The following is a 128239-nucleotide window of genomic DNA, read 5'->3' on the forward strand; positions in this document are numbered from 1 at the left end:
CTTATCGGAAAAAAACCAAAAACCATGTCACAAGGGAGACGTCTCTGCCAGGTGGTGATCTAGGTTCATCTCCTAAGTGACCTGCTCATTGCTGTGTGGGCATCTTAAATTCTTGTCTCGGGAAAATTCAGTTTTAAGAGTTATATGAAATCTGAGCTAGAAATCCTGAACCAAGTACTAGGAGGAAAACTGAGATAAAATAATCAAAAAAGATCATAAGGTCAGAATTGGAGCTTTGGTATCATCCTTTCAGCAAACTTTTAAAGTAACTTTTGGGTTCTATTTAGAACTTATTTTGACTCTGAATTGATTGCCTTTAAATTCTTTCTGACACTGTTTTTTGGAGTTGTTACTATCACTTTAAGATTTTTCATCTTTGATGCTTCAAATATTAAAATCAAGTTATTCTAGCATTGGTTATGCAAGTTGTATTATGCCCCCTGGTGGCAATATGGATAGGAAGATGAGAAACATATTTCAATCAAAAGAAGAGAGCCAACTTAATTGAAATAGGTGGCAGGCCCTGAGTTTGAAATGGAATTTCATATAAAACTTTTCTGGTCTTACTAAAAATAGGAAACATCCTGTTAAGCTAAAATCAGATGCATTAACTTCAGCCTGCAAGGTGCATATTTCAATTTCCCTTGCTTTGTCATAAAATGGATTAGCTCCTTGAAATATGTCAGTTGAACCTGAAATTAAATATTTGCTCTACATATAGCTAATAAGTAGCTGGACTCACACAAGATAACTAAAGTCTATATAGACACAGAATTCCCTTCAAGAGCAGGCTTTAGCATATGTCACATATACATGAGGCCATTGCCTTTTTCCAGAGTATTAATTTCCCTATGCTAATAAAATTTTAAAGGTTACATAGCCCAAATAGTCATTTTCAAGAAGGCACTAGAGAAAAATTCTAAGTGTTTAAATTTGTCCTCCAATCAAAACGGCCAAAGATAGGTTTTAATGCAGATTATACTGATGGCTCCGTGATTAAGGCTTTTTTCTGTTTGGGGGCAAAACAAGATGAAAGTGAAGATACTAAACCACTAGAACACGTGTTGATGTTTGGTGTGGAAAAAAAAAAAAACCATGAAAAATAAGTGTTTCTTCCTGGGTTGAGATAACCCTGGCCTCAATGGCTATGTTATTCGGTCATAGGAGAGGAAAAAGGCTATGCCTTAAGTGGCTATAGACGGCTGGCACTATGCTGTATTATTGGTGCTAAAAAAGGAGGCATAGCCACCAGCCTCAAGAAACATAAACTCTGGAACAGTGGAGGATCTATTAAAAAATTACAATATAGGAGTTCCCGTAGTGGCGCAGTGGTTAACGAATCCGACTAGGAACCATGAGGTTGCGGGTTCGGTCCCTGCCCTTGCTCAGTGGGTTAACGATCCGGCGTTGCCGTGAGCTGTGGTGTAGGTTGCATTGCAGCTCGGATCCCATGTTGCTGTGGCTCTGGCGTAGGCTGGTGGCTACAGCTCCGATTCAACCCCTAGCCTGGGAACCTCCACATGCCGCGGGAGCGGCCCAAGAAATAGCAACAACAACAACAACAACAACAAAAGAGACAAGAGACAAAAGACAAAAAAAAAAAAATTACAATATAGGAGTTTGTCTTGTGGCTCAGTAGGTTAAGAATCTGACTAGTGTCCAAGAGGATGCAGGTTTGATCCCTGGCCTTGCTCAGTGGGTTAAAGGATCCAGGGTTGCTGCAAGCTGCAGCATAAGTTGCAGATGCAGCTCAGATTGGTGTTTGTGTGCCTGTGGCATAGGCCACAGCTGCAGCTCGGATTCCATCCCTACCCCAGGAACTTCCACCTGCTGCAGGTGTGGCCCCTAAAAAGAAAAAAAATAATAATAAAATGATACAAATTATAGTGAAAGTAATAACAGAAAATGAGGGAAACCTGAGGTTTAAAAAGGTATTACAGCTATAGTTTGGGTGACTTGAAAAATGAGTATTTTTTCAGTTGGACAAAAGAGAAAGACAAACTACAGGAGGAAATGTGCCAAGACATGGAAGTGTGAGGTGCTAAGGAAACAAAGCTAGTTCAGTTTTGCTTGAGGATGGAGTTCAAATGAGAAACTAGTAAGAGAAAAGGTGTAAGAGTCCAGAGTACGAAGGGTCTGGAAACTCATGAAAAGTTATCCCCTAAGTGACAGATCACAAAACCCTAAGTTGATCAGAAATTCTTTACTATGCCCTTAGCCAAAACAACAGTTTCATTATCAAGTAGACAGGTTCAAGCAACTTAGGTATTTATGCCCTAGCAATATGTATTTAAGAAAAAAAAAAAAACTGAAAGAATATTTTTATTCTATTCTTAGGTAGCTAATGATTAATTGAATGTGCCTGCCTATTGGCGTGTACAAATTCTCAAAGCTTAAAATTAGATTGGATATTGATACTCTCATTTCTTATTCCATAATGATCTTCAAGCTTGCTTTGTATCACAGCAAACACTAAAAAAACCAGCTTTTATCACTGAAAGGAATATAATATGATCTAACACTGAAGATGTGAACTCTTTTGAGCTAGTAGTTTGCATTGGTGTCCAAGACAAAGGGCATCACTGTTTCCTTTGCAAACTTAAAATACGCCATGGTTTCCCAGTGAGCTCACTATGGCACCAAGCAGCACAATTTGAAAATCTAAGAGATTTTGAATTAATTACTGACATAATTTTCATGTTTTGAATACCCTAATACCTTTGTAGAGGCAGTTAAAGACTGGAAACCTGGGAGAAAAGATTATTGCAAGTACACCAGTTGAGAAATGATGACAATGTAAATTACAACATGGGCAAAGATGGGCAAGAAGGGAGACTCAGGTATATCAATCCGTAGTTCTTGCCAAATAAATGGATATAGGGGAGTGAGATGTACTGACATAAGAGGGAAATTTAGTAAGTTCTTTTTCCATAACACATTTTTAAAGTATTTTGATAACTTTATTTGCATCTGATCCTGTATTTTGCAATCCTCTATTATATTTCATGCACAAAGAACACTATTCTGAAAAGGTCTGCTAGGCTTCACCAGAATGCAGAAAAAGGTCAAGAACACCTACAATCATCCTTTGGTGTCTTCAGGGCATTTGTTCCCAGACCTGCTCTGGGTTTTTGAAGTGCCATAGTTGGAACTCTGTATCTGTGGCTTTGCATCCACAGATTAAACCAACTATGGATCGTGTAGTAGTATTGAAACAAATCCATGTGTAAGTGGACCCTTGCAGTCCAAAGCAGTGTTATTCACAGGTTAACTCTACTGGCTATTGGATACTCAAATCTGAAATAAAAGAAAAATAGGACAAATGTAACTAAATGTATACAATGTACTATAAACTGCAGGGGTGTTTGACCTGTGACTGAAGTGAGAGGTACAGATAAAAGTTTTCAAGGAGGGGTACAGAGGCTGAGAAAGGGAGGAGGGACAGGGCAGTAGCCTAGAGAACACAAATACTTCAGAGAAGAAGAGATAATAAGACCCTCATGGGAAGACATTTAAAAGGACTAAGCAGAGAATTAAGACAACCAAGAGAGGGGTGTTATGGAGACAAAGGGAAAAAATATTGAACAGGAGAATATAAGAAAGATAAAAATTAAAAGGCATCTAGAGAATTTTGATAACTAGTAATGTGATCTTAGAAAGTTTAGTGGAATACTACTCAGCCATAAAAAAGAAGGACATAATGCCATTTTCAGCAACATGGACGGAACTAGAGAATCTCATACTGAGTGAAATGAGTCAGAAAGACAAAGACAAATACCATATGATATCACTTATAACTGGAATCTAATATCCAGCACAAATGAACATCTCCTCAGAAAAGAAAATCATGGACTTGGAGAAAAGACTTGTGGCTGCCTGATGGGAGCGGTAGGGAGTGGGAGGGATTGGGAGCTTGGGCTTATCAGACACAACTTAGAATAGATTTACAAGGAGATCCTGCTGAGTAGCATTGAGAACTTTGTCTGGATACTCATGTTGCAACAGAACAAAGGGTGGGGAAAAAAAATGTAATTGTAATGTACACGTGTAAGGATAACCTGACCCCCTTGCTGTACAGTGGGAAAATAGAAATAAAATAAAATAAAATAAAGGTTTAAAAAAAAAAAGAAAAAGAAAGTTTAGTGAATTAGTATGGATAGAAGTAACAATGCCAAATGGGCAGAGGATGAAGTAGAGTCACGTGTATAGATTAGGTTTTCTAGAAATTTGGTTGTGAAAAGAGCAGAAGCTAAAGGTGGAGAAAGGTCCAGGGAGTTAAAATTTTAAATATAAAATGAGAGAGACATGGTCATGTTTATATCTATTAGTTAAGTCTCATAAACAGACCTTTCTATGGATTAAAATTCTATTTTTTAAAATGCAAGGAAGCGACAGGGTAATAGCTCAATTTTGAGCTCCAACTATTCCTCCCTGGATACCTAGATCTTCCCGCTCTTCACACTTCCGGACTTTTCCTCTCACTGAAAGCCTGGTCTCTACCTACAGTAGTAGTTAATATTTCTGACAAAAAGAGAAGTACCTGGAATGTTAAATGTCCATACTTAGTATGTATTGTCTACCATGCCATTGTTCTAAGTAGTTAGCACATTTTAACTTATTTTCCTTATAATAATGCCATGGTATCAATGAAGAATTAGATAACCACACTCACACTACACTCTCCATTTCAAATAATTACATTAGAAAGCATGGTATAGTAGAAACATTCCAGTTTCAGTATCGTACAGGGCACGATTCGAATTGTGGCTTAGCTGTTTAAACTTTTAGGACCTTCTTAGTTACCTTGCCTATAAAGTAGCTATAAAAATGTCTACCTAGTGTTGCTTAAGTGAAGATCAAATGAGATTCCAACCACAGTGCTTAGCAAAGTGACGGTTCAATAATACAGTTCCTCTGAATGTCAACAAAGCAACAACAGCCATGACAATAACAAAAAATTACATATTTCAAATGTAATTATTTCTGACTTACGCCAACCACTACTTTCAACAAGAAGCAGAGACATGAGCACAAGTTGCTTTAATTTTAAGTTCGTAAAAGTCTACAATAAATGCATTATCTTCCAAAATAATAACCTATGAGAGTATATTAAAAAAAAAAACTCACTGAACCAACATTATTTGGTACTTTTGATACTTCTATTAACTTCAACTTAACTATTCCCTTTCAAAATATAAAATTTAAAATTGGCAGGTTATTTACAAAAAGGTTTTGTAACTTTGCTAATCAGGTTGACATTTTGAACATCTTCCTCTTCAGTTCAGCTGTTTTCTCTTCTATGTTAGCATGACAGTCCTCTGTTGCCTTTTCAATGCCTTCGTGGTATTTCTCCAAAGCAGCTTTCAAGCTGAGAAATATTTCCTAAGTAGAAAATGAAATAGAATAAGAATTATTCCATGCAACAACCTAAACTAAAAATGAGTTACAAGAATTCATTCCAACAGTCCCATTCACATTTATTAACAACATTTTAAAGCCTAAACTGTCTTATGCATACACACATACACACATGCCTACTCTTATTAAGCTGTAAAGATGTATCAGAAAGTCAGCTATAAGAAAGAACGAAGCAAAAACATAAACAATGATTTGGAATCTAAGACATTAAGAACATGTTTTTACTTTGGAGATTTTCTTGTTTAGTAGGCAAATACCTAGATTACTATAAACAGCTATAACCTCTACATTTGATCCTGATCATCATCTAAATGATAATGTAAACAGATTTAATAAGTAATCTATAGGACTAAAAAACATACTAACACCTTTTAGAGTTGTTTTAATAAACTACTCAGGCAGTTTTACTAAAAGCAATAATGAGATTTCATATAAACCTACATGGACGTGTTATTAAGAATTAAGAAAAAAATTATAGAATAATTTTTATAGACTGAATAAAATAGTAAATAAACCAATTAGTTATGCATATATTTTCTCTATATCACTCTTATCAAGTGCAATTTTGATCCGCTTATTATTCATTTTTCTTAAAACAATTTTCAAACGTTGATACAAAAAAAAGAAATATTTTAAGAGACTATAAGCAGCGTTTCATCACTGAAATAAAACAGCAGGCCTTTTCCAATGGAAGGAAAAAGCAATTTATTGGTATAATAGGTATAAATGCTCTCAATTTAAAGTGTTGCTCCCATTAAATTTTTCTTAAACCTATAGTTTGGCTACTACTTATCTTAGTTTAAATTCTAATATAGATACTATCTGATTTTGAAATAATTATATAGAATATAATTTAACATAGTATAAATTCAAAATGTTCCAAAACAGAACACTATTTCCAGAGACTGCCACCTAAGCAAGTTTGTGAACTATTGCTTTATATTAAATGAATACAAATAGATGCTTAAAGCTAAACACTTTCCCAAAATCTAAACATAGATCATTTTAAAATCCTAATATAAAAATAGAAGGGTGTATTTAGATTCCCAAAATCTAATCAGGCATCAAATTACTACAACTATGACAGAATATGAATCATTAGGAAAATAAATCAAAAGGTTTTGATACCTTTATTTCTTAAATAAGGTGAATTAGTTGCTAACTTACATAAAATCCATTTAAAAAAAAAATCAGCACATTCAGCAGCTACAGATCAATTTAAATCCCTAGTTCTACAGAAGTAAGCATTCATACTAAAAAGAAAGTGGAATAAATTTGGTAGAGATTACTCATGAGAAACTCTTAAAACAAAGTGTGGCTAAATAAAGATATACAATCTGTAAATATCTGAACCAACTATATCGACACACTTGGAGGAACAATTTTCTCCTGAGAACAACTATATTCTCAAGGAAGAACCAAATCCTGCGGGTAGAGCCACAATAAATGAATGAAACATGAAAGCCCAATTCCAATGGCATATTCACAGAAGCAAACAAACATCTGAAGTTCTAAGCCAACTCTCACAGGATGTTAATAGCAATAGATCACAGCCCTCACAAAAGCTACATATTTAGTTTCCAATTAAATTCTGTATCCAAGTGTAACTTGATCATGTTAATTCACATGATAAGTAAGTCTTACTGTGATGGTTTCCACTGACATTAAATGTTTTTAAACTCTAACTCTAGCTCTACGGTATCTAATATGACAACCACTAGGGACATGTGATTACTTAAATTTACATTTAAACAGCTCTTTGTCCCTCAGCTGTACTAGTCACACTTCAAGCTCTCAGCTACATGGACCTAACAACTACCATACTGAGCACTACAGAACATTCCCAGCAATAAGTTCTATTGGACAGCATTGGACTAGGTAATAATCTCACTTTTCAAATCAGAAAAATTTAGGATTACATGATATCCATGGAGTTTTATGGCCAGTGTAGCCATTTATCCACCAAATATGTATTAATTCATCAACCATTATATTATTGAATCACTTCTACAAGTAGCACCAAAAACAGTTCAGTGTAACAGAACATGCAATTAAGCTTCCTACCGTAAAGAAACATACAATCTAGACCAGACTGGTTACTTGAAATATAACTAGTATAAACACAGAACTACATTTTAAATTTTATTTCATTTTAACTAATTTAAATATAAATGTAAATAGCCACATGCTGCTAGTAGCTACCCTCGTGGACAGCACAAATCAATAGATTAAAAATGCCATATTATTTGAGATATCTGAAAAGGAGCTAAGGAAAGCTATATGAAGAATACATTTTCCATTAAACCTTAAACAATGAAAATAATTAACTTAGATATAAAACTTTAAAAATCCTAGAAGGCAGGGGTCATGCCTTCCTTGTTCACACTTATTCCCTGAGTCAAATATAAAGGTGGCATGTAGGAGTTCTCCTGTGGTGCAGCAGGGTAAGGATAGGTTGTCACTGTAGCGAATTTGGGTCACTGCTGTGGCGTGAGTTTGATCCCTGGCTGGGGAACTTCCACATGCCATAGCAGCACCAAAAGATAAGCAAACAAACAAATGCTGGCTCCTAGTAGGTGCATAAACCATTTGTCAAATAACTGTCTATATAATAATAATTGGGCAATGCTTGGTATTCAGGGCAGATTTGATGCAGGAGAATCTTATGGGAGAAATTTAAGCAAGTTTTTGTTGCAATCTATGATTACTACAAAATTATGTGATAGAAGTATGATTAGAAAGGGTTGTTATGGAGTTCCCTTTGTGGCGCAGTGGTTAACGAATCTGACTAGGAACCATGAAGTTTCGGGTTCAATCCCTGGCCTTGCTCAGTGGGTTAAGGACCCGGCGTTGCCGTGAGCTGTGGTGAAGGTTGCAGACACGGTTGGGATCCTGCGTTGCTGTGGCCCTGCTGTAGGCCGGTGGCTACGGCTCCGATTAGACCCCTAGCCTGGGAACCTCCATATGCCGCGGAAGCGGCCCTAGAAAAGGCAAAAAGACAAAAAAAAAAAAAAAGAAAGGGTTGTTATGAACATCACCAATGAGAATTTTTTAAAAATCTTATAATTGGGAGTTCTGTTGTGGCTCAGTGGGTTATGAATCTGATTAGTATCCATGAGGATGCAGGTTTGATCCCTGACCTCACTCAGTGGATTAAGGATCAGGTATTGCTGTGCCTGTGGTGTAGGCCAGTGGCTGCAGCTTCGATTCAACCCCCTTACCTGGGAACTTCCATATGCCACAGGTGCAGCCCCAAAAAGAAAAAAAAAAAAATCATAACATTAACTTGGTGATTTCTGGATATTAGGACTATCTTAAAGAAAATCCAAAACTGCAATCCTTTGTGATATTTTGAAAATGTTGATGCCATTAGAGAACATGAAGAAAGTAAGTGAAAGAGAGAGGAAAGAGAAAGGGACAAAAGGGGAAGGTGAAAGGGAGGAAGAGGAAAGACAATGAAAGATGCTGAATGCAATTTCATAAATGTTCTTTTGTTGTGGTGATCTTATCCACTGAGAATACCCATCAGGCAGCTAAAGTAAGGAGTAGAGTTGAGGTAAGTGGGCAGAATAGGAAACATCAATGTTTGAAAACTATCTAAATAAAGGTGTTAATTGGAACCAGGAGAGATGAAATATCTATAGAAAAGAATATTTAATGAAAAAAGGGATATGATGATCACTAGTGTCCAACAGAAATACATAAAGAACAATTTGGCAATCTTAACATGTTCTCCTTTCCTTTTCATGAAAGATGATTATGAAATAAGCTAAAGGGAGTTCTTTGACAAAATGTATCTTGATTTCACCATAAGACTTAGACTCTCCCAAACTGTTTTGGAACAAATGGCTATCACAATGTTGTCTGGATGAAGGTATGGTTAGAACAACGTAGCAAGTTGAACAACTGTATCCAAAGTCTTGATCAATAGTTTTATGCCATTCTGAAAAAAGAAATGCAATGCAGCAAAGGGCTTAGTCCTATTCAACATTTAATTCTTAGAAAAAGGCAGGTGACACTAAGCCATGAGAAAGAGTTAATGTGAACGATACATGGATTTAAACTGACCTCGATATTTTGGAAATCTAGGGTAAAATAAATAAAATGACATCTAAAAGAAATAACAATAAAATCCCAAAAGTTTAAAAAAATAGTTCTTTAAAGAATGGTGAAAAAATTTTAATTTGGCAGAACTTCATATAAAAAAGACAGAGGTCCTTTAATTTGCTCACAAGTGCAATACAAGCCAAGGGCAAGATGTTGTTGCTAAAAAACCAACCCAATATTATGCTTCATTAACAAAAGCATTGTGCTCTGGGGCTGGTCACTCCATTATTTAGAAGACTATGTTTAGTACTGGGTTCTACATTTCAAACAATTAAAAAAGCAGGAAACAGAGTAGAGAGGACAGTAAACAGGACAATAATGAATTTGAAAATTAAGCTATATAAAGAATGGCTGGAAAACTAGGGCTGATTAACCTGGATGGGAAAGCTGAAAGAGCCCATGATCTTTACCCTCAAAGGTTTTAAATACATGGGTAATTAAGTAGAAGAGGGTACCGATTTGTTCTAGAGAGAAGGTTCTGGTTCACTAGAGTACAGAAATAAATATTTTTACACTCAAAATAAGAAGTAACACTTTAATAACTAAAGCTGTCCTAGTAGAACACCTCAAGTAGTGATGAGCTCTATACTATTGACAAGGAGGCAAAACACATCAATGGTTCTCAAGAACCATGTTAAAAAATTTAAGCTCATGGGCCCCATTGCTGGTGATTCCTTTTTTTTTTTTTCATTTTTCTTTTTAGGCCTGCAACCATGGCATATGGAAGTTCCCAGCCTAGGAGTCAAATACGAGCTGCAGCCACAACAATGCCAGTTCCCAGCTGCATCTGTGACCTACACCACAGGGCATGGCAACACTGGATCCTTAACCCACTGAGCAGGGCCAGAGATCAAACCCATGTCCTCATGGATACTAGTCGGGTTCATTACCGCCAAGCCACAAAAGGAACTCCATTGCTGGTGATTCTAATTCAATATATTTGGGAAGGAGTTTGCTCATTTTTAAGTTCCTCATTAAATTCTAATACACAGCTAGTTTTTAAGTAACACCATGATAAATGGCTTTCCAATTTCACAGATATTTATGGAAAGCGTACTATGTATCATGCACCATTCTAGGCATAGTCTGACAAGATATAATACTAAGGTAAAAAATACATGACTGCTATGGTTGAGAAACTTAGTGGTGAGACATATGTGCACAAAACTAAAGGAACTTAAGGCAGGCATAGCCATCTTTTATGACTGATACACAAAAGATGTGTACCTACACTAGTTACTGTTTTATTAATTGTATCTGACCATGTGATAACAAATAAATATCTGCTTATTTGATTTGGTTAAGAAGTAGGATTAAGTATCTCCTAAGGTCTTTCTAACCCCATTCTAGAGACAAAGAGGCCAAAGGCTGACTCTCAGTAGATATCCAGTGAAATGGCAGAAAAAAGAGAAGTAGTTTGAATGCAGAAAACAAACAAACAAACAGAAAAATGAGGACAGTGTACTGGGCAGACCACGGAAGAGAAAACCCAACCACTTCTTCTTTCTCCTTCTTACTTCCGTTCTTTCCTTCCTTTTTAATTTTTAATTTTTATTTTTATTTTTTGCTTTCTATGGCTGCACCCATGGCAAATGGAAGTTCCCAGGCTAGGAGTCAAATCGGAGCTACAGCTGCTGGCTTACACCACGACCATAGCAATGCAGCATCCAAGCTACATCTGCAACCTACACCACAGCTCGCAACAACACCAGACCTTCAACCCCCTGAGTAAGGCCAGGAAACGAACCCACATCCTCATGGATACTAGTCGGATTTGTTTCTGCTGTGCCACAATAAGAACTCCCATTCCTTCCTTTTCAAGTAGACTGAGAAATTTCTCAGTATATATGTGCACATGCTAACAACCTAATATTTTAGGGGATAAAGGTTCCTGAGAACAGGATGAGAGGACTGTCTACTGTGATTCTTTTAGTATAAGGAATCCTTGCAAATTAAATGTGGATGGCAAAAGGTAGTGACATTATGTTTAAATATCTTTCAGGTATCAGAGGTTTAAGCTAAGATATCAAGGTAGGTAACGTGAAGAAGAATGAGCAGGAAAAAAAAAAGAGGCCAAGGGATTTTAACATGACAAAGGGTTATTTTTAGTGACTTCCGGGTGGAGCAGTTTGAGACATTCTTAAGTATACTGGACAAACTTCAAAAGTTTAGGAGAGAATGAGCTGCGATAAAGCTCATTCAAGAATATCACTACTTCTCTGGGTCTCCGACAGTTGAAAAAAAAAGATAGAAACAGGTAAACTTTTTGTTTGGCACTATACTAATATTTGGAGGATAAAAATATAGAAGACAAGATGTCTGTCCCCATTAAACTTGAGACTGTGAAACAATAAATGCACTTAAAACAAGCAAAGTCATTTTAGGTAATTATGACAAAGTTATTACAAATCTCAAAATAGGGACAGATCTAAGCTATGTTGTTTCAGGTAGCAACTCAAATGCATTTAACTTTTATAGTAAGAAATATTATTGAGATCCTTTTATCAGGAAAAAAAATGCAGAAAATTTTTAGATGACATTATTATTTTTTTGGCCGTGCCCATGGGAAGTTCCCAGGCCAGGGGTCAAACTTGAGCCACAGCAGTGGCAATGCCAAGTCTTTAACCACTACGCCACCAGGGAACTCCAAGATGACATTACTCTAAATCACTATCCAAGTTCATTTATCAGAAAGATTCAGAATCTTTATGGAGCACCTATTCTTACTGCAAAGCACAATTCTAGATGCTGACAGGAAAAAAGGCCAGGTAGAAAAAGAGTATGAAGTAGATAGACATACATGCAAACTACCCCAGGGTAATGGAAAAGGTGCCATAAATGTCATAAAAACAACAGACCTGCCTGAGGGGTCAATTTCTCCTCTGGAGAACTGACAAAATCTTCAAAACAAGAGTGACATAATTTATACTTTAAACTTGTGGCATTATCTGAAATTAATTTCTTATGAATGTACACACACCTGGGATTTCAGTTTCTCCCTTTCAGCAGCATCTTTTAGTTGCTGAATTCCAAATTTAATTTTCTGGATTTCTTGATTAATTGTGGTTACTTGCTCATAAACAGCACCTCTTTTTTCTTGAGCTTTATTGCAGTCTCTAAAGGAAAACAGAGATGGCTAAATTATAATTCCTCTTAAGAACCTTAAACTCTAATTTTGATTCCAAAGTAACTGTATTTGATTGACACACCTAAAACTCTTTTCAAGATATAAAAGCAGCCAGATGAGAACCCCAGGGTGGCGCTACACTCAGGTCATGGCATTGCGTGAGCTCTTTCACACAAAGCTATTATTTAAAATGGAGATTATAAGTCACATCTGCCCAGCTGTGCTCACTCCTGTACCATTGGTGGGAATGTGAATCAGCACTTTTGTGCAAGGCATGTGGCAACAAATTAAAACGCTCAGACTGTGCCCTTTTTCTTCATCTGCAAGAGGAGGAAGAAAGGAAATCTTCAGATGATCCAACACACCTTTTAGAGGCTGAAATGATGACACCTCATAGATTTATCTGGGGCATTTATTCTAAAAACACATTCTTAGAACTGATGGGAAGAAGACTATGCTGAAGAAACACCCAAACATACTGGCGGACAACAATGATGATGAGGACAGTGATGACATAATGCTTAATAAGTATCACTTCGTACCTGAATTCAAAAAATAAGACTTTTTTCAAAATATGCTATAATGCTACAGACCAGAGAGACAATAGGATGGACCAGTTGATTCATTCTAATACAACTCTAGACCATTGGCTCTAAAAGTGCACTGAGATAAGCAGTAGCACCAGAACCCTTTTGAAGAATTACACAAAGGAACTGGAATTATAATATTTGGAAAAGACAGAAAAAACAAAAACCAAAAAAACTAGTACTTAAAACAGTTCTAAATCTAGACATAGCAGCAGAATTAACTCATCCAACTTTCTGAAATGACAGGAGATCTGGAATCTTAGGGGAAAAAAATGCATTAGGTTTTTCTAACTACTTTCTAGCACATTAAAAATAAGGTCCTACTCAATCACTGTGCGTTTGTACTGCTTGACATCCTCATGCTTCTTATTTATCCGGAACTGTGCTGTGGCAAGTTTTTCCTTCTTCACGATCATCAGTCTTTTAAAGGAATTTTCTTCAGTCTTCAATTTCTTCAATTCCGACTCATCACTTTCAATTTGATCCTCCAAGTTCAGGCTCTGTATTTTAAGAGACATATTTAAAGTCAATACAACAAATTAGGATTTACAAACAAAATGAAGGACTATCTTCTAGGATGAGCTATAATAAAATACAATTTTAAAATGTGATAAAGCTGTTTAAAGCACTGACAGCCCAGCACAAGAATGCAGACTGAACAAGAGACAACAGAAAGGCACCAGGGATACTGAGAAAGTACCTGACGCCTGGAGAGGTTGTTTTATCTCATCATTTCATCAGCAAGGATTGGAATAGAAGAACAAATTAATAAAATCAGCCAACAGGCTAAACTGGGGGCCTAAGGGTCTGAACTAAAGTAGTGGGAATAAAGAGAAAAGGAAAGACCCTGGGAACAATTAAAAAGCAGTGGCTCACAATCTTTTTTTTTTTTTTTTTTGTGCTGACACTTGATGGAAGATAAGGGAAGTATGTAGTTGTGAAAGAATATATCTATCAGACCATCTTACCTTCTAACCCCTTCTTCCCTCAAAAAAGAAATCTTTTATCAAGTGCTATGTTAGTGATCCCAGGGACAGTCTGGACTAGGTAGATGCAGAAGTGAAAAAGATTTTCAAGTCTCCAGCCTGAGAAACTTAAAAACTTTGGCATTTGCTCTCCATCTTCACTCAGGGCAGGGTCTGTGTCATAAACTTTAAATCTCTTCATAGATCCTACTAACTTCAGTGTTAGGCAGTAAATTGGGACCTTGTGCTTGCTGCTTAGATTATTTCCAACTTGTTAAAACAAGTTTAAAATTCCATGATTTTTTTCCCTGAAATGTACATGGCAATATGCTATGTTAATTAATTTGTTATTCATTTCATCTGAAGGTTAAAATAGGTCTACTACTGCTATGTTTAAAAAGAATAGTGTTTTATTCATGAGCATACATTACCACATCTATTATACTGTAGAAATGACTGCTTTTCTGTAGGAAAATAGCAACAGAAAGTAAAAGCAAATCCAAGGAAATACAGTAAACTATTACTAATAAAGACATAAAAATTCCACACAATACAAACCTCCTTTAAGACAGTGGTTAATTTTTCTCTATTATCTGCAAGGTCTTGTATTTTCTTTTGATACAACTGCACCTCCAGCTGACATGAAGGCAGGCAGTCAACCGAGTCTCGATAGATTTCATATTTTTCCATCACTTCTTGCTTTGAAGGAAAAAACACAGAAACCAGTTTGACACTCTCCTTTAAGAAACTGCAGTAGCGTCAATTTGTTTGCTCTTAAATAATTTCTGTACTTAATACTGAAAGCTTAAGAGCAGAGAACAATTAAATTTCTAGGTCAGTAACAAAGCACTACTACTGACATGTGTCTAAGCACATATAATTATGCTTCCTAATTGCCAAATATCCTTGAACAAAGAAAAACTGCCATAATTTTGCTAAATCACTCACTGAAGTACCTTCCAAAGGTTATTCATGATGATTTTAAAAGAGTTCATTTCTGCTAATACTCAAACTACTCCTGATTACTCCTGGGCAATTATATTACCAATTATAATCTTCCTATTCATTTGTATAATAACTATTACTACAGCTAATTCTTTTAAAAAGATTAATTCTTCTTCTAAAATTAGTAAATGAGCATATGTTTACCACAAGTACTGCAATAATACAAAGGTTTTTTTTTTTTTCCTTTCTCCACTAGCCTACCCCTCCTCCCTTATTAATCAGTTGGATTTTGTCTTCAGTGGAATACTTAATCATATTATTACTCATTTTTCTGTTGAGCTGCCTTTTTTCTTACTAATTTGTAAATACCCTTTTCTGTCTTTGCATATAATAGATATAACCCCTTTACCTGTCATTTGCAGAATAAAACTGTTCCACAGGTCTATTTTTCTCTATAGTTTTCTAGTTTCCAATTTTAATTTTAAAATTCTATCCCAGTCCAAGGTAATAAAATGTTCTAAAATTTCTAAAATTGTTAAATCTTTAATCAAATAATTTCTGTAAATAATGTAAGGTATAGACCTAACTTGCTTGTCTTCTAGATGAATAGCCAAATGAATCTGAATTATTTATTAAATAAATAGATCTTATAAATACTCAGATCTACTTCTGAACTTTCATTTCTGTTCTAGTCTGTTTATTTCTGTGTGATAATTCTTAATTATCAAGAATAATTTTAATAAAAAATTCCCATAGTAATCCATAATCTTCTAAAACATAAATCATATCATATTCCAGTATCCCCCTTTTAAACTACAGTGGCATGCACTTGTTTTTAAGGTAAAATCCAACACCCTGAATAATATGCCTGTTGCTGATTTTTTTCCATCATCAGTTCATGCTACTATCCTTCTTATATACAGCCTGCTTTCCTCCTTGAATATAACTTACTCCTTACTACTTCATAGACTTTGCATATGCTATTCCCTCTGCCTTGAATGCTCTTCCAAATATAAATTTATTAAGATAACCTCTGTTCATCTTTCAGATTTCAGCATAAAGTTCCACTTTCTTCCCACCTCCACCTCTGATTTCCATAATACTAAATTAAGCTACTCACATGACGTTATTTCAAAGCACCCTACACTATTTTTTGTTTCTCTTTTTGGTACTTTTTAAAAATAGATTTTATTTTTTAGGGCAGTTTTAAGTACACACTGAAACTGAGCAGAAGGTACAGAGAGTACCTATACACTTCCTGCTCCCGCACATGCATACCCTATACTTTTTCATAATATATACTATAATCTGTAATTATATAACTGACTATAAAATTGTTTAACATCTTTCTCCCTTAAAATAAAATAACCAAGTCTCATGAAGATGAGTAATTTCTGTTTTGACCATCCAGAGCAAAGCCTCAAAAATCTGTTGTATAATTAAACATATGTCTTGAAATTATACTTCTTTTCCCTACATCAACTTTAGAGAAGAGCTAAAAATTAAAGACAAGGGCAAAAAGCTTAGGAGGAAGAGATGCATAGATAATCTGGAAATTAGAAAACTAGCACATGAATAAATAAGAGTTGCTGAAAAGAAAAAAGATAGAAAAATATTAAAATAAAAAGAAAACTCACTCTGGAATTTTTAAGCTTCTGGACCGTATCTTTCATTTTTTCTTTATAATTCTTCAGCTTCTCTGGAGAATCCACAATTTTTGTTTTCAAACTCTCTTGTACTTCTTTCAAAGAAACCACTGACAATTTTAGTTCATTCTGTTGATAAAACATTTTTATATATTACATATAATAATAAAACTGGTGATTTGCCACTACAATAATGGAAAAGAACAAAGAAACTAGGTCCATGCTCTTTGTTGTAAGGGTAAAATTAAATTATGACCACATCACTCTTGGGCTTGATTGCTCAAATTTGTCTAAAGGTCAAAGATCAGGCTCCTTAGAATAACATTAAAGATATTTCATTACATGGCTCTTACTCTCCTTTCCAATGTCATTTTCCACCAGCTTCTGTCCATAACCTACAATCCAGTAATACTAGTCAGTTGTAGGTCTGGACAATTATAGTGATCTCTCTGCAGTATGACTGCCACCACCCCACACCACTGCTGCAAGTGAGTTTCCATTAACTCATGAAAATCCTGCTCCTATTTCCTCTGTATTCCTTCTATAAACAGTATAGTTATTGCACATGCAATACTATAATTATGTATTTAATCGGTTTCTGAATTAACTAAGCAACTTGAGGTTGTAAACAGTTGTCTCCCAGAACCCAGAGAAATTAATAGCACTGAGAAGGTATTCAGTACATGGTTATTGAACTGAAACAAATTTCCTTCTCCTGAACTTCAAACTGCTTGGGGGAACTAAAGTGAAGGATATCTGAGAGTTCCCTTAAAATTTTTCTGCAAGTCTAAAATTATGTAAAAAGAAAAAATACTCTTATAAACTTCCTTCCTAAGTATTAGTGGATAAAATTATACTTACATTGTTTTGGGATACCCTATAATTCTATGTACTGACAAGGAAAGACAGCTAAGAAAAATTAAATATAAGAATAAATTTATTGATCACCATATAACAGAAATCCATTCCTATGAAAACAGAACAAAATAGCAACAAGTGACTATATGCACCTATATAATGCACATGTAACGGCATGGAAAAAGAACTGGAAAGGAGTAAACTTTAGGTAAGGTTGGCTGAGAGAAGAGGGACTTTCATGTTTCTCTCTATATAGATAGAAAGATAGATAAATAGAAAAATAGAAAGAATAGATACATGTATATGCATGTGTGTGTGTGTGATTTGAGTATCATATAACAGGAATGTATTACTGCATGGCTTGTGTCATTTGTCTACATTATTTTTAACTAAAAATAAAGTTCTTAACTCTTGATCAACTAACTCAGAGGACAAAGCTAAATGTTTAAAACAATATATTTATTACTTTATTTAGCAAACCACATTATCTACTCTTTTAATGCCCTATGAAATTAGCGATCACTTTCCATACATTAGCATTGACTTTCATCACTTTTCTTCTTTTTACAAAAAGCCTAAATTTGATAAATTTACAAAGTGGTTGTTTTAATATAGATTTAAGTGGGACTGACAGAAATTTAATAATAATTGAACAAGCATCGAATCTACTTAGATGAAAACATCTGCCAAAAAGAGTGCTAGAAAAATAAAGAATATATTAAACCAAAGTAAATTTCGATAGCTCTAAAGTATAAGCATTGAAATAATAGAAAAATTGTAAAAGTACAATGAGAAAACATGGAATTAAAAAAATGAGGAATGAGATAAGCCTGTCTGTGTGTAGAATTAAAGCCAAATGTAGAAGACTACATCTATCAATTTTACTATATAAAAACATAAACCTTCTAATAGGAAAAAATTATGAATTTGAAAGACATAGAGTTAATAGTTCTAATTCATGGAGTTAAAAAATAAATGAAATAAATAAGGAATATAAACACGTAATTCACAAAGAAATAACAACCACTGAATAAGGTGGTCTATATCACTAAAAATAAAAAACAAAAAATCAAAATTAAAGTGTTTTTTTTTTCTTACAAGAATAGCAAATATAGGGAGGGGAAAAAAAGTAAAAATATCCAATTTTGACAACAACATAGAGAAAGGAATACTTTCATATTCTATCGGTAGAAATGCCAACTGATCTTTTTAGAAGTCAGTCTAGCAATGCGGGCTAAATTTAAGTGTGATTCTCTTTAACCCAGAAATCCTACATGTAGGAATCCACTGTAAGATAAAAAGCAGCCTGGTGCACAAATATATACATACAGCAGTTCCCGTTGTGGCTCAGTGGTAATGAAGCCGAGCAATATCCATGAGGATGTGGGTTCGATCCCTGACCCCACTCAGTGGCTTAAGGATCCAACCTTGCCATGAGCTACAGTGTAGGTCACAGCTGCAGCTCAGATCTGGCATTGCTGTGGCTGTGGCACAGACTGCAGCTGCAGCTCTGATTGGACCCTCAGCCTGGAAACTTCTGTATGCCATGAGTGTGGCCCTAAAAAAGAAACAAACAAAATTATACATATACATGTATAGGTGTGTAGGACATATATGCTATTGTTCAGTAGCAAAAAAATGAGAAGCAATATGAATGTCTAACAACAGGACACTAAAAGGATCTACGTTAAGGTTCATACATAGAATGCACAACCATATGCAATATAAAAGTAATGAGGATCCATATTGATGTGATAAATTTATACTACATTGTATGGTAAAAAAGCAAGTTTGGAACATGTAGCATGTATCATTTATGTAAAATTATACATATATGTGTATATCTTCAAAGGGAAATGTAAACTATGACATATATCTGATTGTGTGATCAGAAATATATCTGATTGTGTGATTTTTACTTCCATCAGACATTTGTTTCCATATTTTTTAAAACAATAGTCACCTATTATGTTTAAATTGAAAAAAGTTAAATTATTTAATTTTAAGGGAAAAAAGGAGAAACATAATAACACACAGATAAGATCCTCCTCCACATAAAAGATTCAAACTGTAAGTGCTAGTTAAATGAAAAGATACTTACCAAACGCTTGGTTTTCTCTGAAATATCTGACTTCTTTTGGGAATTTCCCTCTTGCAGCACTATCTAAGAAAAAAAAAGCAAATGACTCCTTTATAATGATTCAAAACAAATTTAGATTTAGCCACTCAATACTTTTTCATAAAATAAAAGAGAAGAATTAAGTGGATTAGACCAGATATTCTCCAACTTTCTCTGTTCATGATGACCCTAAGGCCAAAAGAAACACCAACAGTTCCTTTATAAAGTAGTTAAATCCAAATAATTGAGTATTTATATCCTACAAACTTAATAGCCCTTTGAAAACATAATACATACAAATGGAAAGAAAAATAATATTTTTATTTTATTCTCAAGACAACCATAACTACTTCTAAATTGGATGTGTGTACTGCACAAATTGGTCACCACACAAATTCATACATCTTAAGAATCATTTCACAAAATTTTCATTTATTGTTGCATGATTTTCACATAGCATTTGCTTTTTATCAGAGTGAAAGTCAAAACCTCAGGTTCACAGGATTTGAAAGGAAGGTAATGTGAGTTAATACTGAAACTGTGAACTACTTTGAGCTACAAGTTCAAGTAGTGTATGAGAAACAGATGCTGAAAATTGTTTCCATTAAAAATTTAAAACATCCTGAAGCAACTTGAGGGTTTGCTGCACTATCCAGGGTGCCTTATGCAGTTTGGAAACATCATGTTTAAAAATAAAAATCTTAAAAAAAATTCTAGTCAATAGGAGAGCAGGTAACTTTGACAACATCAATTAATAATCATCGTTTGATCTAGATAGAAGAATATATCCATTAAAAGGAGCACAAATGGTCACAGTGATATACCCTATTTCTTTAGTAATTGAAAGTAATGTGCTGTTAGCACCAGCACATCTATTCAAAAAACTTGAAAAAAAAAGTTTAAGGTGTCTAAAAAGATACCGTTTTTTGACGAAACTCTTGATTCAATGATTGCTGCAGCTCCTGAATATCATCTGAAAGCTGCTTGAACTCAGCTTGCTCTTCAACTGGAACAGAACTAAACACCGCAAGATAGATTAAAATAACATATATCAGGTTCTTAACCTTGAAAGGCCAAAAAAAAGTCTCTGCCCTTCAATAATTTAAATGAAAAAAAAAAACAAAAAAACACACAACTATCTGCTTTCATGTTCCTGAATGCTCATCCTTCCACATGACAGTGACTCAAAATTAATGACCTGGCCTTTTCTACACAGAGAAAATAAAAATCCTTTCACTTCCTGCCACCACATCTATGTGTGGACTCATCTGCATACATACCTACCCTTTCTAACTCCATTCCTAATGTTAGTGCTGACATTTTCACCTCTCCTCTGGCTCTAATTTCCTCACACCTCTCTCCTGTATCATTCATTTATTTTGCTCTACTAATCCTTCCTCGGAGCACTTACAATTCACATTCCAGTCTCTGCCATGTGAATGTTCTCAACTTTAGTTTTTTGGGATTTTTTCCACACACTTTTAATTAGCTATTTACACTTTTTCCTCTTTAAATTCCTGTTTATAGCCTTTGCTTATATTTTTTATTATCTTTTTTTCCTCCCAGTTTGTAGGATTTTTTTTTTTTTTTCTTTTTAGGGCCATACTTGCAGTATATGGAGATTCCCAGGCTAGGGGTCTAATCAGAGCTACAGCTGCCAGCCTGCACCACAGCCACAGCAATGCCAAATCTGAGCCGCATCTGTGACCTACACCACAGCTCACGGCAACACTGGGTCCTTAACCCACTGAGCAAGGCCAGGGATCAAACCCGCAACCTCATGGTTCTTAGTTGGATTCATTTCTTTGCTGTGCCACAATTGGAACTCCAGTGTTTTTTTTTGTTTGTTTTTTTAACATTAGGAATATTACAAGAGCTTTGTTATTGGAGATAGTAATGCTTTGCTTCATATGTTATAGTCATTCTCTTGTAGTTTGTCATTTCTCTTGGTTGAAAGTAAATTTACCATGTTTAAACTTAATATCTGCCTCCTACTCCCAGTCTTTTCAGCTTACTGCTGTCTCTAAAGGCAATTTATACTAGGGCTTAAAAAAAAAACCTCTCACCTAAACCAGACAAACTTAGATTTCAATGTATTAAAAGGGTTAAGAAAAAAATCCCCTTTTGTCCAAAAGCAATATATGTAAGGCCAAGAAATCATAACCCTTGAATAATTCTTTTCCCTGTCTGATCTTTGAGTCAAAACTAAACAAAGAAAACCTTGTTGAAGGAATAAAAATTTTAGCAGAATTAACTGATATGAAAGAAAGAAAATCCAGTCACTTACATAAGATAAATACCTCCAGATATACTTGAGGAGAGTATGTTAATGGCTTTAAACATGTCTGGCTAATGCACTAACAACAAACAAGTAATAGAATACACTATGAACTAAGAGAAAGAAGAAAAACTAGTTTTTCTTTTCCAGTAAAGGTAAACTTAAATACTCTGCTATTTAAATAGTAAAGAAGATAAAAGAGACAAAACTGTAGGTTGTAAAATACTACTTACATTCATTCTGCATTTTGAAATTGTATTTATTTGTAAATGTACTTACTCAAGTCTCTCCAATTTCATTAATGCCTCCTGGTGTGCAGTATTTAACTGCTGCATTTTGTCCACAGAAGATTTCTGTTAAAGCAATTTTAATAATTTTATACTAATGTTTTTCAACATATCAGTGATATGTTTAAAAAAACATCTACCAGTACAGGCTGCAAAATGCTTGTTTACTCTGCAACTTTCATCATGAGAAATAAGACATTTAAGAAAGGATTAGGCATTTATGACAAGTGAATTAGGAATTTCTTTACTTATTCAACACACAAATGTTGAGATCTTCCCAGAGTTATGCATTGTGCTAGGTACCAAGAATAATTTCCAAGAAGACTAGTTTTTAATTCCTGGACTTAAGTACTTAGGTCTCCTTGGCAAGTCAGAAAAACAAATATAAAACTACAAAACAACTTATTATAGGACCAAATATCATGCCATCCAACCCAACATGGGGAATGGCTAGAAAGACTGTCACAGAGGGTGCACAGAAATGATTGATGTCTGAGCCATGTTTTTTAAAATGAGGAGAAATTAGCCAAGCAAAATTGTGTGTTGTATGTGTTGGCACATACAAGCGTAAGCTTTGGAGAACATCTGACATTTAGGAGGTCCAAGTTTAACATTATTTGTACAAGAAAATATTTATTTATATAGCTCAGTTGCTTAAGACTGAATTCTTTGGTGTTAATGGGGTGCTTTTCTGAAAGTATGATATATCAAAATTGAGGACAGATGAGAACAAATCACATAGATAACCCATAATCTTTCCAAATTCTCTAAATTGTTGATGAAATGAGTTACTCTCTGTTAAAGTGATTTACTTGAACTGAATCCTATAAATAATACAACTGTTAGGCAAGCAGGATAAACATAACAAAATACCTAATTAGGCCATTATTTAGAAAGAAATATAAACTTCAAATATTTCAATTATAAAAAGAACACTACATTATCTATGAAACTTCAAAGAATATGGTTGTCACTATTTTCTTTTACATTTCCTAATAAAGGAAAAGGAGTCTCAGCCACAGGATTAAAACAAAAAAACTCAACCTCTCCCTAATAATACCAATTATAAAAGGAAATCTCATCCTGAGATAAGCTTATTAAAATCTATAATTTCACATAAATATATTAATTTGATTATAAAGGCCATAAAACAATTAGGTACCTATGACAACTATTTCAAAACTGATTAGTAGTTCATAAATGATCTACCGACCTGGTATATTACCCAAAAATACACTTAAATCTTACATATTGCCAAAGAAACTCCATATATGTCTCGCGGCATGCTTCTCTGAAGTGAATAAAGTTGATAATGCCACTTAAAAACCGACTTGTCCGTTTTGCCTCTAAAATAGAAAGTAAGACTCTTTAAATAAAAACCTTTGAAACTATATAATATAAAAATGAAAATTCATCCTCTCCCATCATATATTCTGTCCATAGCATATAGAACAAAAATGTGCGTATGCTAATTAACCAAAGGGCAGACCATCTGTTCTAACTTAATGAACAGAATTTTCTTAGCATTTAACCCCCCCGAAAAAAGCACAGAAAATCAGATGAAATATATAAAACAACAAATTTTAGACACTGAACAACAGGCAATATAGGACAGCAATCCCCAAGAGAAGTAAACCTTATTCATGCACCAGCCCGCCACTTAAGAGAATTTTCAGGCTGTGTCCCAGAACTCATGGGTTTTTCTGGGTCATGAAGATAGAGTTTAAAGTTTCGAGACACCAAAGGAACAAGATTTTTGGAGTTTGAAGAGGGCAAGGCAAGTAGAATTTATACAAACTCTATCTTCTTGATTCAGTCTTTATAAATATATTCCATTTGTTCAGGAAGGTAGAGAAAAGCATTAACATTACAAGGAGAGAAAAGGAAGACCTGGATGAAACTTTTACAATTGAAAAATAAATTATCTGAAAAGAAAAATACACTAGATAGGAGTTCCTATTGGGGCTCAGTGGTAAAGAAGCTGACTAGGATCCATGAGGATGAGGGTTCAAAACCTGGCCAAGCTCAGTGAGTTAAGGATCCAGCATTGCTGTGAGCTGTGGTGTAGGTTGTAGATATGGCTTGGATCCTGCATTGTTGTAGTTGTGGCTAGGCCAGCAGCTGCAGCTCAGATTGGACCCCCTAGCCTGGGAACTTCCATATGCTACTGGTGTGGCCCGAAAAAAAAAAAAAAAGAAAAAAAAAGAAAAACACACTAGATAGGATTAAGAAGAGGGAAAAAATGTAATTGTAATGTATACATGTAAGGATAACCTGATCCCCTTGCTGTACAGTGGGAAAATAAAAAAAATTATAAAAAAAAAACAAAAACATAAAACTATTAAAAAAAAAAAAAGAAGAGATGAAAGGATTAGTGAAATTGAAGACACAGCAATAAAAGCTATCTAAAATGAAGGCCAGAGAGAAAAAAATGAGTAGAATGCTTATGATCTAAGGGACAATTATCAAGCAGCATAACAGATGTATAACTGGAGTCCTACAAAAAGAAATGGCAGAAAAACTTTTATAATATACTAAACATTTTCCAAATTTAATAGAAACTATAAACATATCCAAGGAAGTGATTAAATCTAAATGTGTGTGTGTGTGTGTGTTTGGCAGAGGTGAGTTGGGTAGAGGAGCCAAAGAGAAAATCCCCAAAAGGCAAACTACAATTATACTGCTGAAAATTTTTGATAAAGCGAAAGTCTTATGAAAAACAGCCAGACATGAGAAGAACCAAGAAAGAATAACTCCAGGCTGAGTAAGAAAGTGATCTGGATCATTAACTTACACGTAGAAACAGTTAACGATGCCTTGGACTCACATAACATAGAGGACTGGAGCTGAGATCCCTACAAGATGTGGGACTCCAGAAAGGCTACATCCTTAGTAAAAAGGTAGATTAAGGAAGGAAAAATTTCTCATAACAGTGCAGAGAAATGACAAAGTTAAAGTGTCTTAGTCTTGTCTTCAGTGAGGAAATAATCTCCTCTGAGAATTCTAAACCTTGGGCCCACTGCCAAACGGGTTTTTAGTTAAAATTATACTATATATGTGATCCAAGAACTATAAAAATTAGGAATTAATGTTACAAGTGGTCTTTAGCCAATGATAATCCTGGACTAAGTTCCAAAAGCAAAAGATACCTCAGCAGGGATGTGGTCTCAACCCCTAAAGCCAAAGAAGCAAAAGACTACCCTGCTGAAGATGAGCTTAAATTTACAATTCAAAATGCATGTTTGCACATGCACACACACACACATACTAAATCATCTATAGCCAGTTTGCGGGATGGAGCCAAAGGGAAATTTATTGCACTAAACATCTAAGAAAGGTCTAAAATTGATTGTCTCAGCTTCTATCTTTAAAAAACTAGGAGAAAAAAAATAAAGAGCAAACTCAAAACAAGCAGGAAAAAAGAATGACTAGCAATGAGTGCAAAAACCAATAAAATTGAAAACAAATAAAATACATAAAAATCAGTGAAACAAAAAGCTAGTTCTTTCAAAAGATAACAAAGTTGATAAACCTCTAGCAATACTGATGAGGGAAAAATCAAAATGTGAAGAAACAAATTACTAATGTCAAAATGAGAGAGGGGGCATAACCACTAACCTCAAAGACTATTAACATGTTACAGGAAAATCATGAGCAACTTTATGCTAATACTTATGCCCATTTAAACGAAATGGATAAACTCACTGAGAAAGGTAACCTACAAAAGTTGACTTGGGAGCTCTGGCAATAAACAACCAGCATATCCCTTTATTTATCTAAAAAATTGAATTATTAATTAAAACCTTCTGACAGAGAAAAGTCCAGTCCCAGATGGAGTCACTGGCGAATTCTACCAAACATTTAAGGAAGAAATAATACAAATTTCACAAAACTATTACTGGAAATGAAAGAGAGAATCTTTCTAAACTTATCCTAAGAGTCTAGCAATATACGGATATTCAAATCTCTCACAGCAGTGACATTATAAAAAAAATACAGACTGTCATATAATTGGAATGATACTGAAAATAGCCTCTGCAGATCGACTTCTTACATTTAGCGATATGCATTTAAGATCCCTGCATGTTTTTTCATTGCTTGATAGGCTCACTTCTTTACAGCACTGAGTAATAGTCCCCTGGCTTGATGTACTAGTTTATTTATTCATTCACCTACTGAAGGGCATCTTGGTTGCTTCTAAATTTTGTCAATTATGAATAAAACTGCAACAAAGATCTGCGTGCAGGTTTTGTGTGGACATAAGCTTTCAACACATTTGGGTAAATACTAAGGAGCATGACTATTGAATCATACAGTAAGAATACATTTAGTTTTGTATAAAACTGACAACTATCTTCCAAAGTGGCTGTACCATGTTGCATTCCCAACAGCAATGAATGAAAGTTCCTGTTGTTCCACATCCTCATCAGCAATTGGTATTGTCAGTGTTTCAGCAACATGGATGGACCTAGAAATTATCATACTAAATGAAGTAAGTCACACAAAGACAAATATCATAAGAGATCACTAATACGTGGAATATAATTCTTAAAATGATACAAAAGAATTTATTCACAAGACAGAAACACTCAAAAGATTTTGAATCCAAACTATGGTTACCAAAGGGGAAACACTTTGGAGGGATAACCATTTGGAGGGATAAATTGGGAGGTTTGGACTGACATGTACACACTACTATATATAAAATACATAAGAAAAATTTTGCCATTCTAACAAATGTGAAGTATTAGTTCAATCACTTTTGACAAAAAGTTCCATCAATGGAGAATGGATAATTTTTTCAATGAGTGGTGCTAGAATAATTTGATAACCATATGCATAAAGGAAAAGAAATGAACTTTGACCTTTACCTCGCATGATAATCAAAAATCCAAAGACTGTTATATTGGGAATGGATGTGCAATGGGACCCTACTGTATAGCTCAAGGAAATGTGTGTGACTGGGTCACTTTGCTATACAATAGAACTCAATGAAGTATTGTAAATTACCTATACTTTTAAAAAAACAATAAAAACTAAAAGCACAACATGCTTAGAGCAAAAGAGGAGTAAATCTTAGCATCCTTAAGGCAAAGATTTCTTGATAGAACAAAAAAAGTTTTATGAATAATAAAAGAAAAATATCAATCCATTAGAATCTTCAAAACTGAAATATATTTTGTGCTTGAAGATATTATGAAATTGAAAAGGCAAGTAATAGACTAAGAAAATATTTGCACACATCTGATAAACCTCTTGTTTCCAAAATATCTGAAGAAGCCTTCCCACTCAATAAGACAAAAAATTCAATTTTTTTAAAGTAGACAAATGATTCAAATAGCCACTTCACCGAAGATAAATGGATAGCAAATATGCATATGAAAATATGCTTACTGTTATCTAATCATCAGGGAAATGTAAAATAAACCATGAGATACAATTAGCCTCTAGTATGTCAAATAAAAACTTACAATATCGGGGTTCCCTTGTGATATAGCAGGTTAAGAATCTGGCATTATTACTGCAGCCGCTGGGGTGGCTGCTGTGGCACAGGTTTGATCCCTGGCTAGGGAACTTCTACATGCCGTGGGCTTGGCCATTAAAAAACAAACAAAAAAACCTTACAATATCAAGTCTAGGGAGGATGTGGAACAAATGAAACCACCACACATTGCTAGTAGTACTGGAAGCGCTTTATGATACAGCCACTTTGAAAAACTGTTTGGCTGTTTCTTAAAAAGTTAAGCATATACTTACTGTAATATATGAACCAGCATTTCTACTTCTGGCATTTATCCAGAGACGTGAAAGCATGTGTGCATACAAAGAATTGTACACTAATGTTCACAGCAAATTTACTCATAATAGCCAAAAATGGAAACAATTCAAATGTCTGTCAACTGGACAATGAATAAACTTATTCTGTAAGTGTATATTGTGGTATACACTTATAGAATACTACTCCAATCTAAAAGAAACAAAGTCCTAATAAATGCAGTAACATGGACAAATCTCAAAAGCATTATCCTAAGTTAAAGAAGCCAGATGCAAAAGACTATAGACTGCACAATTTCATCTACATGAAGTCCTGGAAAGTCAAAGAGTTATAGTGATAGAAGGCAAAGCAATGGTTGTAGGTAAAAGAAGGTGATCAAAGGAAACTGACTACAAAGGGATATGAGGAAACGTTGGGAATGTTATGATTATGACAGTGGTTATATAACTACATACATTTGTTCACACATTTAAAATTGTAAACTTCTAAAATTGGTGAACTTTTATTTTGTATAAATTATGTGTCAATAAACAAAAACCAAAGTAGGAAATACAAAAAAGGATAAAAAATAATTTTTTTTGTCTTTTTAGGGCTGCACCCGCAGCATATGGAGGTTCCCAGGCTAGGGGTCGAATCAGAGCTGTGGCTGCTGGCCTACACCAGGCCACAGCAACACCAGATCCAAGCTGCATCTGTGACCTACACCACAACCCACCGCAATGCTGATCCTTAACCCGCTGAGCAAGGCCAGGGATTGAACCTGCATCCTCATGGTTACTGGACACATTTGTTTCCACTAGCCACAATGGGAACTCCAAAAAATAAATTTTTAAATAGCACACCAAATATCTTGCAACATAAAATAAACATGTATAAATATCAAAGAGTCAAATGAATTAAGGGACACAAAGTTATGAGAATTTTATATTTAAATCTAATATCATGACTATTATCAGTGATAAAAGATGTTTTCTTCATAGTAAAAAGTAATTATTACATTTGATATGATTGGTATAATGAACCCACTATGCAGCATCATAGGTTGCATATTATTTGTATTCGTATTCTCAAATTTACAGCATATTTTTCAAATATAAGGAATTAAAAAACTAATCAGAAAAAAGGCTTTCTTATGGTTTTACAAAGGAAAAATTTCCAATAATAGGATATTTAAAAAACTCGTCCTTGACAATCAAATACACTTTATGAATCTAATTTCCTTAAAGTCTTTTTTTAAAAAATATATTGATAGGAAGGTAAAATGTTACTGATGCTAAATATCAAAAATTGTTTTAAATTCTCACTTACTTGGATAGAGAATATCAGCAATCTCAAAGTCATTCACCCGACAGATGGGCAGAAACGAGTCCCTTGAAGATAAAGTGAAGCAAGAAATATTGAAAAGTGTATTGTGAATTACACAGAAAGCCAGAGGGCATAAACATCTAATTTTCAAAAATATTTCAGGATATATTTCTCAGTGTCAAAGGAGTAAGTCAGAAGTCTACTACAATACATAATCCCATAGCACTGAGATCTACTTTTTCTGAGTATTCATGAATACCAAGGTATAGTTATAGATTCTAATAAGCAAACACTCTTGGGGATATGAAGACTCTTTAAGAATGCAAAACCCTCCACAATTTTAGACTCACAATATCTTAATACATCAATTGAAAGAACTGAAGATGCCACAGGTGGAAACAGTTATATTTGCTGAAAGTGTACAATATATTGAATATTTATGGGATGGAGTGAAGAGAAAAACTGTAGAAATTCCTCCCCAAAGAAAATTGTATCATTAAGAAAGCTTAATGCAATGTAAGTATGAATGTGTACTAAGAAAACAATGATTCTTTACTCACAGATGAATAAATAAATTGCTGACTGGTAAGAAGCCTTCCATTATATGTGGATATGTAACTTCAGAGTTCACTGGCATCTAAATGTAAATCGCAAAACCGAAGTTACACATTGATTAGACAAAAAGAGAAAAATCTTAAATCTTAGGAAATCTTAGCCACAGATTAAGATCAAAATATATTAACTTATTATCATTAATTAAAAACAAACAATACAGATCCTAGCACAAAACCAGAGTTGTTATTAATAATATAGGAGGCTCACAATGAGTGCTCAAAAAAACTTTTTTTTTTTGTTTTGTCTTTTTGTCCTTTTAGGGCTGCACCTGAGGCATATGAAGATTCCCAGGGTAGGGGTCGAATCAGAGCTGTAGCTGCCAGCCTACATTAGAGCCACAGCAATGCCAGATCCGAGCCGCATCTGCAACCTACACCACAGCTCATAGCAACATCGGATCCTTAACCTATTGAGCGAGGCCAGGAATCGAACCTGCAACCTCATGGTTCCTAGTTGGATTCGTTTCCACTGCACCATGACAGGAACTCCAAAAAAAAATTTTAAATGAATGAAAAAATAAAGGGGTAATGGTTAGTTAGCACTTACTAAATATCAAGTACTATGCTAAGCATTTGAAATATATATTCTCTTAATTTTTATAACAGTAGGAAAGAATACTACCCCTATTTCATAGACAAAGAAACTAAGCCCTAGCAAGGTTTCACAGTAAATAAGTGGCAAACTCTTTGATTTTTTTAAACAATATATAAAGCGAGGTTCTACGGATATAACATTTTTGTGCATCTCCAGATGATGCCCTGATGTTTAACAACAGCAAAAAAAGATGAAAGAAAATCATCTTCTTACAAAAAATACCTAATTTGCTGAAAGCTCAATTGCCTTATTTCAACTGTTTTCAATTTTAGCACATATCTCCAACTCTAATTTGGGAGTCCTTCCTGAGAAAAGAACAGTATCTGTGAAGCTTTTGCTGTTGCTTATTATAGTCTCTGAAGACAAACCTGCAAATCTATGAATAACTGCAATAGTATCAATAATCTGTGTCATTTAGGTCTCTTACTATAGTTTTCATCTTACTAAAGCTATCAGCATAAACCATTATTACACCTAAGATTCTCTTTAAGTGACACTGATTTTATATAAGCCTTTTATTTTGTTGAAAATAAAGTCAAGAACTTCTTATCCTGAAAACCAATACTCAATACGAGCAGGAGAAATGCAACAAAAGAACATAATTTTGCCTCATCTTAAACCCACCATGTAAAAATGCTCCAGTCGAATTCCATATACGATTTGTAAAGCTCTCATGTAGATCATGTGCAAGACTTCAGGCTACAACAGAAAAATAGCTTTAAATACTTGCTGCATCACATCACCATTACTGTCCAATACTATAGTCAATGGATGCAAAGAAGAGTGACAAAATTACTCCATTTCTCTTGAAATATTTAATTTTTCCAAATTTCAAAAAACATGATTATTAGTTTGTTCATGTAATAAGTGGTCAACAACATCAGTTATTTAAGCTTATATAAAGAATGATAATAAGTATATTCAATACTAATCCAGGCAATCTCTCCACATTAGGAAACGGAAGATGGATTGGTCTATCAAAACAAGTGTCAGGTACATGGCAAAAATAATGGCTCAATGAAGGTATTTTTTTTTTTAAAGATCATTGGAAATCTTGTTTGGTGCCTCAGATGTTAAGGTTTAAGATGCCTTAGTTATTAAAGTTTAAGTGAATACTATGATCTAGGAAGTATAAATTTAATAGGATAGTATGGGTTTAACTTTTATCTTCTAAACCATTGGTTCCCAATTGCAGACTTATAGCACCTGTTCTGATTCATATACAAACAAGTTCATTTATTCTGAGATTATTCCTTCCATTTTAAAGAATTAAAGAGGCATCAAGATCAAAAAGTTTAAGTTCTACATCATTAAACCTGGGTTTATTATTTTATTGCTTCAAGATGAACATAGGAAATTGGACGGAGACTTTGAGGTTTTCTGTGACACATAAATAGTTCATTTTTGCATTTAATAACTAAAGATATAAAGAACAATGTCTGTCAAAACAAGTCAATTCCCCCTTGGGGCATAATGGAAGAAAATTAATCTGTAAGCTTCCAAAGAAGATTGTTTATAAGCACTTTTTTTGTGATTGGAAACCACCTGGAATAAGCTCCTGCAATACTCTCAGACCACTGCTTCAATAATAAAAAGTTTAATATACTTTACCATGTCTAAGCTTTATTTTTTTTAAGAAAATGACCATATTAAAGATTTGAATTCCTAATGGGAATGCAGAAGTTGCCCCACATAGAAATAATGTTATTTTAAAATTACACTAGGTGAGAGGTCTTTCTCTGGATTAAAATGACTAGCTTGTATCAAACAGTAAGATACATGCCCTTCTCCACACACTACAGACCTAGCAGTTTAATTTCCTTTCAAATAACATCAACCACATGCAAACATTACCACATTTTACCTTGGGATTTGGAGAAAGATCATTCTTGGAGAGGTTTTTACCATCAGCTCCTGTTAAGATTTTGTTTCGAATATGAACCACAATCTCAGCTACATTATATCTGGGAAAAGATAAAGTTTCCATCTTGGGAGTCTCCTGCTAGTCTAAAGAAATTAAAAAAACAAGATCAGAAACATGGCACAACCAGCAATTCTCATTATCTGGAAGCTGATAAATAGAAAATTAGCAAGCCAAGGTTGAACTATATTCATAGCAGTGCTAGCTATCATCAAATCATCAAACATCCTAGTAAGTAACATTAAAAATATGTACAGACATACACACACACACATATCCTAATATAACTTTTATTCTAAAGCAATACAATCATTTTCTAGTTTTCCTAATGTTGTTTTTCTTTCATACGGGAAAGAGGACTTAGGTCCAGACAGATAAGAAACTATGTTTTTCTTTTTTAAACTGGTAAGATAGTAAGATCTATCCTGAAAATTAATCCTTGAAACACTACCAAGATATATAGGCAACACTAATTTTTTTTTTTTTTTTTTTTGTCTTTTTGCCATTTCTTGGGCCGCTCCTGCAGCACATGGAGGTTCCCAGGCTAGGGGTTGAATCGGAGCTGTAGCCACCAGCCTACGCCACAGCCACAACAACGCGGGATGAGAGCCGCATCTGCAACCCACATCACAGCTCACGGCAACGGCCAGATCCTTAAGCCACTGAGCAAGGCCAGGGATCAAACCCACAACCTCATGGTTCCTAGTCGGATTCGTTAATCACTGAGCCAAGATGGGAACTCCTAGGCAACACTATAGAACTATTATAGAAACAATAGGAAAATAGGGTAGATAAAAAAAACTATACTCTGATGTGATGTTTTATTCAATGTACACACAGTGGCATGACTAATGAAGTTTAAGATGTGAATAGGAAGAGAGAGAGGAAAAAAAGAGTAAGAGTACAGTAGCTGTAGTGGGACTTCCAATCACCAGAGTGAGAATTTAGGGAAAAAAAAAAGAAACAACAAAAGCCACCTCCCCTATGTCCTCAGATAGTGAGGTATTCCCAACTGGTCCCCCTGGAGCAGTAATTCTCACAATTTTGTAGACATTTTTGGTTGTCAGGAGTAAAGTGGGGCTGCTACTGGAATCTAGTGGGTAGAAGGCCCAGCGTTCTGCTAAACATCCTGCAATGCATAGGCCAGCCACTCAAGAGCAAAGAACTATTCAGTTCAAAATGCCAATAATGCTGAGGTTAGGAAATCCTGCCCTAGAGCCTAGCACTGAACTCTTGTTATACGACTTGCCACAGTGTACTGTGATGATGTTTCTGGCATTACATGGTGGGCTCTCAGTAAGCTAAGAAAACTTTCATTTTCTTCACATCTCTAGCTGTGCCTAACAGAATAGCAATCATAGTAGTAGCAGAAGCAGCAGCAATAGAAGCAACTGTCTCTTAGCTAACAATACTTGGTTAATTACCTATGAATCCCCTATTCTCTAGAGAATCAGCTGTTCCCAGAGATCCAATGTGAAGATATTCAATTTTGCAAACAAACTGAAATGACCCACAATTCTGGAAATCTATTTCTTTAGGCTCCGAGTGTTTCTTAGAATGTCAGGGTTAGAAAGCAGCTTTGGCACCCTGCTTAACCTCTGACAAATATAGGATACCATTCTAAAATATGATTAACAAACAGCTTCCCAGTTCTGCTTGAACACTTGAAAACAGCATTTGCTGTCTCAAGGCAAAAGTTTTTTCCACCTTAGTATAGCTCTAATAATCAGATAACTCTTTCTCATACTAGATAGAATTTTCTGTTTATTGTAAGTGTTACCTACTGGTCTTATTTCTAGTCACAGCAAAAATGTAAAATATACTAATCTGTTTACATGATTCCACTTTCAAAAATGTGAAGGAAGCTATCATCTCTGCTTAGCCTTCTCTTGTCTAAGGTAAGCATAATTTAAGAATAACCACTCCTTTTATGACTTTGTTTCAGAAATTTTACCATTCTACTCATTTTCCTCCAGAACTAGTCTGTTAATGTCTTCTTAAAATGTAATGCTCAGATTGAACACAATACTCTGAATATAGTCTGTTCAGGGAAAAATATCAGTACAGCTGGCAACAGTCACTGTTGATCAAGTGCTATTGACAAACATATATGATGGAGTGAAAACTCCCAGAACTTCTTCAGCATAGCTCACTGATGTCAAGCCAAGACTTCTCCATATTCTTCTTACATAACTGATTACTTGAATCCTAAGCAAGGACTTGCATTTCCTATTATTGAATTCATAATTCCAAGTTTTCCTTCTATAGCCACAATCTTTTTGAACCCAGATTCTGACACCTCATATATTATATGTCCTTTTCAGCATAAATATGCGTATCTACATTTTCATCTAGGTGAGAGATTTAAAAATCAATGATAAAAAGCCTTGCCCAAAGAAAGGCGGCAGAAAGTTAATTTTCCAAAACATACTATATCTGGATCAGAGATGATCACATTAAAGAGGTGTAAAATATCTTCAAAATTATTATTGCACATCCCTCTCTTCTAAAATCTTCACACCCTCTCAGATTAATCCATATAGAATACCACTGCATCATGTAACATCTTTACAAAAATAATTACTCGCCCTATTCGCCACATCAAATTCACATGTTTCTGCTTGGTTTCTAAAACCTTCCACAATTTAATAACCTAATGAATTTTCTGTTCCAAGTTAGTCTCCTCCAGGACGTTTCCCAAACTTCCAATGTTTCCTCTTGGAACCACCTTTCATATCCAATTTCTAGCTTCTTTTGACAGGTTGAATCAAGGGAAGTTCCAATCCATTCTTGGGGGAGGGAGAAAAAAAAAAAAAACACAGGAGAAGAGAGGGGGAAAATGGAGGAGAGAGGCACTTTGGTTAGATAAAGATATATAAATGACCTAATAAATGTAAAGTGATCCTCAGGCCGCCTGCCAAGTAACAGGCATTTTACATTCGTTACCCCTCAGTTTCTCATTTATTTGCAACACCGAAGTCCTGTGCACAGTAGGTTTTGAATGAATACCAGTTAAATTTCAAACACATTGTTTTGCTAAAATAAATTAGATCGTGGAAATCAAAATCCCAGGAAGCAGAGAATAAACAAAAACAATGACTCCTAACTTCAATAAGGTAAAGTTTCCTGAACTCATTCAGGAAGAATAATCATGCTATACATGCATGGCATATGTACACTGCTCTCTTCCTCTAACTTTCGGATGAAGTATATTTTTGCCTTTTGATTCCTGATTTTGACTTTGGTTAAGCGACGTTTGAGCAACGGAGGTTTGCAGAAAGTTGACCAACATCTGCAACCCCATCACCTTTTAAAGAAATGGGTTTAAAACATATAAATGCAAGCTTCAACTGACCAGCTTCAGTTCAAGTTTCTTCTCCGTAGTTTATGCTGTATCAGACAACACCCATCCGTTTGGTAGGAAATGAGCTAGTTTGGGGGACTAAAATCCAAAAAAATGACCTGTCTTCTCTAGCCTCCCCCGCCCGCGCCGCGCCCAACGAAAACACTGCCAGGCCCCGCGTTCTGACTCCGGCCGGTGGCTCCAGAGCGAGAGGGCGCACTTAGTCTCCCTTTCTCCTCCCGCGCGTGTCTGTTAGCGCTCACCTGCCGCACCAGCCGCCCACAGGAAGACGGCGAGTCCGTGGAGCAGTTACAAGCGAAGCCAAAAATCTGCAAACATCAACCGTTGTTACTTTTCAAACATGCCGCCTCTTCCTGTAAGTCCCTCCCCGTTCCGCCCCGCCCACTTCCTGCTCTCTAGCCGCGCCGGGTGCCGGTTGGGCTCAATAGACTCAAGGCGGCTGGGGCTGGAACTGCGAGAGGACGCCGGGTTCCACCCGGAACTATTTTTCGCGGAGTTGGTGCCTAGTCGGACCTCGAGTTCGTAAGCAGTGGGAGCGCAGTGGTTTGGAGGAGTCCGAGGTTGCTATGGAGTCCCCGAAACTTTTGAAAACTGTCGGGGTTCCAGGCGAAGAGCAAGAGCGAATGGAGGATTTCTGGAGACGTGTGCTAAGCTTAAGGTGACAAGGGAAAGAGGACGTGGGGCTTTCAATGGAGCAGGGTAAGTCATAGAGTCTCAGAGTAATAATGATATCGATATTTTTTGATCATTAATTATGAGGCTCCAGGTTTTGTGTTGGATGCTTATAGGTATTATCTAATTTAGGCTTCATTAGAAAGGGAAAAGGAGGAGTTCCCGTTGCGGCTCAGCTGGTTAAAAACCCGCTAGTATACATGAGGATGCGGGTTCGAGCCCTGGCCTCACGCAGTGTCTTAAAGTATCTGGCATTTACTCGCGCTGTAGTGTGTAGGTCGCAGATGCGGCTAGAATCTGGCGGATCTGGCGTTGCTGTGGTTGGCCTGCAGCAGTTCCGATTAGACCCCTGAGAATTTACATATGCCGCAGGTGCGGCCCTAAAAAAAATGAGAGGGGAAAAAAAAAAAAAGGGAAAGGGGTGCTCCCTGGTGGTTCAGCTGGTTAAGGATCTGGCGTTGTCACTGTTGCGGCACAGGTTTGATCCCTGGCCGGGGATCTTACGCATGTGCGGGTGAGGAAAAAAAAAAATTAATAAGGAAAAGTGGTTAGTAGATACTGTCATCAAATGAGTGATTAAATCAAGATTATGCACTTGGCCCAAAGCTGTACGCAGTAGTTCATAAGTAGCATAATCAGGATTTGAACACAGATCATTTGATTGTGTTTGTAAGTACAACTTCAAGAGATGAGAGCAACCTAGCAGTGCACTTGGTTAGGTTAGTTCACTTTCACAGGCTTAGAAGTGATTCGTTTCCACTTGTACAGTAAGTGACACTGTCTAGGGTAGAACCCAAATCTCCTGGTGCTTCTCCCTCCCTTCATTCATCCCTCCACAGGAGCCAGGGACTCCTGGTGTTTCCCAACACTGAACTATTAGCCAAACTTGGATGTCTCTGAGTTGGATTCTTCAGATAATAATGCTCGAATGAGAGGGAGTTCATACATGATCACAAATAAGGGTCTTGCAGCAACTACTGGCCTAGTTGTCAGAGGGAAAAGCCATTTGGTTTTCTTATGGCTTGGGACACTAGAGGCCATAATAAGACTTGTGTCTGACCACAGGCTATGGTAATATCTAGAGACAGTGATGTATTGGATGGGAAGTCTGAATTGCCTCAAGTGAAAAATAATGCTGGAAAGATTGCATTGGAAGTAGATGCAAATTCTGGTACTTTGATTTGGAGGGTGAAGGCTATACCTGTTAATATGGAAATGCATACCAATTTGAAAAAAAATACATTGCATATTCAGTAGTTTAGGGGTTTTTCCTTTCTATAAAAGTGAGCTAGGAAATAGATTTTTTTTAAATAGTGAGAGTCAGTGAAGAAAGGAGAGAAAAAAGCCTTTCTCATTGGCACTTACCAAATCAAACTGATTATTTGTGCATGCACATACTCCACAGGCCACATCTTTTCAGAGGCAGGGAAAAGGGCAATAGATAGCATAGTGGCTGAGAGCTCAGCTCTTAAGTCAGAAAGAACTAGGTTTAAATATCTCATCACACTGCTTACTATCTGTATGGACTCAGGTAAGTTGTTTAACCTAACTAAAATGGTTTCTGCATCCTTAAAATAGTGATAATATCTGGCTTATAGAGTGTCATGAAGATTAAATGGATTCATTCATGTAAAATGTCCAGCAGAATTGTAAACACTTGATAAATATTCCCTGTTGTTTTGACTATTATGATTTATACATTGTCCTAGTAATATATCTTTCAAATGATAATTACCCAACAAATGTCTGAACCATTGTTAGGAGTCCAGACAAGAAAAGAGGGACCTGTATATAAACCAAGAATGGAATAGACCATGTGGAGAGAGAAAAGTGAGGTAAAAGAAGAGCAGGATGATGGTATCTACAATAAAATAATTGCTTATTTGGGGGATAATTTTACTATAGATATGGCAAGTTGATAGTTATATTAGAATTAAAATTAAGAAAAAAACTAATGGTATTTACACAGACTGTCTCAATTACAAGAGTAGATCTGATTTTTCAAAATTCAGTTGTCTGTTACTGGTCATTGTGAAGTGGAGGGCAGAACATCAAAAATCCAGAAATCTCAGCCTAGACTTTCTAGAGTTTTGTCATCATCCATAAAGACATTAACTACAGCAGAAAATTAGATTCCACTGTTTATGGCTGTAGCATCTTTTCCCATTTGTATCTGTATGCCCTTATATGCTCTATATCTGTGCTTATATTTCATTTTCTCTGTCAACCCTCCTTCCATCCTTTCCCAGCCTAACCTGCATGGTTTATCAACATCCAAACTCCTTATGTCCGTTGCCTCTGACCCAGATGCCTGTCAAAACCTTAACCCTCAATCTGTCCCATAAATCCCCAGCTGGATGCCCCAGAGAAAACAACACAAATTGACATTGTATTATTACTCTTGCTCAACAGCTTCAGCTCACCGCAGTTCTTGACAATCCTTTATCATTTGTCAGTTCCCTGTCTTAAAACCTTCAGTGATTTCTCATAACTACCTCCTTCCTCAGCTTCAACTTCTCTTTTTAAGCACTTGATACACATTCACATGGGTCTGCTTGTTTATGCTAATTCCTTTTCTAATTTTTATTCCATGTTCCTTTTCTAGATTGCACTTTAGATCCTGGATGACAGACCTGTAAGGACTGAGCAGACCTTTCACTGACAAGATGGGATTCTCAGTGAGAGCATGGCATCCTGAAACTAGGATTTTGTCTTTAATTCAGGTGGTGTTCCTATGAGAGCTAATGCTGTTAGTTAAACTTTTTTAAAAAAAATCTCTTTTTTTAAGTGACAGGATTTCCAAATTGTTGTTTCTGCTTAGTTTTAGTGGGTTTGTAAGGATGAAAGTTTTATTCCCTTGGTCTAGTGTGGCAGTAATAGATGAAATATGAGAACTGGATCCTACACTGTCCTTGCTTGCCATCAAGTGCCCTCTCGTTTAAATATAGAGATTTCCTAGGGGCCGCGGATATCTCCAACAACCTTCTTCCCAGTTAATTGAGAAAATGCAAGCCATCATGCAACATAGACCTTACCTTCCTGGCTACCCATTTCCCTTACCACCACATTTATCTGTCTCATCTCAGAAGATAAAAAGTGCCTCCTTCACCTGTGCTATTGATCAGCACCTCTTTCTAGACTTCTCCGCTGCATTTAACACCATTAATCAGACTCTTACTGACCTAACTTCCTTTGTTTCCTCCTGTTTCTTCTGCCTAACTCATGCTTCTTAGGGGACTCTTTCTCTGCCTGCTTTTAAAATAGTATAGGTTTCAACCTTGGGTTTTTTGGTTGGTTTTTTTGTTGTGTGAATCTTTCCCTTCAGAGCACCATCCACTCATTGTTTTAATCTGCTTTCTCAAAGATCCTAAAACTACTATCCCTGACTTCTTCCTTGAGATTCAGATTTTTATTTCTTTGCCTACTAGATAGATCCTTTTGGGCGGGCTCATGAGCCATTCAAATTCTAATTTGTCCCTTCCTTTCACTTCTGCTACTGATCTATCTCACTGCTGCCTCCAACCTTACCATCCTTACCTCTATCCCACAGTTTTTCTTCTGAGTAGCTGCCAGGATGATCAGTATTAAATGTAAATCTGATCATTTCATCAATCCCCTTAAATTTCTATATCCCTCTCTCCCTGTCACCTCCAAGATACAGTCCAATTCCGTAGCCTGCATACCAGGACCTCCCTGATCTTGCCACTGTTTATGCTTCTACTGTCATCTCCCATCACACCCACTTCCCCTTCCTGAGGCTGCTTTACACTTTTTCTTATTCTTAGTGATCCTGCATGGACTGTCTTGATTTTCTTTGCCTGATTCTTACTTTGGTATCTTATTTTGAGCCAGATACTGACTACATACTGGAAATATAAGTGTGAACAATCAAATGTGGTAAAACTCAATCTAATAATTGACTTGACAGAGCTTGTATCTTCATAGGAAAGGAAGATAGTTTTTTGGTTTTTTTTTTTCAAATGTGATTCAGTCTGAGTGGCTCCATGCTGGAAAATAGCTAGGAATTGGCCAGATGAAAGGGTGGAGGGTAAGATAGAGGTAACAGCTGTGAAGACCCAGACATGAGGGAAGAGCACAGTTTAGGAACAGAGATTCTACACAGAGAGCTATGGTGGGAAACAGGCACCAGCTCATGAAGAGTATTATAGTCATGTTAGGGCATTCGTACTTCTTCGTAAAAGTAATAGTAAGTTTGAAGGGTTTCAGCATTAGGTTTGAATTTTAGGTAATAATTCGGGCTCCTGTGAGACAATGGAACCAAAGAGTGGCAAGATTAAAGGAAAGAAAACCAGTTAGGACATCATTATAGCAATCCTGGGAAAAAAAGATGGCAGCCTATGCTAGGGCATTACCATTGTGGATGGAAATAGATCCCAGAAGAATTCAGGACTAATTAACTGAATTGGGAGGGCAGAGGTGAGAAAAATAAAGGATAGGCTTCTATAAACAAGTTTTAGTGAAAACCCTCTTTGCTATCGTATGTCCACAGGCTATATGTCCTTAGACATTGTAGATGCTTGATAAGTATCTGCTGAGTGAGTTTTCTGGCTTGAGCACCTAGGTAAATGGGATGCCATTCTCTGATTTAGAAAGTGTGGAGGTGAACTTATCTTGGGGAGGTGACTGGTGATTGAATTTTGAACATGCCTGTGAGAGATACACATGAAAATGATAGATAAAATGCAGTTGGAAGAGATCTGAGGTATATTCTTTGTATACTTAAAAAAATAAAGGTTTATATTTTATCAAAATGATCTGTTTTATATCTGTCTTTACTGCTACACAGGGCTGATTCTAAATGATTTGATTCCCTATCACCTAACAGCATGATCTGCACAAACAGGGGACCCAGTCAATGTTTGTGGTTGAATTAAACTACTCCTTTTTATTTTTTATTTTATTTCATTTTATTTTGTCTTTTTGCTATTTCTTGGGCCGCTCCCACGGCATATGGAGGTTCCCAGGCTAGGGGTTGAATAGGAGCTGTAGCCACCGGCCTACGCCAGAGCCACAGCAACGCGGGATCCGAGCCGCGTCTGCAACCTACACCACAGCTCAGGGCAACGCCGGATCATTAACCCACTGAGCAAGGGCAGGGACCGAACCCGCAACCTCATGGTTCCTAGTCGGATTCGTTAACCACTGCGCCACGACGGGAACTCCCTACCCTTTTTAAACATGGTACATCTAACAGGAGAAATTAGTAATAGAAGTAGCCTCTGAGAAGAAAAGCTGGGGCCCAGAGTGAAAAGATTTTCTTTCATTGTATATGTTTCAGTTCCTTCTACTTTTCCTCCCATGTGCTTATACTTTCAATAAAAATAAAAAGATGAGAAAAAAATGTTCAATTTATATGAACTTTAAACTGAAGAGGTACTCCAATTATGATCTGATTGGTATAGCGTAGAATATTAATGCTATCAGATCATACCAGCATTTTTGACCACATCACATTATTGATTGGTTTACAAATTTAATGATTGTATCATTAAAGCCATTGTTCAGTTCACTTACACAAATAGTTAATATTTATTCATATATTAAAGACAATGACTAGCCATGAATAGCAGGCCAAAGCAAAATCATGAATACATACTTTATATTAAGGACATCAGATAGATAATCTTTGAAACTATATTGCAAAGTACAGATAATACCTACTAAAACAAAGGAGTGTCATTGTTTTATGTCTGTCTAACATTTCATTTGAGAAGAAACTGTCTTTTTGACCTGGCAGCTAACATTTATTGCTTGCTGACATTACTAGTAGTATCTAATATGCAAAAGCCTTTATTTATATGTGCTGGATGTCCTTCGCACATCTTAGTTGGAGTTAATTATGAATGGATAGCTAAAAATGCTTTTATATATTTGTGAATTAGTTGTTTTTTTTTTAATACAGCCAAATCTCTAGTATATGGAAGTTCCCAGGCCAGGGCTCAATTGAAGCTGCGGCTGTGGCCACAGCCACAGTAACACCGGATCCATGTGGCATCTGCCACCCACACTACAGCTTGCAGCAATGCTGGAACTCCCTTAGGGTATAATTTTATTTGAAAGGTAGGGGTTATAGGTATACTGAAAATGCACTAATACCTGTAGTGGTAAATTCTAGTAACATTTTTGTTTGCACAGCATATTCACTAGGTGGCACTGTTGTGTTAATGTTAATGCAATTTGAAGGTTTTATTTCATTTTCTTTTACATAAGTAAATAGAATTAAAGTGATAAACATCGAACATAATGTTCTAGGTGGAAAAAATTAGATTCTGAATTTATTGGCTTTAAAATACATATTTAGAATTCAGGCTTAAGACAGGCAGCATTGAATTCAAAGTAGCTGCTTGCTTTTTATTACCTTTTAATCATTCCAGACCTATCTACTTCATTCTCAGATATTCATCTTTATATTAGTAGATTTGGGAACTGAGCTATACATTTGAGGTACTTTAAACAGTACCTTTGTTTTGGATTTAAGTTTTACTCTATTTTGCCCATTATCCAATCCTCTTTTCTTAACCAACTTAATCTCCACTACTTTTTAAAATATACCCTCTGTTCTAATCAGGTTCATCTCCTTACAATAATTCACTCTTACATCACTGTCGACCCTCAGTGGCTTTCTTTCAGTGTAGTGTATTTTATTCCTTTTTTATTTAGGATTCTTTTCCCCTTCTTTCCAACCTAGCCAAATTGAATCCGAGTATTACTTCTTTCACCAATCGTTCACTTCCGGCTCCAGCCCACACTGATCTTTTATTTGTTCTCCTGGTATGTACCACATTAATTACATACTATGTTATATTACTTTTGAATCATTCCATGCAGGTAAATTTGATTATTTTAATTAAATTGCAAATACCCTTAAAGTCAGGGACTGAAGCTTCGTCTTTATACACTCTGTAACGGTGAACCCTGCAGTTGGTCTATAAATATGGCCTGACCCATGGACTTACTTTGGTCCCTGATGAAGTTTTATCAATTTAAATGAGAAAAATAAGGTCAATGTAGTGTTTTTCATAAAGCTAAATTGATTTGGTTTAAAAACAAGTTTAATATTATATCCTTCGTACATTTTTGGGGTTGAATTATCATTTTTTTCTAAGGTAATTATAATACTGGATGGCTGTTTTCCAAATGTTCCTATTTGTCCAAGTACAGAGTTTTCAGTCCTGTGTTGGCACCTAACTTTTGCTTGTACTGCTTTAAATAATCCAAAAATCAGAGCATCATCACTGCTGTCACATAATAAGAATTTAATGACTTAGTTACTTTAATTCGTGTTGCATGGCTCATTTATTTCAAGAAGTTTCTGTTGAGTACCAACTCAATTTAAGATGCTTTAAATATTAAATATATTGAAAAGCTGTCAGTAAACGTTGAAATGGGGATCCTTTTTATTCTATTGCAGGGAGCCCATGTACTCTGATAAAGGGTCTGATCTGAACTAATATATAAAAATAAACAATCACTCTCACAGAGAAATATGGCTCACTGCCCACCTGTGTCAAAATCATGTGTGATGCTGAACTTGGACCCCATCCCCAAACCAACTAAATCAGGATTTCTGGGCTTAAGAACTTCACACTAAGACTTTAAAGTAGTCGGGGGATTCTGATGCAGACAATCCATTAGAGCTGAGAACAGCTATTAACCTAGCAGGCTGATTTAGAAATAGGTTCAAAACCCAGTTCTGCCACTTACCAGGCATTGTTTTCTGGGGAAAGTTTCTAAACATCTATAAGTCTCAGCTAACAGTTTTAGAAAATCTGGTTTAAAAGACTGCTGTGATGAGAGTTAAGTGAGATTGTGAATATAAAGTAGTGGCACAATGCGGATGATCAATAAAAACTGGTTTACTTCTTTTCCTTCATTTGAAATCCCCTCAGACTTCAGTGAGTAGAAGAGTTTCTGATCACTTATTTGACATTGATCCTGACTGCAAATCTCATTATTGAACCAGTTTTGTGTTACTAGAGCTATTTTTTTTTTTAATTACTGTTGAAGCTAAGGTCATCCTACTTGTAATTAAGTTGCAGGAATGTAGTACTTTTTTTTTTTCCTTCCTAGAGCTACACCTGCAGCACATGGAAGCTCCCAGGCCAGGGGTCGAATCAGAGCTAGAGCTGCCGGCCTATACCACAGCCATAGAAACGCAGGATCCACGCCTCCTCTTCGACCTAGACCACAGCTCATGGCAACGCTGGATCCCCAACCCACTGAGCGAGGCCAGGGATCGAACCCGCATCCTCTTGGATACTAGTTGAATTTCTTTCCACTGTGCCACAACAGGAGCTCCCAGGAATGTAGTACTTTCTTAATCTCTAGGTCCTGCCGCTCCTTTTCTTCCCAGCAAGGGACAAGATGGAAGGATCATTGCACTAGAAAATATTTGGGTATTTGTTTCTGTCTGGGAAAAACTTTCTCCCTGACTCACACTCAAAATACTTCCGACACCAGATGTGTGGAGGGTTTACACACAACAAGCAATTCTTCAATACTACAATTCAGTTCAGTTCCTTTTTTTTTTTTTGGCTTTTGTCTTTTGTCTTTTTAGGTCCACGCCCACAGCATATGGATGTTCCCAGGCTAGGGGTCTAATCGGAGCTACAGCTGCCAGCCTATGCCAGAGCCACAGCAATGCTGGATCCTTAACCCACTGAGCAAGGCCAGGGATGGAACCTGCAACCTCTTGGTTCCCAGTTGGATTCGCTGCTGCTGTGCCACAATAAGATCTCCCAATTCAGTTCAGTTCTGACACTGTCTACCTAGAGATAGCATCAGATCCTACAAATTTAAAAAATCCCACCACATAAGGCTGGGATTCTAGGTTGTTACCTGTACTTCTGACCAATTAGCTATATATCCAGGTTCCCATGACATCTTCTTCGGGCTTGATAATTTGTCAGAATGGCTTGCAGAACCCAGAGAAACAATTGTGTCAACCAGTTTATTATAAAGGATATAGATAAGCAGCCAGATGAAGAGATAAATAAGGCAAGGTCCAGAAGTGTCTTGAACATAGAGGGTTCTTTCCCTGTGAATTTGAGGTGTCTTGCCTCCCAGTATATAGATGTGTTCAACTCCAAAGCTCTCTGAGCCCCATACTACTGGGATTTTTATGGAGGCTTCATTATGCAGGCATGAATGGTTACTAACCCAACCTCCAGCCCCTCTTCCCTTCAGAGAACAGGAGTTGGAACTTAAAGTTCCAAGCTTCTAATCATGGCTTGCCCTTTCAGGTGACCAGCTGTCATCCTGAAGCCACCTAGGAGCCCACCAAGAGTTTCCTCATTAGAACAAAAGACACTCCTATAATCCAGAAAATACCAAGGGATTTAGGAACTCTGTATTAGAAACTAGGTTCAAAGACCAATTATTAGGACAGGAGATGCTCCTAGTTCTCCTAGCACTTAGGAAACCCTTAAATTACAACGGTTTTAAGAACTCTGTTCCAGGAAGCACGGGCAGAGACCAATATGTTGTTTCTGTTATTTCAGTTTCCTGCTCAATAAAATAGTGACTTTTTCTAGATAACTTGACAGGTTCTTCCTACTTTAAAAAAAGAAAAAAAAAAAAAAAAAAGACCAAAAAAGTTCCTTTTTCATGTCATAAATAAAAAGTGAGAAGACTATATTAAGTTCTCCAATTATTTGTCACTTTGCTGGTGTAGAATCCTGGTTTTATATTGGAGAAAACTATTTTATTTCAGGAAAGATAATAAGCAAAGGATATACTAGTGTTAATTTTTATTGAATGATGACATCTCTTTCATTTAGAAAGGAGATGAGGTAAGGAGAGAAAGCAGGAGCTAGAGAGGCAAAGGTGAGAATACCACACTTTGAATAGCCTGGTCATATCAAAATTCCAGTCACTCTTTTCTCTCTTTTATCCTCACCCCTTATAGGAGTTGCTCCCAAATATGAGATGATGCTTTTGATTTGAATTCAGAAATGAAGAGTTTAGAAAAAAAGCACTGTTAGTCTGCTAGGGCTACTCTAACAAGTACCACAAACTTGGTGTTCCTTAACAACCAGAAATGCATTGTCTTACAGTTCTGGAGGCTAGAAGTACAAGATCTGTAATAGGACAAAGCCAGTACTGAAACCAAGTTCAGCTACTCGACACTTGAAAGGCCAATACTCAAGAGAAATCGTTGGCGGAAAAGGAAAAGTTGCTTTATTCAGAAGGCCAGGAACCTGGGAAGATGGTGGATTAATGTCCTAAGACTATCTCCAAGTTGCCAGTTGGAGATGAAGGTTTGAAGACAATGTGAGGAAGGGGCTGCAGGATGCAGGAGCAGCTTGTGCACATTTCTCAGATTGGTTGGCATCCACGTGAAATTTCAAGCATCACCAATCTTCTGGTTTCACTCATTCTGGTGTCCGCATCCTTACAGTCAGCTTTCAGTCAGCAGTTTTCATCTTGTGGGGGTCTGTTTCCTTAGGAATGGGTGTCAGACCCTTATCTAAATCTCTCAGGGAACTGAAAGTTCAGTGACTCTGCTATGTGGCTGCTTTATAGTCTAAATTGTTACCATTTTCCAGCCCAGCAGCTATTCCTTGTTTCTACATCCTCCCATTTTGTCCTCATTAACTTTTGAGCCAGCCTTTTCAGACTCAGGGAAGGCCTGGGAGACCAAAGAAAGAGACTTTTATTTCAAAGGACAGGGACATAGGGACTTGTATGCAGTTTCAATCCCTCCTTTTATTCGATACTCCTCAATCTTGAGGGAAACAGGTTTGGGACAAGAAAGGGAATACAATTTAATCATAAACTCAGCAGAGGAATTCAGGTTTGAAAGGACTCAGTTTCAGATTAAAGTGCCACAGAGTTGATTCCTTCTAGAGCTCTGAGGAAGAATCTGTTCCTGCCTCTCCCCTGGCTTCTGGGGATTTGGTGGCAATTTTTGGTGTTCCTTGGTTTATAAACATATTGTCATGGTCCATGGATATGGGTTAGAAAAAAAATTTTCCAGCATAGTGAGGTGAAAAAGAGTTTATTAAGATAAGAGAGGCTGCTAGCGCAGCAGGCCAACTTTCTGATAATCAGGGTGAACTGACCCCAAGTGCATGTCATGTCTGTTTTTATAGCCCAGAGAGAGGAAAGGTTTTATGATATACCTGTTGACCTGCTGATTGATTGGGGAAAGATGAGATCATCTGATACACTTGCTGGTTGGTATATTGACCCTAGAGGGGCAGAGTGAAGAGTGGGCCACATACCTTTCCTAGTCGGGAGTAGGAAGGAGTAGTCTAGGATGCTCAATGTGGGGGAGGAGGTGGCATTCAATGAGATGGGTGAGGCAATGATAAGGGTCTGGTTAATTCTTGTTTTGGCTAGAGGCTTTGAGTTCTATCTCCTTGAAGAGACCTTGAAGTCCCACATTCCCCTCTCTTTTTCTTAAGGGCCAAGTCCTTGGCCCCTTTGAATACCCTGCTCATGTCTAATTACCTGCCTATTTCCCTATGGTGTGTGGGAACCCATATTATAAGTTAAAAGGGGCAAAGACCCCTATGGCTGCTTCCTGCTGATGGGGGGCATTATAGGGCCCTAGATTCCTCCCGCCTGCTCTCTGTCAGGGCATTCCTGAAGAGGAAGGTGTGGCTCCATGGAACAATACGGTGACTTGTTCCAACATCGGCCAGGTGTTGACTGGTCGATATCCCCATGCATTATCATTTCAAGACTTATTTTTCATATTATAGAAGAGACAAACAACATGCACATTAAAAGGCCAAGGCCAAAATCAGTCAAAGAATTATTGTAACTAGGAGCTGAAGCAGGGCTAAGAACCAGGTTATACTCGATAACATTAGATTCTGGTCCAGGTAGAGTCAATGCTTGGGTTACACTGTCTAAAGGAATGGAACCACTTAGCATGGCCATTTATTTCTCCAGCTGGAAATAATTGGAGAAGTGACAGCTGATCCTTAATAGACAAAATAGATCACATTTCTTTACAGAAGAATAATCATGAAACCTCATCTGGACCTGGCACTTCTAGGACACTTGGTCAGGTAGACAGTTACGCAGTTTTATCTAAGTTGGTTTTAACTGCTAATATGGTGTTAATATAAATAATAGGAGCTATTAGTCATTATATATGTCTCTTCTTTTTGTTAATGCTAATGATACCAGAGTCAGATTTGGAGAACTTAGGTGAAATTCATTCATTTAAAAACTATTTGTGAAGCTCCTGTTGTGACTCAGTGGTTTAAGAACCCAACACAGAGTCCATAAAGATGCAGGTTCAAACCTCTGGCCTCCCTTAGTAGGTTAGGGCTCCAGCATTGCCACAAGCTGCTGCCTAGGTCAAAGACTTGACTCGAATCTGGCATTGCTGTGGCTGTGCTGTAGGCCAGCAGCTGCAGCTCTAATTTGAACCCTAGCCTGGGAACTTCTATATGCTGCAGGTTTGTCCCTAAGACAGAAAGAAAGGAAGGAAGGAAGGAAGAACATAGTTCTCAGCATCATGAACCAAAAGTTTCCTGAACAGGATCTATATATAGCTTGATAGTCCAAGCCAGGACAGATGCGCAGAGCAGCTCCCCTCAGAGCAGAGCACAATCCCTGGATTTATACCTCCTTTTAAAATTGAGTTCTAATTATTTATTATTTTTGTATTTACTCATGCTCTTTGAGTGCAACATGCTCAGTACATGTGATTCATTTTATTTTCTTAGAAACAGAACTCTTGAAAAGCACAGTCTGAATATCTTCAAAGGGAGCAAACAAAGGTAATTGAATTAGTGACACTTTGGGTTTTATTCAACAGAGCATAGAGCACTATCCTAATTTACCAGGGACTGACAGCATCGATGAATTCTAAAACTATGCACTTAGTGAATACACACAGATAAAATTGAAAGGAACATAGCAAAGTAAGCATAAATCAGTTTAGAAACACCTCTAAAAATAATCCCAAACTCCAGATTGCTGATAGTACGGTAGTTTGCTAACAGTGAAAAAAAAATTGTTTTAATATGTATAGTCAGCTTTCAATGATCCATGTTCTATCCATATTGTTCTGAAGGTAGTTATATATCAGCATCGGGGGTGTATCCTGGAACATAGTTTTATCGCATCACTCACAGCAGATCAGCTGATGACTGGTGACACTATTTAAGAAAATCTGGCTGAGAGGATAAAGTAAGGAGGTCATAATGCCAGAGAATCACAGGTAGAGATGGAGGTGCCAACAGAATGGACGGCCTGTCCTCTTGTTCCTTGCTGATCTGTAGAACCTACAGGCCCACGTTAGAGTTCCCACTGGAACATGGTGGAGTATGGTGAGAGAATTTTTAGGAAAGCTTGACAAGAATTCAGAAGAAGAGCATGTTTGTTAACATGCAGGAAAGTACCTATTTCCTATTTAGATATTCCCAAAACAGAAAGCTTACTAGTGTAGCCTGTACCTGTAGGGCTTACAGACACCAAAGTAAAGAATACTTGGGAAGAGAACTCATGAGTTATGAGGCTTCATGGGAAAGAATATGGTGGTTGTGTGGGGACAAGACTGCTAAAACAGCTCAGCCAGCCACAGGATGAAGAGAAGGAACCCCTACCCAGAAAAATTACTGCAACAGGGTTGGAGGTAGACTAGGCATAAGACAACTGAATACTTCTTCAACAAACTAAGCACTCTGTCTTTACAGAAACTACTGTATCAATTGAAGCCACCAGCAAAGGACAGAGCTATCCCAACCCAGGGAAATTCCAGAAGGGCATTACACCTTGGTCTATTATATGGATGGCTTTGTAAGATGACTTCTGATCCTCCTGTCCCCCAGCCCCCACTTCAGAGAAAATAGACCCAAGAGAGGATGGCTGCAGTGGAAGAGCACCCCGTGCTTCGCCTGCTCCCCTCATGTTGTAGACTAACAAATCTGTTTAGTAATTAAAAGTGACCAAAAAGTTATGGAATCAGTCCGAGATACTATTTAAAAAATGAGAGATTTAAGATAGCCTCATTGGAGGTAATAATTAGAAGAAACAAAACATCTCAAGGTTTACAATGTTTATACTGTAAGCCCTCTTGAATCAACAACAGTCCTGTTTTCAGAAGGGATTTTCAGGGCTGACATGAGAGGCATAATTTGACAAGAGGGAGAAATCGCTTCCAGGTTGAGAAGCAAGGGAAGCATCTACACTGGGCTGAGAAAGATGGCAGGATGAAGGCAGGTGAATATGGTGGCGGGAGAGGGATTTCTAGAGTTCATGGTTTGAGTGAAGTTTTGGAGGAAAAGCACAGAGAGAGAAAGATCAGCTGGTCACTTGTTTTGACTGTGACCTGGCAAGTGCAGGGAAATGCCAGAGATTGTAGGAGAAAATGTCCCATAAAAAGGTAGAAAGAAGAGACCCCAGCCATGATGACTAAGCAAAGTCCAGCCAACTGCCCCAACCACCCCTCCCCCACACATCTGCTTCTATAAACTTGTTTCCACATCTTACTACTTTGCCAGTTCTTATTCTGGTCCGCCAAGCACGGACCCGGAAGAACTAGCCCATAAAATCCCTGTGAAACCCCTTTTTGGGGCTCAGACTTGGAGAGCCATCTCCTCTGAGCCTGCCGGTGTAATAAACCTGAGTTCTCCAACTCTCTGAGTGCTCGCTTGGTTTCTCCCCAGGTAAAATAGCTGATACACTGCAGCCACAGAGCTGCTGGAGCTGGTACATTACAGCCACAGGGCTGTCACCAGAGCTGATACACTGCAGCGCAGGGCTGCTGGGCAGTTGCTGTAACAAGATCAGAAAGGGAGCCTGGCCCGAGATAGGAGCGAAGGAGGCTGGACGCCTGAATAAGCCAAAACTCTTGACTTGATGCTGAAAGGTTGAAAGGTGTTTGGTTCTGGCTGCATGGCACACCAAAGAGACAAGGGAGAATACCAAGGGTCACCTCAAACCAATCACCTCCAAGAAGGTATGGTCCATTAGTGGTTGTCTTTATGCACAAAAGGAAACTCATTATCTTAAAAAATGTATTAAGTGGAGAGGAAATGTGATACTTGTGTGAAAACATTCTGAGGTGAGACCTGCATTCCCCCTCTGTCCTTAAGTTATTTCCTGTTTCTGAAGTGTGGTTTCCTTATCTGTGTGTAAAACAGGGCTGACAGTGCTCTTGCTACACTCAAAGGTTGTAAGTACCAGCAAGTACCTGGAACACAGTAGGAGCTCACCAGATGTTGATTACTAAGGAAGCTATTCTTTTGCTTACTAGTTATGCCCCTCCAGCCTCCAGAGTTTCTTAGTTTATTGTAACAGCTGAAGATGCTATCAGTAAATAGAAAACTTCCTTTCGAAATATTTATTTTTTCCTCTTTAAAAAGAATTAAATATTTTAAAATAAAGAACAGCATACTCATCTGAACTGGAAAAACACACACACACACACAACAGGAAGAACCAAGAAGCCAATATTTGGAATACTGGGGCCAAATATTTGCCTTAAATTCGTTCCCTCAATATCAAAAAAAAAAGTAGGTTTCCTTCCTCATTTAAGTATCACATGATTAGAATGGGTATCCTGGAAAGAGCTTGAGTGTCTTTGGATAATTATTAAGGGAAAGCATGTACTTCTACTTGGTTATCTGTGGCCTAACCAAATGATGTGGAAGTTACTGCTCAGCTAGTGAACCAGGGAGTCTCACGGATGCCCTGTGCTCTTTGGAATAATAGCATGGGTGGCCTGTGAAAGCCAGAGGGAGGGAAGGCTTGAGCAGTAACAGTTTATCCCTTGTAAAGATTCATATTAGAGTTTTCTTCTGGTTTCTGCTGTTTTCCCCTAAAATTCTTTATATCTCAGTTGTTTACAGAAAATGGGCCACAAAGATGAATGGCCAATTTGTTCTCTGAGAATAGCACCAAAGTGTCCTGTCATGGTCTGAAATAGCCACCCTTGCTGAAATTGTGTGTTTACAGATAATGCCTCCCCATTTGGGCATTTTTTCTTTCAAAAGTGAATTATCATCAATAGCTACCTTTATTCATATCTCTTCTCCTCAACCTCATTCCTATCCCTATTGCTGAGTATCCAAAATAGATCTGCTGCTGAAGAAAAAATTACTTGCTCCCCTGTCTCTTCCCACCAGGCCTGCAGTTTGCCCTCAAACTTATGTCTATGCACAAGGCGAGCTGTGTCTTATGTCCATTCTCATACTTTGTATTAGGGGTCAATACACTCGGTAAGTGCATATCTGATACAGTAGGATTCCTACCAGCTTTAAACCCAAGGGCGTATTGCAGAAGACTGGCCCTTGACTGATTGGCTTGGGTAACATTTTTGGCAGTGCTTCTTTCTGGGGTTGTGTTCACAAGACTCTCAGTTTTATTTCCAATTAGATCAAGGTGACCTTCCCCTTCTCCAAGCTGAATCTCCTGTGAGACTCATGAATCCGGTTGAGGTCTATCACAGCTGTTCTTAATTAACTCCTAGAGCACCTCCAGTCTTAAAATAGCTGACATAAAAATAAGACTGCACATGAAGGAAGAACACAATGGTCAGGCACATCACTCTACATTTTTATCAAATGATTTGTGTTAGGACTTGAAACTTGCTTAGTGCTTGACGTTTTGAATTCAAAGTTAGATGCAGAAACTGAAAGAAGCTTAATCACAGAGCATAGAATTAGGACCCATCATATTCAATATCTGGGAACACTGAGATCAGGCTGCTTTAGAACTTAGCTCTCATTTGTCTGGTTAGCCTCCAAGAGATCACTCTCTCATGCAGGTGAGGCTGATAGCAAGACCACTGCCTCCATCCCATCTATTCTTCAAGCCTTAACCCCCCTAGGACTTAATAACATCAGCCACGCTTCGGGGGTGAGAGAGAATGATCCCCTCCTTTCTGCTTGTCTGCTTGTCTTTCTGTTTCTCTAGGAGAAGGGTAATTTTACTGCCTACCTTGGGAAACACGAGAGTTGAACATGATAACTATACATGATGGATGAAACCAGCGTTAGGTGCTATAAATTTGGAAGTGGAACTTGATATTCTGGAGTGATGTGTGCTCTTTTTGAAAAGAAAACACGTCTGAGTCATTTTAGAAAGGATCATTTCTGCCACCTCTCCAAAATCCAGACATAACTTCAAGATATTGTGAGTCCAGCTGCAGATCACTGCAATAAAGTGCGTATCTCAGTGAGGTGAGTCACACAAAGTTTTTGGTTTCTCAGGGCATATAAAAGTTATGTTTACACTATATTGTGGTCTATTAAGTGTGCAATATCATTATGTCTAAAAAAACCAGTGTCATACCTTTATTAAACAATACTTGATTGTTAAAAAATGCTAGCCATAATTTTTCCATGCAGGGTTGCCATAAAATTTCAATTTGTAAAATCACAATATCTGTGAAGCACAATAAAATGAAGCAATCCTGTATTCCCAAAACAATGGTTAAGTAAAACTGTAATTTAAAACACTGGAAATACCACCAATGGAAGAAGACATTTTTCCTGTCTTTTAAGTTAGGAAAGAATAATACCTCCTATATCAGAATCTTAGAGAAATGATGTTTACTCAGGAGCCATAATACTGGTGTCTGGCAACAGAATCCACATTGTTTTTTCTCAAAATTATTAACTTCTTTTTGGCTATGTCTGCAGCACACATAAGTTCCAGGGCAAGGGATTGAACATGCACTGCACCAGTGACCCAAGCCACAGCAGGGACAATGCTAGGTCCTTAACCACTGGGCCCCCAGGGAATTCCCTCAAAATTTTTCATTTCAGTGGCCCATAGATGTTTTCCCTCCATGAGAGAACATACCAGCATTTTTTTAAAATTATTTTTTATTTTATTATTTTTTGCTTTTTTTAGGGCCACGACTGCAGCAACTGGAAGTGCCCAGGTTAGGGGTCAAATCAGAGCTACAGCTGCTGACCTGTGCCACAGCCGCAGCAATGCCAGATCCAAGCTGCATCTGCAACCTACACCACAGCTCATGGCAACACTGGATCTTTAACCCACTGAGTGAGGCCAGTGATCAAACCCGCATCCTCATAAATCCTGATCAGATTCATTTCTGCTGCACCAAAATGAGAACTCCCCCAGTGTTTATTTTAGATTCTCTATTAATAAGGAGTAGTACCTTGTACATAAAAAGTGCTTCTAAGAGTTCCCATGCTCAGCGGAAACAAATCTGACTAGTATCCATGAGGATGCAGGTTCGATCCTTGGCCTTGCTCAGTGGGTTAAGGATCCAGCATTGCCTTGAGCTATGGTGTAGGCCATAGATGGGGCTTGGATCCCGCATTGCTGTGGCTGTGGTGTAGGCCAGCAGCTGCAGCTCTTGATTCAACCTCTAGCCTAGGAACCTCTAAAAACACCTGCTTCTTGCTTTTCATGATATTTTCACATGTGCTCTTTAATTGCTTATTACAGTAATAACCCTGTGCCCAGACCAGCTCATCAGGTAAGGGCTGAAGAATGGGTGCTGTGAAACTTAAGAAAAAGATTACATAAAACAAGACACACAGACATTTATCTTAATTAGAGGTTGGAACTAGGGGACTCAAGGTTTCAGGGATCAAGAGCGCTGCCTCAAGAAACCACACTGTTTTTATTGTGCTCTTTAGGATTAAGTGAGGAGGGGGTTGCAGGTCCAGGTTTAGTTCTTTTATTATTTTAAAAAGTCTTTTTATTATTTTAAAAGTCACATAGCTGGTATGTGATTAAGCTTTTATTCTGACCTTTAGGCATTTAACAATCATTAACATTGAGGAAGCCTGGCATCAACTATCTATACATAGCATCTAGAGAATCACCATTATGCTTCTGAAAAGGGCATACCTATCTGAGGCAACCCGGAGTGCCTAGGTTTGCACCTTGTTCTCCTTTCCGATGCATATTCTGTTAACGACCACTCATAAACCCCCTGGGGCCATGAGGTTCTTCTTTCTCTTATTTTAACAGGACATATCATGCTGTGCAAACAGCGTGACAATCTGCACAGGTCTGGCTTGCCTAGACCAACACATTAAGTCCTCATTCAGCTGACCCTATGAATAACTTATGCCTTTAGGTCTTTGTTCTTAAATTTAAATCATTTACCGGCACTGCGACTGTTTTTCAAGCAGGAATATGGGGTAAAGTAAAGCAGGACAAGATGGAGTTTTCAGCATAGAAAATAGAAGCAAAGAGGCTAAGAAAAGATTGTAGAAACATGTCTCCTGACAACCCTGTGCTGGTATTATTATTTCAGAAGCCCTACAAGTTTGGGAAAGACATGCAAAAAAAAAAAAGAAATGTTGGTTGCGATTCTCCACCTGGCTTCCTACAGTCCTTTCTTCCCAATATTTAAAAGCTATAAAGGAAGGAAGACTGGTATTTTAAACACTGAAGTATTGCTCAAAGAAAATTCATTTCTCTGTTAGAAGAGGATAATTTGTTCTTCCAAGGTTGTACAAATGCACCGTCCACTCAGATTGTATGGTTTCAAGAGTTTATACTATACAGCCTCATTTTTACCTCTCTCCAGTGCCTACCCTGAGAAGAAAGAAACATAGTACTGGCCCAATAATTCTTGTGACACACAGTGTTTGGATTTCAGAGTAGGAACATGGGGAAACATACGGCCACTCTCTCAACTGTGTGCTTCTATTACAGAAATTTGAGTGTTCTTTTAAAGGGAGGTATGGATTTGTTTTCCTTGCCAGCAGCCACAGGGTGACTAATGATCTACTTAACCTGCATCGTAGCAGTCATTAGAGTAATTTGGAATTTAACTTTTATGTACATATATGTGTGTACATGTCCTACGAGCATAAATGAAATTATATACATGTGTAACAGATATTTCTATGTCCTGTTTCCCCTTCATTTCTGGCATCGGGCCTTGTGTATTCTTAGGGCTCAATAAGTATGTGTCAAATCAATCAGAAACAAAATGAAAGAAATAAAATCAATAAGTCTGTCAATCTGCAAACTTATCCATAGTAAACAGTAGAAGCAATGTTTTTCTTTCAAAAAAGTTTCCAAGCAAAACAAATCTTGTTTATGCTCCTTAATGACTTAGCACTCAACAACTCCCAGCTCAAAAAATAAACTAAGGTGAAATAAAACATTACCTCTGTTATTACAAATGTCTTCAGAATTATTTGTTCATCATAAATTCAGTTATGATTGAATTTTGTTTTTATAAACTTTTGAAAATATATTTCATTTTGCTCCTTGTTCTAATTATACTTGTAGTAGGGTGGAATTCTCTTTCTCAATTACTTCTTTTTCTCTCTGCCCACTTCTGTAAAAAGACAGATATGATTTTTTTTAAAAATGCCATGCTCTGAAGAATTTAAGGATCAAAAATCTTCCTCTGAAGATTCACAATATCAATCTGATGTCTTCCATCAAGGATGGAGGCAAGAAACTAGCTTAAAACCTTGATGCTTTGATGGTGCCTCTCCAAAATGCATTCAAGTACATGAAATTGGAATGGGGATGGGCAGGAAAGAAAGAGAAAAAAGGTGAGGCAGACCAGGGGGATAGAGCAACTAGTATATCCCTATCTGGGAAACAGTATGAAATGGTGATTAATGTCAGATTTTCTAGAATCAGATGCCTAAGGTTGAGGCCATCATCTTGGTAAATAAGGAAGATATATTTAAAGCATTATTTGGGAGTTCCAGTTGTGGCACAGCCAAAACAAATCTGACTAGGAACCATGAGGTTGCAGCTTTGATCCCTGGGATCCCTGGGATCCCTGGCCTTGCTCATCGAGTTAATGATCCGGCCTTGCCTTGAGCTGTGCCCTGAGCTGTGGCGTAGGTTGCAGCCTCAGCTCAGATTTGGGGTTGCTGCAGCTGTGGCATGGGCCACAGCTGTAGCTTCAATTAGACCCCTAGCCTGGGAACCTCCATATGCAGCAGTGTGGCCCTAAAAAAAGCAAAAAAAAAAAAAGCATTATTTTAATAATTAAATGTGTTGTCTATGCAAATTCCTTAGAATAGAGGGTGACAGATAATCATTTTGTAAATGTTAGCCATCATTATCTGAGTCCATTTCTGTTGATGAGTGTTCTGATGGGGAAGGAATGCAAGTATTTTGACCCCTCTTCTGGACTACATATGTATATTGGATCAGCTAACAAAAATTTCAGTTATGGTCAAAAGTGACAATCCCTATTTTGCTTGGTTTCCAAATTCCCTACATAGCCAAATGATGACATTAGCTTTCCTATTAACAGGCGATTATCATTATCTCTGTTGGTTCTATAATTCTTTTTGAGGAAATAGCTCAAGCTACCCTCTTTTTTCCCCAAACCTTTCACAGTTTATTTCTTGAACTAAATTCACTAATGGAGCAGTTTTTCTATTTTTAGTTTTCAGTCGTATTTTTCACATAAAATCTTCTACTTCCTTTTTTATTCAAAGTGCCATTGAAGCAAATGCTCAAAATATACCATGACAATTTTTAAAAGGCAGGACATAACTCTATAGGTACAGGTTAATCTTAATTGCCTTCAGAATAAGATTACGGGTAATGTTTGTGTACTCCTTTATACTCTTTTTTTTTAAATATTTTTATTTTCCCACTGTACAGCAAGGGGGTCAGGTTATCCTTACATGTATACATTACAATTACATTTTTTTTCCCCCACCCTTTGTTCTGTTGCAACATGAGTATCTAGACAAAGTTCTCAATGCTATTCAGTAGGATCTCCTTGTATATCTATTCTAAGTTGTGTCTGGTAAGTCCAAGCTCCCGATCCCTCCCACTCCCTCCCCCTCCCATCAGGCAGCCACAAGTCTTTTCTCCAAGTCCATGATTTTCTTTTCTGAGGAGATGTTCATTTGTGCTGGATCTTAGATTCCAATTATAAGTGATATCATATGGTATTTGTCTTTGTCTTTCTGGCTCATTTCACTCAGTATGAGATTCTCTAGTTCCATCCATATTGCTGCAAATGGCATTATGTCCTTTTTTATGGCTGAGTAGTATTCCATTGTGTATATATACCATGTCTTCCTAATCCAATCATCTGTTGATGGACATTTGGGTTGTTTCCATGTCCTGGCTATTGTGAATAGGGCTGCAATGAACATGCGGGTGCATGTGTCTCTTTTAAGTAGAGTTTTGTCTGGATAGATGCCCAAGAGTGGGATTGCGGGGTCATGTGGAAGTTCTATGTATAGATTTCTAAGGTATCTCCAAACTGTTCTCCATAGTGGCTGTACCAGTTTACATTCCCACCAGCAGTACAGGAGGGTTCCCGTTTCTCCACAGCCCCTCCAGCACTTGTTATTTGTGGATTTATTAATGATGGCCATTCTGACTGGTGTGAGGTGGTATCTCATGGTAGTTTTGATTTGCATTTCTCTTATAATCAGCGATGTTGAGCATTTTTTCATGTGTTTGCTGGCCATCTGTATATCTTCTTTGGAGAACAGTCTGTTCAGGTCTTTTGCCCATTTTTCCATTGATTGATTGGCTTTTTTGCTGTTGTGTTGTATAAGCTGTTTATGTATTCTGGAGATTAAGCCCTTATCAGTTGCATCATTTGAAACTATTTTGTCCCATTCTGTAAGTTGTCTTTTTGTTTTCTTTTGGGTTTCCTTTGCTGTGCAAAAGCTTTTCAGTTTGATGAGGTCCCATGGGTTTATTTTTGCTCTAATTTCTATTGCTTTGGGAGACTGATCTGAGAAAATATTCATGATGTTGATGTCAGAGAGTGTTTTGCCTATGTTTTCTTCTAGGAGTTTGTTGGTGTCCTGTCATATATTTAAGTCTTTCAGCCATTTTGAGTTTATTTGTGTGCATGGTGTGAGGGTGTGTTCTAGTTTCATTGCTTTGCATGCAGCTGTCCAGGTTTCCCAGCAATGCTTGCTGAATAGACTTTCTTTTTCCCATTTTATGTTCTTGCCTCCCGTGTCAAAGATTAATTCACCATAGGTGTCAGGATTTATTTCCGGGTTCTCTATTCTGTTCCATTGGTCTGTCTGTCTGTTTTGATACCAGTACCACACTGTTTTGATGACTGTGGCTTTGTAGTATCGTTATACTCTTGAATGTTTTCTAAATTAGCTTAATATGCTTAGATTATTCTGACAAATAATTAAAACACTATTTAAAATGGTTGCGTTCCCTCCAAAATGAAAGTTATCCAGACAAAATCATAAATTGAGAAGTGAAACCAAAAAGAAGTACCTGATTTCCCTTGCTACAGAGGGAAATGTTTGATTTTACTGTCAATCTAGGATTAAATGGTAAAAATGGATGATACCAATGTGTTTCAAATGTGGTTTTATCAGATTAACCTGGCTGATAGAAGCTGAACACATGTTATTTTCTCTTTTCTTAATACAACTTCGTCTGCATCACAAAGACTGTTTGTCAGTCCTACAAGTAAAATAGTTCTTCTACACTGGGCCCATTGACAATTCCAGATGTAAAGTATATGGGAGGATCTGCATAGGTTATATGCAAATACAATGACCTTTTACGTAAGGGACTTGAGCCATGAAGAATGGCAAAACCAAGGTCTCTGAGCAGGCCTCGCTTTATATATCTAGACAAAGACTAAGTTGTGCAATGATTATTTTTCCTTCTTATCTGATGTAACTGCTTTTTCAGTGGTAAAAGTTTATGGAAAATTTAAATGTTTAATTCCCTAGAGGACTTTTGACTTTTTTGTTGTCTTAAGAGGAGAAACAGCTAATAACAGATGCATAAATGTTACTAATGATGAAAATTATATAATTTTCTTTTTTCTTTCTTTCTTTTTTTTTTTTTTTTGCTTTTTTGGAGCCACACCTATGGCATATGGAAGTTCCCAGGCTAGGGGTTGAATTGGAGCTGTAGCTGCTGGCCTACACCACAGCAATGCCAGATCTGAGCTGCATCTGCAGCCTACACCACAGCTCATGGCAACACTGGATCCTTAACCCACTGAGTGAGGCCAGGGAGCAAATCCACATGCTCATGGACACTAAGTCAGGTTTGTTATTGCTGAGCCACGATGGGAACTCCGAAAATGGTATAATTTTTTAAAATGAAGACATATTGCCAGTTCTGTTTTTTTGCCCAATAATCTCTCAATAGGAAAATTCACTTTCTGAGCCTCCACAGACTAAATTAACTATATCTATCTAACATTGAATGTATCGTTTATGTCTGAATAACTGTATTGTTTGAAAAGAGATAAGCATAATAACTCCAGCATCAAAACATTTAGTGTCACATTTACACATTTTTTTTTCCTTAATAGGAGCTGAGCAGGTAAAATTGAGTTATCTAGTAAAGCCACAGAAACCTTAGGAAATGGGCAAGAGTGTCAGGCAAATCTCATTCAAATTTACTAGTAGAGGAGTTCCTGTCATGGCGCAGTGGTTAACGAATCTGACTAGGAACCATTAGGTTGCGGGTTCGGTCCCTGCCCTTACTCAGTGGGTTAACGATCTGGCATTGCCGTGAGCTGTGGTGTAGGTTGCAGACGCAGCTCGGATCCCACGTTGCTGTGGCTCAGGCGTAGGCCGGTGGCTACAGCTCTGATTCAACCCCTAGCCTGGGAACCTCCATATGCCGTGGCAGCGGCCCAAGAAATAGCAAAAAAGACAAATAAATCTATGGGATGCCACAAAAGTAGTGCTCAGAGGGAAATTCATAGCCATACAGGCCTTCTGCAAAAAAGAAGAAGAAAGATCTCAAATGACACCTTAACCCACCACCTAAATGAAGGAGAAAAAGAACAACAAAACCTAAAGTCAGCAGAAGGAAGGAAATCACAAAGATCAGAGAGGAAATCATAAAATAGAAATTCAAAAAAAAAAAAATTTACTAGTAGAATGAGGAGCACTTGGATCAGATGAGGTACGGAGAAAATTAATCACTCAGGAGAAAATTAATCTTTTAATTGGAGAAAATTAATATTCAACTCCTTGATTAATTTACCAAATATCATCATGTGTATCTTTGTGGATAAATGAAATTCATAGAGGCCAAACACCATTTAGTTCATTTAAGAAGTATTATTTTTCAGATTATCATCCATAACACATAAATTAAAAGTTCAGAAATTCAGAAAATGTAATTTTAATTTCATGATTTTTGTTTATGATTTATGGTCTTATGTCTTTATTCTCCCTCCCTAACCTTCATTACAACTCACATAACCCTTCAGTGATGCTAACCTAGCTGTGTATAACTTTGGAGTAGATTTAGAACAGAAGTGCCGGGTGTGGTTGTGCAGGTTGTGGTTCTGTACAAATCTAGGGGACACGATTCATAATCAGACTTAATCCTGCCTCTCCAGATGCTTTCAATTTAGGTAAGATGTGCATCTTGCAATATGTAAGTGTCAAAATAGTATAAGGGGAAAGGCACTTCAGAATTTCATAGGATAGATAAATAACCTCTGGATTGGATGATCAAAGAAGCTCTAGATGCTAACAACAATTGTTGTATATCTTAGTCTGATCAGCTGCCATAACAAAATACCAAAATACTGCCATACTGGTGGCTTAAACAACTGACGCTTATTTTCTGATAGTTCTGGAGGCCAGAAAGTCCAAGATTTAGGTACTGGCCAATTCAGTTTTTGGTGAGAGCTCCTTTCCTGACTTAGAAGTGGCCACCTTCTCTCTATGTCCTCAGAGGGATGGGAGGGAGGGAAGAAGCGGGGAAGAGACAGAGAGAAAGCCTTCTAGTGTCTCTTCTTGCGAGGACACTAATCTCATCATAAGAGTTACATGACCTCATCTAACCTAATTACCTCCCAATGACTCTACCTCCAAATACTATCACATCAGAGGTTATGGCTTCATCATATGAATTTTATGGAAACATAAACATTCATTCTATAACACCATGTAAATGGCACTTCCTAGATTCATAAAATGCTTAATTTTCATAATTGTCTCTGTCTCTCTCTGGAGCATCTTTCAAATTTGTTTTTTTACTCTATCATTTTATTCCACTCGTTTCCCAAGGCCTGCTTAGGGGGTCTAGCTCCTCCACTTTATTTCTTCAAAAATAATTAAGAAATAGATATTTTCTAGGTACTATAGTAGGTATTAGAAATATATCAACAAATGAGATGTGTCCCTGCTTTCTCTCGCCTTGCAATCTAGTAGATAAGATAAATGCTAAATGTAAGAAAGTATCACAGATGCAGAGATATAAGTCTAGACCAAGAAAATTAATAGTGCTAAAGAGAAAATCACTCATTCTACCAGAAGAGGCTGAGAGAGCCTGTGGAGTGTCAAGAATAGAGTAAGAATTCACAGAGAGAAGTAAGTTTTGAGTTGAATCTTCAAGAATAAATAAGCATTTGATAAGCAGATTGGAGAGGTGTGGACATTAAACTTTGAGGCAAGGCATAAAGATAGGTCATTGAAAGCCCTTTATCACCTTGTAAAGGATTTGAACTTTAGCCTCTAAGTAGCAGACCTACACCCCAGCTCACAGCAACACTGGATCCTTAACCCACTGAGTGAGGCCAGGGATTGAACCTGCAACCTCATGGTTTCTAGTCAGATTCGTTAACCACTGAGCCATGATGGGAACGCCAACAGTTTAGAGGAGAGTAATGAGGAGTTCATGCAGTGGAGCAGTGTGTTAAGGATCCAGCATTGCTCCAGATGTGGTATAGGTCTGTAGGTCACAGCTGTGGCTTAGATTCAATCTCTGGTCTGGGAACTTCCATATGATGTAGGCACAGCTGAAAAAGAAAAAAAAGAAAAAGAAACAGGAGAATAATGAAGTTAGACTGTCCCTTATAGGAGCAGGAGATGAGATGTAGAAAATGTAAATAGCACTGACCTCGAGAAAAGACACTGCTTCTGTTGATACAGAAGTAGAAATAGGAGTGTGAATATACATTTAAATAAGTTGTAATTTTGTAGTGTCAGAGGTAAGATGGAAAGGACATTAGTGTCTGATAGCCTCATTTTTTCCCTAAAAAAATCTGCTAAAGTTGCAGAAGAAAGGGAGTAAGGATCCGTGACATGGAAAGGAAGCATTAACTCTCCCCTGTGAGACACAGAAGAGAGAGCCGAGCAAAGACAGGTGAAAGGTTTGTCAAAGAGTACGGGGGTGGAGGGGAGTTCCCTTTGTGGCTCAGCTGTGAGGGGCCTGACTGATATCCGTGAAGATGCGGGTTTAATCCCTGTCCTCGCTCAGTGGGTTAAGGATCCAGTGTTGCTGAGCTGTGAGCTGTGGTGTAGGTCACAAATGTGGCTCAGATCCTGTGTTGCTGTGGCTGTGGTGTAGGCCGGTGGCTGTGGCTCTGATTTGACTCCTAGCCAGGGAACTCCATATGCCACATGTGCGGCCCTAAAAATCTAAAAAAAAAGAAAAAAGAAAAAAGAGAAAAAAGAGTACAGGGAGTACCACTAAGATGCAGTCCACACATCTAGTGTAACCGTACACACGGGTATGCAATATCCTGTAGCAGTGCTCAGCAGTTCAAATGTATGAGTGGGTTTGACCATGGCTATGAATTGACAGGGTGCATATAAGGGGTAAGAGTCTGTGCACACTGAAGCGCTAGTGAGAATAATATAAGAGATTCACTAGAGATGTAGACTGAGTAGGAAAAATAAAAACCATAAAGAAAGTGATGAGGGAAAAAAAAAGGAAAAGTTTAAGGAAAAAAAGTCTCAAGGATGTGGAAGAACAGGTTGACATCAGGGAATATAATGGCTAGAAGGATAGGATGTGGTAGTCAGGCCTTAGAATACTGGAACTAACCGTTCCAGAGACAAGGGCATTAAAATCCAGGTTCAGTCATTGAAATTCATTTATTGAAGTGGAAGGAAAATTGAGGGTCAAGGAGCTTAACACAAGGTTGTTGGATGAGCATCCATATGTATGATGTGATCATAGGTGATCTTGGTAAGAGCTGGGGTAAAAATGAAGATTGTGAGTCATAAGCAGAATGCCTAATGATGCAAAGTGTGGGCTGTAATAATGAACAGATGATCTTTCAACTCAGAGTTTACAACGTGTTACTCACAGATATTATTTTACTTAATCTTTACAACCTATGACACAGACATAACTATTAGTCTCATTTTACAGATAAAGAGAGATTTAAGTTGGAACTTGCCAAACAAAAACCACTCAGCCAGTAAGTGACGAAGCTGGAATTGAAGCCCACATTTGTTGGCTGCACTTCACTTGTTTTCTCCAGGATAACATACTATCTGAAGGAAGATAAAATTTTACCCTTTCGGAGACACACTTCGAAGAAGTACTCTAGAGATATAATGCCTTAATTCAAACAAAAACTACTCAAGTATGTAATGTAAAGCCCATTGGGAAGTAAAAGGTGATTTCTCAGAAGCCTCTGGTTTCTCCCAGATTGTGGCAAAGAAAACAAAAGGCCTGGAGTTCCCATCATGGCTCAGTAGTTAACGAATCCGACTAGGAACCATGAGGTTTTGGCATCGATCCCTGGCCTTGCTCAGTGGGTTAAGGATCTGGTGTTGCGGTGACTGTGGTGTGGGTCCCAGATGTGGCTTGCATCCCGCGTTGCTGTGGCTCTGGTGTAGGCCCGTGGCTACAGCTCTGATTTGATCCCTAGCCTGGGAACCTCCATATGCCCCAGGTGAGGCCCTAGAAAAGACAACAAGACAAAAAAAAAAAAAAAAAAAAAAAAAAAAAAGAAAGAAAGAAAAGAAAATTAGAATTACAGAAACAGTAAGATGCAAAAAATATTAAGCAAGCTATTTCCAGTTATTCTTTATGAAAAGGGCTTGAACTGTAAGATTCAGTAATGAAGTCCATGAGGTTCTTTACCACATAAAGCGTGTGTTTGAGCTGAGAGGTGAGCTGCTTTGGATACCATCTAGACCAGTTTGTGGGATCAAGTTCTTCTTCCCAGCCACAACTCAAAGAGAATCGCCAGCCTATGGAGATGTCCAGCATGAGAAAGACCTTTGATGTGGTAGCAGTGATAGAAAAAGGCTCAATGATCTGTGTTGTGACTCAGAGAGAGAGGGCTTCTAGGTTTAGTGGGAGAAATGACTGAAGGACTGAATAAAGAGGCACGGGAATCTCTAATCAATGGGTATGGGACTTCCTTACACAGAGTAGAGGATGGAGAAAATGATGGTGATGGCAACACAGAGCAGTATGTTTGCCATCTGCAGACCATGCCTTATCAATCCAGGCCCATGTCTACAGCACAAAAACTGCCTAACAGCAGAGAAAGAATTGCATAAAACTGGCCCTACACAGAGCCATTTAAACTGATGGCCTCTTAGACTTTCTTGAAATATGCCATCTAAGAATGGACACTGATGTGCAGGCTGACCCACAAGAAATCCTGTTATAAAATAACTACTAAAATATTGACATGAATTCAGGTTCTTGGTAAATTCCTTATGAAAAGAAGCCAATGGACTTGAGTAAAATCTAACTAACCACAGAGTGCTCACCTCTTGTCCCAGAAGGTGAACTGGCTTCTCAATTCCAGTGTTAATCACATCAACCAGTTTGGCAATTGATTTGTGGTTTGTTAGCTCCATTACACAGACTAGTTTGCTTTTGTGTGGGTTTGCTTTGACTGCAATACTATTGCTCTGGAGAGCCCAATTTAGGACAGACTCAGATCCTAATCTTTTGGGGAGGGAGTAAAGATAAAACAAATGAAATTCTTGAAATATGAGATGAAAGGAAAAATTCTTGTTTTTCATAGGAATGCAAAGGTTTACTAGAAGAAAATGTAGTAAAATAATGCTTTTGAAATATTAACACTTTTACCTTAATATTTCCCCATTTCCCTTCTTTCTATATAAAACGTTAGTTATCTGCATTCATCATTCTGGGAAAGGGCAGGAAGCTTGCGAACCTCTTGATCCTGGCTTTGTTTCCCAAAAGTCTGCAGGAAGGGGTTAGAGGAGAGCCTAAAATATTTGGAAAATATATGGATTGAAAAGAGTGAGGTGTTCCCCTTCCTACACAAGAAAAATATTCTTCCAGGCTTGGGAAAGGAAGGAGTGATGCAGGGGAATTGATGAGAAAAAAGTTCTGTGGGTATGGACCTGTACCTTTCCTCTCTGGCATAGTCCATATGAGGGCTGTGGTGCTCTAAGAAACAGAGGATGGATCCAGTACTGCAGACCGAGCCTAGGAAAGATGACAAGACCTCAGAGAGGGTGTGGATGCAGAGAGGTCCAAAGATTGTCTTTAAGAAATGGCAAAAGCAGGGCAAGGATTCCTGCGACTTTATGCTCAAGAAAGAAGGGGCAGACTGGGCTCCACTTCTGGAGGAGCTGCAGAGAGAGGATCAAAGGTCACCGCAGTGATGACTAATGTGCATAGATAGATAAATGAGATCCACACGGCATCCTTGCCGCTGGGGCTTGGCCTATGGAAGCTCTCATCAAATCTTAGACACAAACTGGGAAAAGGAAAAGAAACATAAAGTTTCTGCCACACTACCAGAAGAGAGGCTTGAAATTCAGTTTAGGCTGAGTTGTTAAACAGAAAAGGTAAATTTACTTCACATCTGAATTGGTGGCCTCCAATTTGTAACCAACCAGGTGCACACATCGACATCAAAATCTGTCTTCTGCATTCTTGGGTTTCCTTCAGTATTTAATGGTCACTCAGTCATTTAACATACTTGTGAAGTATCTGTGGATTTCCAGGACTCATTAGTTTCCTGAGGGTACATCTTTGAACATAACTGGGAATACTCCTGGCTTCATGGTATTAATAGTCTAGTATTGGACAGTATTCTGATGGCCTCAAAAAATTCCATTCAAGGACTTGGGATCACAGAAGTTCTCCTACTCAGGGCTCAGAACCAGACTGCTTCATCTCTTCTGCCCTTGGATCCTCTGCTTCCGATAATATGGAAATGGGTGAAACACACAACCATTAAAAATGGAGTCCTGCTGTACAGCACAGGAAATGTATCCAGTTGTTTGAGTAAGAACTTGACTGGAAAAACAAAAAACAAAAAACTGAGGTGTGAAGGCGGCTGTGTCACTTTGCTGTACAGCAGAAACTGAAGGAACATTATAAATCAACTATACTGTTATAATTTTTTAAAAATGGCAACTATGTGGCTTGTTAATATGTGAAAGTGTAGTATGTATCATGTAAAGGAATTAAACCACATGTTAAATACATGTTAAAAACCATGAATCAGGGCAAGAGGGATATCTAAAGTATTCACTGGTTTTGAAAACATGGTATTTGCCCAGTGGAAGTGTTGAACTGACTAGAACTTTGCATTTTGGAGTACTGGCAATAATTTCAATAAACTATGAACACTTTCTCAAGAAAGTCAAAATAGGCAAATGAACAAAGCAAATATTTATGTAGGATTCATAATAAAACACACCATCCAAAGACCTTATTAATAAAATAAAGGTAAATAAAAACAAAAATCACACAAGGACAAGAAAAAAAAATATTTTTATTAACTTAAATCCAAATAGGCCTGATTCCAAAACTTGTGAAGTATTATGGCATCATGGAAAATACACACACACACACACACACACACACACACACACAGGCTTTGGGTCTGAATTCCTGTTTCAGTTATATTATCTCAGACAATTTAACTTTTTTAAGCTTCGGTCTTCATATAACATAAAAAAAGGAGGTTAGTAATTCCAAACTCACTGATTTATTGTTCGGAAAAAGTATATTTAATAAATTATAATTTTAAAGCCTTATGATAATGTTATGATAAAGTATTATAATAATATTGATAAATAAATGATAATTGCTAAAAAAAAATTAGCTCCCATTCATGTAGATCCTCACAGGTATGTGTTGATGAAATACAAAGGTGGGAATGGAAATAATCTGTACTTGGTGATTCATCACTGCTTTCTGAGGAGAATGGAACGTAGGGATACTTTAAAACAACCAGAGGATGACTTCAGTGTTCTTTTGGAATTTGGATTCCCTACCATTTATCTAGGTGTCTTTGCTGCAGAGATAGGGTCAGTCTCTTACCTGAGTATCCAGTGCTCAGGACTCCTGCCCCAAATGCACTCATCTCAAACAAGCCTCTGCCGTCCTGCTGGCCACTCTGGATTTGCTGATGCCCTGTTGTCTTTTTCTTTCCAGCCTGTAATTCTCCCAGTGATGAAGAACTTCTGCAACTCCCAGGAACCACAAAACAGCAATTCCTACTGACTTCTAGGAGTCAGTTATCACACACCCCTCCCTGTCTCTAGCTCTGCCAATGTTCTTCCATCATACTTGTGGTTCCCTGCATTATCATTACTTGCTGCAGTGTACTGCAGTCATCATTTTATAGAGCTCTCTTTCCTCCGGGGCTCTGAGAGCTTTAAGGCTGAAACTGTGTCTTAGTTTATCTTTTAAGCACAATACTGGAAATAAACTGGAAGTTCAGATATTTAATTCAGCAAATGAAGGAATAAACTATCGTCATTATTTAGTAAGAACAGTACACTCTGGCTCCATGCATAGTATTGTGCTAATGATTTTACATGTAGTTAAATGCATATTTCAGTATTCTCCTTCTAAATGTAAGGTTGTGAGTTTGGGTCAAATAACTCAAGATGTGTACACCTAAAGGAGAAATGTATCAGGTTAAACTGTAGAGAGGGCCAGTAGAGAGAGAAACTTTTAGCAGATGAGGGCTTTTAACTTTGCTAAATCTCATGTAAATATAGCTACATTTTCCTGCCTCTGTGTAATGGCATTAGGATTGCAAATGTCATTGTAGAAAGACAAAGATTCAGAAGTGAAAGGGCTTTGCCATTACTAAGCCATCTCGATCTACTCCAGATTTATATCTCTCTCCCACCCACCCACAACTAACTTCTGTAAAGGACATTAATTTTTCAAGTTTTTTTTTTTTTTTGAGACCATCTGAAATGCATTCTTGCTGAAAATTTCCCAGATGAATATCCTGAGAAACTAACTGGGTTTCTTCTCTAATAACATTCAAAAGCATCTCTTAATTCTTCTATGGACAGATTCAAACCACACGACTTTGGAAGAAGCCAAACTGGCTGTAAGCATAAATATTTCCCTCAACATGGATTGCAAGTTGCTTGCATCTTAGCTCTGCAGAAAGGACCAGGGCTGGTGGGAATGCAGTAACTGGGGACCAGCAATCCCAATGCATGCATCTCCCTAGGGAGGACTGTCTTTTAAGGTGCCATATGGATGAGTTAATGAGGCCAGCCTGAGGTCGTGGGTCATGTCTGAAAGAGGAAACAACAAAATCTTCGTGGGAAAATCATGTGAAAATGAAAATAGCCAAATATACAAGCATTATCTAGCACCCTAGGGAGGTTATAAGAATACCTCAGAGAGAACAAAACTAGTGCTGTTAGATACCCAAGGGAAATTCTAGATTTAAATAATCCTAAGAAGCCTTTTCTAATCCTACCCTCCTAAACCACAAATCTCCATCCTGTGAGCTTCCCACTCACCCAGGCAGAAATAAGCATTCTTCCTTTTTGCTTTCAAGAGCCTCCAGTAGATACCGCTGAAAAAGCACATCACATTATTTTGCAACTATTTCTTTTGTTGTCTAATCTAGACTGGAATGGTTTAGAATGACAGCTCCTTGATGGAAAGGATTGTGCGTTAATAATGTCATTGTTTTCAGGATCAATGGTAGTATTTGGCCCATAGTAGGAATTCTAAAAAATAAATGCTGAGTAAATGGAAGAATGAATGGGAGATGGTATTGAAAAGAAATTTGAGCACAGGAAAAAGGGAGAGGTGGCTGGCAACATTACTTTCCAAATCCTTTCAGGTCTGAGATTGCTAAACTTTTACTGATCCATTAACCAATGAGTTTTCTAAATATCCGCATGATTTTGTGATGCTGCACTTCCCTATCAACCCTCACTGTCTGTTTTCTTAGACTTCTGTGTACCTGTCTCTTGCACTCACATTGCTGCCCCTCTCTCCCCCAGCACCAGGATATCAACATTGTTAGACTGACAGTCACTTCCACCCTTCTTTTTGCTCCACGTGTGTACAGCGTTCTTTGTTCCTCTGTCTTTGGATGGCAGGTTGGGGAAAAAAGCCCCTTTTGAAGCATTCCAAATTGCCTAGGTGATGTACTTTTTTGTGTAAAATTCCTTCTAAGCAAAGATGCTGTTGCAATTAATTGCACACTGATATTACTCTTTTTTGTGGGATAGATGTGTAACTGCCACTGGCTTATTAATCATCATCCTAACCTTTTCATTAACTTCCTCTTCCTCTTCTCTCATTCCTGTACCCTCCCTACCCTCAGGCTCCATTTAACTTTAGGGAAGATGGTTTCATTCTGTCCTAATTTATTCCTGATTATTTATTTTCATTGTTGGTTTAGATTAGAAATAAAACATCAGGGAACCAGTGTGTAGATTTCAGAGTATCTTGACATGGGATTTCTTCAACACTTTGATCCTAGAAGAAACAGAGTGAAAACACCTTGCGTTCTTACTAGAAAAGTGCTACGGAAAAACTTACCCCAGAGGGGTTTTAGGGGTTATTTAAATACACCCAATGCTCAAATCATCCCTCTTTAAGAGCTTCCAAGTAGAATTGTACAACACCTCCAACACAGATGAGATTCGTATTTGCAATCGGCTGGTATATTGGTGTGATTTACTATTATGGAATATTAAATTTGCCTTTTCATTTTTACAAATGAGGAAACTCAGGCCCAGAATGGAGTAGCTTATTCAAAGTTAACAATTAGCGGCAAATCTAGGATTAGAACCCATAGCTAGTGTTTCTCTTTTAGCAAACTGAAGTCTTTTTCCAACCAGCTTACATGGAGACTAAAATTCCTACCTTCAGAATTCCCATCGTGACTCAGCAGAAATGAATCTTACTAGTATCCATGAGGATGCAGGTTCGATCCCTGGCCTCATTCAGTGGGTTAAGGATCCAGCGTTGCTGTGAGCTTTGGTGCAGGTTGCAGATGCTGCTTGGATCTGGCATTGCTGTAGCTGTGGCTGTGGCCAGCATCTATAGTTCTGATTTGACTCCTAGCCTGGGAACCTCCATATGCCACGAGTATGGCCCTAAAAAGACAAAAAAAAAAAAAAAAAAAAAAAAAAAAAATCCTACCTTCCAAATCTCTTCTTCTTTCTCTTCTCCTCCTTATCCTCTTTCTCCCTCTCCTTCTTCTCCTCTTTCTTTTTTTTTCTTTTTTGCTTTTTAGGGCCACACCTATAGCATATGGAACTTCCTAGGCTAAGGGTCAAATTGGAGCTGCAGCTACACCACAGCCACAGCCACATGGAATCCAAGCCGTGTCTGCTGCCTATACCATAGTTCACAGCAACACTGGATCCTTAACCCACTGAGCGAGGCCAGGGATTGAACCTGCATCCTCATGGATACTAGTCAGGTTTGCAACCCACTGAGCCACAACAGGAACTCCCCAGATATTTCTTGTTTAAGTTTGCCTCTAGAGAACCTCTGACAGAATACACTGGGGACATGGTGCATTCTTACACCAACTTGCTGCCATAAATTTGATTTTCAGATTAGTTCCTTGTCCCTAGTAGAACGTAGGGCCCTGAGAGAATTGGGTGCATCAGATAGATATACTTGGAGGTGGAAGTAAGAAAATGGTTGATATGGCATTTCTAAATTTGTGTTTCAGATACTAGTAATCTTAAGATACTAACCATGGGCAAAAAAGGCAATCATGGTAAAAATCAATTGAGAAATACTAGAATAAATACAGTTGAGTAAGATTTTTAACTCTTAATCTGCAAAATTCTCTGAAAAGAGAATGAAAAGACAAGTTACAGACAGAAAGAAAATATTTGCAAACCGCATATTTGACAAAAGACTTACTTAGTACATATAAAGAACTACCCCAAAAAATACAATTAGAAAATGGGCAAAAGACACGAGAAGACATTTCATCAAGAGGAGTATAAAAATGGCGAATAAAAGCATAAAAAAATTTTCAACATCATTAATCATTAAGGAAATGAGAACCTGACAATGAGATACCTCTATATACTCAGTTAGAATGACTATAGTCAAACAGACAGACATTACCAAGTGTAGGAAAGGCTGTGGAGGAATTGGATCTCATACATTGCTGATGGGAATGTAAAATGATAGAGCTACCCTGGAAAATAATCTGGTAGTTTCTTAGAAAACTAAATACATTTTTAATATACAACCCAGCCATCATATTCCTGGGGGTTTATCCCAAAGAAATGAAAATGTATGTCTACACAAAAATGTATATGAATGTTCATAGAACATTATTTGTAAGTTTTATTTGTAATAGCTAAAAATTATAAACAATTCAAATATATTTCAATGGGAAAGCGTTTAAAGAAACTGTGGTACATACATAATGTGAAAATGAATGGACAATTGATATACGTAACAACTTGAATGGGTTTCAAAGGACTAGTGCTGAATTTTTTTAAAAAAGCTAATTTCAAAACATTTCATACTATATGATATCATTAAAATAACATTCTCAAAATGACCAAATTAAAGAGTTGGAGCACATATTAATGGTTGCCAGAGGGTAAGGAGGGAGAACTATAAATGAATGGCTGAAAAACAAGGCTGGAATTATATGTATATTTTTGTCTTTTTATGGCCACATCTGCTGCATATGGAAGTTCCCAGCCTAGGGCTTGAATTGGAGCTGCAGCTGTGGCCTGTGTCACAGCCACAGCAGCACTGGATCCAAGCTGCATCTATGACCGCAACTGCAGCTTGTGGCAGTGCCAGATCCCTAACCCACTGAGCAAGGCCAGAGATTGAAACTGCATCCTCACAGAGTCATCAGGTCCTTAGGCCGCTGAGCCACAATGGGAACTCCTGGAATTAGAAATTTAGGTGTCATCAGTATGCAGATAGCACATAAAACCAAGAGATTAGGTGAGGTCTTTTTGGAGAAAGTTAAGATAGAAAAGATGAAAAGCTCAGGGAGTTCTGGTCGTAGCGCAGCAGAAACAAATCCAACTAAGAACCGTGAGGTTGCGGGTTCGATCCCTGACCTCACTCAGTTAGTGGGTCAAGGACCTGGTGTTGTCGTGAGCTGTGGTGTAGGTTGCCAATGAGGCTTGGATCTGCGTTGCTGTGGCTGTGGTGTAGGCCGGCACAGCTCCAATTCGACCCCTAGCCTGGGAACCTCCATATGCCATGGGTGTGGCCCTAAAAAGACAAAAGACAAAAAAAAAAAAGAGAAAAAAGAAAAGATGATAAGTTCAAAGATCAACTCCCAGGTCCCAATATATTTAAGAATCCACCAGAAAAGGAGAGATGAACAAAAGAAATTAAATGCGACTAGAGAGTGTTAGAGTGGCGGGATTAAGGGGTGACTCTTTTTCTTTTTCATATTTTTCTCATTGTAGTTTTATTGCTTAAAAAAATGACAAGCAAAACATTTTTGATATGTTAGTAAACTCCTTAAAGACAAAATATCTCTTGCTTGCTAAAGATCCTTATATGTACTTTAGCTCCATTGAGAAACCAACATTCTTCATAAAGAATTTGTTAAGGAATATATTAGCTACAATGTTTAATAGGCATGACAGAGGATTAGGTTCCTCTGGCATATGTTCTATTGTCTTACATAAATGTAACTTGAGGAAAAAAGGAAAAAGAAAAAAAAATCTGAATTGTATCACTAAGCAACTTTCAGGGTTGAATTTTTTCTCTAGATTCTAAGCTTAATAAGGTAAAAGCAAGTACCTATCAAGTTCTTTGCATAGTGCCTTTCACTTAGTAAGGATCTGCAATATTTGAAACACTTAAAAACCCAGATATAACCCCCCCCTTATATTTATGAAAAACTCCCTTGCTAATGACTAAGCCTTGGGTGGAACTTGCCTGTAATTTTACATGTCCAAATTTTTTTCCCTTTTATGGATGGAGTTTTATAGATCATAAATTTAAATGCTCAGAGAACCTTAGAAGTTATTTATTCTTACCCTCTCTACCAATCCTCTTATGTTGAATTACTGACTCAACAGAGCTTAGCTGAGATTGGCACTTTTCTAACACTAATAATATTTTCTATGTTTTCAGGGTCTTTCTGCCAAGAGCTTAAAAGTAGTGAGGTGAGCAGGGAAAGGCATTTCCTCTCCAAAGACCAAAACTTGAAAGTTCACCTTTGTGTCAGCCACAGCAAGACATCCTCCCGTTCTACCACACCTGACTTTGGCAGGGGTTTAGGAAACCTGGGTTCTATTTGTAGCCACGCAACTCACTGTGTGACTTTGGACAAACCATTTTATCTTGACATTATAATGGTTCACCCTCGTCACCTCTTAAGTTAGCTGTGGGAACACTTGAGACCATATTCATGTTTGGTTTAAAACACATAGACCCTTAAAGGCCATTGCCCTAAATATAGATATTCTTTGCATATTTTCCTTTGGCTTTGTTTTTTGCACTCAGTTGATGACAATTTCATGGCTGTAGTGACTGTTTCCAAAAGATTCAATCCACGATTTCAGTCTCTAATTCTGCTATCTTAGTGCATCTGTTCCAGATGATCAGTAGTTAGCTCTGCAACACTATGGCCTAAGCCATGTTTGCAGAGAGACTTGAGACTCAATTGGAGAACCCAATGCACATCTTTGGGGTCTTGTGTCCTGGGCCAGCCGAGGTCTATAGGTTGGTGTTAAAATTAATGAATGAGCTAAGTACTTCCAGGCTCAAGCCCATGTTTCTCTAGGGAGTGCAGCAATATTGTACCCACTGTTTGGAATACCATGGACTGAACCAGGTGTAGCTAAGAAAACAGCAGAAGACAAATATAATGAAGAGACTAATAACTAGCACTTATTAGTTATGTATGATATCAACTCATTTAACCTTCACAAAAAACTTGCAAAGCAAATGAAACCCAGCAAGACCCTGTGGGGCTCCAGGGCACAAAAAGCCTTTCTGTGTTGGTTCCCCCATTTCTTGTTTATAGAAAAGAGGCTTATTTAGCTTCCATGACCTTCCCTGAGTTCCAAAGGGCAGGTTCAAACCTTTACTAATCTGGGAAGTGTGAGGATGCAGAGAGAGGGGAGGAGCAGTCAAGATACAATCATGCAGCCTTGGGGCAGGGTCCTGGTACCTCTTCGAGGAATATACATAACACTATTTTTGAGCTCTTCTTCAGAACTAAAACTTCCAACAAATGGAAGATATTAACTATTTGGTGAACGATTCTTGATTCCAGAAATAAATTTATGGTCTGATACCCTCAGTACCACCAGAACCGGTCCCGGGGGTACCAAACACCTGCTTTGAGGAAGAATGAAAGCTTGCATCTACCCTGATTCTTATCTGTGGCCCCTATTTTCCCAAACTATAAGACCCCTTCCTATCCCCTCCCATAGGAGGGCACAATCTATGAGAGAGATGGAGCAGGCACAGGTAGTTGTAGAAGTTCCAATAAGCAACCATAGATAAAGAGGGAAATTTAGGGGACTTTGGGAGATCACTATAAGTTAATAAATTGCTCAAAAAAGCCATCAGAACAAGGCAGGCTTGCTTGACTAGTGGAGGTGCCTCAGGTCATTGGGTGGGGGATGGGATGAGGCCTGCATTCAGATTCAGACCAAGAGCAGGAGTTTGAGGACTGCCCTCCTGCTGATTTGAATACACACCTTACAGGATACCAAGGAGGAGCTACCACTCCCAGAAAGGAAGAGGCAATCTTTTCCAACTCCTACTTCCCTTGGAAGATAAAACTGTAGCCCATTGGATCCTTGGGGCAGAGCTTCTGTGCCTGCCTGCTTGCATCTCTCACAAGTGTCCTATCTTAGTAAATCTATTTCTTGCCTATCACGTTGTCTCCTGCTGAATTCCTTCTGTGCAGAGACATAAAGAACCTGAACCTTAGTGAGTCCAGACACAGGGTGAATGATTCTAATTTAAAACCATGGGTTCAAGTCCCAGTCTGGGTTTTGTCTGTGTTCCAGTTCCGGCATGTGGGTTCTGGCTAGGTTCAGGCCATTAGTGCTGTCAGTTTCATTTTGGCTTTAGCTTTCTGTGGCCTCCTTTGCCTGGTAAAACAATAAAAACTACTCCTTTCCACTTCACCCAAAACTCTTTCTTGGTGTTTGTATTATACCCTGGTGGACATAGGCTGAATTTTGGCAACACAATCACCATCATTCCCCATTTAAAGGAAACTGAGGCACAGGAAGAGTGAGTGACTTTCTCAAGGAAATATTGAAATCTTGGTAGAAAGTTGGAGGTATTATTTAATATCCTGAAGAGAAGACCCTCCTTCATGCTGTGAGAAACATAAAATAAAAGCATCAATGGAGTTCCCGTCGTGGTGCAGTGGTTAACGAATCCGACTAGGAACCATGAGGTTGCAGGTTCGGCCCCTGCCCTTGCTCAGTGGGTTGACGATCCGGCGTTGCCCTGAGCTGTGGTGTAGGTTGCAGACGCGCCTCGGATCCTGCGTTGCTGTGGCTCTGGCGTAGGCCAAGGCTACAGCTCTGATTGGACCCCTAGCCTGGGAACCTCCATATGCCGTGAGAGCGGCCCAAGAAAAAGCAAAAAGACAAAAAAAAAAAAAAAAAAAAAAAAGAAACAAAACAAACAAACAAAAAAGCATCATGGAGTTCCCCTTGTGGCCCAGTGGTAACAAACCCGACTAGTATCCATAAGGATTTGGTTCAATCCCTGGCCCCACTCAGTGGGTTAATGATCCAGCCTGGCCATGAGCTGTGGTGTAGGTCACAGACAAAGCTCAGATCTGGCATTGCTGTGGCTGTATTTTAGACCAGCAGCTGCAGCTCTGATTCAACTCCTGGCCTGGGAATTTGCTGAATGTGGCCCTAAACAAACAAACAAACAAAAAAGAATCATGAGAAGCAAACTAAGAGGCTTCATGCCATAGTACAGGAAAGAAACAAAGACCTAAAGTAAAAACTTCCAGAAGGAGGAATAGATTCTTCCTTTCTTATGTTACCATAGAAGAGACACTTTTACTCTGCTCCCCATAAAGCACATGATTGTAGTGGACACTTCTGTTTCTTTCCACCCATTTTTATTTCTACTCAGGGAACAAGTGTAGGTGATTTGAAATTCGAACCTCATGCCCAATAGGGTAACTTCACTTGCAGTATGATTAATATATGGAATTGCAACATGAGTACTTTTCTCATTCTCCATCCCTCTTGAATTTTCTGTCCCTTGTTTTATAAGAGGGGACACACATTTCTCAAACTCTTCCTCCCATCATGAATCAGACAAACAGGGGCAGATATTCCTCCACTTGTTGAAGGCGGACCATTTTCCTGGTTCTTCCTTGCCATTTGGATAAATTAATCAAACCCTACTCTTTCCGCTCATGCCAATGTCTACATTTGAGGTGAAGTGTTAAAACGGTCCTAGCTTGGCCCAAGATCCTGGCCACAGTTTCAAATCCAACTTATCAAAAAGTTCTGTATTTTGTGTTTAATTGAGCAGCCATCAATAAAGCTGCTTCTTTCCATCTTTTCTCTCTCTATACTTGTTATAATCCTAAAGAGAGGAAAGATTATTAGTTCCTAGGATTCCAAGAGGAGCATCAGTGGGAAGAGAAATAAAAGATATGTGTTTTTCAAGCAGTGTTCTCCAGGAAAATGCTTTGAGGAAACTCTGCTTCCCTGCTTGACCAGTGCCCAGAACAAGTAAACCAGTTTTGTCTCTGAGTCTCAGGTTCCTTAGGGTAAATAAGGATTAGGGATAATCCTTTTAGACAAGGAAGATGCTGTTCTCCATCTGCCCGCCCCCCCCTTAGGTTCATAGTAGCACATTACAGAGCCTGTGAGTTGTCTACTGTCTGTCTCATCTTGAATGGCAATCAAAACTGCATCTGGGTCTTTAGGACAATCTGACAGAGTGTCAGAAGTCATTAAACTAAAAGAGTAAAGATAAACAACAGGAGGCTTTGATCCCTGGGCCTGGTAATCAGTTCATTAAAAAATTAGAGGTTAAGGTCCAGTAACACTCCCTAACCATATTAAAGCCAAGGCAGAGCTGACTCTCTACATGTTTTGGGTGCCTGTTGGCCTCACCCAGATCTAATAAAGAAGGTGGTTTTCATCTCTGTTTTTCTCTGTACTAAGGAGATTATGTGGGTAGGAAAAAAGTGAAATCTGGAAAGCTGAGCACCAGGATCACCCTGCCCACATCTCTGTGAGTGCCTCTAGGGATAAGCCTATTGTATTTAATGGACTTTTCATTCTGTTTCCTTGTTTTTATAAACTTATAATTCCAGAGATTCAAATCTTTCCTTTTGCATGGACAAAGCAGAGACATAGTGCAGAAAAATGAGAAACGCTCAATGTTATAGAGCAAGTTAGTGATAGAGTAGGAACAACTGAATATATATATTAAATATATATTCTTTATAATGCAAGATTTATATATGTATATATAAACTTCTATCCAATCCAATTGCAATATACAGTATAATTTCCATAACTAAAAAGGTATATAGATGGTTTGAAATGTTATGTAGACACAAATGCAATTTCATTGAATAGGTTTGCCTGATGGTTGATCTTAATAGTTACTGATTACATATTAAATTGATCTTAAATATAAACTCACTGGAGTTCCTGTTGTGGCGCAGCAGAAACAAACCCAACTAGTTTCCATGAGGGTATGATTTCGATCTCTGGCCTCACTCATTGGGTCACGGATCCGGTGTTGCCATGAGCTGTGGTGTAGGTTGCAAACACAGCTTGGATCCTGTGTTGCTGTGGCTGCGGCATAAGCTGGCAGCTGTAGTTCTGATTCAACCCATAGCCTGGGAACTTCCATATGCCTCATGTATGGCCCTAAAAAGCACACACACACACACACACACACACACACACACAGCAAATAAATAAATAAACATGTCGCAGGCAATATAGTTAAAAAGATATGACCTAAGAATGGCACTATATTGAAGGGCTGGGGGGAGTCCTGAAACTTCAATTCATTTGAATAGAGCAAAACTCACATTTTTCCATCAAATGTTTTCTTTAAATTATCAGATAACTATTTAATGTCTTTTGAGAAGATTTTTCCAGTGCTTGGAAAATTTATCATTGCAATAAATCCCAGGGGAATCAGCAGGTAATACTATACTCATTGCAGAGTAAATTGCTCATAGAGACAAGTGGGTTTGGTAACAATATATCACCTTAAGAAGAGCTGTTCTTCCTGCAGATTAGAGTTGTCATTAAGTGCTTAGGTACTATTTCTCACAGATGGATCTTCTGCTTTTAATTGCAGGCCAAATTGAGGACATAATTTGAATGAGTTATCTGGAGAAAATAATTACCTCAACCATACAGAACACAGAAGTTGTTTAAGCTATCATTTATCCAACACAAGCTATCGTGTATTGAACACACGCCATTAGTGAGTCCTCATAGAACCTCTTTGAAGTAGCTACTATTATTATACTCATTTTTATGGATTCTTCATCCATAAAATAATATACTTAAATTTCCATGGGTAGTAAGTGGTAAAGGCTAGGACTTGCTCTTGCATTTTCAGTACTGATGCAGTAAACATTATGCTAGGCATTTCAGGAAATGTAACAATATGAAAATTGTGGTTACTGATTTCTAGGATTTTATAATACTTGGAGAATCAGATATTTTTGAAAGCAAAGTGATGTCAGTGCTAACTTGTTAGAAGCAAAAATCTTAGAAATATTTAAAAAGAAAAAGATAACTGTGAAGTCTTCTTGGAAGAGATGGGAACTTTGTGAAACTTAAAAAGAATTATTCATAAAGTTATCATGAGGAAAGAGAGAATTCTGGGCTAGAGAACTTGTATAGGGTATGGATGGAAGTCAATAGGAAGATGGGTGAATAGCATTCATGGTACACATGAGACTATCAGAGAGGATGGAGGGGGGAGAAACATGCAAGATCATACATTATTTCTGAAGAAAGATATTGAAAGTGTTTTTGTTTGTTTTTACTTTTTAGGGCCTCGTGTGTGGCATATGAAAGTTCCCAGGCTAGGGGTCGAATTGGAGCTGCAGCTGCCAGCCTACACCACAGCCATAGCAACGCAGAATCCAAAACACATCTGCAACCTACACCACAGCTCATGGCAGCACCAGATACTTAACCCACTGAGAGAGGTCAGAGTTCGGACCCACATCCTCACAGATACTAGTTTGGTGCATTACTGCTGAGCCACATGAGAACTCCCTGAAAGAGATTTTTTTGTTTTGTTTTGTCTTTTTAGGGCCGCACTCTTGGCATATGGAGGTTCCTAGGTTAGGGGTTGAATAGGAGCTGTAGCTGCCAGCCTACACCACAGCCACAGCATTGCCAGCTCCGAACTGTGTCTGCAAACTACACCACAGCTCACAGCAATACCAGATCCTTAACCCACTGAGCGAGACCAGGGATGGAACCCACATCCTCCTGGATACTAGTTGGGTTTGTTAATCACTAAGCCAAGAAAGGAACTTCCCTGAAACAGATTTTTTTTTTTTTTTTTTGTCTTTTTGCTATTTCTTTGGGCCGCTCCCATGGCATAGGTAGGTTCCCAGGCTAGGGGTCTAATCAGAGCTGTAGCCCCCAGCCTAAGCCAGAGCCACAGCAACGCAGGATCCGAGCCGCGTCTGCAACCTACACCACAGCTCACGGCAACGCCAGATCGTTAACCCAATGAGAAAGGGCAGGGACCGAACCCGCAACCTCATGGTTCCTAGTCGGATTCGTTAACCACTGCGCCACGACGGGAACTCCCCTGAAACAGTTTTAAAGCTACAAAATTTATGGTGTGTTTCAGGATTTCTTAGGGGATAACACTGTTTTCATTGTTGCTATTTTGAGGAAGTCTATTCAGCAGAGTACATTCAGTAAGGTCATCTAAGGTCTTATTTCTCAGATCATCTCCCTCCTGTATTTCCTCATACCCTACGTATTTAAATAATAGGGGAGTCAGGGAGAAGTAAAGGAATCAAAGATCTATATGCTTCTATGGGGTATGAAAAGAGGGAGATGGTTGAGACATAGAGCTCTAGATGTCTCTTATGGACCCAGGCCTTATCCAGTGATAGTGAGGCCTGGGACAAAGCCAACTTCAATGTCCATGTCGTTGGACTTGCCATAGATGAGTTGCAATAATGAAGGCCTTCTGATTAATTAAACCCTCTGGATGATTCTCTGTTATGCTGAGATCTGTGATTCTTCAGTCTTTATCCTATGGATTACTGTTTTCAGTGAATATTTTCTGTTATTTACTCTCTATTTAGCACCAAGCATGTGGTGAATCAACAACCAGAGTTGAGGGCAAATTGCATCCGTTGTCTTTTCTGAGTTCTTTAATTTGCTTTATTATTATTATTATAATTTTTGCTTATCGTAAATATTGTTTCCACTAAAGTTGTTTTTTAAATTCTGTTTTTTAAAAGGTTTGAAAAATCGCTTGTAATCCTTGTAGCTTGCTTTCTCCATGAGTCATAGAAGCTGTTACAGGATAAACTTCAAGCAGTTAGGGAACAATATGTTTGATAAACTTTGCTGTGTTAAATGCTTTGATGATCATTCCTGGGCAAGAGCAGCATAATAAGTTAGTAGGTACATGGTGAAGCTGCAAGTGAGTTAGACAGTGTTTACTCATTGAAGTAATTTCTGGGAATGAAACTTGGAACAGACTTGAGGATTCTGGGTTCTGTCTATGGAACTTATTTTGTTAAAACTGCAAAACCAATTGTCATGGAGAGCATGGGCTTTATCTTCTTGACTGTAGACCTCAAGTTCCTTCTGGTAAATGTTATTACCAAATTACTCAAGGACTCAGGATAGGTCTCAGATCGGCAACAGGAGTGAAAATGGCAATAGTAAGAATATTAGCTCCTAGCTACTGTATACTTCAATTCTTCACATCAGTTATTAAATTTATAGCTTAACAAAACTGTAAAGTAACTCTTTTAACTCCATTTTATATTAAAGAGTTTAAGTATCTTAAGAAAAGTTATACAGTTATACAGCCAGGCCTTTGTCTGATTCTAAGACCCAGGTCTTTAACTTTTGTAATATTCTGCTTCCCAGCTTTGCTGATTCTCTTCCAGACAATCGTGTGTGTTTGTGTGTGTGTGTGTGTGTGTGTGTGTGTGTGTGTGTGTGTCTACTGTCTTGAGCATAGACTTTTTGGTTGTACATAGTAGAACTATCACCATTCATAGTGATCTATAGCTAACTGCAGAGACTCTATTCTTTGTTCCCACAGTCCAACTAACACTCCTTTATGGTGGTAACATTTTTTTACACAGAAGACCATGTCACTACTGCCCTCAGAAAACTTTAGTGGTTTCCTAAGAAAAATGTGATAAAGACTGAACTCCTCAGCCCTTCTGGTCAACTTTTTTCTCCATAATTTTTCAACCTTATATCTCATTGCATCTTCCTCCAGTTCTAAGTTCTTATCACAGTAGGCTACCACCATCCCACCAATGTGCATGCAATTTCCTGCCTGCGCACCTTATTTCATGATGATGTCTCTTCTGCCTGAAATTCTCTGCTTGTCCCAAGTCTTAAACTTTTTTTTTTTTTTTTTTAATGGCTGCATCCACATCATATGGAAGTCTCCAGGCCAGGGACTGAATTTGAGCCACAGCTGTGATCTACACCACAGCTGCAGCAATGCCAGATCCTTTAACCCACTTTACCAGGTTGGGGATTGAACCCACACCTCCACAGCAACCCAAGCCACTGTAGTCGGATTGTTAATCCACTGTGCCACTGTGGGAATGCCTTAAACATCTTTTAAGACTCAGTTGAAACATTTAAATAGAACCTGCCTTTGTGTTTTTCTGATGATATGCTAGATTTGATTACGTTGTGTTTCAAAGTTTGACTTCAAGTATAATACTCATTTAGTATGTCTCTGCCTTATTTCACAACTTCTTTCCACCTGTGTGACTTTTAAGCACAAGGAACACCATCTGGTTCATTTTGTATCTATAATATTCTGCCTGATGCTTAACACATGCTCAGGAAATGTTGGTTAAGTTGAACAGAGTATTCACTAGTGTTATCCATTACTATAACTACTTCATTTTGACAGTGCACAGAATGTATTTACGTCATGAAATAATCAAAATGTTCATTTTTTTTTCTGATATATTTAAACAATATGCCATGTTTGCTCCATTATCTGTTTGTCTTTGTGGAGCCACTGACTTAGATGTTTAGGTCAAAACTTTTATAGAACTCATCTATAAAGCCGGAATCTAACACCTTTAAGGAAAAGTTATTATTTTTCAAGAAGGATCTCTTTACATAATGAAGAGATTCAATTCAGTGTCCCACTTTCTTGATCCCAGAGCTCACTACAAAATGTGAAGTAGTCTTTGATGTTTGAGATGAATACTTTATGAATAATTCATCTTGAGCATACTATATTTAATATAAGTACTGTACTTATGCAGACATTTATGTCCTTAATAATGATTATTTGTACCTACAGAACCAAAGTTCTCCATCACTTATATCCACTGGCCAATCCTCCATCTCCAGTGAAAATATTGGATTCTTTTTTATTTCAAATATTTTAAGCTGATTTTTGTACATGAATGTTTGTGTCAGTGTTTTCTATCTTAAATAGAACATATAAGGATTGAATGGCCTTATTAAAGCCTGGTAAGTCCAATCATTTTAGTTACTTTGATTTGCCAAATGGATCGTCAGCTAAATGATCTGAGTCTAGACACACAGCTGAATTGGAATTAGGATAATGAGAGAAGACAGGGCCCATTGTCTTTTTTTTTTTAAACCATTTTAGGGCCACACCCAAAGCATATGGCATCCCCAGGCCAGGGGTCGAATTGAGGCTGTAGCTGCAAGCCTACACCACAGCCACAGCAACACAAGATCTGAGCCACTTCTTTGACCTACACCACAGCTTACTGCAATGCCAGATCCTCAGCCCACTGAGCCCAGGGACTGAACTCACATCTTCATGGATACTAGTCAGATTTGTTACTGCTGAGCCATGAGGGGAACTCCAGCCCAAGGTCTTGAATTGCATATGTGTGACCTATATCTGCCTGGAAGGACAGAGTCAACCATCAAAATTATAGTCTGAAACATGAGCTAAAGGAGCAACTTTATAACAAGAAAAAAGTTTAAACCTAGGTGCTACAGGCAAGGGAGGCACTTGCAAACAGAGAAAAGATGCAGCCTTACAGGAAAATATTTTAGAGCAATGGGGAAATGTCTCTTGGCAATGTTTAGATGAGAAGATAATATATTTCCAGGAAAAGCTGCTGAGGTATTCATTCATTCATCCAACCATTCATTCATTCAACAGGTATTTACTGAGAGCCTATTCTGTGCCAGACGTTTTAAGTACTCAGGATACAGCGATGAAAAAAAACCAAAAATCCCCCTGTCATTAAACTTGCATTATAGTCTGAGAAGAAAATAAACAAGTTATTAATATAGCCTGATACTAATATAGCATCAGGCATTTTAGAAGAAAAATAAAGTTGTAGAGCATCAGAATAAGTCTAGGAACAGATATAATTTCTGAGAGAGTAGTCAGTAATCTCTCACCTGATGACAGGTGAGCAGAAACCTGAAGGTAACAAGGAAGTAAGCCATGAAGTTATCCTGAGAAAAACAAGTGCAGGGAATGGGTGAGTGCATTTGGTGGGTTTGAGGAACAACCAGGGCATGGTGCCTGGGGCACTGTGAGTTAGAAGTAGGGTAGTAGGATATGAGATCAGAGAGGCAGCCAGCAGAAGGATTGTACTGGGCCCAGGCACTGATTCTTTTTAAATTAAGGTGAAACTTATATCCAGTTAAATGCAGAGATCTTAGGTGGATAAATTAGGTTTTAGGTTTGATAAATTTTGATAATTATATTTACCCATGTAATCCCATCTCAGACATGACATAGACTATTTCCTTTACCCCTGAAAGTTACTTCACATCCACTTCTAGTCAATCACCACCTTGCCTCCTGAAGCATACAATCTAATCTTTTTCTGTCATGGACTAGTTTCACCCTTCTACAATTTCATACACATGGAATCATAGAGTGTATATTCTGTCAGTAAGGCTTTGTTTGCTCAATATGTTTTCTTGAAATGTATCCATGTTTTTGCATGTTGTTATTAGTCTTTTTTTTTTTTACTTCTAATTAATTGGCATTCCAGTGTTTAAAATTCAACAATTATTTATCTATTTTCATTAATATTTATTTGAATGATTCCAAGTTTCTGTCTGTTATTGCACACAAGTCATTGTGCTGACACATCTATCCTTTTCTCTTGGGTAAATATTTAAATGTGGAATTGCTAGGTCATAGGGTAAGTGTATTTTTGACTTTAAATAAAACAAAATTGCTAAACAGCTTTCTTTTTTTAAATTTTTATTTATTTATATATATTTTTTCTACTGCACAGCATGGTGACCCAGTTATACATACATGTATGCATTCTTTTTTCTCACATTACGTGTTCCATCATAATTGACTAGACAGAGTTCCCAGTGCTACAAAGCAGGATCCCATTGCTAATACATCCCGAAGGCAACATTCTTCATCTATTTACCCCAAGCCCAGTCCCTCCCACTCCCTCCCCTAAACAGCTTTCTAAAACAGTTGTATTTTTCTTTATTCCCTTCAGGAACATGAGAATTCTGGATCTTCCATAGCCTCTCCAACATTTGTTATTGTCAGCCTTTTTCATTTAGCCATTTTAGAGGGTTCATAGAACTATCTCATTGGAGTTTTAATGTGCATTTCTCTAGCATCTAATGATGTTAAATACTTTTTTTCCTATATTTTATGGCCACACCTGCAGCATATGGAAGTTCCAAGCCAGTGATTGAATCTGAGCTGCATTTGTGACCTACACTGCTCTTGTGGCAATGCCAGATCATTTAACCCACTGTGCAGGACCAGGAATTGAACCTGTGCCTTCACAGTGAACCAAGCTGCTGCAGTGGGATTCCTAACTCACTGCACCACAGTGGGAACTCCTGATGTTGGATACTTTCATACATGTACTTATTGGCTATTTTCATATACTTTTTTTGTAGAAAGTCTAGCCATGTTTTTGCTCATTACATTATTAGTTTGTGGGAATTATTTATATATTCTGCATACAAAAGACTTTTGATTCTATTGCTTTCTAACTGTGAAGGGAAGAAGCCATCAGAGGTTTTAAGAATGGAATAATGCAAAACCAATGGCGTAGTTGGATTTTGCACTGTACAACTTCAGAGGCTGCCATTCACATTTGTAGATATCATAGAGATGTGTATTTGTCAGCAAATGTCTTCAAGAAGAGATAGCCTTTTAAAACTCACTCAGAAACACTATTTGAGACAGTGGTGGTCCACAGTCATGGACAAGATTCATTCTATATTTTGTGTAAGAAAATGAGTGTAACAAAGCAAGTTTAAGAAGTTTCCCAAGCAGAAGTTTGAAAGTACAATTTATATATTTATTTATTTATTTTGCTTTTTACAGCTTCACCTGTGACATATGGAAATTCCCAAGCTAGGGGTCCAATCAGAGCTGCAGCTGCCAGCCTACACCACAGCCACAATGTGGGATCCAAGCCACATCTGTGACCTACACCACAGCACATGTCAATGCGGGATCCTTAACCCACTGAGTGAGGCAAAGATCGAACCTACATCCTCATGGATACTAGTCAAGTTCATTACCCACTGAGCCACAATGGGAACTCCTGAAAGTACCATTAAAAAAAAAAAAAAGTTGTATAAGGTATGAGAAAAGAGAAACAGTCTAGAGCAGTAATAGTTTCCAAACAATTCAGAGGAAACATGGACCCAGGATACATTAGGTTAGAAAATAAAATGTTTCCACATTTCCAGTCTCTCTCACTAGTGTAAGTTTCTCAAAGTAAGAAATGGCCCCAGGACATAGATAAAATCAACAGCAAGAGTGTAAAACCCCCTTTTTAAATTACTCAATGAATTTATTACATTTGTAGTTGTCCAATGATCTTTTAAATCATCCTTTGAAAGATTTAAGGTGATGCTTCTGTACTATCTCAGCTGAGCAAAAGAGCATCTAAAAATCCCAAAGGCATCATTGTGACATACTGCTCCAAGCAGAAGGAAGCCTGTTTGAAAACTGATTGTGGGAATGGATTTTATCTTGTGGAATGAACTAGAACCTGATGCATAGAAAACCCAAAAAGTTGTTAAGGAAGGGCAATTCAATTGTATTAAGAAGGGTCAAAGACAATGGAAAATGAAAGAAATCTCTGGGACACTAACTTTCCTCAGGTTGAAAGTACACTGAAAAAGTTACTCAGCTATAAACATAGCCATTTCCTATGAAAAAAGAAAGATATGAAGAGTACAGTACCAACACCCAGAGAGGAAGAGCAAGAGATGACAACTATGGCTTCGTAAACTCCTCTCACCTATTAGCACTGAGCCCTAATCAAGGATCATTCTCTACTTCTCTAGAAGGTAGAATTAACATGTACACGGTTAGAGGAGAGAATTGCTACACACAAGTAGTTCCATGAGTTTCCTTTCCTTTGACTTTTTAATGGGGTATCCATAGCCAACATCCTACCCCTCTTTCAACATTATATCTGTATGTATGGAAGGAGATAATGTCACTTTAGCTCACAGGTCCCTTCATGAAGAGGAGTAGTACTGGAGAAGCTACACTTGACACACTGTGTTCAAAGCACTTTATCAATATCTGGACAAGATTTGTATGATGCTGTGTTGCTGTGGTATAGGCCAGCAGCTGTAACTGTGGCTCTGATTCGACCTCTAGCCTGGGAACTTTCATATCCTCAGATGCAACCCTAAAAAGCCAAAAAAAAAAAAATTTTTTTTATATGATGAGGTCATGGACTTTAAGCCTGATACTCTGACTGGATGAAATCTGGAGGTCTGAAGGAAGAGTTAAGTATACTTAGCATGTGGAAGGGATATTAATTACTCTAGACTTAATTGATTGTGGTAGATTATTTGCAAAGCTAGCTGCAATAACTCTTTATATTCTGAATTTTCTTTTGTTCTTTCCATTCAGAAGCAGAATCTCTTCTCCAGATCCTGAATCTGGGATGGCCCCATGACTTACTTTGATCAATAATATGTGGCAGAAGTGATGCATGTAACTTCTGAGGTCCAGGAGAATACCAGAGAATACAGAATATCACATCATGTGGCTTCCATATTTAATCTTTTGGAACAGTCTTCTGAGACTTCCTAGGATGAAAGAAAATGTGAAGGAAAAGGCTGAACCATCAGCCAGAACCAACTGACACACTTGAGAGTGAAGCCAGCGTGGGACTCCTAGCTCAACTCTGCGAGTGAACCTAGACAAAATCGGACATTTCACAAAAATTTGAGAAATAAAAATTGTTATTGTTTTAATCCTCTAAATGGTTGTGTGTTTTATTATGCAGCAATAGATGACTAAACCAGAAATTGACTTGGTTATCAAAATTTTTCTCCCAAAGAAAATCCTTGGCTCAGATGGCTTTACAAGTGAACTCGATAATATTTATTAATGGAATAAAGCCATTCCACACAAATACTTCCTAAAATGAAGGAGGAAGGAACATTTCATATCTAGTTTTTTGATGTCAACGAAACTGTGATATGAATAACAAAGTATATTTATTGCAAGTGCTAGGTAAATATCCCTCATGAACATATGTGCTAATATCCCTAAGAAAACATTAGAAACCTGAATCAAGAAATACATTAAATGAAAAATATATCAATGCCAACTGAGCTTTATCTCTGGAAGGTAAGGTTGATCTAATAATAATCAACAAATAAGTTGCCATCTTTAATAGAATAAAGGGGGAAAACATGGTCTTCTCAATAGATGCATAAAATTTGAAAATCTGATGTCTACTTATGATTAAGAAACACTCAGAAAAGTAGGAATGTATAGGAACAGCTACTAAAATCATGCATTGAACAGACAGAATGCTTTCTCTCTAAGGTCCAAACCAAACAAGGGAATTTGTTCCTATGCCTTCTGTTTAACATTGTCCTTGAGGTCCTAGCAAGTAGTAGATCAAGAAATATAAATAAAAGTTTTGGTGTTAGAAATGAATAAAATACTCATTGATTTGATTTAAATATTTATTTTAAAACGACATGATTGTTTACATAGAAATTTCCAAAGAATATTGCCCCCATTTGGATTTTTTTTTTTTTTTATGGCTGTACACAAGGCAAATATAAATTCCTGGGCCAGGGATTGAATCACAGCTGCAGCAATACTGGATCTTTTAACCCACTGCCCTGGGACTGGGATTCAAACCAGCACCTACATAGCAACGCAAGCCACTGCAGTCAGATTCTTAACCCACTGTGCCACAGGGGGAACTACTCACTCAGAGTTTGTTGTTTTTTTTTTTTTTTTTTTTTTGTCTTTTTGTTGTTGTTGTTGTTGTTGCTATTTCTTGGGCCGCTCCCGCGGCATATGGAGGTTCCCAGGCTAGGGGTTGAATTAGAGCTGTAGCCACCGGCCTACGCCAGAGCCACAGCAACGCGGGATCCGAGCCGCGTCTGCAACCTACACCACAGCTCACGGCAACGCCAGATCGTTAACCCACTGAGCAAGGGCAGGGACCGAACCCGCAACCTCATGGTTCCTAGTCGGATTCGTTAACCACTGCGCCACAACGGGAACTCCTCACTCAGAGTTTTTAAAGCAGAGAAATAACCTGCTCATGAATCATCAATAGATGGTAAACCTATTTGGTGAAAGTTGAATGAGGAACAGGATACTTACATAATTTCAAAACATCTCCCCACAATCACTTATCAATACGAAGAGAAGCAATGATTAAGTTTACTGTGGTGAAACCACACAGACATCATTTTAATCAAGTGACCAAGGGTAATATCACCAGCAATAGGACACACAATGGGACAAGGTTAATGTCACCACACATGTGCTTCTTGATAAACATACGAGAAAAGAGCAAAACATCACTCAAGTAGTATTTCTATCCAAGATGCATAATCTGAATTAAACCATGAAGAAATATTTTTTGAAAACTGAAGGACATTCTAAAAATTGGCCTTTGTTCTCCAAAAATGTCAAGGTCACAAAAGGCTAAAAACTAAAGAGTCATGACAACTAACAATTAGAGATTTTGGTTTGGATCCTGAATTAGAGGAAAAAATGATATAGGGGACATAAAATTTGAATATAGACAGAATAATAAGTAATGTTATTATATTGATTCTAGATTTTCTGAATTTGATCATCATACAGTGGTTTTATAGGAGAATACCTGTGTTATTAGGAAGTACATATTGAATTATTAGGAAATAAAGGCCATTTCAATGTCCTCTCAAATGATTTCAAAAAAAGATGTCTCTGTATGTGTGTATATACAAAAGTTTTTTATTGTTCCTAAAATTTTTACATAACTTTCAAATAATTTCAAAATAAAAAGAGTTTTTAAAAAATGGTGGAGGAGTTCCTATCGTGGCTTATGGTAACGAAAGCAACTAGTATCCGTGAGGATGCAATTTTGATCCCTGGCCTCTCTCAGTAGGTTAAGGATACAGTGTTGCCATGAGCTGTGGTGTAGTTTGAAGAAGTAGCTCAGTTCCTGTATCACTATGGCTGTGGCATAGGTGGCAGCTGTAACTCCAATTGGACCCCTAGCCTGGGAACTTCCTTATGTTGCAGGTGTAGCCCTAAACAAACAAACAAACAAAGTTGTGGAAACTATGGTAAACAGGATAGTGCATGCCCAGCCTACTGCATTCAAATCCAGTTTTTAAAAATCCTATGGAAGGGAAGGAAGGAACGAAGGAAGGAAGGGATTTTATCAGCAGTTCAGTTCCAGCTCATGGGTCACCAGGTTGCACACTTCTTGAACTTACAATTTCAAGTTCAGAAATCTTTTATTAATTATCCTCTGTCTCAACCTAATTTACCTTTCCAGACATGTCTTCACTGCTTTCCACTCAATCTTTGATGCTAGTAAATCTGGTCTGCCCAGTACTCCCAGAGACATTTCTGTTCTTTCCATCTGGGCTCACACTGTCCTTCATATTGGAAGCATTTTAATTATTTTCTCCTTCTATGTATTTTTTTCCCCCTGTTTCTTCAAGTTCCTTGTTAAATTCTACCTCTCCTCTGAAAACTTTCTGATGACTTCGGTCCATAATAATCTCTCCTTCCTTAGAAACTTGTAGTATCTATTGTGTACAATACATGATTGTATTGACTAGTTAGTTGATCAACTAGAAATCACAGCATATCAGCAGACTGACGAGGCAGGATTCAGTGCCTGGATGTGTCTTCTTTTTCATGACTTTCACTTTTACCTATTGCTCTACTTTGTTTTGGTGGACTCTCTTTTTGCCTGTTGACTCCCAATCTCTCAAGATATACTGTATATTAGTATAGTGTATCTATGCTAATACACATGGGAAACTTCCAACCACAGTCATTACTACACTCAGACTTATTGAGTATAAAACCAGGTCTTCCATACCAGTTTGTACTGATCTTTAAGAATTTGGAGAAGATAATACCAGAACTAGATCAGATGTATATTATTTTCCTTAGAAGGCACAGGAAGCTTTCACTGGGTATGAAAAATGAAAGAAGAGACGCCAAGGCTGTGTGCCTCTGCTCATAGCAATCAGGTGACTCAGAATTGTTTCTACTTTGATTTTACATGAATTAACTAGTCTGCATCCTATAGTTTTTCCACAAAACAACCTATCAAAGAATTATAGTGGTACATCTTAAATCCAACTAAGAAACTGTCTAGTTCACTGCCCCCCCCCCACAGATTTTACAGGAAAATAAGACAAAGTAAAGCAAGACAAAACAAAACAAATGGAAGCTTAGTAAGAGTAAGTTAATACTCAATGGTACACTACTAGTGGGAAAGCTGGGTCTAGAATCCAGGTGTCATAATTAAAAAAAAAAAAATTCTCTGCATTTTTCACCTCTCTTATTTTGCCCTTAAATATGAAAAATACACTTTTTAGGTTATATCAACTACTGTAGCTGTGGAAGAATTATACTCCCACACATGTAGCAGTAGCAAGGGAAGGTGGAACTTCTGATATTTTCCAAACACTTTAAAGCACCAATTTTAACACCAAAGAGAAGACATTTCCCATTTAGCCTTTGTTTCATTTTTACCATTTGTTTTCCCCCAGTGCATAAGATAACAGAGCCTTAATAAGTATAAATGGTCTTAGGGACTCAAGGGTAAGGGAGTGGATAAAAGGAAACAGTACCAAATAAGTTCAGTTTATTCTTCATCATACAAAACACATTCCTTCAGACTTACTGTAGCCTTGTGCATACCACTGGACTAAAAATAGACCCAATGTTTGTTCCTGGAACATTGTTTGCTTTACTATTGTTAAATTCTCCAGGCAAAGCAGTTTTTCCCAAGAAACTACATTTGGAGATCACAAAAGCTGAGGTTCTCCTATGCTCACCCTCAGAAACCATCCTTCCCTCCCAGTCCTTCATAATATGAACATAAGCTTTGTCTTTTATTAGTGCAGCAAGTTTAGCAAGTCCACTCTCATGTCCCTGACTCTATCTTTTCATCTGGAAAATGAGAAAAATAATTATAACCTCTCTATTCACTGCTTAAATTACATGAACATATATAAAGGCATGTTATAAATTTTAAAACGTTATATAGTTGTCCAGGCCCCCTAATACATGTTTCTTCAGTATTATCTGTTATGATTTAATATTAGAGAGATGTCAGAAAGATTTCTTTAAATGATCTCTTCATACTTTTGGCTTGTCCTGCTGGTTGTGACTGCTTATCCACTCTGCCCTGCTGTATTGTCCAGAAAATGTTTCCTGACTGGGTTTGCCAGTGAAACCGATGTCAATAATTTGTACAAAATCTATATAAAGCACAGAGTTGCCATTTTATAACCAATAAAGAAAAAAATGATTATAAGTGGTGTGGACTTTATTTTAGATGTGTGAGTCTGTATGAATTTTTCCGGATGATCCTGATGAACAGATCCTGTTATAACTATTATGTGACATAGAGAAACCTGTCTGGAAATAATCAGATAATTAGAAAACTGTTTTAAAAGGAGTCTAACTAGTTTATGTATCGTGCACTTCTTTTTATGTAAATCAAACATACCATGAGCTCCTGAATGTCGATGATAAGGCCTTATAAGTATTTCATCCTCGACAGAGACAATTAACAGCAAAAGTAATTTAGTGTCAATATAGTGTCACTGAGTCAATTTTCATCAGAGCCTGAAACTTAGACGGTTTTTAAAGTAATATAAGAAAGCTGTGGGTTGCAATTCCCGTTGTGGCATAGAGGAAATGAATCTGACCAGGAACCATGAGGTTGTGGGTCAATCCCTGGCCTCGATCAGTGGGCTAAGGATCCGGCGTTGCCGTGTGCTGTGGTGTAGGTCATAGCACAGCTCGAATCCTGCTTTGCTGTGGCTGTGGTGTAGGCCCGCAGCCGTAGGTCTACCCCTAGCCTGGGAACATCCATATGCCGCAAGTACAGCCCTAAAAAAAAAAAAAAAAAAAGCTGTGGGTTGACAGAGTCTTCACTGAGAGTCATGTATAGCCAGGTATGGGTGGGGCCAATAGTGACAAAACAGTTAAATTAACCCAAGTGGGATGAAAACCACCAAAATCTTAGTATTTTAGATTTAGAGACCAAATAATAACAGTTCTTATTTATGTCATTAGCATTAACACTGTGACTTCTTGGAGGGGCCTGACTGACAGGAGAATAAAAAAAAGAAAGGAGCTAATATTTATAACAAACTTTGTGTTTCATGCTCTTTCAGAGTTCACAACCATCCAATGAGGTAGGAAAACTCATGGTTATGTTAATTTTACCTCTAAATATGACAGCTCATGTTTCAATGCTTTTAATACAGAACTTCAAAAAGCCTTTGTACCCATGAATTCCTTATTAATCACAAAATTGCAATGAGTTAGATGGAAATATCATGAACTTTATTTTACAGAATAATGAATTTGGGTACAAAACGATGGAAGAGGCTTGCTTTCAACAAGCCAATAATTAGATGCAGAGCCCAAGTTTATTATATAGCATACAGTCACCCAATTATTAATTAGATGAATATTTGTTAATGACCTCCTATGAGCCAGGTTTCTGGAAGATGCTGGGAATTCAGTGATGCAAAAAGGAGATGGAGGAGTTACCACTGTGGCGCAATAGGATTGGTTTTTGTCTCTGGAGCACTGGGATGCAGGTTCTATTCCTGGCCCTGCACAGGGAGTTAAAGTGTAGTTCACAACTGCAGCTTGGATCTGATCCCCTGCCTGGGAACTCCATATGCCGCAGGGCAGCCAAAAAGGAAAGAAAGAGAAAGAAAAAAGAGATGGGAATCCCTGCCTTAGGGAATGCAGATATAAGGGGGAGGAATCAGAACTAAAGCAGAAAAGGAGTAAGAACAGAATGTCTAAGTGTGTGTGTGTGTGTGTGTGTGTGTGTGTGTGTGTGTACTGGAATTTTAATTAGAATCACAGAGGAAGTCTCACTGATAAAAGCTATCTAAGTAAAAAAATTTCAAAGGGTAATGAGGAGGGAAACCAAGCAGATGTCTGGGGAAGGTTTTTCAGGAGAGGGAAATGCAAAGTCCCATACCCTGAGGTTCAAGCATCCCTGTTCCTGTGGACAATACACAGCAAGGTTAGTGTGGCTAGAGCAGACCGAGTGAGGACAGAAGGGCTGAAAGCGCCATCAGAAAGGTAGCAGCCGCTGGACCTGGGGATGGAGGAAAGATCTGTGTGTCTCAAGAAGACTCAAAGGCTGTTACCCCAACTTTGACTTTTATTCATTATGACAGGAAGTTATCATGATGTTTTTAGCAGAGACGTGACCATACTCTGACCTAGCTTTTAACACAACACAATCATTAAGAATAGAATGAAAGGAACACTAGGCATATGTAGAATTGGTGCACATTTAGGAGACTAAATTGTTAATTCACGTGAGAGTTGCTGAGTGGCTGGTACCAGGCTGCTAGCCGTGGAGAGGGTGACAGTGGTATATTCTGGTTATCGCTTAAGACTATCACTATAGTCTTAAGTCACTATAGTAAGGGACTATCTTGTCACTCACATGGCTAAAATAACAAATGTTTATAATGATTTAAAAAAAAAAAAAACAACAGAAAAACCTGAAGTGGGTAAGGAAAGCAAAACAACTTTTGGCCTTCAAGGGCAGTTATGGATTAAACAAGCAGTTTATTTAGTTTTCTTTCTTAGGACAATTAAGCACAAATACAATAAAACTCTATTCTCAGCTGGACATGACAGCAATCATCTTCAAAGACTCACACGTCATGTAAAACAGCACCATTTGTAATCATTTTTCTATTGCTGAGTAGAGGAGAATAATCCTGCAATTTAGCTGTTCTTTGTTCACATGACTGACATTAGTTTCACGGGCAAAGTCAAGTCACAGAATGTTCTGTGGCCAACATGTTGAGCATGTTAAAGGGTTGAGGTTCGTCTTAGAAACTATAGTAGATTCGTGAGACAGGCTAGCTCCTCAGAGGTCTGAGTCTGAGCCCTAGGTGCCCCTCCATGGAACCCGGAGTCACTAAGAAAAATTGATCAGGGCTCTCTCTTCAGAGGTATGGGTTACAGCTCCATGGGACTGTTCCTCTAAGCTGTTCATTTTAATTATTCCAGCCATTTATCCTTTTGCCCTCCAAGGGCTGGTAGTTACTTCAGTTTCTACCTCACTGATTTTATTTCCTTCTCTTTGTCTTTAAATATACCTTGGGAAAAGCTTTTATACTTATTTAACAATTTTTCATATTACAATCTTACTTTAAAAACTACTTGTGATTCTTACCTCCTAACTGACCCTCACTGAAGCACAAATTGAGATCAAGATTGTCCCCAGAAATAATTGCACAAGGATGGAATTTTGAGACTGGTTTAGTCATGTTCTTGGGCTTGAATTCAGTGCTGAGATTCTGGCCATGGTAAATAGGATGCTAGTAATTTATGGAATGCAATGATATCACACTTAGCCAAATTATTGCCTGTGATCGATTGCACCGATGCACTGAGGCACCTGAGCAAGTGCCTCAGGGTACCAAATGCCTTCTACACATCTGAAAAGTCCCATGTAAAGTTAAATGTTCCAGGTAGTTGGGTCTGGACATCTTTGCGGGATGCATTATCTGGACTACACCAGAGCACAGCATTAATTCCATGGTTTTCCATACAATGGACCATGTGAAAACATCAGCTAGACTAAGTTTGAAAGTCACCATATGGAATGAAAAACATGAACTCCTTAAGATTCTCAAAGATATGAGAGGAGAAAAAGAGCAGCTGTTGCAGATTGAAGGAGACTGTTAAAACAAGATGATTAAATTAGACACCCAGACATCCCCCCCCTCCACACACATACAGAGAGGATTTTGTAACATAAAGAAAGAAGACATTGTTTGGTAGTTAATAAATTTTGAATGGGGTGTGTGTATTGGTTAGTGGTGTTACATTAAAAATGATTTCCTGATTAGAAGGGTGGTAAATTAGGTAAGTGTACTATTTTTTTTTTTGGCAGCACTCGGGCTTAAGAAAGTTCCCATGCTAGGGGTTGAATCAGAGGTATAGCTGCTGGGCTATGCCACAGCTACAAGCAACACCAGATCCGAGCCACGTCTGCAAACTATACCATAGCTCACAGCAATGCTGAATCCCCAACCCACTGAGCAAGACCAGGAATCGAAACTGCATCCTCACAGATGCTAGTTAGATTTGTTTCTGCTGAGCCACGATGTGAACTCCGAAGTGTACTTATTTTGAGTGGTCTCACATTTAAGTATTTACATTGGTGGGGAAATTATAAAGAAAAGGGATATGTATGAGTGTGTGTGTGTGTGTGTGTGTGTGTGTGTGTGTGTGTGTGTGCGCGTAGAGGGAGAGAATGGGTGGGAGGCAAATGTCAAAAATTAGCAATTAGTGAATCTGGGTGAAAAAAATATGGGAGTTCTTTTATTATCACTGCAAATTTGTAGGCTTGAAACTATTTCAAAATAAAAATATATGAGGGCAAAACCACCCATAATTACCAATATCGGTAATAAAAAAGACGTTATCCCCAAGGATCCTATGAATATCAAGAAGATAAAAAGAGGATCCCAGGAAAATTTGATACCAAGTGTATTTGAGAATTTTGTTAAAATACTTTCCAAAAAGGCAATTAAAACACACAGATGAAGAAAGTAATCTGAAGAGTTTAATATCTACTAAAATATTAAATTTGTTATTCAAGATATTGCTGTAAAAAATACTACAAAATAGAAAATATTTGCAAATCATGTATATGATATATGAAGAACTCATACAACTCAATAGCAAAAACCAAAATAATTCAATTTTTAAAATAGGCAGAGGATCTGAATAGATAATTTTCCAAAGAAGACCTTGGGATAGACAACTGGTACATGAAAAAGTTTCTCTCCATCACTAACCATCAGAGAAATGAACATCAAAACTACAATAAGATGTCAACCTACATCTGTTAGAATTACTGTCATCAAAAAGACAAGATATAACATGTTGACCAGGATGTGGAGAAAAAGGGAACCCTGTGCAAAATTTAAATTGGTACAGCTGCTATGGGAAACAGTACAGCAGTTCCTCAAAAAAATCAAAAAATAATACTACAATATGATCCAGCACGTCCATTCTGAGAATTTATATGAAAAAAACAAAAACACTAATTAGAAAAGATACATGCACCCCTATGTTCACTGCAGCATTATTTACAACAGCCAAGATAAGGAAGCAACCTAAATGTCTATCGATAGATGAATGTATAGAGAAAATGTGGTATAGAATGGAACATTATTCAGCAATAAAAAGAGGGAATTCCTATCATTTGGGACAACATGGATGGCCCCCAAGAGCATTATGCTAAGTGAAATAAATCAAAAAAACAAAAGTATGCATATTCTCACTTACATATGAAATCTAAAAACATCGAACTCATAAAACAGAGAACAAACAGATTGATGGTTGCCACAGGTAGGGATGGGTGAAGGTGGTAAAAGGACAAACTTCCAGAGTTCCCTGGTGGTGCAGTGGGCTGGGGAGCCAGCATGTTCACCGCTGTGGCTCCAGCTGCCACTGTGGTACAGGTTCGATCCCTGCCCTGGAAACCTTGGCATGCCATGGGCACAGCCAAAACAAAAACAAAAACAAAAAATAGGAGTTTTCATCGTGGCTCAGCGGTTAGTGAACCTGACTAGCATCCATGAGGATGCTGGTTCGATCCCTGGCCTCACCTGGTGGGTTAAGGATCTGGCGTTGCCGTGAGCTATGGTGTAAGTCACAGATACGGCTCAGATCCTGCGTTGCTCTGGCTCTGGCGTAGGCCAGTGGCTACAGCTCCGATTAGACCCCTAGCCTGGGAACCTCCACATGCCTCGGGTGCAGTCCCAAAAAAGCAAAAAGACCAGAACAAAAAAAAAACCCTTCCAATTATATGGTAAGTTCTGGGGATGTAATGTACAACATAGTGATTGTAGTTAATAATACTGCACTGTACATTTGAAACTTGCTAAGAAAACAGATCTTAAAAGTTTTCATCACAAGAGAAAAAAGATTAAAACTGGAGGAGAGGAAAACCCCAAACCTAGGTAACATAATGGGTTAATTCTTTCTGATGTTTAAGGAAGAAATAACACCATGTTTCAGAACATTTTCCCTAGAATAGAAAGAGGAACATTTTACAAGTCATTTTTAGAATCCAGCATAACCTTGTTGAAAAGGACACTCCCAAAATGGAAAATTATAGACTAATTTCTCTCATGAACATAGATGCAAAATCCTTTGGAAGAATTAGCAAATCAAATCCAGCAGTATGCAAAAATAGATATACATCATGACCAAGTGGTGTTAACCCAAATTTTCAAGGGTAGTTTAATTAAAAAAAATTAATCTATGTAGTACATATTGACAAAAAGAGAGAGACATACGATCATTCAATAGATACAGAAAAAAACATTTAAAATGCAAAGAATTCCTACAAATCAATAAGATAAACAACCCAGTAGCATAACTGAACAATTTACAAAACAATATTTAGCTAATTTACATATATAAAGGTACTTCATTTGTCATCAAAGAAATGCAAATTAACATCTTAATAAAATACCTTAACATAATACCCACAAAACTCACAGATTAATTAAAATGATAAGGATAAACAATATCTAGTGTTGGTGAGAATGCTGAAATGAAAACCCTTATAAATTGCTGATGGGAGGGTAAATTGATGCGGACATTCTGGAAAACTGATGGTATCTACTAGAAACTAAATGTATACTCTATATATTTCAGCAATCCCACTCTTAGGTACATATATACAACTGAAATGAGTCTATATGTTCAGCAAAAGGTATGTTCATAGAAGCAGTATTCATAATAATAGCCCCAAATTGTAAACATCTCAAATGCTCATCACCACTGGAATGGAAAAATAAATTGTGGCATAGTCCCATAATTACAGTCATGGTTCTCAAGCTTTTTGGTTTCAGGACTTCTTTATAGTCTTAGAAATTATTGCAAAACCCAGGGAGCTTCTATTTATGTGGGTTATATCTATTAACATTTATCTTATTAGAACTTAAAACTGAGACATTTTTAAGAGTGGGAATACTCCAAGTACCATTACCTATCATGTAGCCTCATGAATCTCCACTATACACTCAATAGTGAAAAGGCAGTGAAAAGGCACAGGACATTTCAGTATGACTAGGAAAGTGACTGAGACCTTTCGGACACCCTGAAAAGATCCCAGGATCCCAGGAATCCCTACATCACACTTTGAGAACTTCTGAAGAAACAACAATGCAATTGAACAAATATGCGAAAATATGGATTCGTTTCCCAAATTTAATACAGAAGACTGACACAAGAGGTCATATTGTATGATGCCAGGAGCAGGTAAATTAACTCTGCTGTAAAAAGTGAGAATAGAGGAGTATGATTGGAAGGAAGCACAAGGCGGGCTATGGAGTGCTTTCAAAACTCTGTTTCCTAATCTAGGCTCTGGGTGCATAGATGTGTTCAGTTTGAAAACCTATAGCTCTGTACCCTTGTAACACTTCTCTTTATACTTACTACACTTCAATAAAAAGTAGAACAAATAAACAAGAATATTATTTAAAAAACTGAGTGAGATGCTAATCTATTTACCTTTCTGTGGGGAAAATGGGGTAACTCAGGCTCTTTCCACCTCGGTGCCAGGTTGTTCTGGTGAGGAAGGACACAGCAACTAGTATATAATAATAGTTACACATGTGCATACACAGTAGAATAGGATGATGACAACCTCTTATGTAACATTTTGGCAAATTGCCGTCTTTATTTACTAAAATACTATATGAGTAGAAAAGGCGGACAGGACTTTCTGTGCTGCCACCCTTTGTGAAGCCAGTAAAGGGATGTCTGACCTACTCATCGTGCCTTGGCTCTTCTTCAGGTTGCCCAAATCTGGATTGAACCTGCCTGGTCTCAAGAGACTACAGAATACCCTCATAGTCATAAATTTTGTTCAGATAGAGTCCTTCAGTCTGAGAATTCCAGGCTCCCAGCCACACACTTTTGACTTCTTTATATTTACTATACTTTAGCCCATCCCGCTGGCCTTTACAAGAATGACCTCAGTCTGAGGGATTATAAGCAATACTTTTGGGTGTGGAAGCACCATTATAATCCACTTCTAGGTTCCCAGATGCATCTTCACAATAAATACCTTTGTCCCTTTTGTAAGGTAGAGAACACCTACTAGGTTACTAGGGAGTGGCCTGAAGCAAACTTTGTCTTTCACCACAATCCTATTCTTTTTTTTTTTTTTTTTTTTTTTTTTTTTTTGTCTTTTTGTCTTTTTAGGCTGCACCTGCAGCATATGGAAGTTCCTAGGCTAGGGGTCCAATCCGAGCTGTAGCCTCCAGCCTACGCCACAGCCACAGCAACTCGGGATCTGAGTTGCCTCTGCGACCTACACCACAGCTCATGGCAGTGCCTGATCCTTAACCCATTGAGCAAGGCCAGGGATCAAACCTGCATCCTCATGGAGGCTAATCAGGTTTGTTAACTGCTGAGCCACAATGGGAACTCACACAATCCTATTCTTAAATTTCCCTTTTTCCCTCACTATTTTTATTACAGGCAATTTTTTCTTTCTTTCTTCTTCTTCTTTTTTCTTTTTTTATGCCGCAAATCCCTCTGGAACTTTGGTGATGCTTAGAGGCATAGGTTTACAGGAAAAATTGGATTGAAATGCCATCACATAAATATTCAAAACATATTTCTGATTAGTAGGTGTTTAATAATTCATGAAATTTAATTTTTAGGATATTCAAAATGAACTCAATATCTAGCAGTAAGTCTACTGAAATTTTGAAGTAGTCAATTAAATATATTTTGAGACATCTGTAATAACTATAATATGATATGAAAGAATCTGTGAGTTCCATGGATGACAAATGGAATCACATAGACCCCCCTGTGGGCTGGTTGGTTTGTTTGGTCTACACTTAAATGAAAGGAAGTGCTAATTTTCAGTTAGGTGTCACTGATAAGAAAGGTGTAATATTCTTCTCCATCCAAGTACCTATATGCTCTGAGTTTTATTAACAGAACCTCAAAGCACCTGAGATATAGGGAGACCAGATTGAGAACTCATGAGTCAGATTCATTTCTAACCAGTTTTACAAAGCTCCAAATTATCAGATTCTCAGTTCATCTGGTCTGCCATCTATAACTAAGTTACATTTCCAACCTCTCTTTTTCGATCAGCCACTTTTAGACTATATTTTCTCTATCTTGTACAGATTCTCAAAAATGGTCATCATAAACCAACATTATAAATGGTGGGTCCTGCACTACCTCACATCCCACCTCTTTTACCTCATTCCACTTTTTTAGAATCTGTTATTCACAGCACCATATTCTGTGTACCCATTTCTGTACCTGTTGGTTTGCATTACAAATAACACAAGCTCTGATTCATGCAGTTTAGGGGAATAAGAATTGATTACTCACACATAAGAAGTCTCAAACAATGGTAGAATTTAAGTTCAGGATTATTTTAATCCATAGCTCAACGACATCATCAAGTTTTCAGGTTCTCTGCACCTCTCCCAGCATAATCACCCAAAGTGGAGTAATCCCAGGAAAAAGATGTCTGGTAAAACAAAGAAAGAAACAAAAGTCAGAGTGAACAACTGTACTCAGGAAATGTTTCATAGAGCATTATCATTTTATAGATTCACAATACAATTAGCATACAGATATGCACAAATACTAGTCTTCAATAATGATTTTGTTTAATATTATAATTTATAGGAAAGAACATGTGGAAAGATAGTGATAGTGCTCTGTTCCAGTCCCCAAAGTTCTTCTCTCTGAAGTGAAACAAGTGTTGAGTGATGATGTTTTCCAGGGAGTATTCTACAGCAACAAGTGTTCCTTTATACAAAAAAGGCATAAGTGAAAAGGCATGAGTGGTTGTTGCTGTTTCACAGTGAAGATGGATTGAATCGTTGAGTCTTATTATCTGAAAAAGTTAGCAATATGTCAGTTTGCAGAAAAACTAATGCACATATATTTTGTACAGAAAAGCTGTATAGTGAAGATAATTAGCTAGACATTTTAGAAATACCACCCATCCTTAGGTAAACTGAAAATATAAATCTTAAGATCTTATGCAAGCTGTATAAGAAACTAAAAGAAAATACAACATTACACCAAGACAGGACCCTTCATCAAAGGACTAAAAACTCTGACTCATATAATTATTGGGGAAAAAAAGATGCCATAAACAAGTTTTGAAAATCAAATGATAAAGGCAAAATATAACTGAAATCCATGACAAGTACTGCCACCATATATAAAGAATATCTAAAAATTATAAATATAAATAACTAGATCTAGTTGAACAAATGACAAATAAATGCAAGCTTGGTTGAATCACTGTTCTTTGGGATTCACTTTGTACACTTCATAATTTATGAAAGTTAATGAACGTGAGTGTCAATAGAATAGGATCCAGCTGTTCAATTTATTCTTTAAATTTAAAACTTAAAATATCAGTGAATTTCCTTTTTAAGATAGGATTATTTGAGTGAAGTTGATTCTCAAGGTGTAAGGAGTACATTTCTCTCAATTTAAGATTTTTGCATGGTACCTAGCAGTGTATCTTACTCAGATGAGTGTTTGTTTGTATGTGTGTGTGTGTTTTCTTTTTGGTTTGTTTTTTAAACAACATACTTTTTATTCTAAAAATCTTGCCAGGTATACCTATCCCAGGTGAGTGCTTAATGACGATAATGTGGTCTGATAATGTACACACAATATATGAAATTGTACTCAGATTATTTTATGACAGCAAATATGACTGATTAGATCAGTATCAGTTTTTCAAGACTGTATATAAATTTTTAATTAATAGACTTTATTTTTTAGAGAAGTTTTATGTTCAGAGCAAAATTGACTGGAAAAGTAGAGAATTCTCTTCAGTGTGATACATTTGTTACAATCAGTGAATCAACAATGAAACAGTATCAACTAAAGTCCATAGTTTACATTAGATTTAATCTTTGTGCTGCACATTTTATAGGTCTTGACAAATGCATAATGACATATATTCATATATAGTTTCTCTGCCCTACAAATCCTGTGTGCTCTGCCTATTCATCCCTCTCTCCCAAACCCAACCCTCTGGCAACCACCAATACTTTTTACTGTCACTATAATTCTGCCATTTCCAGTATGTCCTACAGCTGAAATCATATAACTTATAGCCTTTTCAGATTGGCTTCTTTTTTGTTGTTTTGTTTTGTTTTCTTTTTATGACCACATCTGCAGCATATGGAAGTTCCTGGGTTAGGGGTCGAATGGGAGCTATAGCGACAGGTCTATGCCACACCCATGGCCACAGTGGATCCAAGCTGCATCTGTGACCTGCCCCAGTGCTTGCAGCAATACCAGATCCTTAGCCCACTGAGCGAGGCCAGGGATTGAATCTGTATCCTCATGGAGACTATGTAGTGTTCTTAATCTGCTGAGCCAAAATGGGAACTCCCAATTGGCTTCTTCTGTTTAGTAATATGCATTTAAGATTTCTTCATATCTATTTTTGTGGTTTGATTGCTCATTTCTCTTTAGCACTGAGGAATATTCCACTGCCTTGATGTGTACCACATTTTATGTATTTATCCATTCACCTCCTAAAGGACATCTTGGTTGCCTAGAAGTTTTGGCAATTATGAATAAAGGTATATAAACATAAATATGCAGATTTTGGTGTGGATGGATGTTTTAAACTTAATTGGATACATATTTATTTTTATTTTATTGAGATTATTGTATCATATGGTAATAGACATCTAGTTCTGCAAGAAACTGCCAAAGTGTTCTCCAAAACAGTTTTACCTTTTTGCATTTCCACCAGCAAAGACATGGAGTCCTTGTTGCTTTACACCTTCACCAGCATTAGTTTTATCAGTGTTTTGGATTTTGGTCATTCTAATATGAGTACAGTTATATTTCACTGTAATATATTATGTGGATTATCTTTTCCTATACTTATTTCCCATCTATATATCCTCTTTAGTGAGGTGCCTGTTCATAAGTTTTGTCCATTTTTAAATTGGGTTGTTGTTTTTTTATTTTTGAATTTTAAGAGTTTTTTTTTTTTTTGCATAGATTTTTGAGATTAAAAAATAGGGAGTTCCCATTGTGGCTCAGCAGGTTAAGAGCCTGACTAGTATATATGAAGATGTGGTTCAAGTCCTGGCCTCGTTCAGTGGGTTAAGGATCCTTCTTTGCCAGTGAGCTGTGGTGTAGGTTGCAGATGTAGCTCAGATCCAGCATTGCTATGGCTATGGCATAGGCTGGCAGCTGCAGCTCTGACTTGACTTCTAGCCTGAGAACTTCCATATGCTGCAGGTATGTCTCTAAAAAAAAGAAAATAATAGTAATGATAATAAAGCCAGATGAGATGAGTTCTATTTCCTGTCTGTTCTGTTTTTGCTTTGCAAGGAGTTTTCTTTGATGTGGAACTGAGACACCTGTTGTTAAGAAAGCATCACCCATATAGTTGGTAATGGGTGCAATGGTCCAAACAGTTCCAAGATATGGTATGTAAGCACTGAGCAATATTTCCATTTGAAGACACTGTCTCTAGCTCTGGCACTTAATCTAAATGGCCCATCTATCCCCAGATGAATTTGTGGACACAACCTGACTCCCACTCTAGCACAGTCAAAGCTCTAAGATGTCCTGGTGAACAGGATTAATTTAATTCTAAACACTATTCCTAGAGTTATTTGACAAGAAGCCCACTGACATCCTACAGAACCTGTGTTCCGCTGAACACACTTGGGAAATACTGGTGAAAAGAAGACATTAAACTCTGCCTTCTGTTTGCCTTACAAGTCTTTTCTGCCTTATGCTGAAATCTTTAATTAATCTAACAGTGGCCTTTCCTCAGTAAACTAGGAGATATATGTCAGCAAACCAGAACATAACATTTACAGTTTCATGTTTTTATAAGGATTCCATCTGCCCAGAACTCTTGCTATCCAGGCGACTAATCCCCAGCAACTTGAGTATTTTCCTTTTCCCCAGCTCATTTTTCATTTTTTTCTCTTGCTTATTCATTTTCTGTTAAAGTTTGCTGTTCTTTCCCTTGCCTAGTGGTTCTCTGGATTCTTGAGAACACATACTACCTACTTCATGAAGTGTTAAGTATGTTTTTGTCACTTAAATTGTCTTCCCCCCCTTTTTTTTAATACTTGTAGAACTTTAAGTAATTTGGGGGAAGGGGTAGGCATGCAGTAGAGACTCATTAAATCTTTAATTAATTAATTAGTCTTTTTAGGGCCACACCCTCGGCATATGGAAGTTCCCTGGCTAGGGGTTGAATCAGAGCTGTAGCTGCCATTCTGCACTACAATCACAGCAATGTCAGAACCAAGAAGTATCTGTGACCTATGCCACAGCTCATGGCAATGCTGGGTCCTTAACACATTGATCGAGGCCAGGGATTGAATCCACATCCTCATAGGTACTAGTCAGGTTCTTCACCTGCTGAGCCACAATGCGAACTCCTCGTTAAAACTTTATTGACTCTAAGAACAAGGAAAGTTGACCTGATCTCTCCATTCTTGGTCATTTCAGAGAGAGAAGAGGAGCCAATATCTTATTTATTGCTAGCTAGTCCTATTGTAAATGCTGATATCCTCTCATCCCCATGACAATCCTGGCACTTACTAGTTCATAAATTGTTTGCAACTGTTTTTTCTCCAAAACATGTAAGATGTAAAAATAAATCTTTTTTGAAATTTTCTCGGAAATTGAGAGAACCAAGTTCTACTAGCACAAGTCTAAAATAGGAGATTTGGGAGTGGAAAAAACAAATGGAAAAAAAAAAAATGGATGAACTGCCAAGCAGTTCTGTAAAAGTAAACAGCCTGGCATTTCTGTTTTAATGATTCTTTCATTTTCTTAAATTTATTTCTTTAATGAGACAGAGGTAAAAAAAAGAGCCAAATATTTGTTAATGTACACCATTCTGGACATTTCTAATTTTTTTTAGTGTATATGTAAATGTGTGTAGATGCCTCTAAAGTATTCAAACAAAGTGTTTCTATGATATTTAGGTTTTGTTGGAGACTAATATAATTCTGTTCTTGTATAAAGTTGTGAATAATAATCCAGAGAAAACCACTACTCGCAAAGACACGTGTACTCCAATGTTCATTGTGCACTATTTACAATAGCCAAAACATGGAAACAACCTAAATGTCCATTAACAGAGGAGTGGATCAAGAAGATGTGGTACGTATACACAATGGAATATTACTCAGCCATTAAAAAGAGTGAAATACCAGCATTTTTTGCAACATGGATGGACATAGAAACTATCATGCTAAGTGAAGTCAGCCATACAATGAGACACCAACATCAAAAGCTTTCACTGACATGTGGAATCTGAAAAAAGGACAGACTGAACTTCTTTGCAGAACAGATGCTGACTCACAGACATTGAAAAACTAATGGTCTCCGGAGGAGACAGTTTGGGGGGTGGGGAGATGTGCCTGGGCTGTGGGATGGAAATCCTGTGAAATCAGATTGTTATGATCACTATACAACTACAGATGTGATAAATTCATTTGAATAATAAAAAATTAAAAAAAATAAATAAAGTTGTGAATAATAATGGCTAACATTTAATGGGCCTTTATTATGTTCCAGGCATTATGTTATATTTAAGCTTCACAAGAACCCAATGAAGTGTGAACTGTACACACTTTAGTATTATAATATTAATTATAATATTAGTATTGTAATACTAATAGTATAGTTTTGGAGCCAGCAGTAGAGCCTGAACTCCTTAATCAACTCTGATATCCAGCCTACTAGGAAGAATACAGTTATTTCAGGAACTGCCTTGAATTCAATCTAAGCTTCCTGCCTTTCTGAGAATAAAGCTTTCTTTACAGGTTGAATTATCTGTCGTTTCTTACCTGAATTGTGTGTGGCCGTTTGAAGAACTGATTAGCTACACAGAGATCTCTGGACCGATATCCACCTGGCATGATTTCAGGGACATCTGATGAGAGTACAGTGTTCCCAACTAATTTAATAAAACTAAACTGGGTAAAATGATATTTATGATTTACTCCACCCACATTTCATTTGGACTTTGAAATGCTCATATACTATAGTAAAAGCAAGCTGTTTCCTCAAACCAGTTGTATGTTCTGAGCCTGGGGATTGCATAGGAAACAGTGGTATTATTGAAGAAGAACTGCAGATGAGATCGAGGTCAAACCCAGTGGTTTTTGTTAGAGAAATATTTTCCCTTGTTTTACTCCAGGTAAGAATTTGTTTTCATCGATCAGTGATGAAATGGGTGATCCTACCTCATTTTCTTATAATATCATCACCAGACGTCTTCCTGCATGTCCACTAATACATGAACTATTTGGCAAGAAAATAAATCTTTCAAAAAATAGAGAGTGGGGTGAGTTCCCAGTGTGGCTCAGCAGTAATGAACCTGACTAGTATCCATAAGGTTGCGGGCTCGATTACTCATCCTAAGTAGTAGGTTAAAGATCTGGCATTGCCTTGAGCTGTGGTGTGGGTCACAGATGTGGCTTGGATCCTTCATTACTGTGGCTGTGAGGTAAGCCTGGGAACTTCCATAAGCCATGGGTGTGGCCCTTAAAAAAATAATTAGAGTGGATTTAAAATATAAATACTCTGAAATAGAAAACCTGTATTTGTACCTATATTAATGTATAAAAGACTGGTATTTATTCATACTGAAAATTGAATGGGGCTAGAATGGGTATTTAGGACTATTATGGAGAGAAGATCCAGAATTGCCCAAAATATACTCTGGCAAATACTTTTACCTTGGCCAGGCTTTTCAAAATCATTAGTGGAAAGGAAAACAGGAGTATTATTTTGTTAACTACTTTTCAAGCTCTTGGTCCCTCAGTGGAAACCTTATTAAGGGCCTTTGTTAAGAACATTTTAAATATTGTATTTGGCCATTCTTTGGCTGGCCACATAGAGGACATAGGACGAAAGAGTTGGGTTTTTAAAACTCATATCCAGACAGATAAGTAGTAGAGAGGAAAGAATAGGGAGAGAAGCAGCTAGCAAGTTATTTTGTGGACTTGATGTATGATGGGTAGCTTCATTTATCATGAGGTCAGGTGGAGATGGAGAGAAGAAAGGGAATGGTGAGAGTGAAGAGTGTAGGGGAGGAAAAAGCTTTCCTTGATCTTCTTGGCTGAGTCTGAAGGTTCAACCAACAAAAATAGATTAACAAGGAAGAAGCATACACATTTATTTAATACAAGTTTTATGTGGCATGGTATCTTTCATAAGGAAATGAAGCTCTGAAGAAGCAGATAAACCTGAGTGTTTTTTATACTAGATTTGATGAAGAGTAGGAAGTCATAGAGAAATATAATGAGAAGAGGCTCGCTAGCTCTCTGGCTTCCAGTTGGTTTTGGCCAATAGTGTCCTGGCAGGAAACTGCTGGAAGGGAAAAGAAAGAGGCCAAGGTATACAATCTCCTGGTTCCCTCAGAAGGCACCCCATGTTGTGTCCTTCAGTGGAAGGACCCTGCTCTTCTTAGAAGGAGGCCTCTATTACACAACTTATACTGGGTTTTGGTAACCCCTTTCTTTGAAGAGGTTTAGGTATCCGCACCTGCATGTGTATAAAATTTTTAAGTACAGTCTGGATACAAACCCAATGCCAATCAGTGGTTCCCTTGAAAAAGGGAAAGGAAAGAGACTGAGAAGGGAAGCAGAGTCAGATTTTACCGAATTTAGAAAGATTTATGGGTTTCTTAATGACATGTTTGTTTTCATTCTGGCCTATGAGTGCTAAAAGCTCCCTTTCTCTCCTGCTGCCTCTTCTATTCCTAGGAGTTGCCCTATTCTCTGCCTGCACTTTTGTAATTAATCCTTGTATAAGTAAGCCCTTTTCCAATTACCCAAATTTGAATGTGCCATCTGTTTTCCCACTGTCATACTAGTATTGTGTGCTTATTATAGGTTAGGAAAGTTCTAGGTGTTTCACATATGTTACTCATTTAATCCAAAAACACAGCTACATGTACTGACTACATTTTATAGATGAAGTGACAGACATCACAGAGTTAAAATAACTTGTCTTAAGTCACACAGTAAATGACAGGTGCTTGGATTTAACCCAAGCAGCATAGTTCCAGACATCCTGCTCCTAATCACCATACAATGGAAACTCTGAAATAAACGGTTTTGAACACATATGATGGATCACAATGTTTACAATGAATGATACAGACAAACATGAATCATTGAGAGACCTCAAAAATCTAAAGTTGAAGAAAAAGAAAATTTCAGAATCATTCTATTTTATGTATGTTTTAAAATAAATACACAAAACAAGATTTAGATGATTTATGGATATATATGTATAGGTACAAATAAATATTTATTTTTATATGGTAAAACATATGAAATAGAAATTTAAAGGCACTCCCTGATGGCTTAGCAGTTAGGACTTGGTGGTGTCACTTCAGTGGCTCGGGTTACTACTGTGGTTTGGTTTCAATCCCTAGCTTGGGAACTTTTGCATGTTGCAGGTGCAGCCAAAAAAAAAAAAAAAAAAATTAAAAAAAATTAAAAGGTGGATATTTATATGTAGTAAAGTATAAAAATGATTTGGATGAAAACTAGATATATCATAATGATTTTCTAGGTAATAAAAGTAATGTGTCTAGGGAAGAGAACAAAGGAGGTTTCAATTTTACCTGTGATAATTTATTCATTTAAAACAACAAAACCTGGAAGAATCTAAGAAAAAAAGGACAAAAAATGTTAGCAATTTTTGATTCTAGGTCATAAGTATATGAGCGTATGCTATATCATCTGCTGCATAAAAACAAACAGCAACAATAAAAAAAAAATTAAAGAAATACAAATGTGAGGCATTCCTTTGTGGCGCAGGGGATTAAAGATCCAGCATTGTCATTGCAGTGGTTTGGGTAGCTGCTGTGGTGCAAGTTCCATCCCTGACCTGGGAATTTCCACATGCCATGAGCGCAGCAAAAAAAAAAAAAAGGAAATACAACTATGAGGTAAAGGTATGGAGACTGAGTGTAGAGAAAATTCTTTAAAGAATAGACCAAAAATGGGAGAAGAAAGAAGTAGCTGTGGGCAGGGATTCATATAAAGAGTAGGTCCTTGAGGAGTTCCTGTTGTGGCTCAGCAGATTATGAAACCAACTAGAATGCATTTGGAGGTGGGTTCAGTCCCTGGCCTAACTCAGTGGGTTAAGGATTTGGTGTTGCCATGAGCCATGGAGTAGGTCACAAACACAGCTCAGATCTGGCATTTCTGTGGCTATGGTTTAGGCCAGCAGCTGTAGCTCCAGTTCGACCCCTATCCTGGGAATTTCCATATGCCTCAGGTGTGGCCCTAAAAAAACCAAAAAAAAAAAAAATGTTCTTAGGAAATGAAAGACTAGTGCATGGTTATATGGTAATGGAGAATGAGCCAATAGGGAGGAAGAGATTGATGAAGACAGAGTGGCATTGTTCAAAAGAGCAAGACACCTGGAAGCTGTGAGTGAAGAGGTAACTATTTGGTGATGGAAATATGAAGGAGTTAATTTTTGGAAGATTGAATTTCCTTTTGCTCCTCAAGGAAATATGATACAAGAGCCTGAGAGAAGGTATGAGGCAGTTCTTCACTTATTTCAGCAAGTGCAAAAATGAACTTAGAAAAACTTAGTAGAGAGAAAACTATAATTCAAAAAGATATATGCACCCAATGTTCATTGCAGCACTATTTGCAAAAGCCAAGACATGGATACACTCCAAACGCCCATTGACAGAGGAATGGATAAAGAAAATGTGGTACATATATAAAATAGAATATTACTCAGCCATAAAAAGGAAGAAGTAATGTCATTTGCAAAAACATGGATGGATCTAGAGATTATCATACCAAGTAAAGTAAGTCAGACAGAGAAAGAGAATGATATCAGTTGATATCACTTATATGTGAAATTTAAAAAAATGATAAAAATGAACTTATTTACAAAACTGAAACAGAGTTGTAGACTTCTAAAACAAACTTATGATTACCAAAGGTGACAGGTGAGGGGAGGGATGAACTGAGAGTTTGGGATTGGCATATGCATGCATTGTATATGGAATGAATGGTCAGTGGGGACCTACTGTATAGCACAGGGAACTCTAGCCAATATTCTCTAATAACTTATATGGAAAAAGAATCTGAAAAAGAATGGATATGTATATATGCATAACCAAATCACTTTGCTGTACAGAATAAATTATCACAACATTGTAAATCAAATATACTTCAACAAAACTTTAAAAAATGGGAAAAAAGAAAGAAAAACCCATAGAATTGCTTGAGAGAGTTTGGCACATTTTCGAATTTGCTGATCATGAAATTTATGGGCAACCTGTCTCTTCTGTATGAAAACACATGAATTCTCTTCAAGAATGTTCAATTTCTGAAAAAATGCTCAGCATATAATTATTAGAGCAATGCAAACCAAAACTACTGAGGTACCACCTTATATCAGCCAGAACGGCCATCATCAAAAAGTCTACAAACAATAAATGCTGGAGAAGGTGTGGAGAAAAGGAAACCCTTTTACCCGGTTGATGGGAATGTAGGTTGGTACAACCACTAAGGAAAACAGTACGGATGTTCCTCAAAAAACTAAAAATAAAACTACCGTATGATGCAGCAATCCCACTCTTGGGCATCTATCCAGAGAAAACAGTAATTTGAAAAGACACCTGCACCCCAATTTTCATTGCATCACGATTTATAATAGCCAAGACAAAAGCAAACTAAATGTCCACTGACAAATGAAGGAGAAAGAAGATGAGGTACATGTGTACAGTGGAATATTACTCAGCCATTAAAAAGAACAAAATTCGACTTGCATCAACATGGATAGACCTGGAAATTATCATACTAAGTGAAGTTAGTAGACAGTGTAAGACAAATACAACATCGAAGGGGACAGGTTCTGGAGGAGGGATGGATTGGGGGTTTGGGATTGCCTATGCACACTGTGATATATGGAATGACTGGCCAAAGGGACCTGCTGGATAGCACAGGGAACTCTACCCAATGTTCTGTGAAAATCTATATGGGAAGAGAATCTGCATGAGAAGGGATGTGTGTACATGTATAACTGAATCATTTTTTTACACAGCAGAAATTATCACAGCCTTATAAATCAACTAAACTTCAATAGCACTTTATTTTTGTCTTTTTTTTTTTTTCTTTTTTGCCTTTTTCTAGGGCTGCTCCCACAGCATATGGAGGTTCCCAGGCTAGGGGTCGAATTGGAGCTGTAGCTGCCAGCCTTCACCAAAGCCGCAGCAACTCAGGATCCAAGCCGCGTCTGCAACCTACACCACAACTCATGGCAACGCTGGATCCTTAACCCACTGAGCAAGGCCAGGAATTGAACCTGCAACCTCGTGGTTCCTAGTCAGGTTCGTTAACCACTGTGCCAGGACAGGAACTCCTTAATAGCATTTTTTTTTGAAAATGAAAACAAAAAGAATGTTCAATTCCTTCGTGAAACTTGACATAGGTCTTAACTTGTGAATACATTACAGGGAGCAGGAATCAACGGTGTTGAGAATATTTGCTAAGAGTGACCAAACATCAGTCTCATGGAGTCTTACCTGGAAAAGTAGGGAATTAAATAGAGGAGGTATTTTAAGGCTAATGACGAAGCAGAGAGTTCAATAGCATGGTGGTCTGCTGAGTTCAGAAGATTATTTTAATGGGGTTACTTGATCTTGTAGAACAGGAAATATTCTACAAGAAGCTTTGGACTTTAGATTTTGGAGGTGGTGCAGTTTCAATTTAAGAGAAATTCCTCTCATAATGTCTTTGGTGGAGTGAGACAAAGCTAACTGAAACAGTTTTTAAAAAAATCTTTAGTTGTATAGATTGATAGGGCCCCCCCACTCAGATACTGATAACACAATGAATCTTGGCTAGAATCAAGGAACAGGAGTTCCCATTGTGGCTCAGTGGTAATGAATCTGACTAGTATTCATAAGGATATGGATTCAATCCCTGGCCTCACTTAGTGGGTTAAGGGGCCAGCATTGCCATGAGCTGTGTTGTAAGTCTCAGGCAAGTCTCGTATCCTCAGTTGTTGTGGCTGTGGTGTAGGCCTTCAGCTGCAGCTCCAATTTTACCCTTAGCCTGGGAACTTCTATATGCTGTGGGCGGGGCCCTAAAAAGAAAAAAAAAAAAAAAATCAAGGAGCAGAGTGCTGGAGAAAGACTCTGACCCTGTTGTCAATGTCCTCAGAGAATAAGGAGGAGAGGCCAGAGAAGTTAGATGTTTATTTAGCTTCTAACATGGGTCAAATAAATGAGGAATTCTATTTCTGTTTTATAACAAGAAATCTGGATGTAGTCTTTCTAGGCTCATAACAACAGGCTGTTTTTCCTCTTTCCTCTGAACCATCTTTAGCTTGTGGCTTTTGCCTTCAGGCTTGCTGCCTCCTGGTTACCAGGATGAAATGCCAACTTAACCTTCCATATAGTATGATGTTGTCACCACAGTCAGCAAGAAGAGAAAAGAGAGGGACAAAAGTAGAGAGACAGCTGAGTCTACTTCCTTTTCAAGTGAGTGACTGCAAATTTGATACAATGATTTCTCCTTCTACCACATTAGATGAAACTATGTGACTTAGCTGATCTTAGCTGCAAGAGAAATTTTAATTTTTTAGAAAGCTGGGCATATTGCTTCCCCATACAAAATTGGTTTTCTGTTTTGGAAAGAAAAAGAGAATGAGTAGCACATAGGTAGCTGGTAGTAGATGCCATTTATTAGAGGCCATAAATCTTAGAGAATAAGCTGATTTTGCGAGAGCATGGAGGAATTATTAATCTCAAAGTGACAATGTAGAGTAAGGGAGAAAACAAAGATTCCTCCTGATCCTGAAATCAGGAATAGGACCTGAAACAAGATATGAGGAAACAAAACAAAACAACAATAGCAAAAATAAAAATCCTCTGATTGAAGAAGTTCAGTTTCAGTTAATGGTAAAAGATCAAGCTAAAGATAAGGAACCTAAGCCAATTTGTAAAGACAGAGCTCCAAAGGGTCAGTGATATGGCTGTAAAAGAAAAAGGGATGGGTCCAAATAAGCACAAGGTTAATAGTGGTGAATGGCTTTACTTCTGGAAGTGCCTGATGTAAAGAGGGATAGGAGGCATGATGATGTTGATCCCAAATAATAACTCAGAGGAAGGTGTGTATTTCTTTGTGGCAATGGATTAGACGCTTGGGTGGGTAGTGTGATGGTTCTCAGGACAGCTGTCCCCTTCTTCTGATAATATGCAGATCTATGAGGGAGCTATGAGGGAGCTTGCTTCTATGACCTCATGAGAGGTAAGATGATGTAAGGCAGTATCAGGGCTAATCTGTACAGCCGTACAGGTCATATTCTGCGCAAGAGCATGGGACCAACAAAAAAGGCTGGCAGTGAACATTAGCTCATGCTCCACTAATTAAGCCATGCAGTTAGGTGTTTCATCTATCCAAAAAGGCCTCTCTTTCTTAATTCTTGTGAAGGTAATATCCCTGGACAAGGCTATGAAGTTTGGAGATATAGCCATCTATTTAATTATTTCATGTATATTTTTGTTAACAGTTTTTTTTTTTTTTTTTGTCTTTTTGTCTTTTTAGGGTTGCACCCATGGCATACAGAGGTTCCCAGGCTAGGAGTCCAATTGGATCTGGAGCTGCCATCACAGCCACAGCCACAACAACCCAGGATCCAAGCCACGTCTGCGACCTACACCACAGCTCATGGCAACGCCAGATCCTTAACCCACTGAGCGAGACCAGGGATTGAACCCGCATCCTCATGGATGCTAGTCAGGTTCTCTAACCACTGAGCCACAAGGGGAACTCTGTAACACTGATTTACGAATAAGCAGTCTATCCTATGTTCTTTGGGAGACCCAAAGACAAAGGGTATTCCCTAGTTAGCCGCAAGAAACTTAGACAATGGTAAGGCTATAAGATACAAATTGTTGTAATCCTCCAGATTTAAAGAACCCTAGCATGTTAAGAATGGAAGGGGACTTAGAGATCACTGAGCCAAATCCCTCATTCAGATATGGGCACCAACAAAACAAAGCACAAAAACAAAAACTTAAGTGAAAAATAGAGATTAAAGATTGAAAGATTAATCCTCCATCTAAAAGACACTGCTTATTTCACGTAAAGAGAATTAAGTACAAGACTTTTTGGCTGAGAAAGATCAAAAAAGGCTTTGTTTTTAAATGTCCTCCAGTGCTAAGTTGGATAATATTTGTAGTGAGAACATGGACTTACAGAATGTTCTTCCAACAGAAATTATTTGTCAGGGGAGGATGCTGTTCTCCAGGGAAAGGGACAACCTTTTTAACAGCCACTACTGACCTTGAAGATAAATGCTACATAAGGGTAATTATACCAGAAAACCAGCTCTCACAGAACTATGTTGACTGTCTGTTCCCTTTAGCAACAAAATAGGACTCCTTGTTTTTAATGCTTCTAGATGCAGAAAAGCATGGGGTCTAGACCTCACTCCATTCGGCTTCTGATTTAACATATCTAGTGAAACCTTCCTAGAATTTCCATGGAAGTCATCTTCTTCTGTGGCTAAGCGGTATCTAGATACAGTGAGGCCGTCCTTAAACGAGAATTCCATCTACCAAAATATTTAATAATTTAACTAAATATGGGGTTTCTGTTTGCAAGTCTGCCATGAATCTATTGAAAAGAGTGAGGGAGCATCTTTCCAAAGATTTTCTATACCTTCACTCCTCCCCAATGGGTAGATAGGTGCTACCAAGGAAACCTCTTTATCTTCTGTTCCCTTTGCCATAAATACCCTTAGAAATATCATTCTTTCATTTTCCTTCCACTTTGCCTTAAATGCATCTACTTTTTTTAAAATTAGAGAATAGTTGATTTATAGCCCAGGCATATACATATATCTATGTCATATATGTGTATATATATATATATTCTTTTTCTCATATTATCTTCTGTCATATATATATTCTTTTATTCATATTACCTTCCATCATATATACATATATATACATATATATATATCCACACTCAATATTGTTTACCAGAAGATCCAAGAAGGAATAGAGACCTTTGAGAAAAGAAGCCATGTGCAGAGAAGAACGGCCAAGAATTCTTAAAATCGAAGAAAGACATGGAATCTCATTTTAAAAAGTCCTTGATATCAGGCAGATTAAAAACAAAGCCACAGGATGCCCTCTTTACTGAAAAATAGAGGGAAACCCTAAAGGTGCACAGAGAGATTGCTCACAACAGAGAAACAGCATCCACTGGAGAGTTTGCATCAGGAGCAGGAAAACAGTATCTATTTTCAAAGTGCTCAGTGCAAAAGATTGTGAACTAAAATTCTATGACCAGCCTGAGTTTTTTTTTTTTTTTTAGAAAAACAAGGATTTGTAAAGTATATTCCCACAGATCCTTGCCAAAAGAACTACAAAAAGAAGAAAAATGAATACAAAAGATAAAATAGGAGATGAAAAGCAACAGTACACAGAAAGCCAGTATGACCTAAGAATACACTTCCTTAAATAATGACTGTAAAATATTTTAAAGGAAACAATAACTTACTGTTTTATGTTTTTTTCTTTTACCTGGAAATTATTAACATGAAAGAAGGAGGTATTGTACGGAAGCTAAGGCTTTTGTTTTATTTGGGTGGGAGCAGAGAAATACTAAGTAGTGTTTAGACTGTTAAAACTCATTTACTATGTATATTAAAAATATATTGGTGGCCATTAAAATAATAGAATGTATAGCTGTTAAATAAGTAAAGCTTAATAGAAAGTGGTTTGATACGGGATCTCAGTTTCCAGACCAGGAGTGGAACCCAGGCCACTGCAGTGAAAGCGCTGAGTCTTATCACTAGGCCACCAGGGAACACCTCGCAGAGATATGTTTTTGAAAGAAAGACCCAGAAATTTAAAAACTCAGAAATGAGGAATATAGGCAACTACTAATCAAAACAAAAGTGAGATAGAAATGTTAATATTGGATAGTGTAGATCTTGGAGCAGGCAGTGACAGATATTACACATAGTTTTTTTTTTTAAAGCCCACTCAATTAAAAGATATAACAACTATGACTTTGCAGGTATCTAAAAATATAAAGTCATAATATTGTCTCAGTTGCTAGAATAAATTGAAAAATCCTTGGCATATTGAGAAGTATTAAGATATCTCCATGAGGACCTGATAAACATATAAAATAAATAAGCATAGCAAAAATTTGAATACAATTAATAATTATAATACAGGTGTATAGAAACTTGCCTATACCCAACAAAAATAAAATATATATTTTTCAAGTAGGTAAATATTTATCAAAAATGTGCTAATAGACAAGTTTCAACAGAATTTGAAATCTACAGACCACGTTATCTTGAATGTGATGTAATTAAAAGTCCACAATAAAAAGTTTTACGTTAAAAATTATACTTTTAGAAATAAAATACATAAACTAAAACTCACATATCTTTGTTATCATGGATTAAGAGAATACTATAATAAAAATCATGAAATATTTGTACTAATACATTAATACCTGTACAGTAAAAATAATGCAGGTATTTAGAAGACAATGTATGGCTTCAAATGAAAGAAAAACAATATAAATTAGCTGGGAGTTTAAATCATAAACCAATTTAAAAAATACACACAATAGAATAAACGTTTGCAAATAGAATATAGGAAACAATGAAGGATACAAACTCAAAGTAACAAAATAGAAAACAAAACAAAAGGGATGGCCACTGCTAATAAAAATTAGTTCTTTGTAAAGGTTAATAAGGTAGATCAAACTGGAAAACTGATCATAACAAAAAAAAAAAAAGAAATATACATTAGGAGCAAAGAGACGTAAAAATATGAAATAGAGATTTTTAAAAAATCAATAGACACACAATAAACTTGGACATCTAGATGAAATTGATAATTTTCCAGAAAAATGCAAGTTGTAAAAACAGATCCAAGAAGAAATGAAAGACTAAATTAAATTTGTAGTTGTTAGTGAAACTAAAGAGGTTAAAGTTATAACATAGTCAATGTATTTCAGAAAACATCAAGCCCAACTAGATTTTCAAGTTTTACTTATTAAAATTTTACAGAACAGATAATCTTTTATACAAACTTTTCTATGAAATAGAGAGGAAAATTTACTCTTTACCTTACTCATTCAAAATATTTTCTTGTTTCCATCAGGATTTTTTTCTTTGATCTATTTAAAATAGCACTTTAAAAATGTGTTGTATCAAGGGACAAGCCTTATCAAATGCTTATATTACTTAAAAGAGAATTAATTAAAATTTACCAAAGATCAAAAAGAAGATTAAAATAACAGAGAGTTCTTTTAACTTCACAGTTGGAGTGATGCACCAGGGGTTTGGGATGGAAATGCTATAAAATTTGGTTGTGATGATCAGTGTACAACTATAAATGTACATGAGTAATAATAAAAAAACTTTGCAGTTGGGATGCAGCAGTATGAAAACTGATGTAAATTGGTTTAATCAATTTTACTTTTTTATATCAGTCCTTAAGAGAGTGATAGATCAATGTGATTTGAATGAAAATACCAACAAATTCTTTAGGAGAACTTTAAAAATTGATTCTAAAAATTATATGGTCAAGTAATTATGTACAAGGGTATTTAGGACAATTCTGAAAAAGATAAAAAGATGCATTTACCTACTAGTATTCAAGATATTACAGATGTATACTAAATAAAATTTTGTGGTATTTGTCTAGGAACAGGAGCAAATAAATTGGTGCAATAGAAGACAATGGACCAAGTATATAGAGAAATATGATTCATAATAAAGATATTATTACAGATTAATGGATTAAAGATACTCTAAAATAAACAAGGTTGGGGAAAAATATTCCCTGTATGGAAAAAATATATTATCACTTCTCTACCTTATTCTATAAACCAAAATTGACTTCAAGCAGATTAAAGACCTAATAGTGAACAGCAAAAAATCAAATTATCAGGCAAAAATATAGAATATCTATGAGTTTGTTGTAGTGGAATCTTTTTAACATAAGATCAAAAACTTCATGTGATAAAGAAAAAACTAGGTACACTTGACAAAATCAAAATAAACTCTGCATGAGGTAAAATGATACACTACAAACTGGAAGAATATATTTGTCAAACAATGGATGAAGATTAGAATATATAAATAACAATTTATTATACCTGATATAATCTACTGGTGGGCTATTAAAATAATAGAATGTATAGTAATATATGTACTATACCTGTATACACTTTACCCAACTTCCCTTAATGTTAAAACTTATATAACTTAAGTACAATGTTCAAACCAGAATTTTAACATCTATAAAATATGGTCAGCTGATCTACAGACCTGATGTGAAATTTGCTGGTTGTCCCACCAATGTCTTTTTCTTTACTTAAGATCTAGCCAGGACTCCAGGTGGCCCATCTCGTCCAGTCTGTGAGGTCATCTCAGTTTTCTTCGCTTTTCATTCTCTAACACTTTTGAAAAGCAATGACCAGTATGTCTTTGCCCAGTTTTTTCCATTTGATTTTTGTGTTTTGGCCCTGTCAATTTTTTAAAGTTCATTATGGGGACTGGGGTTTGTGCTACAACTTTTCTTCTAGTTTGTCAGTCTTCTTTTGATTTCAGTTTTGAGATTTTTATCATGACATTATTTAGTGTAGTCAGATTTACCATTTTATTTTCTTTATTGTCCTTGAGTTTTGAGTAGCAGAGAGCTTTTCCCTACACTTTCCCTATACTAAGGTTAAAGAGGAATCCACCCATGTTTTCTTCTAGTTTTGGGGTTTCATTTTGTGCTTTTAGGTCTTTAATCCATTTGAAGTACATTCTTTTTTAAAAGTTTTATCGGGGAGTTCCCCTTGTGGTGCAGTGGAAATGAATCCGACTAGGAACCATGAGGTGGCGGGTTCGATCCCTGGCCCTCCTCAGTGGGTTAAGGATCCTTTGCTGCCGTGAGTTGTGGTTGTAGGTCACAGACATGGCTCGGATCTGGCCTTGCTGTGGCTCTGGTATAGGCCAGCAGCTGTAGCTCCGATTAGACCCCTAGTCTGGGAAACTCCATATGCCATGGGTATGGCCCTAAAAAGACAAAAAGCCAAAAGCCAAAAAAAAAAAAAAAAAAAAGTTTTATGGAAGGATAGTTGATTTACAATGCTGTAATTGAAGTATATTCTTCAATATGAGGTATGGATCTAATTTTACCTTTTTCCAAATGGCAAACATACTCTCTGGAACTATTTATTATGTCTATTTTGGTCCCAGTGTTTTGAGATATCTTTGTTATATACTAAATTTTCATAGGTACTTGGGTCTGTTTCTGAGCTACTTTGTTTTTCCTGTATATTTGTCTTTGGACGTACTCACACCTCACTGTTTTTAATTATACAGGATCAGTTGTATGTATGATGTCCTGGTATTCATGCGTGTTTGTTTTTTTTCCAGTTGAACTTTAGAAGGCTAACTCCTTAAAAAAGCTTGTGGGAATTTTTATGAGGATCGTGTTAAATTTAGAAGTTAATTTAGGGAGAACTGACATCTTTATAATGTTGAGTTACCCTAGTCAAGGAGAAGGATATCTTTTCATCTGACTCAACTCTTGTGTCTGCTAGAAATGTTTTAAAGTTTTCCTCGTGGAATTCTCTTATTGTGCAGTGGGTTAAGATCTGGCTTTGTCACTGCAGCGGCTTGGGTTGCTGCTGTGGTGTGAATTTGATCCCTGGCCCAGGAACTTCCACAAGGTGCCAGGGCCACCAAACAATAGTCTCTTGTGTTAGTTATATGCATTTCTTGTTAAGTTTGTTCCTAATTATTTAGTCGTCTTTGTTTCTATTGTAAGTCAATTTTCTCTGTAACATTGTGTCCTCTAGACAATTTCTCACTAATTGTATATTATAATAACTTACTGAATTTTTTATCATTGGAGTTGGCTTTATCATTGATTCTTCAGTATTTGAAGCCTACTACCTACAAAGATACTTTTCGAATTTTTCTTTAACAACTCTTATGCCTTAGATTGATTTCTCTTGATTACATTATATAAACAGTACAAAATTGAGAAGGACAACCTTTTGCACTATTTCTGATTTTAGCAGAAAATTTCTATTATTTACTCATTGAATAAGCCCTAGATTTATAGTTAATTGGATCTTTAATTTATTTTGGGGAAATATGCTTTTATTAAATGTGTGTGTATGTACATATAGATATGTATATATATGTATATATATGTATACATGTATACATATATAGCACAAAAAATACATTAAAATATATGTGTACATATATTCCTATTAAGAAAATGTTATCAGTTATCCTGTTTTTTTCAAGAGTTTGAAATTTTGCCAAAGATATTTTCCAAAGCATATCTGTGCTTCCAGTGTAAGTCTATGTGATTCCAAATGTGAATGGTGGAGGCGGGGGTCATGTGTAAGTGTGTGTGTCTGTGTGCATGGAAAATTTTGCCAAAGATATTTTCAGCATCTATGGAGGTAATCATATAAATTTTGCCATTTAGATTTATTAATATGTTGTATGATATTAATGGGTTTACTAATATTGAATCAACCTTGCATCCTGGAATAAATTCCACTTTGATAAAGTATGTTATTTTCTTATGTTGATTCTTATGTTATTTTCTTATGTTGATTCTGTTTGTTAATATTTTATCTAGTATTTTCATGTTTATATATTTCATTTTACTGTTGCACATGAGGCATGTGGAATATCCTGGGCTAGTGGTCAAATCAGAGCTACAGCTGCTGGCTATGCCATAGCCACAGGAACACCATATCCAAGCCACATCTGTGACCTATGCCACAGCTTGCCACAATGCTGGATCCTTCACCCACTGAGCAAGGCCGGGAATTGAACCTCCATCCTCACAGATACTATGTTGTGTTCTTAATCTGCTGAGCCACAACGGGAACTCCCATATAATGTCTATAATTTTCTTTTTTGTTTTGTCTTTATCACATATAGATATCAATATTAAACATACTTCATATAAGGAGTTAGAAAGTTTTCCTTAATTTTCAGTGTGCTGAACAATTTAAAGAGCACTGGGGCTGACTGGTTTTTGAAGATATGGTTGAATTCCCCTGTGCAATAATCTGGGCCTTGTGCTTAGTAATTTATATTACTTTTTTTCTATGGAAATTGGACTGTTTAAGATTTCTAACTTGAAGTTCATTATAATAACTAATGTTTCCATTGAAAATTATCATTTCATCTAGGTTTTTAGGTTTATTTGTACAGAGTTCTGAAAATAGTCTCATTAAAATAATTTTCTTCTCTTTCATTAGTTCTTTCCTCCTTGTCAATTCTTATTTGTGCTTTCTCTCTTTTTATTGTTTGCTAGTTATTTACCATTTTTGTTCATCTTTTTAAAAACAGGAATTTGTTTATAAATTGTGTTTACTGTTTTTCTCTCACCACCCATTCTTCTGCTTTCATCTTTATTATTTCCTTTCGATCTTTTTGTTTCTTCTATTGTTTCCTTTTGCAGTTTTTTGAACTGAGTATTTAATAAGTTATTTCTGCTTTTTCATTAAAAATATTTGGTGCTGTGATTTTTTTCTGATCACTACTTTGATTATATCTTGATAATTAGAATAAGCTAGTGTTTTGAAACTATTATTTTTTAGACATTCTGTAATTTCAATTTGTATTTTCCCTTTTATTTAGCAGTGTTTTAGTAGAAGGTTTTTAGATTTCTTTTTTTTTTTTTTTTTTTTTTTTTTTTTTTTTGTCTTTTTGTCTTTTTGTTGTTGTTGATATTGTTGCTATTTCTTGGGCCGCTCCCGTGGCATATGGAGGTTCCCAGGCTAGGGGTCCAATCGGAGCTGTAGCCACCGGCCTACGCCAGAGCCACAGCAACGCGGGATCCGAGCCGCGTCTGCGACCTACACCACAGCTCACGGCAACGCCGGATCGTTAACCCACTGAGCAAGGCCAGGGACCGAACCCGCAACCTCATGGTTCCTAGTCGGATTCGTTAACCACTGCGCCACGACGGGAACTCCAGGTTTTTAGATTTCTAAGTGAAAGGGCCATCTTCTTTTTGTTAGTCATTTCTAATTTTATTTCATTGTGATTACAGAGTGTTAAAATATTTCTTTCTGTTTATTAGAACATTAATTGCCTTTGTAAATAATTGTTTGCTCGTTTTTTTGTGAATATGCTATCTGCATCTGAGGAGAAGGAATATTCTCTGTCATTAGGGTATAGAGTTTGATATATGTCCACAAAAACTATCTTTTGTTTTTATGGTTTTGGACTTTTATCTCCATATTTATTTTTTGCCCTTTCACCCTTTTTCTTGTCTAAGAGTAATGTGTTAGTCTCTGATTATTACCATGTTTCTGCCTATCGGAAAGATGGCTGCTGTGTTATTTGGTACAAAATATTTAATTTAATTAAGAATTGTGGCTTTTTGGCAAAAGATACTTCTTTATCATGTTTAATACTTTTTTTATTTTTGGCTGTGCCCAAGGTATGTGGAAATTCCTGGGCCAGGGATCAAACCCTCACCACAACAGTGACAATGCCAGGTTTTAACTGGTTGAGCCACCGGGGAACTCCTGTTTAATACTTAAGTCCTTTATCTTATATCAGAATTACTTCTCTTTCTTTGTCACTATTTTCATAGGTCCATTATCCCCTTGTCCATGTCTTTATTATTATTATTATTATTTTGTCTTTTTGCCTTTTCTAGGGCTGCTCCCATGGCATATGGAGATTCCCTGGCTAGGAGTCTAATCAGAGCTATAGCCGCTGGCCTGCACCAGAGCCACAGCAACGCGGGATCCGAGCCGAGTCTGCGAACTACACCACAGCTCACGGCAATGACGGATCCTTAACTCACTGAGCAAGGCCAGGGATAGAACCCACAACCTCATGGTTCCTAGTCAGATTCGTTAACCACTGAGCCACAACAGGAACTCCAATGTCTTTATTTTTAACCTTTCTAAATAACTTTTAGGCTTGTTCCTTGTAGACAGAATATAGTTGGGTCTTACTTTGTAAGCCTAATGGAAACTTGTTTTAGGAAATAATTTATGCCTATTCATGGTTTTCATATGACTTACATGTTTGGCTTGAACTCTATCACAATATTGTAAAATTATGTGTATTTTGTGATATGTCCTATTTTTTGTTTTCTACAAAATGTGTGTTTTTTTGCTCTTTAATCTATATTTTATCTTTAATTTTGGTATTTATGAGGGTTTGTAGTTTTGTCCTAATAGTTACCTTTGTACATATACTATTCTTAGTGATATTCATCTCCTGTTTCTTTTTCTTTTTGCTTTTTTTTTTTTTTTCTGCTTTTTTTAGGGCTGCACTGCTGCATATGGAGGTTCCCAGGCTAGGGGTCCAATTGGAGCTACAGCTGCCAGCCTACACCACAGCCACAGCGATGCCAGATTCGAGCCACATCTGCAACCCACACCACAGCTCAGGGCAACACCAGATCCTTAACCCATAGAGCAAGGCCAGGGATCGAACAGGTAACCTCATGGTTCCTAGTCAGATTCATTTCTGCTGCACCATGACGAGAACTCCTCGTCTCCTGTTTCTTATTTAACTTCTTACTATCTGGCTTATCAGATTTTATTGGTCTCCTTTAACTCTCACCTATTGCCCATACAACAATCAATAATCTAATTTTACCTTTCTTTTTCTTGTCCCTTCTCCCATTTTTAGTTTCATTATTTATATAAAGAATTCTTGGAGTTCCTGTTGTGGCGCAGCAGAAACGAATCCAACTAGGAACCATGAGGTTGAGGGTTTGATCCCCGGCCTTGCTCAGTGGGTTAAGGATCCCATGTTGCCGTGAGCTGTGGTGTAGCTTGCAGATACGGCTCAGATCTGGCATTGCTGTGGCTCTGGCGTAGGCCGGCGGCAACAGCTCTAATTAGATCCCTAGCCTGGGGACCTTCATATGCCGTGGGTGCGGCCCTCAAAAGACAAAAGACAAAAAAAAAAAAACAAAACAATTTTTCCACATCAGTACTGAAAAGTCAAACAGCAAAATACTAAGATTGTTCAAAAAATGTAAAAATACAACTAATGGAAGAAAAGAATTGCTGTGGCCAATACAAATATGAACAGAAGCTCAATTTCATCAGTAATCAAAAAGATCCAAATTAAAATATATATTTTTTTGTCTGGCAGTTGCAAAAAATTAAAGCCTGGCAAATGTTTTGTTTTGGGAAAAATCAGGAGAAAGCAACGCAGTCATACAGCTAATTCCTGTCCCTGTAGTTTCTAACATTTGGGCCTGAACCCCCGTGGCATCATTTATGGTGTTTTCTAAATTCTTTTCCTTGTTTCTTTAGTTACTACTCCTAACCATGTTTCCACCTCTCACAAAGAAATCATTCAAAACATGGTAACCTGTTTCCTTTTCTCTCTGTATTATAGTTTTAATCTTGTTTCATACATTTCATACATTTACTATCATTTTGAGGGATATTCAGGAGGGAGAGGAGAAAAAATGTTCATTCATTTTAAAAAGAACTTCAAACTTATTTTACCTGAGTATGATGGCTAATTTTATGTGTAATGTTCACTGGACTACTACGTGCCCAGGTATTGCGTCAAACATTCTGGGTGTGTCTGTGAGGCGAATGTGATAACCACCACACTAGGAAACACTGATGGGAAGATGTTTCTGGATGAGGTTAACATTTGACTCTGAAGACTGAGTCAACATGATTGCCCTCCCAATGTGGTGAGCCTTGTCCAATCCGCTGAAGGCCTGAATAAACAAAAAGGCAGAGGAAGGGACTATTCATCCTTTCTTCCTATCTTCACTGGGACATGGGTTTTCTCTTGCCCTCAGACTCAGACTCAATCTGGAACTTATATTACTGCTTCTGCTTCTCAGGTATTTGGACCAGGACCCAATACTATTGGCTCTTCTGGGTCTTCACCTTGCTGACTCCAGATCTTGTGACTTCTCAGCCTCCATAATCACGTGAGCTGATTCCTTATAATAAATCTCTGTAGATTTCTCTGCAGAACCCTAATACAATGAGCAGGCTCTTTTACGTGCTCTCTGGTTACCTCATCCTTATGAAGTTTTTAAAACAAATATATGCTGGATTCATACTTATTTCTATTGAAGTTTTTTCTTTTTTTTTTCATTTTGGGTTCTCATCCATCTTTGAATATGATTGATATAATTTTGATTTTTGAATAGTCCACTTATCACAATCAGTTCTGGGACAATCAGAAAACTGCTTTGATCTTCAGCTCTGCCTGAGGCATGGGTCTCTAATTCTCTACATTAATTTAATTTAATATTCTCTCTTCAAAGCCCCTTGGGTATCAAACAGTAATTTAGGCACTTGCTCCAAGAGTCTTCTCTACTAATTTTATGCATATTCCCACTATGAGACCCATGGTCAACAACAGTGTTCATACCTCTATGAAAACTGAGTGTCCTATCATGAAGATTAATTGGTTTGTTGCTGTTTATGTAGCCAGTAATGACAGAACTTGGATAGTTGCATTTAGTTCAAGCAATATTTGTAAATGTCTTTGTGCTTGATGTTGGATAAAGTGCTTGGGGTACAGAGGTAAACACAGTAGGTGTCCTTATTTTTAAAAATGTAAGGTATAAAGCTATGGCTTTCAAATCTTTTTGATTATGATTTATAGTTAGAGATACAGTTTATCTAATGACCCCATTCACATATACATATGGATAATTAAAACATAAATTTAGAAAACAATGTCTAAGTTTCTTCATGCAATGTAATTGGATATTTGCTTATTCTATTTATTTAACTTAAAGCACTAGGTCATAATACATTATAAGACTTTATAGGTCCTGATCGACAGTTCAAACAGTTTCAAACCAAAAATTTCAGATGACAGGGAACACTGTAAGAACCATCTTTAACTCCAGATTTTGAGCTTTTCTTACAAGTTATGTGATGCTGCTTATTTTTTTAGCTTGGACTCATGCCTACCCCTTACGCATTTATATATTAATTTATCAGCCCCAG

At 37.4% G+C, this 128239-nt stretch overlaps 1 protein-coding gene and 1 long non-coding RNA gene across 5 annotated transcripts; one reads left to right on the forward strand and one right to left on the reverse strand.

Annotated features, from left to right (window-relative positions):
* Positions 1-5025: 5025 nt before the first annotated feature.
* On the reverse strand, positions 5026-36274 carry NUF2 (NUF2 component of NDC80 kinetochore complex). Of its 4 annotated transcripts, XM_085021235.1 has the most exons (15): positions 36155-36274; positions 32492-32634; positions 31252-31326; positions 29979-30055; positions 29422-29483; positions 26710-26805; positions 23586-23683; positions 22330-22403; positions 20693-20789; positions 19755-19817; positions 16787-16924; positions 14763-14903; positions 13564-13739; positions 12506-12641; positions 5026-5382 (listed from the first exon to the last, which is right to left on the reverse strand). In XM_085021235.1, the coding sequence occupies exons 6-15, from the start codon at positions 26762-26764 to the stop codon at positions 5248-5250; spliced, it is 1113 nt and encodes a 370-aa protein (XP_084877361.1). In that variant the 5' UTR covers positions 26765-26805; positions 29422-29483; positions 29979-30055; positions 31252-31326; positions 32492-32634; positions 36155-36274; the 3' UTR covers positions 5026-5247. The 4 variants fall into 4 exon arrangements, 3 of the variants coding, with proteins under 3 accessions (XP_084877361.1, XP_005655436.2, XP_005655437.2); XR_014843117.1 differs by lacking the exon at positions 26710-26805 and having other exon boundaries at positions 12735-13739; XM_005655379.4 differs by lacking the exon at positions 26710-26805.
* Positions 36275-36440: 166 nt separating this feature from the next.
* LOC100518120 (uncharacterized) lies at positions 36441-88894 on the forward strand. Its single transcript, XR_001303421.3, has 2 exons — positions 36441-36611; positions 88539-88894. It is a non-coding gene; the product is annotated as an uncharacterized LOC100518120 (long non-coding RNA).
* The last annotated feature ends 39345 nt before the right edge of the window (positions 88895-128239 follow it).

The sequence above is a fragment of the Sus scrofa genome, chromosome 4 (genome assembly GCF_054392235.1).
Source record: "Sus scrofa isolate SSC_HxYL_T2T_F1_AM1 chromosome 4, Sscrofa_HxYL_maternal_Yorkshire_Landrace_v2.0, whole genome shotgun sequence".
NCBI classification, from domain to species: Eukaryota; Metazoa; Chordata; class Mammalia; order Artiodactyla; family Suidae; genus Sus; species Sus scrofa.

Excerpts from the sequence above, each read along its gene's own strand:
- NUF2 (XM_005655379.4), bottom strand. The coding sequence starts at position 32,614 with ATGGAAACTTTATCTTTTCCCAGATATAATGTAGCTGAGATTGTGGTT. Across the intron at positions 23,684-29,421 it reads TGCTGATATTCTCTATCCAA|AGGCAAAACGGACAAGTCGG; the intron begins GTAAGTGAGAAT and ends TTTCTATTTTAG. Across the intron at positions 16,925-19,754 it reads CAGAGAAAACCAAGCGTTTG|AATGAACTAAAATTGTCAGT; the intron begins GTAAGTATCTTT and ends TTTTATCAACAG.